The sequence below is a fragment of the Colias philodice genome, chromosome 22 (genome assembly GCF_061535455.1).
Source record: "Colias philodice isolate Cphi_HAF_F1 chromosome 22, ilColPhil1 Martin Lab GWU primary, whole genome shotgun sequence".
In the NCBI taxonomy this organism is placed as follows: domain Eukaryota; kingdom Metazoa; phylum Arthropoda; class Insecta; order Lepidoptera; family Pieridae; genus Colias; species Colias philodice.
In genome coordinates, this window is record NC_143107.1 from 5,575,900 (window position 1) to 5,720,078 (window position 144,179).

Sequence of the window (144,179 nt, forward strand, 5' to 3'; positions counted from 1 at the left end):
ACGACGGTCTGCATCAGCATCTAATTCTTCAATTATTAATTCATAATATTTGTCTGTAGTTATTGGCCATAAAAAGACTTCAAACTAGAGTAAATGAGGTAATAATTTCTCAATTTTCTTGTAGAGGAGGCCATTCAGCAGGAATAGCTGCGAGGCATATTCCCAATGTCGGTAATCAAGTCACAGGATCTACGAATATGAACCTTATCCATACTACAAATAATAAGCTTGATGTCAACGCTTTCACTACACAAACTATACCGAAATCGCATCCGAATTTCGCAACTCATGGGGGTGGTGTGGATTATACTTTTAAGTAAGTCTTTATATTTAACTATATATTTAAGAAATATTACATGGAAGTAGGTGATAAAAGGGCATTATTAGGTGCTTTTAAAACAAAATTTTAATTCTAGTTTTTCGCTTGAAAATAAGTTTTTTCCCATAGAAATGTGTTTTAAATGATAATGATTGTTCTAATCGTAATATTATGTGGTAATAGAACACTCAAGTTCAGTGAAAACTCAAAACATTACGTTCACGTTTATATTTAAATTTTGATTTAATTAATTTATATTCATATGTTTCTCAGGGAGACAATAGGTGCATCAGCGTCCATTGCACATACACCTATGTTCAACAAAACAGACTATAATGTTGGTGGCTTTGTTAATCTTCATAAAACCCCAACTTCTTCTTTCGACTTAAATTTGGGCGCTTCTAAAAGTACGTCACCATTTTCTCATGGACAGTGGCAGCCCGGTGGTGCCTTCATATTTAATAAGAAGTTTTAATTTGCATAAACTTTTATATAGCAATCAAAATCATTATTTACTTTTAGAATGCATGCAAATTAATACGCCTGTGGTAATTGTATAGGCAAAGCTTGTTTCCGTAGTGATTTTGTAACCATTATTTTGTGTAATTAAATACATATTTTCTTATGACATTTTTAAAAGCGTTTCCTTTTAAAAACCATTTCATTAACTGTAAAATAAACGTTGAGGCAACCAAAAAATCTTCGTAGAATATTTTTAAAGATTGCGAACTGATTCAATGTCTGAAAAATTAAATTTGATGGCACATTGTCTGTTGTATGACGTAAAATTCGAAAGGAAATGCTTGAAAAGTAAACACAAAGTATGCCCTCAGAAAAACAAGGTTGTATTATACAGAACATCGGAATTTAGCATAGTATCCGAAGCATTCATATTTTTTCCTGACCATTCGACAAACGAGGGACGGGCCTTTTGTTGTGCGAACAATGGCATATTTCATCTCTTCAAAGAATTCTTAACTTTTATGGAAAAATAAAGCTTGTAAATAGATTATGTTTAAAATTTTCTTTAATCCCTCTGCGGTTTATGGGCATTGTTCTTGGGTTTTCCTTTTTCACAGACAACACTAATTATTTTTAATTGTATCTAATTTTTTAATAACATCATTAATGTTTGATCTTTTTCATTCTTTCATTCTTCTATTGATATACGATGACAATATTAGAAATAAATAACAAAAAATAAACTGCTTGTGTACTTTATTGATGTTTCTTTTTAAGGCTGAATGCACGCGTGAAGCTTACATAGTCGCTAAAAGCCTTCCTGTTTTTTCTCTGCAAAAACGTGTTCTTACTTCTTGTTTAAAATATTTTTACCAGAGTCTAACACAATTTTAATGCTCTAAGAACACAATATTGTGCAGATAATGCCTAAATATCAGATTCCCTATCGAAATGCCTAGGTCAAGAATATCGGATACAAGATAAAAAGTAAAGGAAAGATCGATATTGGAATAAAAGTTCACATCTCCGTTTCGGTATCGAATGTTCTCGGATGTAGGAATTTTACTTTTTATTGCAGATATCGCGCCAAAAATGCTTTGCTGGCACTGTGTGAACCAAACTTTAAAAATGTCTATGGTTATGATCTATGTCTATGGAAATCATGGGAAAAAAATGGGTTGCTTGAATTTTTTCATTTATATAAATATTTTAAGGTAAGTAAGCTATTACCACTTATTGAACACTATTTTTCTGAACGGAATAAATATACCTAATTTAGTTATTAGATTTTAGTATATAATTTAAAAAAAAATGTAGGTACGTACATCTTAAGTACATATTGCCACAGAATTAGTAGCTAATGCTATTTCCTAAAATAACAGTGATAAGGGTTCCAAATACTTAAATATTCTTCAATAAAAGTATGGACACAAAATCTAGCACCTAGGAAATACTTTCAAAGGAATACATGAAAGTTTATTACGTAGAAATGTTGGATAAAAAGAATTCAAAGTAATGAACGTGGACGTTATGCAACTTGTTTTAAACCTGGAATTAACACGTTATTTTTCAACGTTGTGAGAGAATTTAATAGTGGGTCAGTAAAATCTATTGCTGGTGTATTTATAAACCTCGACAAGAAATGAATGTAACTATGTATACCTATTTAATTGTATATGACCTATGAAGAACTACTTACCAACACAGAATTGTCTGAGGACCAAAGCAATGATACGATTTACGAACATTTGAATGCGCTGATCTCAGAAACTGTGCGTCCAATTTAAAAAACATTTCAGAGTCAGACAGTCCATTTATCGAGGAAGGCTGTTGGCTATATTTCATCACGCTATGACCATTAGAAGCGGAGCAAGGCGGGTAAAACCGCGGGGTAAAACAGCTAGTCGTAAAATATTCGGTTTTAGCATTAGCTAAGAATTCAAAATGTAGGACAGAATTTATAGTTTAAGAAATGTTTTATGTTGTCCTTCAACTAGTTAACAGCTAGTCTTTTGGAACTTTCCTTTCAGATATAATTTGAAACGTAATTTTATTGAATTTCTAACGAGACAATTAATTAATATTATTTCTAAAGCCTTTACAGAATTTAAATTGGGATTATAGTTAAAATCTTTGGTATAAAATATACAAATTAATCTCTCGCGTTTTGCGATATTCGTTAGTATTGAAACTCTGTTTGAAAATTCGCTATTATTAATAAACTGTTTGAAAATTCGCTATCTATTATTATTAAGTCTATTCGTTTTACAATTCATAATTATTAAATTGTATCTTTAATTCCAATACAGATTTTAAAAATAAAATTAATCTTGTCTACTTCATCATCATCATATTTATTTATTTTATTTAACCATTTATTGTACCACACCAATTTACATTACAATGTACAGTGTATACTAATAGTTTTATAGATGCGAGGTAAATTATTATTATTTTATGTGATTCCACTGTAAGAAACTAAGAAGTAAGAACACCGGCTTTTTTAGCTATAGGAATACTATTAAATAATGTATCTACTATTATACTGGCCAATTGCTACGTCATTATTTTGTTAAATAACGCCTAAAGTAGTTACAATAAATACATTCTAATGTAATGAATAATTTGATAATTAATAATTTCAATTGAAAAATTACGATTGTAATGAATAGTCGATTTATCGAAGAATGCTCTACGACACATTTAACGCTTTTTAGCCCAAATTAATGCGGGTAAAACCGCGGGACACAGTTATTCTAGATACGCATGTATTTTAAGACGTATCTCTTAATATTATCATGTTGCAAATCCAAGAATCCCAATTATCTAAATTCGCCTCAATAACTTTGATTGAAAACCGTCTGCCATAGCTAACTTCGGTCTCCTAGGGAATATGATGTTTGGAACAAGTCGTCAATGAATTTGGTAAATGAAATGGAGCGGATTCTATTGAAATAGGGCCCCAAATGGTTGATATTATTGTTTAAAATTCCGTGAATTTTTGTTTTTTGATAATTTAACATTTTAATGTAATTAATTATGTTTGATAAGTATGCGATTTGTTTTTAATTTTTTCATAAAACGTGTAACCTACGAGTTTGTGATGTGTGGTTTTCTGTGGTACAATAATGCGAGATATAACGTTACAAAAATAGTTACAGTAATTTGGTAGTCTACGCGATTAATATAATTAATAAAAAAGAAGTTATATTCAGGTAAATACAGAAGTAAGCTATACTTTAATGTAGATACATATTAATATCTAACGTTTTTATACACATTCGACGTGTAATAGAAATGTTTTTACACAGTAGGACATTATCCATAGTAATAATAATCGTTATCCACATAATATACGTATCAGGAAAAATATGACGTGTCTGAGCTAAATGCTTCATAAAGGCGGTATTAAGTTCATATGACGTGGGTGAGTACTATACCGGGATACTGTCTAGTTGAAGAGTTAGCGACTAATTTAATTAGAGTTTTACCAATCCATATAAGAACTATTTAGAAGTACAGTATAGTATAGTTTCAAGTGAGAGTAGGTAATCAAAGAGAAACACAACGCTCGCTCTGAAGTTTTGAAAACGTACGTCGAAACTAATATTTAACAATTTTGGCCCAATAACGTGAGTTTAAAGCGAATGGTTAAGTTTTCGCTTATCAGTAACATTCCTTTTAAGTTTAAAAGCTTTTATTGTTTCTGTAAAATGGTTCCAAAACATACAAAAATGTTTTCACTGAAACATAACATGTACTTGAATATTATTCATGACAAACTTCCAAATATAATGAACAGCGAACAAAAAATTCTCAATCTCTCGGTCAACAAGATTCGCAGTAATCCAATTTGAGTCACACTCGTCAGTCGTCACTTTCATTGCAGGATGAAATCTCGTTTCCTGTAGTACAGAGATTTAGATGTATGAAAGGGTGGATTAAATAGATAGTTAACATTGTAAATAACAACAATAATGGTATTCCTTATTTGTGTTATAATAGCAAGTAAGAAATGGGGTTGAGACCACCCATTGAAAACTTGAAGTAGGCATAGCATACTTTATGTAGATAATAAAGAAAATAAATAAATAATTCTTGAATATTTTCTTAGCTTAAATAAAATTTAAGACTGAATTATGTACACGACAATAATAGGTTAACAAATTAATTAATATTTATATATTAATTATTCTTATAATATATCATGTGGCAGATACAATATGCATGATAAGAACGTGCAGCATTTACTCGATAAGAAAAATAATTAACCGTAGGTATATTCAACCTCAGAGGAAATTTGCAAGATAAGAAAACCTTTGCGGGGTACCTGTTCACATAATATCTTTTAATCCATATTATTATCTTTTAATCTTGGGCTATTTTTACTACAGATACGGAATATGAGATAGTAAATTTATGTTAAGTAACTAAATTTAGAATGCTAGTAAATTACCACAGTAGGTACTGATATTATTCTATGTAAAAAAAGCTAATCTGATTCGGCTCACAGACGACGACAGATCAGAAATAACATTATCATAATTTTTGTTTAATGTGTATCGAACCCACTATGTGGAGGACACAGTGATTCGTCTTAATGTCACAACTGTATAAATAACCCTAAACACTATAACTTTAAAGCCACCGTGACTTCATCACCACCATATAAATAGTCCCTAAACACTATAATTTCAAAGCCGCAAACATACCTACTTCGCCTACAAATCACATGAAAGTAATGGAGTCGAAATTCCCTTAACGAAGCAGTTACCTTCATAACCGGTTAACTGTGGGCTGTGGGATTTCGTTCATTAGCTATCTTAATCACTTACACGACGTTACGTTCCGCCATAAACCTTGTGCCAGGGACGGACTTGGGTTATTGGGGCCCTATTACAAAAACATAAATCAGAGCTGATAGTTTGTAACTTATTATATATCTACTAGCTATTCGCCCGCGGCTTCACTCGCTAAAAATCATATAGTAAAACCTTCCTCTTGAATCACTCTTTCTATTAAAAAACCGCATCAAAATCGGTTGCGTGATTTTAATTATCTATATAATGGACAGAGAAAGCGACTTTGTTTTATACTATGTACCTAGTGATGGTGTTATTATTTTAAGTGTGAATGGGACTACATCATCGTTTTTGCAGATAGTACCTACACAGTACAGGATAACATAATAAAGTAATTTTTCAATCTGGTAATTAGGTTCCAAAAACGATGAGTCACCAATTTTACGAATAATTAATTATATTTTTAAAAAGGTGTCAATGTTTATAATTTTCATTTAATTTGTTAAAACATTTACATTTTAAAACGAAAACAAAGCGCGAAAGCGATATTCGTTCGATACATTAATGAAGGTAGCTGAAAAAAAAAAATTTTTATTCTACCTTCTTGTTTTCAGCTTGTTTGTGGTGGCTTCCGCGCGTGCCTCTTAAGTTTAGATTTGATAGTTGTTAAATAGTTGTTATGAATTAGTGTGTTTAATGTACTTTCCTTAAATTACAGTAGTCTCTGCTGTTTGTGGCTGTTAAGTAACCAAGGTTCGGCAGGTAAAATTCAACATAAAATAAGGTAAGTAAGTGGTTTTACTTTTACTCAACTATCGATTTATATTGCACACATATGCATTAAACATAATGACACTCTGAAATACTATAAATATGTATTTCATTAACTAATCCATACTAATATTATAAATGCGAAAGTAACTCTGTCTGTCTGTCTGTTACTCAATCACGCCTAAACTACTGAACCAATTTACATGAAATTTGGTATGGAGATATTTTGATACCCGAGAAAGGACATAGGATAGGTTTTATCCCGGAAATCCTACGGGAACGGGTTTTTATTTGAAAACGCAGGCGAAGCCGCGGGCGGAAAGCTAGTTCACGATAAAAGGATAAGCTTCATTATTATCTACTTAACAAGAATTGTAATAATTGTAATTATTTATTTGTAAATGTAGATATAAGTAATTTTATAACGTATCATTTTTAACATTACCTACTTATTCTTACATTCTAAGAAGTTGCCGTAACATCTGGGGGCACGGTAGTGCCCCCGCCAAGACGAGCCAAGCGAGGCGCACGGGCACTACCTACCTTTTCTCGAAGCGCTTCGACGTTTTTTTGAACCCTCATAACTTGGGTTTGGATTATGCTAGATCAACAAAATTTTCGGGATATATTGTCAATAGCGGACTTATTGAACGTATTAAGTTTTAATTACATTAGCTTTTATACTTCAGATTTTATTTATATCTAAAAAACGCTAATTTCGTCACTGACTCACTGATGATCATCAAAATTCTTAAGGTATTTCCTAATGTCCTAGAAAGCTGAAATTTTGTATGTAAGCTAGTATTAGCACACAAACAACAAAAAAAATTATAAAACTTGTAACTTTCATCCCCCAACCCCTTAAACTAGGGGATGGGAGTTTGTATGAGACCTGTAATTTTAAATTAAATTTTGATGACGCTAGAGGTCTAATCTAATAATCTAAAACTTGGTTCCCCTAGATATATATATGTATAGGTACTCCTTGTTAAAAAAAATTGTTACAAACAACCTACAAAAAGAAATGAAATCCCACCAAAAACATTTTCATGTAAAATGTTGCCAAGACGAGCCCATATTACTCGCACTGTCAAAAAGTTATCAGATCTCATGTAGAGCCAAGCTTCTAACATTACAAGCCCTAAAACTCTACAAGGCCAAACTTCACAAACTCTACACCTTAGTCAAAATATGTGGCTTGGCCGTTCGTTACTACAAGAACTATTGTATAACACAAAAGTAATGAACAGTGAATTAATTTTTCACCTTACGCCGATGTGAATGTAGCGAAATGGCCAAGCCACATATTTTGACTAAGGTGTAGAGTTTGTGAAGTTAGGCCTTGTAGAGTTAGGGCGTGTAATGTTAGAAGCTTGGCTCTACATGAGATCTGATAACTTTTTGACAGTGCGAGTAATATGGGCTCGTCTTGGCAACATTTTACATGAAAATGTTTTTGGTGGGATTACTTTTACGAGTTTAATTGGATGAGACATGAAAATTGTTTTCGTCACTGGACGGGAAAATTATGTCTTTATTTTAACAATTGTTGTTTCTTTCTTGTGTATGTCATATTTTAATTTCAACATTACCTATCAAAATCAGTGATTGGTAAAATTACATACTCCGGAGACACTCTAGGCGTCGCTGCGGAATGGCGGAAGACGTAGGTTTGAATCCCGCCTCGTGATGGGATTTTTTCTATTCTTTAAAAATTTATTATAATGCTTTTGAATGCACGCCATAAAACGATGTAATTTTTTATTAGTATTTATATAAATGTAGGACCTCGGAAATACGCGGGCAGACTGAAAATCAGCGCTGTTCAGGTGTTAGCCCACAGCATGGCTGAGTCTGTTCCGATTGTCTAATATGTGTTTACTTTTTAAGTTAAGATAGTCTTAGTTTTTGTTGGCAATAAAGCTTTTTTTCTTTCTTTCTTTCTTCTTTCAAAACACGAAATATCAAATTCAATTTTTACACATTATAAAATAAAATTGCAAGACCGTACACATACCTAAGGAGATAACCAACTATTAACATCAGATATTACTTCTTGTAGGGTGTCTAATGGTTATTCGATGCTCCTATGAACTTTATATTTAAGCGTGTAAGCTTTCTTGTTGAACGTTATAATATAGATTTTACTACGTTATGTTCATATTACTATTCCGCTTTATAAACTACTTGCGGTCCGCCCCGGCTTCGCCCGTGGTACATGTTTACGTTTTCTCTACATAAGAACCATCCTCGTACTTCAAGGAATATAATAAAAAAAGAATTATCGAAATCGGTTCAGCCGTTCTCGAGTTATGCTCTTACTAACACATTTTGCGATTTATTTTTATATATAAGAGGAGATATATATAATAGACTAGTTTATTTTATACTTAACTAAATTATGTAATTTTCTCATTACCTTGGAACTGTATTACTTTGGAACGATCCTCAAATTTCTATTCCACCGTTATATTGAATACTAGCTGCTCCGCGCGGTTTCACCCCCGTGGCTTCACTCCTGTGGGTCGTAGCGTGATGATATATAGCCTATAACCTTCCTCGATAAATGGGCTAGCTAACACCGAAAGAATTTTTCAAATCGGACCAGTAGTTCCCGAGATTAGCGCGTTCAAACAAACAAACAAACTCTTCAGCTTTATAATATTAGTATAGATTGTTTTAAAATAAACATTATAAATGTTATAATAATAACAAAATAGTTTGGAAAATCCAAAAGTGCACGCCTCATAATTTTTTTTTAATAATTATTTATTAATTATTATTTTTGTTTATTTAATAACAATTAAACCACATCGAATCAGACCCTGAAAAATGAAAGGGTTCTATTCCTGAGCATACTCAAGCGTAAGAGAACAAAATAACCATGAAAATGACACCCATGACGAAAATATGTAAAATTTTCGTCGGCGCCATCTTGGATTTTAGTTTTGACCTCATATTGGTTAATAGCTACCCCAATAACCATGAAAATGACACCCATGACGAAAATGTGTAAAATTTTCGTCGGCGCCATCTTGAATTTTAATTTTGACCTCATATTGTTTAATAGCTACCCCAAAAACCATGAAAATGACACCCATGACGAAAAGATGTAAATTTTTTGTCGGCGCCATCTTGGATTTTAGTTTTGACCTCATATTCGTTAATAGCTACCCCAAAAACCATGAAAATGACACCCATCACGAAAAAAAGTCAAATTTTCATCAGCGCCATCTTGGATTATAGTTTTGACCTCATATTCGTTAATAGCTACCCCAAAAACCATGAAAATGACACCCATGACGAAAAGATTTCAAATTTTCGTCGGCGCCATCTTGGATTTTAGTTTTGACCTCATATTGGTTAATAGCTACCCCAAAAACCACCCACATTTGCAAATGTGTTTGCTACTTAGGAAAAGTTCAGATTTAAAGATATAAGTAGGTAATGTGACGAATTTAATTTATTTCATTCCGACTGTTTCTCGGAATAACATACATTTACTAAGAATTGCATACAATGCCGGTTTTAATATATTGCCGGTAACATAATATTATGTATGATAATAATTCTTAAAAAAGTATTTTATACATTTCTTAAAAAGCTTCGATATTGTATACAATAATACAATTCATATTCAAATTGTTGTAAAATAGTCACACTTTTTTAAGTTGGTTGAATACACTAAAACACTTATAAGGATCGTACCTACTAATAAAAGTAACAAAATGAATTTTTAAAGTTCCCAGTAATCTTCTGGAATCAATTTCAATAAAAATATAAAAATTCACTTCAAAAAAAAAAAAAAAAAAAACATCCGAGTTTTTTTTTGTTTATTTAATAACAATTAAACCACATCGAATCAGACCCTGAAAAATGAAAGGGTTCTATTCCTGAGCATACTCAAGCGTAAGAGAAAAAAAAAGACTCGATTAGTAAAGTATTTCGGTCGCTATCGTGTTAACAAGAAAAAGGATCCGCACATACAGACACACGGACGTCCAAGACAGAACTTTTTTAAACTGTTTTTTAACTAGTTTAAATAACAAAAATGACATCAAAAATATCATGAACGTTAAAAATAGTGTTTTTTCTTAATATGTGTGTGTATGTATTATCTTACAAGTGCAATGTATGATACATAAAGACATTTTAAGTTTGAAAAATCAGATGTTTTGCGCGAAGCGACAGTAGTACCCACCTCAACGCTTCGCTTATGAGGCGTGCAATAGTACACTATAAACAAGAATAAGCATGCTATAACAATAGAAGCACCGATAAAATATGTAACATACGTTGGCTCAATACGCTTTGCAAGATATTGAGAGCATTTTAAATCTTCCCGTGTTGTAGATACAATAGAATTAAAGTAAGACAACTAGATACCGCATTTTACAAATTAATAGAAAATACGCTATTGTAATATCGAATATTTAAGTCTACGGTCTCTTGAAGCTGTGAAAAAATCAAACTAATAGCCAACGCTGATTTCGTGCGTTTGCTGAAAATTTTCGACAATCGCATGGGTCGAAAGGAATCAAAACCTACACTCCCCGTGAACACAGAATTTTGAAATTTTGTACGACGTAACATCTTATAGCACAGATAAAGGAAAAATTGCGAAATGCATAAATTTAAAGTTACAACATAATTATAAACAAGATGTTTTTATACGGAACCCTGGGTGCGCGAGTTCGACTCGTTTTAAATTTTTTAAATATCATTTCTGTTTCATTATGCGGTATCTTGTCCAATATAAATCTGTGGTTGTTACAGCAACTTTCGACAGGACATTGAGAAAACTCCCAATAAGGGGGTTGAATTTAATAAAGTAGCGTTTGTACAGTCGTTCCGTTGGGCTATTGAATGCGCGATTTTATATATTTTTATATGTTTGTATAAATATGCTGATAATGTAAACCTTTGTATTTAATACTTGGTTATTTGTTTGTTTGCTTGAATTCGATAATCTTGAAAAACCGCTAATATGTTGTACGAAACATTATTTTTGTGTTAGATATAATATCTCATCATATCAAATCTCAATATTATCATGTATCGAGGTATAGTGTTGCGCTGCATACTTTAAAGTTATGTCAGTAAGACTGCTCAATTATTAATTATTAAGTTTTATTTTTGAATATAACGTTGATTCAATTTTAATATTTGCAGGCTTGCAATAATTGTGTGTCAAGTCATAGCAGATACCAGTAATTGTGTAAATTTATAATATTAAGTTTCATTTTCAAGTACAATTGTACAAATTACAATTAATCTATAGTTACCTTCATTATTTTTTTATTTATCGCTTATCCCTCCCAATTTTCGAGGTAGGTACTAGGTTGACCGCCTCCTCGGTACAGTGGTTGACGCGTGAGCGTAACACCGAGGGGTTCTGGGTTCGATTCTCGGTGGAGACGAAGAAAAACAATCTACTTGTCCCTAAAGAAAATCGATAAGTGAAACAGATGTATAATGCATCTGCCCCTTACCCCACTAGGGGACATGGGACTTCACCTGCCAATTTCATAGCCGCACTTCGTTTCAAATTAAACGTATCGTTAAAATTGGTCTGTTTACATGCGATATCGTCGCGCAATCGTACCGTCGGGAGATGTAAACATTCCGATCAATACACGGGTAATATAAAATTTCAATAGCTTTTACGCTGTTGTAATAATAAAGTATCTTTTATGTGATCGTTATGAATGTTTATTGAAAGATTTTGAACGTTACTCAAGATGTATTCTGTTGTTTAGGGCATTTTAATGAAAGTCATCGAAGTTTAAACAAATTAGTATAACAAATAACAACATTAAATAATTATTATTTACAACACCTAAGCCTATGTTTTGATATTCTTATATCTCTTACATCACTTTACATAACTTACATTAATAATCTAATTGCAGTGTAATTTGGGGCTATTATTTTCACATGCAGCATAAGCTTCACCTGTGGGTACGTCTGGATATACCCGACTCCTCTAGGCTATAATTTGACCTACAACAATATTTTTCAATTATATACATTTATCAAACGTCGGTGACAATACGATAATTTAAAAAGCTTGTCTTGAAGCGTATTTTAACATTTGTTTCGACTTATATACAGAATAAGCTACATTAATCCTTACACTAAAATACGGCATAGCGACCAAGCCAATTAATTACATTGGGACTAAAGAATAAAACTCAACTGTAGGTACATTTACAATGATACTATTTCTTTTGCGTTTTTTCTAGAAGAATTCGAAATTCCTTTGTGTGCTATTCGTTTTATAATTGAATTCTTTTCACTGAGACCGGGCTAACCATGACCTAAAAATTTGGTTTACATTTCAGTTGAAAAGTCTTTTTTGGTATGAAATATGAATGTTTTGAATCGTGTGTATTCATGACAAGTTAATAGGCGGTGTATACAGAGCGAGCAGCTTCACGAAGCAGCTCGGTCAGTGTGGGTGTGGACGTGGTTCGGTCGAGGAAAATGCCGTGTGTTTTCAATTGTCATTGTCTCGGACATGTACATATTATTTACATGCTTCGAGAGGCTGCTCGCTGTGTGGAGTCCCGCCTAATATTGTTATAGTAAAACAAGCTTCCCGCCCGCGGCTTCGCCCGTGTTTTCAAAGAAAATCTCGCATAGTTCCCGTTCCCGTGGGATTTCCGGGATAAAACCTATCCTATGTGTTAATCCAAGTTACCCTCTATATGTGTGCTAAATTTCATTGTAATCGTAGTTTTTTCGTAAAAGAGTAACAAACATACACACACACACATAAAGAGTAACAAACATACACACACACATCCATCGTCACAAACTTTCGCATTTATAATATTAGTAGGATAGGAATTAGGATAGGATGATTTAAGTACTTATATTTGCGTGCATAATATAAATGCGAAAGTGTGCTTATTATTTTCTTTGTCTTTCCTTTACGTTGCAACGAGTCGATTTTATGATTTTCATGTCTAGTTTAGATAGTTAGGAGGGCAGAGAATAATACTTAGGTAACCGTTTAGCGCAGTAAATCATCTCATTCCCATGGATAGATGCGTATTGCAATTATTCCAAATTTCTATAGATGACGCTAGTTAGATTACATTTGGGTCGATTACACCTAACCTAACGAGTACAGTGGCGAGTCAGTGTCAGCCGCATTAGCCGCGAGTAACAATTTGTTGTAATATGAAAGTTTTCTTCAGTTTGTTGCGAATAATAGCGTTGTTTAATAATGTACACAATTATTCATATTGCATATTTATTTCATTTCTATTATATAATGTTATACTTAGGGCCGATTTTTCAATGCTTGGATAAAACCATGATAAAACTTATCTGTCCAATAAAGTAATGCACGATAATATTAAAATGTCACGTAAACTGTCAAATACGGGCAATTAGAATACGTTTTTAAAATGGTAGTTTTATACATTATTCGACGAATAAGTTTTATCCAAGCATTGAAAAATCGGCCCTTTTTCGATATTATTACGTATTCGATAATGTTTGTAATCATTATGACATATTGCTATTTCAATTTCTTGCTGACTAACGATGACAATCTAATCGGTCAATGTCAAGTAGGCAGTTCTGTAGCAATCACTTGTTCTTACTTAAATATTTGTTTGTTTGTTTTTTAGGGTTCCGTAGCCAAAATGGCAAAAACGGAACCCTTATAGTTTCGTCATGTCCGTCTGTCCGTCTGTCCGTCTGTCCGTCTGTCACAGCCGATTTACTCGGAAACTATAAGTACTACAGTGATGAAATTTGATGGGAATATGTGTTGTATGAACCGCTACAAAAATATGACACTAAATAGTAAAAAAAAGAATTGGGGGTGGGGCCCCCCATACATGTAACTGAGGGATGAAATTTTTTTTTTCGATGTACATACCCGTGTGGGGTATCAATGGAAAGGTCTTTTAAAATGATATAAAGTTTTCTAAAAAACATTTTTCTTAAAGTGAACGGTTTTTGAGATATCAGCTCTCAAAGTCGTAAAAAGTATGTCCCCCCCCCTCTATTTTTATAACTACGGGGTATAAAATTCTAAAAAAAATAGAGGTGATGCATGCTAATTAACTCTTTCAACGATTTTTGGTTTGATCAAAGTATCTCTTATAGTTTTTGAGATAGGTTGATTTAACTGTAATTTATTATATTTGCTGCTACGGAACCCTTTGTGCGCGAGCCCGACTCGCACTTGGCCGGTTTTTTAAATAATGAAGCGATTTTTAAGTTATTGAAGTGAAACTTCTTTATCGGGGTTGGGAAAAAATTTAGTGTAACATTTTTTCGTTACGCGTGACATTTTTCCGTTACACGCCATCTCTTTCTTATCCCTACCACGCGTGATTCGACGTATTTCTGTAAAGTTGCATATAGTAAATTACTTTTTGAAAAATAAGGTCATAAAGAAGTTTCACTTCTTACGTAATTATACAAGTACACGCACACATTTTTTTAATGTATGTTCTGCATTGAGATAATATGTACTTCTCAATGATGTTCTGAGTGTTTATAATGCAGAATGACTCGGTAATTTTATTAGGGGTTTCCTGGTATTTATAATTATTATGCATCTGTAGCCTGTAGGTTCATTGTAGGTAATTTATAATTATTAAATTATAAATCATGTCATACTGTAGAATATGGTGTCGAAAATGAAGATGTGTGTGAAATTTATAGAACTAGCTTTTCGCCCGTGGCTTTGCCCACTGTGTCTAAAACTTAATAAATTATACATATAAACCTTCCTCTTTAATCATTCTATCTATTAAAGAAAACCGCATCAAAATCCGTTGCGTAGTTTTAAAGATTTAAGCATACATAGGATCATATAGATATAGGGACAGAGAAACCGACTTTGTTTTATACTATGTAGTAATAGTGATGATGCACATGTAAAGAGCAATGACATGCGTTTTTACTAAGATCCTACATTATCTCACATAAAGATAAAGCTAAGGAGATAATATGTACAGACAACAATTAGACTGCGTGATAGTCAAGTGACGACACGTGATTCTGACGTCATAACTGCAGATAAAATAATACGAGTCACTTATAATTAATTGCAATATAATAGACCGGGAGATACTGACACAAAATTTCGAGTCATTTGTAACAGGATGGCGGTTCTACAGGGTTCTTAGTACGCAATGACAAAAAGAAAAATGATGGTGTGAACGCTGGTACCGGCGGCTTAGTCGCGTGGGCGTTAGTCGAACTCGTCGGAAAATAGCGAAAGTCAAACGATTTGTAACAGTATGGCACTTATTTTTCCTGGAAGTTTGAGGATCAAAGAATATAAATACAAAATTTCAAAGATCTAGGTGTTGGAAATCTTCACTTATATAAATTCATACTAAATTAATTTTTCAAGTATGACAGCACTTTTTCCCCCAACTAGAAGTATGGCAAATATAATAATGGTCACATTTTATCAAATACTCTCCAAAAATCCAAATGCAATACTGGTACAAAAAGTTTGGCGAAATAAATTTTTTTTGCAGATTTTCGGCGGTATGGCGACCATTTGGAATCGTCCGAAAAGTATGGCATGGCGATTTTCGTAAATGGCTGCACGACGATGGTTACCTGTGCAAAAGTTAGCCTGGTACAAATGGTTGAATAATTGTTTTATTTAAATCAACATATTCGCGTCGGTATGGCGGGCTGTAAGTCACACCGGAAAAGTATGGCATGACACTACCGCCTACTTCTTTTTTATGGGCTATCGGTAAATACTAAAATTTTTGTGTTACAAGTCGTTTGACTTTCGCTATTTTTCCGACGAGTTCGGCTAACGCCCACGCGACTAAACCACCGATAACAGCGATCACACCATCATTTTTCTTTTTATCATTGCGTACTAAGACCCCTGTAGAACCGCCATCCTGTTACAAATGACTCGAAATTTTGTGTCAGTATCTCCCGGTCTATAACTATTAAGTGGAAAAAATTAAAACAAAATAATTTTAGTGTCATCCTGATTGTCATAAATACGAAAGGGTGTTTGCCTTTCTTTTACTCGAAAGCTGCGCGCGATTTCCAATGCGTTTGATAAGATTATAATTCTTACTCCTAAAGCCAGTGCTTTTCCACCAAATGCATTTTATGTTATGATGCTGTGGATGCATTTGATATCCACCGATCAAATTCATTGATGCATATAGTGACCCTGCCTTCCAAGCCAAGGGTCGTTCGTGGGTTCGATTCCCACCCGCGGCAAATATTTGTGTGATGAACATAGATGTTTGCTCTGTGTCTGGGTGTTGATTATTATCTATAAGTATCTATTCAAAATTAAAATATAATATGTATGTTTATCAGCCATCTAACACAAGCGAAAGTTTAGTATGGGATCAGATCGTGCCGTGTGTGAAAATTGTCCTGAAATATTTATTTATTTATCTCATATAAGGATCAAAGTAGGCATAATTCATGATCCTCACAGTAAACTTATATAATATCGTGCAAACAACGTGTGTCGAGCAAACAATTTTATTATTGTAACAAAAATCGTATCAATTTGTATCGGAACTCATATTGTAGACGATTTTAAATAATTTTCACATGAACGGACAAATCAACATATTATTATTAATAATATGTAGGTACATCATATGGAATCTTATCGGACCTAGATAAAACTATTAAACATTCGTCAAATAGATACACTACGCTTGCTATCTCAAATTTGTAAATATTATCTTGAAAGATAAGAAAACCGGTTCTAAAATTGGATGACTTGCATAATTTTAAAGAAATCTAATTTATCAAATGTAGAACAGTAAACATCTTCCAGCTGTAAATTGGAAAAGAAAGAAAAATTATTTTTGTTCGACATGCTTGCATTTCTTACCGATTTCGACTATTTTAGCATTATCCAGAAAAAGTATGTACCTTACCTCATCCTTACCTACATAATTAAGAACTATATGGTATCGCTACCACATTTTTAACAATAATTCAAAACCTATAGGTACCCAAAGCACGAATCACGATTACGCAAACTGAACAAACAGTGTTTTTCCAGTTGAAATTAATTATGGTATTCCACCTTAGAATATGTTTTATGCTAATACATACCTACTCTAAGTATCCCACTAGTAAAAACGTATTTAATTATAGTAGGTATGTAGTTATTCATATTTTCGGCGCATGTCCACAGATCAACAATTTGACGTTTTTCTTGGCACAGATTATAGGAAAGAATAACAATAAAAAAAATACTGGGCGCCACATATTTGCTAAAAATACAAAAATACTTACCTACATATAACATATTGTATTATCTTCATACGCAGAGGGAACGTCTATAAATACTTGTTACTTATATGTTAATATAATATAGGTATGTCTTCGTCATTTGGTTGAATCTGCTATTTGATTGAATGACTAGGCCAATTAATAAGCGTCACTCAACGTTCAACTACTTAGCGGATTGTTACATATCCCTTCGAAAAGAGTGGATACAACGCTCGGTATGTTATTGTTTCAGTCAAGACATTGAACGTTACATTAAACAACTTGACGAGTCGTTTACTCATTCAATAAATGTACTCATTTAATAAACGCGCTAGTCGTTGAAACAATTAGCAGATTCAACCAGATGACTGCGACATGTATAAATATTATCTCGCTTCAATGAATGACCCACTGCTCATATACCGTGATTCTATTTTAATACCAAGGTCATACGGCAGCATCAAACGGTACGAGATTTGATGCCAGTTTTTATGCATACAAATTAGTTTAGTACCATAATATTATTCTCAAGCAATACATAGTACCTACCTATTTGTTTCTGTCCATTGTATTAGCAGCTTCTTTATTTAGGACTAGCGGTCCGCCCCGGCTTCGCTTGTGGTACATATTTCGCAATAAAAGGTAGCCTATGTTCTTTCTCAGGGTCTAAAGATTATCTGTGCCAAATTTCATCAAAATCGGTCCAGTAGTTTATGCGTGAAAACCATACATACATACATACAAACCTTTCCTCTTTATAATATTATTAGTATAGATTACAATACGAAGATTAAAATTTTGAAAAACTTATAAAAAATCTATTCGGACGGAGCCGGGTTGAGCAAGTATACCTATTATGTAGATCTGAAAATTTTCCGGCTTGTTTCGAACCAAGATACAAATATACAAAACGATTCTTAAAATATTAAACATAGGTAATACTTATTATTATTTATTTTGTGATAACTACCAACCAGATACCAGTGTAAAATAAGAAAAAAAGTGTGGCACTCGGGGACTGTCGCGGTAAAGCTATTGCATGCTATGCCTTCAAGCCACACCTCCGTGCCCGTCGGAGTGGGGAGCGTGAGGTTTTTTCGTTACGGAATTTCTGGATTCGGTCACCGCGCTCAAGGCCCGCGATAGAAGCTATGCAATAGCTTAATATTCCGTCATATTTTCAAAAATTGCGAAAACAGAAACTTAAAATCGTATAAACGTTTTAATGTAGGAGGAAAATGATAAACAAATGATATAGAATTGAGAGTGTCTGATAACTCAAAATATGTGTATCTAACCTAATAATAGCACTTAATAGTCTCAAATAATCTGTACGCCTCGACGATCGATGGAAGAACGGGGATGGCGGAACGAGATCGTGCAGTTCCGCAGCGCACTCTCCAAAGTGTATCCGATAGAAGACCGATAAGCTAGCCACTTTGCGGCGGTGACCGAGGCTCTGGAGTTTTTTGCACAACACAACAAAGTAGCACAACATCAGCGACACAGTCAGCACAAGCATCGGGATATTCATCTGCAAAGCAGACCTGTCTCCATGGGTAGGAGGAAAAGAACGTGCGCATCCCATCCCAGTCCGCCGACCCATAGTGCCAGACACGTCGGGTAGTAGCTGGGCGAGACCGAGATTGATATGTGAGGGGCACTGTACTCTGTATAAGACAATGATCGGAGGATCCAAGAGGGGCTGCGACGCTCACTTTGTAATTGTCTGGAGAGGAAGTTAGAAATAGATCTAGCAGAGATGGAGTGTGGTCCTTGACATCAGGTATCCTTGTAGGCGAGGGGACCAGTTGTGTTAGATCGTAGGCCAAGGCGAAGTCACGAAAAGAACGTCCTGCATGGTCAGTATTGCGTGAGCACAGCCATTCAACGTGATGAGCGTTAAAGTCACCCAAAACCACTATCTCGATCGTTGGAATCTTTTGGAGCAGAATATCGATCGAAGTCTGAATTTTCTCGATGAGTCTGTCAGTTTCGGTGTTTCCGCTGTGTGACCTATGTATACAGGCACGCATAGACGCGGGGTTGGTTATCGCAGTCTACACGTAGCCACAATAACGATAGGTCAATGCCTTCCAGGTCACCCAAGCGACGACAGCAAATATCTTCTCTAGCGTATACACAAACTCCAGCGCGCGGAACAAACGTATGTTCCAGAACATAGCCCGGATAATTCAAATAAGATGTGTCAGCCGGAGAAGATATTTGAGTCTCCGTTAAAAATAGGAGGGCCGGCTTGGCTGTCTCGAGATGGTGGTGTACAGCCTCGAGGTTTGAATTTAATCCCCTGATATTACAAAAGTCCACTGATAGTAGTGTGGAACAGTTGGCCGAAAGATGTTTAGTTTTTTTACCCCTAGTGGAATAGAAGCGCGGAAACTTGCCCCCCCCAGAATACGTGGGGCAGCCTGAGCGGGAGAGCTCAGGGAGGGATTCTCTAGGATCGCAGATACTAGTACCCTCCTGGGGTAATCTTCTATTGAGTACCGCTGCCATGTTTGTTGAAGGGCGATGGGGTTGGGCATCCGGCAATCTCACTAACGCATGCGAAACGCAAGAAGATGCTTAACGCCGGTATTACGTGAGACAGTGGTACTTCCCCGGACAAGCTACAGCCCAGTCGTGCTACACACAAAATAAATTGTATGTAGCTGTAGCTCTACCACTGTAAAATGTAAACGCCAGAGCCTCGTCTGTTGTTCGGCAGGGTGCACCACGGGCAGGTGAGGTTGGCTTTGGCTGAGAGATGGTAGACAGCCATTACACCCCAAAGGTATTTTTATAATAAATAATGTTAATGTAAACAATGGTGTCTCATTTTATTAATACCTCAAATTAAAAATAAATGTAAACAATACATCTCAGAAGCAAGGAATCAATATTCAATAAACAATAATATGATTTGACCTTGAACGCGCAATGTAAACACAGTCAAGTGTAGGTCAATATTATCGCAAAATATATAATTGGTAATCAACTAGGCACAAGCCAAACATACGTAGAAAAAATATATTTAGAAATAGATATAAGCTTACCCAGCAAACGATATTTCGGCTATTATTAACACTTAAGGGTTAAACAACATTAAATAGTTTGCGATCTTTAGTCAGACTTACAAAGTTTACATAGAAAATTATTATAATCTGACTAGCAGCACGGTAAGAGTTTGGTAATTAGAATTAACTACCAGAGATATATATGAAATCATTAATTATGTACACAATAAATGAATGGAATATCTAAGTTTAATGGACAATGGTGTCGTACATCAAATTTACCAGAGAGACCATGCGGTAGTCCCATTATATTGAGGGATGATGTTGCCGCAACAAAATCGTGCAGAACGGAGCGTTGCGACTGCGTCATCGCGTCGTCACGTCGCGGCGCCGTGCGATTGGCCGCGGATTGACCCCACTGTCCTCTACTACTTCGACTCGCCACGCAACCGCTGAGCAGGACACTCCCTCACTAAAATTAATTAATTCTACCAAACGCACTTTGTAATTTTAAATATTAAACTATATACGCACAAGTTTATTGTCTTCTTCTTTCGTCGTCAACATTTTCTGGACCTTCGACACCGGATCACATCCTGGATTTTGGAGACGCAATCGGCGAAGAAGTCGCAAAATTACAGTGCAGTTTGGTAAGACGGCCAGCTAATTTATCCAACCCTGTAAAGCTTCATCTGAGTGATACTGTGCTTTGTATATTCCAGAGCTTTTGGTGTTGCTTGCCTCCTCACGTGCTTTTACGCAGCCGAAGAATCTGCTTCACGTGGCACGTAAGTACTTGTAGCTTTTTACTTCAGTCATTATGTCTCTTTCTGAGCAAAAGGAGCTTAAGGATTTGAGGAAAAAAAGGGGGTTAATCAAATGTAGGCTAACGAATTTTAAGAAATATGTTTCGTCTTTTGAAAACGTGGATCTTGATACACATCAAAGGGCAGAACTAAAATTACGTATACCAGGTGCACAAAGTTTAATGAACGATTTCAACCAAGTACAAAGTAAAATCGAAGATCTTGTCCCGGAGTCAGAAACGGATAAACTCATAGAATCACGCGTAGAGTTTGAGAGGGAATATTATGTTGTCCTGGCGATGCTGGACTGCATGGTAAACCCAGATAATTCCGAGGATAGATCTAATAAATCCATTGACTGTTCCTTAGCGCACGACCATACGACCTGTAACAATTTTAATAACGATTCAGTAAAATTACCGACTATTTCTGTACCTAGCTTTGACGGTTCACATGAACACTGGGTAGAATTTCGCGACACGTTTTCATCCTTAATTCACAATTCGAAAACAATACCACCGGTTCAAAAATTTCATTATTTAAAGGCGAGTTTAAAAGGCGATGCCAAAATCGTTATAGAAAACGTAGAATTTTCATCCGAAAATTATATGGTTGCATGGGAGCTTTTATTACACCGTTTTAATAACACGCGTTTGATAGTGCAAAGTCACATTAAGGCAATATTTTCACTTCAAAACGTCTCAAGAGAATCGGCTATTCAATTACACAATTTAATTGATACAGTTTTAAAAAATTTACGTATTCTTAAAATCTTAGGAGAACCCACGGAATACTGGGACACTTTGATTATTTATATCGTAGTTTCAAAGTTAGATCCTACCACTGAACGCGAGTGGGAACAATTTAAAAATACCTTTTACAAAATAAACAAGGACAAAATTATTAAACTAAACGATTTATTAGAATTCATTAAAGAAAAGGCCGATTTATTAACTACACTATCCGTAAATCACAATAAACCTAGTATTTCAAATAACTCAAATAAATTTTCTACTTACCAAAATAAAAATTCATCATCCAAAATTCATTGCAACATAGTTTCGGATAACAAACAATCTAAATCGCAATCCAATAAGTCGCGCAGCCATTACAAGTCATGTTTGCTATGTAACGAAAGGCATCAGCTGTATTCATGCCAGAAGTTTCTCGACTTATCTCCGCAACATAGGGTTAATTTCATAAATGATAAAAACTTATGCATAAATTGTATGCGCCCAGGTCATTTAGTTGGTACTTGTCTTTTTGGTCCGTGTAGAAAGTGTGAACAAAAGCACAATAGTTTACTTTGTGATGCAATTAAATTATCACCAATTAAACAAAATACAGTGACGTTAACTACGTACGAGCACCCCTCGCTTACTAATACGCATCCCGTTTCAGTGGTTTCAGTAGATAACGCACACATGCAACTTCAATGTATTAATCACGCACAAACCGTTATGCATACAAAGGATGACAATTCTTCGCAACAGATTGTCATATTGTCTACGGCGATAGTTGAAGTATATAATGAATCGGGTGAGTATTATTGCGCACGCGCAGTTCTAGATAGCGGAAGCGAGCGATCCTTTATAACGCAATCGTTTGCAAATAAATTAAATATACGAATATTACAGTCCACTCAACATATTCACGGTGTAGGTAATTCTATTACGCAATGTTCGCAATCTTGTAACATTGAAATTAAATCGCGCGACGGGAGCTTCACTGCCCGTTTTCAATGTTTGATTTTGCCTCAAATTACATCAAAATTGCCTACAACTACATTTAATTTCAATCAGTTTAATATTCCTCACAATTTATTGTTAGCTGATCCCAATTTTTACGAAAGTCAACCTATTGATTTACTGATCGGTGCTGATTTATTTTGGGAATTAATAACTGAAGGAAAAATGCGCCTGAAAAGTGGTCCTTTCCTTCAAAACACCAAATTAGGTTGGATAGTGTCAGGTGCAATTAAATCTTTTCCGTATACTAGTAATAAAAAATTATCACATATTAATTGTAATTATTCGACGTTATCCACGGAAGATGATTCACTCGATAAGTTAGTTAGGAATTTCTGGGAATTAGAAGAATTATCCGCGCCTAGCAATAAATTACAGCAATTATCGAGCGAAGATAATATTGCTTGTGAGGAACATTTTATTCGCACAACACGTCGACTTTCCGATGGTCGTTTCTGTGTTTCAATTCCGTTGAAACAATCACCTGAGTTATTAGGTAATACACGCGCACAAGCTGAACGTCGTTTTTACGCGTTAGAGAAACGTCTTCAGCAAAATACTAATTATAAAAAGATGTATTCTGATTTTATACAGGAGTATATTAATTTAGGTCATATGAGTCTCGTCAATACGTATGGGAATCCGCACTATTTCCTACCGCATCATGGTGTGTTTAGGGAGCACGCCACCACAACTAAATTACGCGTAGTTTTTGATGCGAGTATGAAGTCTAGTTCCGGCGTATCATTAAACGACATACAAATGATTGGACCTGCTATTCAAGGTGACTTGATTTCTATTTTATTACGTTTTCGCGAGAATAGGTATGTTGCATGCGCTGACATTGAAAAATTTTACAGGCAATTGAATATTGCTGAAGATCAGCGTGACCTGCAGCTGATCTTGTGGCGGGATGATCCCTCAGAGCCGCTGAGGGTGTACCGACTCAACACCGTGACGTACGGAACGGCATCCGCACCTTATCTAAGTTGTAGGTGTTTAAAGGAATTAGCCAAACACTCGAATATTCCGTATGTAGCCGATACTATTAATAATTGTTTTTACGTTGACGATCTCATAGTTTCATCGAATTCTATATCCGAATTAGAAAATATTTGTAAAGAAACTAGTAGTCTTTTAGATTCAGCATGTATTAAATTACGAAAGTGGATTTTTAGTCATAATTTAAATTTAATTACGCCTAGCGTTAATGAATCGCAAACACACGATCTATGTTTACTGAATAAAACTCGTAACAATAAAACTTTAGGTATCGGATGGAATAGTCTCGATGATTATATTTATTATTTCACACAAATTATACAAAAGAGTGAAGTAGTGACAAAACGTATTATTTTATCGTGCGCTTCACAAATATACGATCCGCTAGGATTATTAAGTCCGTTTATTACTATCGCAAAGCATTTATTACAAAGATGTTGGTTGTTAAAATTGACGTGGGATGAATCGGTTCCTAACGAAATTTCGCAAATATGGGATAAGTTTATAAATGGATTATCTTTTCTTAGTAGTTTACGAATACCGCGTCACGTTATGTGCATTGATCCAGTGCGAACCGAACTACATATATTTACCGATGCTTCACAGGTCGCGTACGGAGCTTGCGCATACGCTCGTACGATCAATGCAACAGCTGATGTCACAGTGCGCTTGATATGTTCGAAGGGTAAGATCGCGCCGACTAAACCTACAACTATACCTAGATTAGAGTTGTGTGGTGCGTTGTTAGGTGCACGATTATATTATAAGCTTATTGGATCACTGCGTTCAAATTTTGATAAAATTGTATTTTGGACAGATTCAACTATCGTTTTAGGTTGGTTAGGTATGCCTATTAATTTATTAAAACCTTATGTTCAAAATAGGACGGCAGAGATTCACGAGCTGGCCAAGGAACATCCATGGCGTCACGTCGCAGGCAAGGATAATCCAGCCGATTTAGTCTCACGCGGGCAAAGTCTAGAAGCGCTTAGCTCCTATCTTTATGGTGGGAGGGTCCGTTATTTTTACATAATGTACATTTTGAATTGCCCGACTTAAAACATTCCAAATTAATTAATTCAGATTTGCCGGAAATTAAATCTACGAATATTTGTTGTCACATAAGTAATAATTTAAACGATAATTTAATTATTTTTTCTCGATTTTCACAATATAATAGACTTAAACGCGCAGCTGCTTATGTATTACGTTTTATTAATAACGCGCGAAATAAAACTAATAAGTGGACAGGTTTATTATCAGTCGAGGAATTAAATCGTGCTGAATTAACGTTAGTAAAGTTGAGTCAACAGGAATCGTTTCCCGATATTTACTATGCGCTTAAAAATAATAAAAAGATAACGAATATATCAGGCTACAATCAAATTTCTAAATTAAATGTATTCTTTGACGCAAATAATAATTTAATTCGTGTAGGTGGGCGTATTCAAAATTCGCCAAATTTTAGTTTTAATAAAAAATTTCCTATTTTAATCGCAGCTAATCATCATTTTTCACTTTTGCTTTTTCGGTTCGAGCATGAACGTTTACTCCACGCCGGGCCACAGCTTCTACTGTTTACGATCAGAGAGATGTGGTGGCCGGTCGGCGGCAGAAATCTCGCTAGGAAGGTGGTACATTCGTGCATGCGCTGCGCACGACTACAACCGACTACGGTCGCGCCTATTATGGGGAATCTACCGCAGGAGCGTCTGGACCCAGGTTATCCGTTTATACGTTGTGGTGTCGACTACGCTGGCCCAGTGTTCACGTTGAATCGTAAAGGCAGAGGTGCTAAATTACAAAAATCGTACATATGCTTATTTATATGTTTTGTTACACGCGCGGTTCACTTGGAACTTGTTAGCGATCTATCGTCGGAATCATATCTATTAGCTTTGAAACGTTTTATATCGCGGCGAGGTAAACCCGTGACTATCTTTTCTGACAATGGGAAGAATTTTGTCGGTCTCATGAATGAGTTCAAAAATTTTTTAGCTACCTGTTCTGATGAAATTAAAGCATCCCATCAAAAACATCCTGTAAAAAACCCAAGTCTCGCAGCTCAGTCTTTCTACCGTCAAAAGTTGTGAGATCCATGTAATACCAAGTCGGTTAATCTATTTAGTGTCTACTTGAAGGACCTTCTGTCTTAAGTTATTACATAAGTTATTATCATGCCAATATTAAAAATATTTAACGTTTTAAACAAATAGATCGACTTGGACATCGCATGAAAACAAAATGAATATTACAATATTATATTAGATTCTTTAGTCTCTCGCGCCTCACGCGATTGAAACTCTCGTTCCTGTTGGTCGCTGGCCCGTCGCGTCGTGCTGTGTAGTGTGATACATACTAATTATCAAATCAAGCGATGTCCAAGTCGATCTATTTGTTTAAAACGTTAAATATTTTTAATATTGGCATGATAATAACTTATGTAATAACTTAAGACAGAAGGTCCTTCAAGTAGACACTAAATAGATTAACCGACTTGGTATTACATGGATCTCACAACTTTTGACGGTAGAAAGACTGAGCTGCGAGACTTGGGTTTTTTACAGGATGTTTTTGATGGGATCTCACTTCTTTTTGTAGAGCCGTGTAGGTGTGGGCATGGATGGTCATTCACATACAGTATTTCCGAATCCATTGCGACTACTAGTACTGGTAGATATGCAAGATGTAAGAATACAATTAATACTTAAACGTAACTTTGGTCTCGTTATTTCGACCGACACTATTAAGTAATTATATTTGAAGACTAAGGTATTTATGTAAGTTCCTTAAAATTAACCAAACAACATCCCAATCGTAAGCAAATAATATCAGTAAACTAATGAGCAAGCCTTTTAGTCGTAAATGTAATTTATCAATCGAAATTATAAATGAAAATCGCAAACTTATAGGTTAGGTTTCGAGGCACATCCGAACAGCATGAGGGCGCTCGCACGTATGCGTGCGGCTGCCGCTCGCTCGAAGGCATTCACATTTCATTGTTCTGTCATTTTGGCGTATATTTTGCTTGTCAGTCATAGAGTAAAATAGAGGCCAGTCTGTCTGTAAGGAGGCTAGTCGCGCCAACAATTTATATATAACAGATTTAAATTATAATATATTGTTTTATTAGATTTTCGTACTTCAAGACATGTCCAATCATGTGTTTTTCATTACGTCGACCATTTTACAAGTAATAATGTTGTTCAGTTTCATGGGCTAAACACACCCTTACCCACCCTATACCCCCTCCCTTGTCTCATATGGTAGGTACCTATCTACACCTATTAAATTTATAATAATAATAATAATATAATAATAAACACATTTATTGTCAGAATCACATCATGATTACAAATTGATTTACAAAGGAAAAACAAATAAAAGAAAAATAATAAGAATAAGAAGAAGCTTATTCCTAAGAAACAGTAGGTAATGTGGCAGTGAGTGACCTGACAAATGGAGCCAACTCAGTTTATGATGGCAAGGTGATTAATACCTTACCACCACTGATTTTCAGTGACCCCAAGTGACTATTGGAGTTTCAGTCTAGAATTACATGTAATGAAAATTTAACATGAGTATATTATGTGAAGGATATATTTCTATTAATATGATAGATATAATATATATATATAATATCAGTATGTAATTATGTATATAATGTAAATAAATAAAATGAAATTATGTATACAATGTTAATAATAATTATAACGATAGATAGGCAGAGAATAAATGCGTATATAATATTATGTTATAAAATAGATATTTAATGTGTAATTCGATACAAATGCACTAAGTGTTAGAACAGGATTTTAAAATATGTTTCCGGTATTGAAAACGAAAATTATTAATATTTGTCAAACTGGTTAATGGTGGTGGGATGTTGTTCCAACACTTAGTGGCATTGTATCGAAAGCTACCCTTGAATGCAGCTGAGTGGTGCTTGGGTATGGATAGTTTACAGTTTGCAGACCTAGTTAGGTAGTTTAAGGCACTTCGTTCACCTACCCATGCGAGTATTTATAACCACCACCAACCACCAACTGCATAAATAACTTTGTAATCCCATATATTTATATGGGATTACAAAGTTATTGATGCAGTTGGTGTATTTGGAAAACTGGACCGAAATTACAAAATATTTAAGTTTTCCCATGATTAAGACACTAAACTCTATATGTATTCCAAATATGAAGCTTCTAAGTCTGCTAGAAGTGCCTTGGACTTTTGATGATCGGTGAGTCAGTGAGTGACAAAATTTAGAAACTTTAACAAGTTGTCATTCTTAAACTACTGGTTCAAATTGACTGAAATTTTAAATATTCCGTGTTTATACAATGCCGGATTAGTTACTGAAGATTCAGGTTTCTTGCTTTATCCACAACCGAATTATAGGGGGTCGAAAAAGGCCCGAATTGCTTCGAGAAAAGGATGGTACGGCCGTGCCGCTTTTTTTTTGCTCGACTTGGCGGGGGCACTGCCGTGCCCCCAGATATGCAACTTCGCAAAATATTAATTTTAAAATGATACCTTTTTACGCTAGTCATTTCGGGGGATTGTGGGAAGCTGGAGTAAAAAGCTGCAAGCACCATCTCAAACGTGTAGTAGGTAACGCACATCTAACGTTCGAGGAGTTTAGCACAGTATTGACCCAGGTTGAAGCTGTCTTGAACTCCCGTCCTTTGACCCATCTTTCCACAGATCCCAATGATTTCCTTCCACTTAGCCCTGCACATTTCCTGGTTGGTCGTCCGCTGACTGCACCTGTAACGGCTGAGCTGCTATACGACGTGCCTGAGCTTCGTCTCCCGAGGTTCCAGAGGGTGGAACAAATACGCCAGCACTTTTGGAATCGTTGGTCCAAAGAATATGTCTCCGAGATGCAAACGCGAACCAGATGGCACCAGCACAAGGGGGAGCTCAAGGAGAACACGCTCGTTCTCATTAAGGACGACCGATTGCCGCCATTGAAGTGGAGCTTGGGGCGCATCCACGCGACATATCCGGGGAAGGATGGAGTAGCACGAGTGGCCGACATTCGTACTGCAGACGGCATCGTGCGTCGGGCGTTCACTAAAATTTGTCCGCTTCCTTCACCAGATAGCTGATTCTTCGCTTCGTGGTCGACAGTTCGTTGGAACCAGCACGTTCCAAGGCCGGGAGCATGTTGCCGCAACAAAATCGTGCAGAACGGAGCGTTGCGACTGCGTCATCGCGTCGTCACGTCGCGGCGCCGTGCGATTGGCCGCGGATTGACCCCACTGTCCTCTACTACTTCGACTCGCCACGCAACCGCTGAGCAGGACACTCCCTCACTAAAATTAATTAATTCTACCAAACGCACTTTGTAATTTTAAATATTAAACTATATACGCACAAGTTTATTGTCTTCTTCTTTCGTCGTCAACAGATGATTATTGCAAGAAATTACCATAGTCCGAGATACAAAAGATAAGAAAATTTTAGAAACTTTCGCGTTTGTAATAAATAAGATTGTAGTATTGCAATCGCATCGAGTGACTACAAAAAAATACTGGTCCGTTGTTTATCATTAAGGGCTGGAATTCCTAAAATCTACATTAATAATAAATAATAAATAAATAACTTTATTGACATTAGAAAATAGGTACAGCTTATATATAAATCCATAGGCTCCTGAATTAGTTAAATACTGTGTCTCTGTTACATACCTAGATAGACTAAATTGTGATGATTCAAAAAGATGATCTTGAACAGTCGTTGTATAATATTGGATATTATTATTCTATTCAAAATAATCAAAAGCAACATTTACTGAACTTTTATTGATATTGAGAAGGACATTTATTAATTTCCCAGGATCTATAATGTGCATTTGAACAAATTCAAACTACCCCACGAGTAAAACGTTGTTATAGCAAAGTTAAATAAAATTTATATAATTCACAAGTCGCTTCCTGCATTTAAACGGATCAAACTTCGTTAGTAAACAACAACAAAAGATGATATTATAATATAATATTATTAGTAACATTAGTAAATAAATTATTTCTTTCTATTTTATGCTAACACTTCTATTGTTTAATTTATATGAAACTAGCTTTCCACCCGCGGCTTCGACCGCTTTGACGAAAACCTAATAAATCATAATATACATACTAAAACCTTCCTCTTGAATCACTTTATCTATAAAAAAAACTGCATCAAAATGCGGTGCGTAGTTTTAAAGATCTAAGAATACATAGGGACAGAGAAAGCGACATTGTTTTATACTATGTAGTGAAGCTAGTAAATCGATCCCGCATAAATAACAAGTTGATGAAAGATAGATGTAATTAAATTAAATTAAACGTATTTTTATCTATTCCTAAAGGCTTATTTTGTCAACAAGTCTAACCTGTTTATGCATTGTTAGAATTTGAAAAAGTTAGAAGGATCGATAATTATCGCTGTTATAAGGAAAGATTTTAACATGACTGATTTCGATGATTTCCCTTTACAACAATTAAATTAAACATGAGCTGCGCAATAGATTGAAATAATATGTTGTAAAGAAGTCACTTCAGCGAACATATCATTAAGGGCCAATTACAATTGCCTATAATGTATGTCACGATGAGTAGTTGTATTTTGGGTTCCGTACCTCAAAAGGAAAACACGGAACCCTTTAAGATCACTTTGTTGTCCTTCTGTCTGTCTGTTTGTCTGTCTGTCAGTCAGGACTCTTTTTCTTATGAATGTGTTATCAAGCAGAAATTCATATCAAATTCGCTAATAGGGAGTTGACTCAGAATCTTACAATTTCCAAAGCACTTGTACGAAGCGACGTCATATAGGTACCCCAGATAAAGAAAAAATTGAGAAAGTCATAAATTTAAAGTAAATACATCATTTATTTATACCTGGTTTTAAAGGAAAGCTCGGTGTTGGAGTCCGACCCGCACTTGGCCAGTTTTTTTCTTAAGTATGGAGACACTTAATTGACCAATTACGTCTTGTCACCAACACTATCGGAACTGAATACTTAATTGTTTTTATTCGACGTAAAAGCCATAATATATAATGTTATAGATTCGAAAATACCAAAATCGTTAAAGCTAAAATATTGATCCAAAAACCGATAGATTATTATATCTTTTTTTGTATAGATATATAGATTGAAAAGTTGATAATATTGCATAACGTTGGTGTTTCCAAAAACAACCTTTTGATGCACACAACAGTAGAGTTCTTTGCAGTCTTATTAATATTGTAAAGAATGAGATATTCTATTTAACACGAATATAATTAGATTAATATTTTTAATTGATTATAATTTCAAAAATCAGTATACTCATCATACAAAGATACATATGTAAACATGTGTGCGTATCCTCAAAAGATAGAACTGTATCTTAATGTTGATATTCAGATAAAAACACAGCAAAGGTTATAATAAGGTGAAAAAATGCGCTGATTTACGTTTCCTATATAAACTGCGTGTAGATCATTGCCAAGTCATTACCGTTTCATCATCTAAAATGTCGAGATCATATGTTATAGTTTTTGCTCTAGTTTTAATTTTTACTGAACATGACGCGGCGAGAATTTTGGCATTATTCCCAACTCCGTCGATAAGCCATCAAGTTGTATTCAGACCTCTGACACAGGAGCTAGCTCGACGTGGCCATGAAGTTACTGTACTCACAACTGATCCAGTGTTTACGAAAGAAAATTCTCCTGCAAACTTTACTGAAATAGACCTTCACGATATCTCTTATAAAGTCTGGAGGGAGAAAATAATGAAACATGGATCAGTTTTTGGTGAAAAGAATGGTTTATACAAACAGATAAAGGTTCTAGGAAGCTTAATTGGAAATGTTGCAGAAATACAATTGAAAACTCATGAAGTCCAGCAGATTCTTAAGAAGGAAAAAAATGCATATGACTTGTTAATAATTGAAGAATGTGCGGAACCATTTTTAGTGTTTTCTCATTTATTCAAAGTGCCAGTGATTTCTATTAGTTCTTTCGGTATGATGTTAAATGCTGATGAAATTTTTGGAGCACCAGCACACGTTTTCTTATACCCATCAATGTTACATCAAAGAGTATACAATTTAACGTTCTGGGAAAAACTCGAAGAATTGTATAAAAATTATAAATTGACGAACGATTGGAATGCCCTACAATTGGAGGCATTTAACAAAATTAAAAATGTTCTGGGATACAACGTGCCTCCTTATAGTGAATTGTATAAAAATGTAGATATGTTGTTTGTGAATATACATCCGCTGTGGACTAATAATCGACCGTTGCCTCCCAATGTCATATCTATTTGGGGTATTCATAAGAAACCAGAAAAGGCACTTCCACAGGTAAGCATTTGCTTTATTGCCAGTTATGAAATCGATAATTGTACATTACCTGAATTTGTTGCACATGATTATTGTTTTTAGGATCTGCAATCATATTTAGATTCATCAAAGAATGGAGTAATATATTTAAGTTTCGGAAGTAATGTTCCCTCCTCGTTGTTACCAGCAGAAACAATTCAACTATTTATAAAGGTGTTCTCCAAATTACCTTACGATGTGTTGTGGAAATGGGAAAAAGATGAATTACCTGGGAAATCGGACAACATTCGAATATCTAAATGGTTGCCGCAGTCAGATTTATTAAGTGAGTTATTATCGATGCTATTCCTGTACGTTTTAAGGGAAAAAATTGCGTTTGCTTTAAGTGCCGTCCTTGACTTATATTTTTCCCTGCAAAGCGAGCAACTCTGAAACAATAATAATAACACTATCTTTATTCAGATAGTGTCGAGTACGAAATGTAATTATCATATTTTTTCAAGTTAATTCATTAATGCTATGAGTTATTTATAGCGCCGCGCAGTAATCGTGAACTTGCCATGAATACATTACACGTTGAAAAAAAAATATTGTCAAGTTTTTTTAGCTCGTTATTTATTATTGTATAATATGTGTTTAGTTATTGTGATTAGATTTTATCACTTACGTTCAAATTTATGTTCAAGGACATCCCAAGATAAAATTATTTATAACACAAGGAGGTCTACAATCTACCGATGAAGCTATAAACGCGGGAGTACCTCTCGTTGGTATACCAATGCTTGGGGACCAATGGTACAATGTAGATTATTACATGTACCATAGGATTGGCGTTAGACTAGATTTCGATGCATTATCTGAAGACGCGCTTGATAAAGCAATCAAAACTGTCATTAATGATAAAAGGTGAGATATAATAATTAAGTATACTTTAACAATATTATACTTTAACAATTACTGGTTTGTGCAAAAACTTACTGGCGAAATGTTTAACGAAGCATTTAAAGCAATTATGTCGAGATCATCCTGTAACCTGTAAGACCATGTTAACAGAATAGCGTTCCTTACCTTCATTTAAACATGTGTGTTTATTCTTAAGGGCGCGTATAAAGTCAAATCACCAATCAACTTTTAGTTGATACGTGTAATATTCAAGACCAAATATAAAAAATAAAATATATGTAAAACTTGATGATATTTTCGATTATATTGTCAGATCAAAAACATAAAATATTGAAATTGACTCGATAGAAAAAATTCACGAAGTTACCTCTAAATTTCACACTTTTACGTTTTTTACTGGACATGGTAATACTTATTATGATTTTTTTTTTCATAAACAATTATATTAAAACATTTGCAAGATATTTGTCAGAGCATTTTGTGTAATTACTTTTAGTTTTGGTTTAATCACGATAAAACACTTTTGGCGCTTACTATATTTTTAATTACGCAAGAAATCATCTTCCATCGCACGTTCCGGGAGCTAAAAACATAATTCTATTTCATACATCAGACGCTATCGCTCCGTTGAGACGAGTAGACCACGCTAAAATTGCTGCGCCGTGTTTTATAATTACGCCGAATATTGATTTGTTGAAAATGGTAAACAACAAAATGAAAAGACTTAAGAAACAAGAACTAAAGAAGATTCAAATTGAAAAGATAACTAAATGTCGAAGGTAATAATGTATACAGGGTTACAGGTTAAGTCGACCTATTCCTGTTAAGAGCGTGTAGTAGGGGTCAAAACAAACTGATTTGATCTTATAATACCATATCCAAAAGTTAACCGTTGAAGAGTTATTGCAATTTTAATTTTTTTCATGAAAAAGCCACTTTATCTTCGCATTTAGCGTTTAATTTTTTATTTTACTTATTTGGTCTGGGTTTTTTTGAGTTTTTATGTAAAGGTTGAGTTAAACAATAATTTTCAGCAATAAAAATCCATATCGCTGCAAACAATTCAAAGAAATGGCTTTTAAACTAAAAATAATAACATGAAAGTAATTAAGTTAACTCGTTTTAAACAAAGATATTGAAAAAAATCTCTATGAAAATGTGTCTGCAGATGTTTTTAAAAACATGTGCATGTTCAGAAAAATGTCTTATACTTTTTGACTATACTTATGAAAATTTTATTAAATTTTTTGAAATATTTTACTATTAATTATTGTATAAATAAATGTATTTTCTTTTCTTTCTGTAAAAATTTTTAAATCCGTACAACTATTTAACTACCTATGAAAACAATAATAATTTTTCACATTTACAATATTACTATTTCATCAACTAAAATCATATCACAGTATCAAGAAGTCAACATGTTATTCAAGATGCAATAAAGCCCTCGCTCCCGCGGGTCGTGACTCGCCCGTGACAGCGCCTGTCCGCAGCTCGTCGAACAGCCGATGGATTTATGAGCCGAATGAGCATCAATCTGAACACTCCCTCCTCCTCTCGCCTCCCTCAGCTCTCATCGTACCGGAATGCTTATATGGCTGCGATTTACATTCACAACCATGTAGAAAACTTCTCAAGAAAATCTCGATCATTTTTAAACGCTTATATCAGCTCCATCTCTGTTTGTAACAGATTCCTTTGGACTCGATTCTGAGTCTTTAAACAGACAGATTTAATTCAAACTTTGTACTTTTATCAAAGTTCGGTGACAATACAATACCTTAAGAGCGTGTTTATTAAGTTTGGTCAATAATAATTCTTATATACATATAATAAAATTCTAGAAAAGTGGTGTCTGTACAATGAAAATATGTAAAAAATAATTAGCAGGGGTTATTACTAAATCGATCCCAAACCCAAAACTGTCGTTAAAATTTTTTTTGTCTGTTTGTCTGTTTGTCTGTATGTTTGAACACGCTAATCTCAGAAACGGCTTATCCGATTTAAATGCGATTTTCACTAATATATTTTGGTAATCTTCATTTAACATTTAGTGTTTATTTCATGTCAATCGGTTTATAAATAAAAAAGTTATGACCATTTAACTAAGTATTCACGGCAAACATTTGCTACTATTATACAGTGTACGATAAAACGTAAGTTATCTGTTATACGCTACAGTTATTTCTATAAAATGTCCAGGTGATCATATCGAAAGTCCCAAAGAAAATGATTAAAGTGAACGACCTATCAGTAACAATAAGCCAAATTTAAAAAAATCGGTTCTTCCATTTATTTGATATACGGTAAAAAAGTTGTAGGTAATAAAAAAATGAATTTTGACCCAAGTGACATATGAAATGAAAGGGCATGACGTGTAAAGTATAATTGGACATATTTAATCAAAATCGGTTCATCCATTTATTAGATTACAGCACAGATTACAGCGGTAAAAGTGGGAATGAACAATAATCGAATGTGGTCAAATAATATCTCAAGCGGCATATCAAAATATGAAAGAGCAACGTGTGAATTACAATTAGCAATGTTTTATCGAAATCGGTTCATCCGTTTATTACACTTTAGGGGTGACAGTGGTTAGATAAATAAACCAAATGGAGCATCAAACGACAGGATAATATTATGTCGTGTACATAATATAGGTACAATTAGATAATATGGTTTACATCAAAATCGGTTCTGCCATTTACTAGGGATGGAAAGGTTGAAAGTCTGTGAAAGAAGAGGGGGATATGGGAGCGAGAGGATAGCCACACCCTGGAAATTTTGAATTCTACTCAAAGCCACATAGGTCTGGTGCGGCGCTTGGCAATTTTTTTCTTAAATATACCACTTTATTTTGCCACTGTGGTCCATTACAATTTGTGCACGGTTACGGCCCAACTTAAAAGATGTCAAGGAGCAACAAACTTATAGATATCAATATGATGTAGGAATGTATTAAGGAGGTAAAGGCAGGTCGCGCTTTTGACGTTTGTCTCGGCACTCATTTGCTGCACAATATATTGTCAAAAACATCCATACAAGGAAGGAAGGAAAATAAATTTGCTCCTTTCCCTCCTGGTAACTAAAAAATAATATGACATAATTTAAAATAAATTTTACGTAGAAAATTAATTAGGAATTTATTTTTTTAGATCAGTTTAATAATAAATGTTACTAAAAGTTTTTTTAATTATTTATGGTAGTAAGTGTTTATTCAATAAAAGTTAAGTAGTAACTACTATGCAGTCACTATTCCACGCGGACGAAGTCGCGGGCACAGCTAGTGTATAATATAATAGTATTGTTATAATATTAATAAATAATAATTATAATATAAAAAGATAAGTCTTGATTTACCTATTTGAGAAAGTTTAGTTTCTGTAAAATAATTTCCGCGGGCTGAGTATTGACGCGATAGCAGCAGCAACTATAGATAGGTAAATAAAATTCATAGTGGTACATGAGTGGTACCTAATTCTTACAGTCGCGGTGCAATCAATCAAGTCAAGAAAGATTTATATTATTATTATTACTATAGGCAGATCCTATGTTCGCTCCAGTAAATAATAATATAAATAATATGTAAACCGGTTGTGAATAGTACATATATATTATATTTACAATCTGTATTAGATAATCATACATAACATCTATACATAGGTATAACAAATTCGTACGAAAGTCAAAACTGTACTTACATTGAATAGGTATTTTTTTATAATATACATATGTATATGTATATATATAATATATTCATAATCTGTATTACATAGTAATATGTAGTACATATCTATACATAAATATAGTTTTTAGAATTTTTGTATGTCTGTCTGTATGTATGTCTGGGCTCTAATTTTGGTGCAGATATAGCTTGAGACCTGAGAAAGGTCATAGGATGAGTTTTATCCCGTAAATAAAAAAAACTGTCTGTGTTTGTCTGTTTGTTTGTACACGCTAATCTCCGGAACTACTGGACGGATTTGAATGAAAGTTATTTTGTTGTGTAGGTACTATTATATTATCCGGGAAATATAAAATAATAATTTATTTTGAAAACTGAAACACCTGATGCAGAACCGCAACAGACCACCTAAACTATAGATTCATTTGAGAAAGTTTATCCAGGCGAGTTTGGATATTATTATTTGTGTAAATTCTGTAAATTCGTTTCCGCGAGTTGAGTATTCATGCGACGATATTTATAGATACCTACATTCATAGTGGGTAGGTACCTACAATTTACAAAGACACTTTTTATACTTAGTTATGTAGGTACCTAATTCCTACGGTCGCCTTGCAAATGCAATCAATCAAATTGACCCTGTTTGAAAGTAATTTACTAATTTCACAGAACAATTTTAAATTTGGAAAATGTGGACCCTCACTCTCAACCTGTGTCTACTGACTATTGCCACGCAGAAAAAAATACTCCAGAAAGGTACCTGCTAAAGTTACCAGCTCTCGATAAAATAATACGTAAATTTCGAAGAACTTTGTAATATTTTATAAAGGATAATTTTTATTTTTATTTTTAGAATAATTGCTGAGTCGAAAAATGTCGTACAATCTAATAGTCCATTGAATAAAAAGTTCTAGAGTGCGTGAGTTAGTAACGTAAGATGTTTCTTCGGAAACATGTCAAGAGTCCCTAGGTAATAAACATACTAAAACCCCGGGCCACTAGGAGGAGCCCCGGAGTGGGGGGAGGGGGAAAATGGGTCCATTTTTTCATTTTTCGCTTAAATCTCAAAAACGGTACATGTTAGAGAAAAACTTTCAAGGAAAAGTTGAAAGGCCATAAAATTATCTACAAGTTGTACCTGAATCATTTTTTCCTATATCCTACCGTTTCTGAGTTATACGCAGTAAAACATGATTTTGGCTCAAACAATTTCCACATCAATCGATCAAAAAATATTTCTTTCTTCCAAAAAACTCAAAAGTGCAACTTGTGACCGGTACTGATAGATTGCTCTTAATTAGGTCTATAATTGGTAAAATAAACACATTCCTCCATGGAAGCCTTTAGGAGGAATCGATTGTCAAAATATTATATTATGGTAGTTTGAGTTACTGAACTTGATCTTTTTATTTTTTTCTTCCAAAAAACTCATAAGTGCAACTTGTGACCGGTACAGATAGATTGCTCATAATTGGGTCTATCATTGATAAAAATACCAGATTCCACCATGGAGGCCTTTAGGAGGTATTGAATTTTATTAGGGTAGTTACGATACATGAACTTTTTAACTAACTACCCTAATAAAATTCAATTCCCCGTAAACGCCTCCATGGTGGAATCTGGTATTTTTATCAATGATAGACCTAATTATGAGCAATCTATCTGTACCGGTCACAAGTTGCACTTTTGAGCTTTTTGGAAGAAAAAAAATAAAAAGTTCATGTATCGTAACTACCCTGATAAAATTCAATTCCCCGTAAACGCCTCCGTGGTGGAATCTGGTATTTTTAGCAATGATAGACCTAATTATGAGCAATCTATCTGTACCGGTCACAAGTTGCACTTTTGAGTTTTTTGGAAGAAAAAAATAAAAAGATCAAGTTCAGTAACTCAAACTGCCCTAATATAATATTTTGACAATCGATTCCTCCTAAAGGCTTCCATGGAGGAATGTGTTTATTTTACCAATTATAGACCTAATTAAGAGCAATCTATCAGTACTGGTCACAAGTTGCATATTTGAGTTTTTTGGAAGAAAGAAATATTTTTTGATCGATTGATTTTGAAATTGTTTGAGCCAAAATCATGTTTTACTGCGTATAACTCAGAAACGGTAGGATATAGGAAAAAATGATTCAGGTACAACTTGTAGATAATTTTATGGCCTTTCAATTTTTCCTTGAAAGTTTTTCTCTAACATGTACCGTTTTTGAGATTTAAGCGAAAAATGAAAAAATGGACCCATTTCCCCCCTCCCCCCACTCCGGGGCTCCTCCTAGTGGCCCGGGGTTTTAGTATGTTTATTTTATTACCTAGGGACTCTTGACATGTTTCCGAAGAAACATCTTACGTTACTAACTCACGCACTCTAGACCCCCCTTGGAGGGACTCATTCAATGGACTATAACCAAATTAATCAAAATAAAGTTCTGGAGGAATGTGTGTCGTCGACTGCGTATGTTTATTTAAAAATAGTATCTATACTCGCTATTTCGACAGACTTTTTTTACGGATTCGTGCTCTATACTGTTTCCCTAATATTGTTTTTTTTTATATATTACATACAGACAGTTTTTTTATTGTTTTATAATATGTATAGATTATCATTAATAATTATAAACAAATAATAATAAAAAGACATATTACATAATTTGTGATGATTTCAACTTCACTGTTTTATACAATTATTTTAGACAACATACCTACTAACTACCGAAAATACGCGTTGAACGAGCGAAGAATATTGTGTATAATTTAGCGTGCGATGAACTTTACGTACGTTGGATGAGCCGGGTGTATGAGGGTATTGTGAGGGCGCGCGGCATGGCGCGTAATGGGCGGGGCTTAATCGTAGAATTATCTGGCTTTATACGCCCTCTTAATATCTGCGTTTCTAATACGAACGTTATTTCAGCTATCGTGAAAACATAATACGACTGCGTTCGATCATGAAAGACCAGCCCGAGAGCGCCCTGGAGCGCGCCGTGTGGTGGACCGAGTACGTGCTGCGGCATGGAGGGGCGAAGCACCTGCGGGCCGCAGGCGCTAATAAAACCTGGGCCGAATACTATGACATCGATTTCATATCAAAATTAGCCTTACTTGTTATATCTATAGTAGCTGTATCTGTTTATATTTTGTATTTCTTGTCAAGTCTATTACCAAAGTCTAAGTCTAAGATCTTATGATAAATCTGATTGTTAATATTTGTTACGTTTTTAGAGCCATTTTTTAATAAGGACAGTATTTCAGGAACTGCAACAAAATATTGTTCTGTATTGAAGTGCACTTCTGTGTATGTTTTTAAAATAAATTATATTAATATACACGTGCGTCTTATTTTCATGTTACACAAAATCCAAATTGAAATAAAGATCAATCTGCTTCAATATACAATTAAATGATTTGACCTTGAACGCGTACTGTGTCTGTCTGTTTACATTACATAAAAAAGTTTAGTAATGAAACCTGTTAGTAAAAAATAGAAATCCGTATCCTTTTCCTCTGCCTTAGTGAGTGTATTCATCGTATTGAATTCCCCCGTTCTTATCGTTCTTATCCCCTATACTTTTAAAAGCGGGCAAAGTATTTGTACTTCTGCAAATGTTGATGGGTTCAGTCTCATAATAATTAACGATAGTGACCTAGATACATAGGAGAATTATAGGTACCTCGTTAACGGAAGAAATTTTTTTTTGAAATATTTCTAGATCTACGTATAATCTACCAAGTTAAATGACCAAGAAGCGATATTATCAAATGTACGTTTATTGGCTGCAACTACAACCATGTTTCTTGAATTATTAGTTAATGATGAAAAGGTAAATAAATAAAATACACACACACACTCACACACACACACACACACACATGTATTTATGAACGTACGCGCATACATAAGTAACTATCGTTCTTCTTAATGTCTTCTATAAACAGAATTTGACCGTTTAGTTTTATTATATACACACCGGCACAATTAGCGGAACAGAAAAAAAAGTGAGACTATGAGATAATAACGCATATTTTTGACGAAAATGTAATTAGACACAAACTAACAAATTGATTAACATCTTTTAACAACGACTTTGAAAAGTCTTCGTTATTTTTTATTGAAAAAATAAAGAAATTTGAAATATTTGAAATTTTTGGATAATTATGAACCATCACAAAAAATAAAAAAAGTATGCATGAAATGATTTAACAATAAAATTAAAGCAAAATTAATATCGAGTGTTTCCCCCTCTTGCTCTGATTACGGTTTTCATTCGTCTGGGCATGCTACAGATTATGTTATCGATGATTTCTTGAGGCAACCGCTCCCACTTCTCAAGTAATGCGTTTTCAAGTTCATTCAGATTGTTGGGGGGTGGCATTCTGGATTTAACCCTTCTTTTTAGCAAGTCCCAGACATGCTCTATTGGATTCATATTGGGGGAATTTGCTGGTCACTGCATCACCGGTATACCTACGTGGCTTAGATATGTCTGTACCGATTGTGCTCTATAAGTACGAGCATTATCTTGCATTTTCTAATGCAAGATAATGCTCGTACGACGACTTTATTCTTAAAGTCGTCACCAATAAATGGGGCAAATGGTACAACATGTTCTTCTAAAATGTCTCTGATGTATCGATCTGCTGTCATGATCCCTCCTGTGATTATCACTACCTCCGTGCGAGCTCCCAAACATATCCCTCCCCAAACCATAATCGAGCCGCCACCATAAGCCACTGTGTGTTCAAAATTAGACTGTATGTGGCGTTCTCCTTTGCGTCTCCATATTCGCTGTCTCCCATCGATCTGTTTTAAAAGAACTCTGCACTCATAAGTAAAGAGAACCTGCTGCCATTCGTTCAAATCCCAGACGATGTTCTCGCACATCGGTTTGTGTTCCGCTAATTGTGCCGGTGTGTGTAGTACCTCTATAGATATCTATCTACCTAGATAAGATTATATAATATCTTTATAAGTGATTAGTCATCCTCAGAGGCGGCTCGCCCTAAAGAGCGCTGGTGCAGTGAACTCCCATAAATAATTATAATAAAATCATACTCCTTAATTTAATTATTAACATTAATTATTACTATTTAAAATCAATCGTAATCTTTAAAACTACTGTTAATACCAATGAATATATCCATCATTCCATCATCCCATACACCTGTATAATACCTACTGTATTATGTAACGCGCGAAGCGGTGCGCTCACGATTGCGCTCCAATGAAAAAAGATTTAGTACATTTCCTAATACGAAATCCAATAGGAGTGAAAGAGAGGGTTTTGCCAGAGCCCTGCGCGTGAAACAAAAGATTTTCTATGGAAAAGTAGCAAAATTCGGTGCGCCGCACCCGCAAACGTTGCCGGTTCGTTTTTACCGCCCGGCAGGACAGCGATTGCGACGTTGCCAGTTGCTACGTCTATAATATAAACAAACACTCGTAGACAGAGAATCCAATAGACACCGGCAATGCGTGTCGCAGAAAGAGATAAAAAATAATACGTCACAATATTTAGGGTTACCGTGTGAGGGAAAATTTACCCCGCAATTTGTAAGATACAAATCTCTCAATATCATTATTCACATAACATAAGTGGATAATAATGAGATATCCACATTACATACTTACATGTTTATACTAATACATATTATAAAGAGGAAATGTTTGTTATTATGTATGTATGTATGTATGGTTCACGCATAAACTACTGGACCGATTTCAAAAATTCTTTCACCATTAGAAAGCTGCATCTTCACTGAGCAACATAGGCTATATTGAATTTTCAATAAAATTAGACATCCTTACCAAAAATGCAATAATGTATCCTTAATAAAAATTCTTTCATCGCGTGCGCTGCGGAATCTATTGAAAATAGAACAAATAAATGTTCTACGGTATTATATAATGGACCAATATCTACAAGAAAGTCCGCGATATTCCATTCAAAAGATATAACGAATTTTTAAAAGTGTCAATTTACAGAAAATAGTAGGTATACTGTTTAATACAATGAGGAGGCGTAGTGCGGGACGGGGTGAAGGTGAGGAGGGAAGGGATATTCGCAGGAACTACTTTGATTCCAATTTGAAAAATTATTTCAGTGTTAGATAGCCCATTGATCGAGGAAGGCTATAGTAGGCTATATTGTACCATAACACTTAGACCAACAGGAGTGGAGCCACGCGGAGCGCAGCTAGTATATAATAAACATATTACTTTTAGATGGGTAATACATATTATGTATATACACATACCTATATATTATATAATATGAATATATATCATTATCATAATCCCATATGAAAATGTGTAGGTATGTAATGATAATGTAGATGAAAACTCGATTGTTTATTATTTTTTATAAAAAAAAAATAAAAGAATGTTTATTTTCGTAAGTATTAACAGATACACACGTTAATTATATTGACCGACCCGCGAAGGCGCAAAAAAAAACGAAATTTACTTAATAATAATTTATTGTAATAAAAAAATTACATTTAAATTATCTCTAACTTAATTAACTACGTCCCTCAGGTTCAATGTTGGAACCAAGAGTGTCCATTGTCTTCGGCGGGGCAGCGTCGCGGTGGTGGTGTTTGCCGTAATACTTTCTAACCTTCGGTTTTGGTTTCCAATCTGTTCATCCTGTAGCTACAATCCAAATTTGTCGTAAATTATCCGGTTCAGGAAAACTGGAACAAGCCATTGAATATTTCAGATATTTAATTAAATACACACTGCAGAATATATATTATTATTTCCCATAATAGTGGGTAACAATTTGTAGAAAAGTTGGCAACACAAAATTTTTTAGGTTAAAATTTATAATTGTTATTTTTGTGGTTTTTAAACAATGTATTCAAGTCAACAGTACGTGATACACATTATATTAACACGCTGAAATATCATGAAGGCCTATAAACTGATAAAGAGTTGTATACTTACGAGTGAAAAGACAATCCAGGCATTTTCGTTCTACTATCACTTTTACACCCTTTAACGCTACACCGCACCATGGTATTATTTTATAAGGTATTAACAGTAAGTCTAAAACATTCAAAACCAAACATACCATGAATTACGTAACTTAGAACATGTAAAAACTATATTTTTATGGAAGACGATAGCTAGCTGTCAAACTTTGTTTATCAAAGTAGGTTGCTATTCTTGAAAAAAGTGGCACGCTGCGTGAAACAAAAAATTTTATCGTTCTCTCTCATTTCTTTACACAACACCGGCATAAGTTGCTCTTTTTCTTGTGTGAATGCGACATAAGATATCAATTTGTCTATTGGTTTCTCTGTCTACGCAAACACTCGACTCTCGAGTCAACTTCAATGCACGCGCGCGATTCATGCAATTTTCTAATTAAAATTATAAAATACGTGTTGAAATAGCCTGTACTTATCAGTATTACTTGTGAGTGTTAAAATGAACAATAATTATAATGTGGCGTTCATTAAAAAGTGTGATAAAACGTTACAAATTCGGCTTGAATGTAAAGCTAAGGGACCGCCACGGCCTGAACTTGATCTTACGCAAAAATGTACGACAAAAACGAAAACATATACGCGTGTGTTTAAATCTGAACAATATGTAAAAAAAACCGTGGTTGTGTGGTTGTGATGAAAGCAACAACAGATATTTACGAATGTCTTGTCGCTTTAAGTTATAGATATTTTTGCACACCAAAAAGAAAGACGTATGTAGGTATTTCCTTTATAAGTAATTTTTTTGATAAATGTACTGCTTTACACCATGTATTTTCAGTGTTTTATTTCAAGTGAACACCCATAAAATTTTGTCACGAGCCGCCTCTGGTCATCCTTAGTTTAAAAAAAATATTTGCTTCAGTCTTGAACTTTAAACTGCTATATACCAAGAAATATATTTTGTCTTAGCTTTTAGGTTAGGTTAGGTCTCTGGAAACAGCCTCCGGCATGTAACTAGAAGGAGCCATTAGATGCACCCTATTATTTTACATCCTTCTAAACATAGATGGTTATAATAAATTATAGCAATAACCATATAATAATGACGAACAATTAAATTGACTGCCTTTAGTTCCACGACGTCACTCAACAAGTTACAGTCACATTCAGTTTGCACAGCGATCCGAGCAATCATGTTTTTTGGAAATGCAACCAAGAAAGTAAAATTTAAAGAGATTAATAAAATTAAAAACAAGCGTCATATTTTTGTTGTATCAAAAGTACGTATGCTCAATAAGTAGCAAAGAAAATTTTATCTATTTATGACATGATAAAAAACATATCAAGGGCTATAATTAGCTTAAAAGAAATGCGTTGATTTGGTTTACCTATATAAACAACATGTATATTACTGCCGAGTCATTACCGTAACATTATTCAAAATGCCACGATCATATTATTATGTGTTCGTTTTGGTATTATTTTTTACAAAAAATGACGCGGCGAGAATTTTGGCAATATTCCCAACTCCATCGATCAGCCATCAAGTTGTATTCAGACCTCTGACACAGGAGCTAGCTCGACGTGGCCATGAAGTTACTGTACTCACAACTGATCCAGTGTTCACGAAACAAAATTCTCCCGCAAACTTTACTGAAATTGACGTTCACGATATCTCCTATAAAGCCTGGATGGAAAAACTAAATTCGCAAGGAATAAGTTTCGGTGATAAGAATGGTTTTTTTAAACAGATGAATATCATAGGAACCTTAATGGGCGACGTTGCGGAGATACAATTGAAAACTGATGAAGTACAGAAGATACTGAAGAAGGAGAAAGACGCATATGATTTGTTATTAATAGAAGACTGTGCGGAACCTTACTATTTGTTGTCTCATTTATTCAAAGCACCACTGATTGTTATAAGCTCTATGGGTCTGTCGTTTAGTTCCAACCAACTAGTTGGTTCGCCAGGAAATATTTTCGTATACCCAACAATGTTAAATCAAAGAGTGTATAATTTAACGTTTTGGGAAAAAGTAGAAGAGTTGTATAAATATTATAAAGTAACGAACGCTTGGCGTTCAATACAAGATGAGCAATTAAAGAGAATGAAACATGTCCTCGAACATGACGTGCCTATTTATAGTGAATTGAATAAAAATGTTGATATGGTTTTTATGAACATGCATCCGCTTTGGACCAATAATGCACCGTTACCACCCAATATTATTAATATTTGGGGAATTCACAAGAAACCAGAAAAGGCGCTTCCACAGGTAAGCATTCTTTTTTAGTAATAGAATTGTTCATTGTGTTTATTTCTTGAATTTGCTTAATGCTATTGTTTTTAGGATCTTCAATCGTATTTAGATTCATCAAAGAATGGAGTTATTTATTTAAGTTTCGGAAGTAATGTTCCCTTCTCGTTGCTACCACCACAAACAATTCAACTATTTATTAACGTGTTTTCAAAATTACCTTACGATGTGTTGTGGAAATGGGAAAAAGATGAATTACCTGGAAAATCGGAAAATATTCGTATATCTAAATGGTTGCCACAATCAGATTTATTGAGTGAGTTATTTTCGTCTACAAATATTTAAAAAAATGGCGTCTGTGTTAAGAAGCTCACAAAAAATTTAACTGATTTGAAAATTATTTTTTTTTACAGCATAAAACTTCGTAATTCTGAGTTATCAAAAGTTGTTGTATAGAAAAATTTAATTTAATTTAAATTATGTTTTAGGACATCCCAAGATAAAATTATTCATAACACAAGGAGGTCTGCAATCTACGGATGAAGCTATAACCGCGGGAGTACCTCTCGTTGGTATACCAATGCTTGGGGACCAATGGTACAATGTAGATTATTATAGGTACCATAGAATTGGAGTTGTTCTAGAATTCGAAACACTATCTGTGGACGCACTTGATAAAGCCATAAACACTGTTGTTAATGATAAAAGGTAAGAGATAATTAACGACAAGTATCGTATCGGATTTTCTATGGAAAATTTCCACTTTCCCTCCCCCACAATTTCAAGCTCATCAAAAATATGTTTTCGGGACTGTAGATGATCATTACCTTCATGTATACAAATGTGTTCATTATACGTAATTTTAATAAAAATGTGTTTACAGCTACCGTGAAAACATTTTGCGGCTACGTTCGATCATGAAAGACCAGCCTCAAAGCGCCCTGGATCGCGCGGTGTGGTGGACGGAGTACGTGCTGCGGCACGGAGGGGCAAAGCACCTGCGGGCCGCAGGCGCTTATAAGAACTGGGCTGAATACTATGACATCGATTTCATATCAAAATTTGTCGCACTTATTATCTTTACTATAGCCGTAATTGTATATATTTTATATTTCCTATTTAGTTTAGCACCAAAAACAAAGAGTAAGATCTCATGAATTAAGTATGTTTTCTAAACCATTGCATATAATTATTGACTACTAGATTTCCGCTCGCGGCTTCGCCCGCGTTTTCAAAGGAAAACCCGCATAGTTCCCGTTCCCGTGGGATTTCCGGGATAAAACCTATCCTATGTGTTAATCCAAGTTACCCTCTATATGTGTGCTAAATTTCATTGTAATCGGTTCAGTAGTTTTTACGTGAAAGAGTAACAAACATCCATACATCCATACAAACTTTCGCCTTTATAATACATAGTATTAAGATTAAGTTACTTCAACAGAATGTGTTCAATGCTGCATTGCATTTAAGATAATATTATTTAATTAATTGTATTGCTATACATAATAATAAATGAAATATGAATGTGTTTTATTTTATTTAAAGCATACAAACAAAGAATCACAAATTCAGTTGTACAAATGTAAGAAAAGCTTTGGATATGGTTGATTATAAATTGCGACCAGTTGCAGTAGTTCCTGAGATTAGCGCGTTAAAACAAACAATCAAACAAACTCTTCACCTTTATAATATCAGTATAGATTTATACGTTGTAAATTGTGCACTCCAATTAGTTTCGAAATAATTTAATGTCACAAAAAATTGTTTTATGTAGGTAACGTTTAGCCAAAGGAACCCTTCTAATCGTTTGAAAAAAAAAATGCTATTCAGAAATATATTTAAAGAATATTAAAACCAAGAAAGTTTCGATTTGAGGACAAGTATTTGTAAGCTGTAGAAAATAATATTATTATCATCACAGAATATTATAACAAATAAAAGATGATTATTTAACATTTCTCAATAATGATCACCTTTTATTTAATAATGCCGTCATTATTAATTAAAACAAATTGCATAATAAAATAAAATTGCAATATAAAAAGATGACAATTGATTCTGATGGAACAGAATAAAATAATTTGGAAAATCCAAAAGTGCACGCCTCATAATTTTTTTTAATAAATATTTATTAATTATTATTTTTGTTTATTTAATAACAATTAAACCACATCGAATCAGACCCTGAAAAATGAAAGGGTTCTATTCCTGAGCATACTCAAGCGTAAGAGAAAAAAAAAAGACTCGATTAGTAAAGTATTTCGGTCGCTATCGTGTTAACAAGAAAAAGGATCCGCACATACAGACACACGGACGTCCAAGACAGAACTTTTTTAAACTGTTTTTTAACTAGTTTAAATAACAAAAATGACATCAAAAATATCATGAACGTTAAAAATAGTGTTTTTTCTTAATATGTGTGTGTATGTATTATCTTACAAGTGCAATGTATGATACATAAAGACATTTTAAGTTTGAAAAATCAGATGTTTTGCGCGAAGTGACAGTAGTACCCACCTCAACGCTTCGCTTATGAGGCGTGCAATATTTTTGCAGTTTAGTTTTTTTTTTATTAATTTAGTTACACTTCAAATTAATCATTTGCGATTATAGTGTAACACCAATTAAATCTCGGAATGTTGACGTTCGTAATAAATAATAAGCAATAGTTATAGTTACAAAAACCAATAAAAACATTATGAAAGTAAACAAATGTGACAATATGCCCCAATTTGTCTAGCATTGACCCACATGTTGAATAAAATGCCCAGTGACCTTTTGTATGCAGATATAAATAATTTGGAAAATCCAAAAGTGCACGCCTCATAATTTTTTTTAATAAATATTTATTAATTATTATTTTTGTTTATTTAATAACAATTAAACCACATCGAATCAGACCCTGAAAAATGAAAGGGTTCTATTCCTGAGCATACTCAAGCGTAAGAGAAAAAAAAAGACTCGATTAGTAAAGTATTTCGGTCGCTATCGTGTTAACAAGAAAAAGGATCCGCACATACAGACACACGGACGTCCAAGACAGAACTTTTTTAAACTGTTTTTTAACTAGTTTAAATAACAAAAATGACATCAAAAATATCATGAATGTTAAAAATAGTGTTTTTTCTTAATATGTGTGTGTATGTATTATCTTACAAGTGCAATGTATGATACATAAAGACATTTTAAGTTTGAAAAATCAGATGTTTTGCGCGAAGTGACAGTAGTACCCACCTCAACGCTTCGCTTATGAGGCGTGCAATTATACAGGGTGTAATCGTTAAGTGTGCACAGGCAATTATACCCTAACTATTACAGATATCAAAAAACTGAATATCGAAAAGTTCTATGCCTAATGAGTAAAATAACAATAACCCATTGAGCCCCGAACGGCCCGATCGGCATTTAATATTAAAGGTTTTGCTTTTTTATTTGATTTTGTGCTTTAATTAATTCACAAATTTTAATGAAAGTTAATTTAGTTTATTTTTATGTAAATAGAGCTCGACGTGGAATACAATAGTATTCCCAAACGAGGATGTCATTTCGAACATTTGCTTTGAATACAAAATGTATGGGAAATACAAGGTATGGGAGCGTTTCATGTAACATTTTTGGATATTTCTCGTTTTATTTAAAAAAAAAATATTATTGTCATTTTACTCATTAGGTATAGCACTTTCAATATCAGTTTAAAAGTTTTTTGATATCTGTTATAGTTACGGAATAATCGCCTGTGCACACTTAACGATTACACCATGTATTATAATATAAATCGAATTCTGATTTTTATATGGGAACAAGCGTTGATATAGTGTTAATTTAATAACATAGGTACAAGTATCTGATCATGTTAACAAAATAAAATAACGCACATAGGTATCTGTCTGTACTGTTCTTGTCTATACTACCTATCTATACTTAATATTATAAAGAGGAAAGGTTTGTATGTATGTATGTATGGTTTTCACGCATAAACTACAGAACCGATTTTGATGAAATTTGGCACAGATAATCTTTAGACCCTGAGAAAGAACATAGGCTACCTTTTATTGCGAAATATGTAGGTACCACGGTCAAAGCCAGGCCGGACCGCTAGTTATGGATATAACAAGAATTTATATTTATTTATTGCACGCCTCATAAGCGAAGCGTTGAGGTGGGTACTACTGTCACTTCGCGCAAAACATCTGATTTTTCAAACTTAAAATGTCTTTATGTATCATACCTACATTGCACTTGTAAGATAATACATACACACACATATTAAGAAAAAACACTATTTTTAACGTTCATGATATTTTTGATGTCATTTTTGTTATTTAAACTAGTTAAAAAACAGTTTAAAAAAGTTCTGTCTTGGACGTCCGTGTGTCTGTATGTGCGGATCCTTTTTCTTGTTAACACGATAGCGACCGAAATACTTTACTAATCGAGTCTTTTTTTTTTCTCTTACGCTTGAGTATGCTCAGGAATAGAACCCTTTAATTTTTCAGGGTCTGATTCGATGTGGTTTAATTGTTATTAAATAAACAAAAATAATAATTAATAAATATTTATTTAAAAAAAATTGTGAGGCGTGCACTTTTGGATTTTCCAAATTATTTTCGTCTTGCTGTCAGTCCTATGTCCAACTCGCACTTGACCGATTTTATTCATTCATAGTGGAAACATATTTTTGGCAATATTAACATTAAAGTATAACTTTATAACGATAATGTGCAAAACAGAAACACGATCGTTAGGTTATAGTTTTTGTGTCAGTTATTATGAATGGTTGATGTTATTATTTTATAATCATGGTGCTTCCGAGAACAACTGGTTAGACCTTTAAACTCAGAAGAGGTATGTTATTAGTATTGTAATGTCTTAGGAATTAATAAACTTAAATACGATCGTACTATTTTTAATAGTTTAGATGTTCATATACTCATATACTAATATTAATATGTACAGTAAATATCCTTATAAGATACTTTTATCTAAATGTTTATAATAAGATAAAAAACACATCCTACATAATAATTAGTTAAAAATGCGCTGATTTACGTTTCCTATATAAACTGCGTGTACAATGATGCATAGTCATTACCGTTATATCATCTGAAATGTCAAGATCACTTGTAATATCGTTTGTTCTATTTTTAATTTTTACTGAACATGACGCAGCGAGAATTTTGGCATTATTCCCGACTCCGTCGATCAGCCATCAAGTTGTATTCAGACCTCTGACACAGGAGCTAGTTCGACGCGGCCATGAAGTTACTGTACTCACAACGGACCCAGTGTTTAAGAAAGAAAATTCCCCAGCAAACCTAACTGAAATAGACGTTCACGATGTTTCATATAAAGTCTGGAGGGAAAAATTAATGGGACATGGAACAGGTTTCGGTGAAAAAAATGGTCTATACAAACAGGTAAAGGTTATTGGAAGCTTAATGGGTGATGTTGCAGAAATTCAATGGAAAACTCCTGAAGTTCAGAAGATACTTAAGAAAAAGAAAGACGCTTACGATTTGTTAATAATAGAAGAATGTGTGGAACCTTATTTAGTGTTTACTCAATTATTTGAAGCACCAGTGATTTCTATTAGTTCTATGGGTATGATGATAAATGCTGATCAAATTTTCGGAACGCCTGGACACCTTTTCTTGTATCCAACAATGTTACATCAAAGAGTATATAATTTAACGTTCTGGGAAAAACTCGACGAATTGTACAAAAATTATAAGTTAACGAAGGATTGGAAAGCTATACAAGAAGAGCAAAAAAAAAGTTTCAAACAAATTCTAGGATATGACGTGCACCCTTACAGTGAATTGTATAAAAATATTGATATGTTGTTTGTGAATATACATCCGCTATGGACTAATAATCCACCGTTACCTCCCAATATTATTTCTATTTGGGGTATTCACAAGAAACCAGAAAAGGCACTTCCACAGGTAAGCTATTCTTTTTTAGATATAATATTCTTCAATGAAATAATTCCTTGAATTTAAGTTGTTGTTATTGTATAAATTTATAAATATAATTGTTGTTATTGTTTTAAGGATCTTCAAGCATATTTAGATTCATCGAAGAATGGAGTAATATATTTAAGTTTCGGAAGTAATGTTCCCTCCTCGTTGTTACCAGCAGAAACAATTCAACTATTTATTAACGTATTTTCAAAATTACCTTACGATGTGTTGTGGAAATGGGAAAAAGATGAATTACCTGGGAAATCGGACAACATTCGAATATCGAAATGGTTGCCACAGTCAGATTTACTGAGTGAGTATTAATATTTCCTAAGAATAAAAAAGTGCTTAAGATAAGAAGTTACTTAACTACTTAACTGATATTAATAAATTGATAAATATTTCATATTACAAAGCCACTTAATTCCTGAGTAACTATTAATATTTTAGTTTTGTTTGTATCCCGTTTGTTTGTGACTTCGCACTATTTTGCTTATCATTTTTGTATTTTATGAATATCACTATTATGAATTACATTTATATAATTTAGTACAATGTTAATATTTAAAATTGTGTTTAAGGACATCCCAAGATAAAATTATTCATAACACAAGGAGGTCTGCAATCTACGGATGAAGCTATAACCGCGGGAGTACCTCTCGTTGGTATACCAATGCTTGGGGACCAATGGTACAATGTAGATTACTACATGTACCATAGAATTGGAGTCAGACTAGATTTCCACGAAATATCTGAGGATGCTTTTGATAAAGCAATCAAAACTGTCATTAATGATAAAAGGTAACATAATTAAGAACACGTATGTAGCAGTTGTAATCATATGAATTGTATGAACTAAATATTTTGACTAACCGGTTGGCTCAAATGGTTGTGAACCTGCCTTTCAAGGCACAGGTCGTGGGTTTGTTTCCCAACCGGGGCAAATATTTGTGTGATGAACACAGATGTTTGTTCTGCCTGGGTATTAATTATTCTTCATTATAATCTATATAAATATTTATTTAAAATTATATATGTATATTTATCAACCATCTGGTTTCCATAAGCGAAAGCTTAGTATGGGATCAGATCGTGCCGTGTGTGAAAATTGTGCTGAATATTTATTTATTTGTAAATTTTGTACTCTAAATAACTCTAAGAAGATTTATTGGATATTATTTAATGTCTCTCTAATACGAACGTAATTTCAGTTACCGTGAAAACATTTTGCGGCTGCGTTCGATCATGAAAGACCAGCCGGAGAGCGCGCTTCAGCGCGCCGTGTGGTGGACGGAGTACGTGCTGCGGCACGGAGGGGCGAAGCACCTGCGGGCCGCAGGCGCTAACAAAACCTGGGCCGAATACTATGACATCGAATTTATATCAAAATTAACCTTACTTGTTATATCTATTGTAGCCGTATCTGTTTATGTTTTATATTTCTTTCTAAGTCTACTACCCAAAACCAAGAGTAAGATCTCATGATGAATAAATTTATTTATGTTTTCATAGCCATTGCCTATAAATACAGTATTACAGTACTACACAGCATATTGTTCACAACTGAATTACGCTTCATATACTTTTAAAATAAATTAAATTAATGTATTCTAATGTATTTCATTGTAATTGTAGCCAAAATAAATAAATCAACATACATGATAGAAAGAATCAGGAACTCACACAATGTAGAACGACAATTAATTGACCTTGAACGTGTAGTGTAGACTCAGTGTAGACCAATCTTATCACGAAAAATTTTGGGCACAAGGCCAACAAATGTTTTAAAAAGCGTTCATAAAGATTAAAAACATATTATACAAAATAAATGTGCTGGTGATAATTTAGAAGACCTTAATATCATGTTAGATGATAATTATTATGTAAGTTATATTAGACATGAAAGTTTAAAGGATCTTACGTCACTTTTAAAAGTTTTTAGGATACAGAGAGGAATGTAAATTATCACATGAACTCAAAACGCCTGGGTGACACCAATCATATGCCCTAAGCATATGCCTATATCGTAGGTAATATTAGCAATTCATTTAATATCTACCTAATATTTATAACAGCTAGGAGACAGGCGGAAATGTTAATTATATCATTTGAACCTTAAACCACTTAAAACGCCTGAGACCTTTGATAAGAAATTTGGCATATAGAATTAATCCTAATTAACATACTTATAATATCACCAGATCAGACACCAATCTTGTGCCTGGGTCATTATAATATGTATTTAACAAATAATTGTGTTAAATAAACGATTTATTTATTTATTATTTATTATATTATTGTAATGTTAGCCTTTCGTTTAATACAAGTATTAAACGAAAGGCAATACAAGTATTAAATGTAAGTTTACATTTATAAATGCTATACATTTTGAAGATTTTAATGATGATTTGATGAACCGTAAAAATACTATATCAACAATCATATGGAATAAAAATGATGCAGGTTTAATAAAATTCGCCGGGCGATGGAGCGGGGATCTCCATTGTCCGGTGTGATGAGGCGGCGTGAGACGTGTTCCGCTCACGCCACCCCATGAGCGTAGAGCTGGCAGGCTCTTCACAGGCAGCAGGCCGTACACGGACCGCTTCAAGCAGTTGAGACCGACGGCTTGAAGCCGCGACCGCGCGCTGAACTATGGACATTCATTCACTACCGTACACGGACTGCTCGAGCTGTCGCGACCGCTTCAAGCCGTCAATTGCGCGGTTTGTAGTGACAGCTCGAGCAGTCAACGACCGACCGCTCGAGCAGTCCGTGTACGTCGCTCAGCCGTTAACTACTCGAGCCGCCCGTGTTTAGTTTTTTGGCCTAGTGACGGGAAGTAGCTGATGGGGTCACGGACGACTACCATACCCGTGGCCCCGTCCTTGATGCGGCTTGACGGAACACGTGACGAAACACGGGGCTTTGGTCAATAGGAATTCGACATGACTCCTGGTAAGTATCTATGCAAGATTTGCCCACTTAAAATAAAAAAGGTTTAATAAAATTGTATGTACAAAGCAATACTACAAATCTGACGTTGTTATGTCAGTTGGTATCAGGAACTACTGACTCGAATAAAAAATTTATCGAGGAATATGTAGGTTATCATTACCATCCGGCCGAGGCCGTGGCCGAGGAGGGCAGGTCTAATGGAAAATTTTGTTTTAGAGCAGATAAAGTTCCGTGATTCAGATAGTAACTAAGTATTAGGTATTTTTGGCACCATTTACCTGGACACTAACAAATCAAATCTTACTGAGCAATAAGATATCTAATATAATTCTAAGTGGTGAAAGAATTTAAGTGTTCTGTCAGTTATTATCGATTATCTCACACAAACAAACCTGTCGAGGGGTTCCAGGTTCGACTCTTATCAGAAGTTACGAAGGCGTGGTTTATCGCAGAGCACGTACAGCTGTGAGAAAAATGAACTTAAAGTACACAAAGGTTCAGTTGTTTCGTCACGCTACACGTCTTAAACATAAAAAAATTAACTGCTGATTTGGGTTCTGTATATATTATATTTTATTTTGATAGACCTCCAAGTTTTTCTTTACCAATTTACTGAATCAATGAAATGCTCAATTTTAATCTTCTTATCTAAAATATAAAAATGAATCGCAAAATTTGTTGGTAAGCGCATAACTCGAGAACGGGTGGACCGATTTCGATAATTCTTTTTTTATTATATTCCTTGAAGTACCAGGATGGTTCTTATGTAGAGAAAACATAAATATGTACCACGGGCGAAGCCGGGGCGGACCGCTAGTCTTTATATATAAAAATGAATCGCAAAATGTGTTGGTAAGCGCATAACTCGAGAACGGCTGAACCGATTTCGATAATTCTTTTTTTATAATATTCCTTGAAGTACGAGGATGGTTCTTATGTAGAGAAAACGTAAACATGTACCACGGGCGAAGCCGGGGCGGACCGCTAGTAATTGTAATAAAGATATAGCTAAAGATCGATAAGATGTTAATGACCTACATTTTATTAAAAATATCCTGTTACGTTAAGTCATACTATTTGATAAAATATTCAAATCACCACTAATTGTCGGGTTGCTTTGTTGTGTTAATTTTATTATACAAAGATTTTTTTTTTAACTTTTGTATATATAACTTATTTAAAGATAAAAAGTTATAGAAGCAAAGTTGTGGACAATTAAATTCGCCACGAATTATGTCTTCAACTTTTCTGTGGAATTTCTGCAGATGATACAGCATGAAACCCTTCCCAACCATTGCAGAGTATAACCTGGGTCCGCTCTTTTAGTGTAATAAAAAGTAGGTAACAGCTTCTTGAACTCATTAACAAATATAATTCAGCATTTTATTTATGTGGTGTATAACTTAAAAATATACTCACCTGAACCTTCCTCTTGAACCACTTCATCGTTTAAAAAAACGCTTCAAAATCCATAATCCGAACAGACAGCGGCAGCAGCTTTGTTTTATGCTATACTGCCTTCCGCCCGCAGCTTCGCCTGTTTTATCCTAAAACCTAATAAATTATATACTAAAATCTTCCTCTTGCATCACTATATCTATTAAAAAAAGCTGCATCAAAATCTGTTGCGTAGTTTAAAAAATTTAAGCATACATAAGGACATAGGGACAGAGAAAGCGACTTTGTTTTGATTATATATAAATGATTATATAAATGATTATTTTTGGTTTCATAATATACATAATTCAAATTTACCTCGCTTTCAGTTAACACATCCACACAAAATCTTAATAATTAAGCAATTCAGTCAATAAAGTATAGTATTTCGTAATGAACACATCAACGATATCGACATATTTATATATTGCATAGAAGAGGAATAAATACATGACACTCATCTAACACATGATATACTGATAAAAGTACAGTTTTTAGAGTAATAAAAAAATATCTATAATCATTATAATTAATAACGATATCACTGTGACGGCCTAGTCAATAGTATATTTTTTGCTATCTGTAGTTTGATACTTCGTTAATAAAACAATATTAGACGGTTGACGATAAACTGGTATTCATTTAACGAAATACAGTCGCGATGGTCAGATTACCAATAATCATTTTGCTCACATCTCTATGTGTTGGAGTATACACAGCACGAATATTGGCGATTTTACCGACGCCATCTGTGAGTCACCAGGTGTTTTTCCATCCTCTATTAATTGAGCTGGTTCGTCGTGGACACCAAGTCACAGCTTTAACAACGGACCCTGCATTTACAGACGAATCTCGTCCAGAAAACCTAACAGAAATCAACGCCCACGATATATCATACAAAATATGGAGGGAGGGCTTTGTAAACACTTTCAAATTCGGAAGAGTCCAAGGCCTATACAATTTGGTTTCAACAATGGTAAATCTGATGGCGGATATTACTGTGGAACATTTGAAAATGCCAGAGGTTCAGCGCTTGATAGCTAATCCTAATGAATTTGACTTATTGTTCCTTGAAGCTTGGGTCCAACACCCGTTGATATTCTCACATATTTTCAAAGTGCCTGTGATCCAAATCAGTTCGTTTGGATTTGCGCTTGGTAACAAAGAGACCATGGGAGTACCTAACCATCCATTCATGTATCCATATCTTTTCACTCAGCAAAAAATCAACAATAGCACCTTTTGGGAGAAGGTAGATGAATTAATAAAATACTGGAAAATGAACAAATTTTGGAATTCAATAGAAGATGATGAAATTCGAAGGTTCCGTGAGATTTTGGGGCCAAGCTTACCTGATTATAGTGTTTTGAGGAACAATGTTGATATGTTTTTTTTGAATCATCATGAAATGTGGATGGACAATGTGCCTTTACCTCCGAATTGTATATCCATTTGGGGTGCCTATAAGAAACCCGTGAAACCTCTACCTCAAGTAAGTTTGAATAGTTTTATTTTATCTATTATTATTAAATATAAGCTGATTATCCCGGTCTCGCTTGGAGCAATAGATATAATATTATAATGTAAAAATAAAAATACTTCTATTTATTTGAAATAAATTTATTTCACAGATGCGTTATATTAGTGATTTAACATTTCTTACCAAAAATTTATTGGCAAAACATAAAGTTACCTAAATTAATTTTCATATTGGTAGTAATAATTTCATTCTTCGTTAAAATTAAACAAGTCAATAACTGCGTTAAAAACAACCGACTTCAAACTTGCACTTGCAACATTTACAAATACAGACAAAAATGCTCATAAAATAAAAACTACTGGGCCTATCCGAATAAAATTTTTATGGGACCAATTCGACACCATCCCGCATCGAACAAAAAAAGAATCACGTAAATCGGTTCAGATTAAGCCACGGAGTAATCGGTGTACATACATAAAAAAAAAAGCATACCGGCCGAATTGATAACCTCCTCCTTTTTTGAAGTCGGTTAATTATCCTGCAATTCATGGTGTATTCTATAAATCTATGTTTGAGTACTAATTGTATAATTTGTCTATATTTAACCCTCTACTACCTGACCCTAATTTCTTATACGTAACTACCTACTTGGAGTCTCTCAGACTCCCATACTTTGAACTCTTAATAAACAAAAACTATTATAAATGAAAATAAATTAAAAGAAACATGTTATAGCTTGAACACTTCTTTATTTCTTAAAAGTAAAAAAAATACATATAACCTTATGGCTTATACTTAAAAACTACACTTTTTTTTAAAGTAAGCAAAATTTTTTCAAAAGTTTTACACTTTTATTAAATGAGATCTTTAAAAGAACTAACAAAAATTAGGAATTCTCTTCATAAATTGTTTAAAGTTTAGTAACTAATCAACATAATGTGACACAAATTTTTGGCAAAAAAGATTTTTTTTTATAAAATTGCAAGGCTCAAACTTTACAATTTTTCCCGGCATATTGAGCACGCCGTGTAGGAGCACTGCAGGCATGTAGGCTTCTTATATATGAAACACAAGTACTGCGACTTAAGTTTTTTTTTTCGGGTCACATGTGAAGCAGTACTAGCGTATTGCCAACTTTTCAGGTGCTTCATAACTACATCCTGCATCTGCATCTCTGTATCCGATGCAGAATCACAGGGAAGAACACAATTTTCTTCAATATCTTCCTCGTGTTCACTGCACAGTTTATCAAAACATTCTTCTTCGTTCGAGGAAAGGTCCTCCTCCAACCAACGATCAATTTTTTTATCATTCGAGGTCATTTTGAACTAAAACAGAAAAAAAAAGTTTCATGAAAAAGTCACGTAACTACCTACCTGGAGTCTCTCAGACTCCACGACATAGTTTTTTACTCACCAAAACACAGCGCGCGCGCGTATGACCTCGACGAGTTCAGGCGCGGTACTGCAGGCAGAGGGGCGAAGGTACACGGATGCACACCGTTCAAATACATTTGCTTATAAAGATATAGACAAAAATAAGACTGCTGGAGTCTGAGAGACTCCGGTCAGGTAGTTGAGGGTTAAAACTAAGATTTAAAATTTATAAAAGTTTTCAAATTCGAAATAGATTGCTAGACTATGAAGGAAGAATTTTAAGGAAATTGGGATTTATTTCAGGAATTAAAAAGCTATTTGGATTCTGCAACGAATGGTGTTATTTATTTGAGTTTTGGTACAAATGCTCAATCATCTAATTTACCACCAGAATTTATACAGAGGATGATTAAAGTTTTTTCAAAACTGCCTTACAATGTTCTTTGGAAATGGGAAAAGGACGAATTACCGGGAAAATCAGAAAATATACGAATTTCTAAATGGTTCCCACAATCAGACTTATTAAGTAAGTATTAGATATTCTCACATGTAAAAATAAAATCAATAAATAAAATAAAAATCGTTTAGAAATAGTAATAAAACGATTTCTATTTTTATTCCTATTAGCATACGTAATACAACAATAGATTAAAGTTTTAATGCAAAAATTTTAAACACTTGTAAGATGGTGACTTTGTAGAGGTATTTAAAGTGAAGTCCCGTGTCCCCAAGTGGGGTAAGGGACAGATGCATTATTCATGCATCTGTTTCACTGATCGATTTTCTTTAGGGACAAGTAGGTGATCAGCCTTCTGTGTCCTACCAGACCGAGACATTTTTTTTTTCTTCGTCTCCACCGGGAATCGAACCCAGGACCCCTCGGTGCTACGCTCACGCGTCAACCACTGTACCAAGGAGGCGGTCAACTTATACTTATATAGATTATTTTTCGTAGGACATCCAAACATAAAACTCTTCATAACACAAGGAGGGCTACAATCAACGGAAGAAGCCATCAATGCTGGAGTACCTTTTATTGGTATACCGATGCTTGGAGACCAATGGTACAATGTAGGGAAATATGTGCATCACCAAATTGGTATTAAACTTGATATGGAAACGCTCACAGAAGAACAATTTAAATCAGCCATTGAAACAGTTATAAATAATGACAGGTATGGTATTTATAAGATACTAGCTGTGCTCCGCGGTTTTACCCGCTGCACTGTGCTCTGCTTGTGTTCTTTCTTATAATTATTTCAATTTTAAATCTATACTAATATTATAAAGTTGAAGAGTTTGTTTGTTTGAACGCGCTAATCTCAGAAACTACTGGTCCAATTTGAAAAATTCTTTCGGTGTTAGATAGCCCATTTATCGAAGAAGGCTATAGGCTATATATCATCACGCTAAGACTAACAGGAGTGGAGCTAGTCAAGTATAATTGTATAAAGTAACTATAGATAACATGTACAGTGGTATCTTAGAGCGTTCACTTTTTTTTCAGTTATCGACGAAATGTACTAAAACTACGAGAACTTATGAGTGATAAACCCCAACCTGCCCTGGATCGCGCCGTGTGGTGGACGGAGTACGTGCTGCGGCACGGAGGGGCGAAGCACCTGCGGGCCACCGCCGCCAACATGCCCTTGACTCAGTACTACGAGATTGAATTTATAATCACATTGAGTTCATTAATACTTCTTTTAGCATCTGTGTTAATAGCTGTGTCTTACATACTTTTGAAAAAATTTATGCCCAGTGTTAAAGTTAAAAAATGTTAGTTTAAAGAAATTTAATATTAATTAAAGTAAAATAAAGAATACTTATTGTGTATAATAAGTCTTATTTTAAGTATGTATAATATAATTAGAAATATAATAATAAATAAAATACAAACTCTAAGATTTTTATTATTACTTTCGTATCATCACATACGCACAACTTATCACTTATAATAATTATTATTATTAAATGCCAAATTTATAAATAATTGTTAAACGTAATTAACTTAATAAGAAGTAAAGGTTTTCCTTATATTGGAATATTAACAAATTTAAAAAGCAATGAGAATAAAGCATTTTCTTAAATGGACTATTGCAATTTTTTAAGATGATATAAAAAATGAATGTGAATAAAATAACAAACAATAAACATATACGAGTCACCATATACAATGTCTTCTAATAGAACCTCATATTGTTACAATAAAAATTAACTGAAAACTTATAATAAAGATTTGATTATTAATATTGCTCTCATTGCAAACCTCAGCATTTATAGAGACATTACAGCTTGGCTGTTTCTCAAGAGTATAACAAAAATTGGTTCTTTCGCCTTCAAAATTACTTTTACTCAAGTGTTATAAATTAATAATTATAATAATATTGAAATATTCCTTAAAAAACTGCATTTTGAAACCATATGAAACTACAAAGTAAAATATCTGCATATATCAGCATGATATTGCAACAATACTATCAGTTTATTTTAGAATTATCATTCCTTTGAAAATACTTCCATAAAAAGACGAAAATAAAAGAAAACAATTAGTATAATATAAAATTGTATAGTGACAATGTGCCGGTTAGTTAAAATTCTACTCATAATAACGTTAGTTAGTAAAATAGATGCTGCAAGAATTTTAGCTATATTTCCAACTCCGTCGATAAGCCATCAAGTTGTATTCAGACCTTTGACCCAAGAGTTGGCAAGACGAGGCCATGAAGTTACTGTCATTACAGCAGACCCGGCGTTTACAAAAGAAAATGCACCAGCAAACTTGACAGAAATAGATTTTCATGATATTTCCTATAAAACATGGAAACAAAGCTTCATGAATAGTAAAGTACAACTTGGTAAACGAAGCAGTATGGTGGAACAAATAAAAGTATTGAGAAACATAGTGGCTAAGTATACAGAAGAACAAATGAGGTCTAAAGAAATACAAGAGTTGGTGAAAGATGGGAAGAATAAATTTGATTTATTACTGCTAGAAGCATGTGTAAGGCCATATACAATATTTTCCCATATATTCAAAGTACCAGTTATTGAAATGAATTCCTTAGGTATGTTTATTGATAGTGAAAACATCGTCGGTGCACCATCTCATCCCTTCTTATACCCAACAGCGATGAATCAAAATAAATTGTTTAACTTAACATTCTGGGAAAAGATTTACGAATTATACAATCATGTTATGATAAATATTTCATGGTCTGCTGATATAGATGAGGAGCTGTCAATGTTTCGTAGTCTTTTTGGTAATGATATATCTAGTTATGAGGAATTGAACAAAAATACTGATATGCTGTTTTTGAACATACATCCAGTATGGAGTCACAACCAACCTTTACCACCAAATGTCATTTCTATTTGGGGACTTCATAAAACACCAGAAACGCCCCTTCCTAAGGTTTGTTGTTTTATATTCCAATTCAGAGATCTCATGAGCATGTAGTTTTTTTAAAATAAGAGCAAGATGTTTTCTAAGTAAGTAGGTAAAATTTTATTAAGTTAATCGATGCCATACGAATTAATATTTAAATAATATAAACAAGGATATAAATGAACACATACGTGGAAAATCAAAAAAGATGCAATTTTAAATTAATTAATTGGTTTTAGGACTTAGAAGGTTATTTGAATTCATCCAGAAATGGCGTAATATACGTAAGTTTCGGTACTAACGTTCCTTCTTCTGTGCTTCCACCAGCAAAGGTTGAAGCTTTAATGGGAGTATTTTCTAAATTACCTTACGATGTGCTTTTGAAGTGGGATCACACAAATGTTCCAGGATTGAGTAGTAATGTTAAAGTATCTACATGGTATCCTCAATCAGATCTTTTAAGTAAGATATTTATTATATTTTATTGTCAATTTATTGTTCATTTATCAATAACTAGCAGTCCGCCTTGGCTTCGCCCGTGGTACATAATTCGCAATAAAAGGTAGCCTATGTTCTTTCTCAGGGTCTAAAGACTGTCTGTGCCAAATTTCATCAAAATCGGTTAAGAGGTTTATGCATGAAAACAATACATAATTACGTAATTACAAACTTTTCCTCTTTATAATATTGGTATAGATAAACTGTAGCAATCGTATTCACTCATTATGTATTAAAAGTGATAGTAAATTGAATTCATACTTATTTAAGAATTTGAGCTAGATCTCTCCAAAAATAGATTCGATCAGAAACATTAATTTTATTACAAATTATTTCTAGAACATTCGAAGATAAAGCTATTCATCACACAAGGCGGTCTACAGTCCACAGAAGAAGCTATTAATGCTGGAGTTCCTCTTATTGGTATTCCGATGCTTGGAGATCAATGGTATAATGTAGAACTATACGAATACCATAAAATAGGAGTAAGACTTGATATAGACAATTTAACTGAAGATAATCTGATGAATGCAATCAAAACTGTTATCGATGATAAAAGGTATATTAGTTTGATATTTAATAATTATTTTGTTTGAATTATAGCATGAAATAAAACAGTTTACGCATTGAATAATGTTTGAAACGCGAAAGTTATTTCGGGACTACTTTATCTTTTTGAATTGCCACATTGCATTTATTTCTTGCATGAATCATTTTGAATAAACTGACAAGATCCTTTTTGGTTATTGTTTTAGCTACAGGGATAATATAATAAGACTTCGTACCATAATGAGCGACCAGCCCGAGAGCGCCCTGGATCGCGCCGTGTGGTGGACGGAGTACGTGCTGCGGCACGGAGGGGCGAAGCACCTGCGGGCTGCAGGCGCTAATATGCCCTGGACTGAGTATTATGAGATTGAATTTTTACTTACATTGGGTTCAATAGTACTCCTTTTTGCAGCTGTGGTTATAGCTATTTTATACTTACTATTGCAAAAATGTTTATCTAAAACAAAAGTTAAAATTTCTTAGTAACATTAAATGCGATTGAAAATAACTAAGAGTTTTTTGTTTGTTCCATAGTTTCCTAAGTTCCTGGATATATTTCTACCATTTTTTCACTCTTATAAAATAAATTGACAATTATTATATGAGGCTTTAATTAATTGCCAAAGATTTTGACATGTCTAACTTATTTGATAATATTAGGTAGTACGTAACTGTATAATATAAAATGAATCTCATTTATTTTCTTTTTAAGTACTGGATTACCTCTGAAAAGTAGCCTATATCTTATTTTATATTATCAAATTTCATTGTAATCGGTTCAGTAGTATTTGCGTAAAAAAGAAACAAACATCTATCCTCACATACTTTCCCATTTATAATATAAGTAGGATTATATCGATTTTTAATCAAATGTTTATAGAGATTATTAATAAACAGAATGATGTGTTGAGCGATGATGTTTTAATAAAGATAAATTTTTGAAAAAAGTCAGCATGATGATGCAATAACACTATCAGTTTTATTAATTATCATATCTCTTCAATCTCTCTCTTCTATCAATACTTGCTTATAAAGACGAAAACAGAACCGAAAGTAATCAGTATTTAAAATATAAAAGTGACAATGTGTAGACTAGTCATATTTTCTCTTATAGTATTGTTTGTTGCTAAAATAGATGCAGCAAAAATTTTAGCTGTATTTCCAACACCGTCGATAAGCCATCAAGTTGTATTCAGACCATTGACTCAAGAGTTGGCAAGACGAGGCCATGAAGTTACTGTCATTACAGCAGACCCGGCGTTCACAAAAGAAAATGCACCAGCAAACTTGACAGAAATAGATTTTCATGATATTTCCTATAAAGCATGGAAACAAACCTTCATGAATAGTAAACTACAACTTGGTAAACGAAGCAGTATGGTGGCACTAACAAAAACATTAATTGAAATGATGCTTAAAATGTCAGAGGAGCAAATTAAATCTAAAGAAATGCAAGAGTTTATCAACGATGGAAATAAGAAATTTGATTTAATAATCCTAGAATCATGTGCAAGGCCATATAATATATTTTCACATATATTCAAAGCACCAGTTATTGAAATAAGTTCGTTTGGAATGGCTTTTGGCAGTGAAAAAATCGTCGGTGCCCCGTCTCATCCCTTCTTATACCCGACGGAGTCTAACCAGAAACTGTTTAACTTAACGTTTTGGGAAAAAGTCTATGAATTGTATACACATGTTAGGATAAATAGTTTATGGTCTGCTGCTTTAGATGAAGAAATGTCATTAATTCGTAAACTGTTGGGTAATGATATACCTAGTCATGAGGAATTGAACAAAAATACTGAATTTATGTTTTTGAATATACATCCTGTTTGGAGTCATAACCAACCTTTACCACCAAATGTTATTTCTATATGGGGAATTCATAGGACACCAGGAAAGCCGCTTCCTAAGGTCAGTATTGTTTATCATTAAATATAATAATGTTTTCGTTTAGAAAATAAAATTAAAAGGGGAGATTTACTCCAAGAAATTTATTAAAAAGGGCTAAAAAAATAACAAAAAAGCCAGACTTGATATTTATGATAACGAATATCTTTAAAATTAAATAATGAACTTACTATTTGAATTAAGATTCTATCTTCTTATATATAAAAATGAATCGCAAAATGTGTTGGTAAGCGCATAACTCGAGAACGGCTGAACCGATTTCGATAATTCTTTTTTTATTATATTTTTGAAGTACGAGGATGGTTCTTATGTAGAGAAAACGTAAACATGTACCACGGGCGAAGCCGGGGCGGACCGCTAGTCTTATATATAAAAATGGATCGCAAAATGTGTTGGTAAGCGCATAACTCGAGAACGGCTGAACCGATTTCGATAATTCTTTTTTTATTATATTCCTTGAAGTACGAGGATGGTTATTATGTAGAGAAAACGTAAATATTATGTACCACGGGCGAAGCCGGGGCGGACCGCTAGTATTAAATAAACACAAGTAAATAAATGGACACGTAAATTGAACGGTGATAGACTGATAGTATAAGCCGTTATATAATTAATGTTTATTTTGTTTTCAGGACTTAGAAAATTATTTGAATTCATCAAAAAATGGCGTGGTATACGTAAGTTTTGGGTCTAACGTTCGATCATCTCTGCTTCCACCAAGAACAGTTGAAACATTAATGGGAGTGTTTTCTAAATTACCTTATGATGTGCTTTTGAAATGGGATCACATAAATGTTCCAGGCTTGAGTAGTAATGTTAAAGTATCTACATGGTTACCACAATCAGATCTCTTAAGTAAGACATTTATGCTATTTTAATTTGCAACTTTATTAACAAACCAAAAAGACAATGAGGGCTAATTAATTTCATTTTTAGAAACGTGGACAAAACAGAATATTGTTGAACTAATTTATAAATATCTTGTATATATCTTTGCTCTTCTGGCTCATCATGGCATAATGCATGAAATAGAATATTCAGAATCAAATCTTAGTATAATACGTAAATTACTATTATAAGCTACGCGTCCCACGTTAATGTCGATCTTAACCTGTCTGCTATTTCTAGAACATTCTAAGATAAAACTATTTATCACACAAGGAGGTCTACAGTCAACAGATGAAGCTATAAATGCTGGAGTACCTCTAGTTGGTATTCCGATGTTCGGAGATCAATGGTACAATGTACAACTATACGAATATCATAAAATAGGACTAAAAATTGATATGGAAAACTTAACTGAAGATAACCTACTTAAAGCAATCAAAACTGTTATTAATGATAAAAGGTAAGTTAGAAAGGTTTCGTATCATTTTATGTGTAAAAGATACATCTTTTTATTACTACAGTAATATTTGAAAAATTGTCGTTGTTTTAGCTATAGGAAGAATATAATAAGACTTCGTAACATAATGAGCGACCAGCCGGAGAGCGCGCTGGACCGCGCCGTGTGGTGGACGGAGTACGTGCTGCGGCACGGAGGGGCGAAGCACCTGCGGGCCGCCGCCGCCAACATGCCTTGGACTCAGTACTATGAGATTAAATTTATACTCACATTGGGATCCATAATGCTGATATTTGTAGCCACGTTCCTAGTTATTTCCTATTTTCTTTTGCGAAAATTCATACCGAATAATAAAGTTAAGGTTTCTTAGATGAAATGAATTTAACATATTGTACATATTTTCGAGATTATTATAATAACATAGGGAAACATTTGTAAATAAATAGTAAGTACTAAATAATGTTTTATTAATTATATAATTTTTTTACAAATTAATAATTGCATGCCCCTTCAAAGTATTTTCACATATACTTAACTAGCTTACCGCCCGCGGCTTCGCTTGCTTTGTCGAAAACCTAATAAATTATATACTAAAACCTTCCTCTTGAATCATTCTATCTATTAAACAAAAATGCATCAAAATCCGTTGCGTAGTTTTAAAGATTTAAGTATACAAAGGGACAGGGACAGAGAAACCGACTTTGCTTTATACTATGTACCTAGTGAACCACCAATTATTGATATAAGTTCGTTTGGTATGTTCATTGATAGAGAAACTCGTCGCTACCTAAGATTGGTATAAATTATTGAAATCTTGTTATCTTGATGTATTACAACCTTACTATGATGAGATACTAGATGTAAAGGAGAGGATTGACGGCGGAATAAACTGTACAGACTGAACTAGTAGGCATATCTATATCACTACATATGTAGTACATATAAAACAAAGTCGCTTTTTCTGTCCCTATGTCCCTTTGTATGATTAAATCTTTAAAACTACGCAACGGATTTTGATTTGGCTTTTATTAATAGATAGAGTGATTCAAGAGGAAGGTTTTAGTTGTAGTTTTAGTATGTAATTATTTTATATTAGGTTTTAGACAAAGCGGGCGAAGCCGCGGGCGGTAAGCTAGTATTATATAAAACTCAAAGGTGACTGATATAGTGATCTATCAACGCAAAGCCCAAACCACTGGACTGAAGTTTGGCATGCAGGTAGATGTTAGGACGTAGGCATCCGCTAAGAAAGGATTTCCCGAAATTCTTGCGGGAACGGGGAAAACGGGGATGCACGTACAAAGTCGTGGGCGGAAGCTAGTAAAAAGATATGGACCTCCGGCCCACCCATGTGGATACATTATATCAGCTGGAACATTAAAATATTTTTATAATTCACCGAAACGTGATATCAGACATTAGAAACAAAAACAAAATTATATCTGTGAGATAAAATTGTTAGTAAAATATAAATTTTCTGTTATCATTTGAATTTAATAAATTAGATAAACACAATGTCATAAATGAACACGATTTTAACTGGTGATTGGACATGGATTTTAATATTATAAAATATAAAGCTGAAGAGTTTGTTTGTTTGAACGCGCTAATCTCGGAAACTACTGCTCCGATTTGAAAAATTTAGATAGATAGCCCATTTATCGAGGAAGGCAACTATATATTATCATCTCGCGAATACGAACAGGAGCGGAGCACTGCGGGTAAAACCGCGGAGCACACATAGTCAGTAATAATGTCAGCAATAATGTCATTAACTCATTAGCCAGTCAGTTCAATTCACGGCGTAATCTGCCTGGAAATAAGAGGTCATACTACGGCCCCTGGACTCACTACATATGAGATTGAATTTCTATTAACATTCGTTTCTATAATCATTACGATTCCATTAAGTATGGTCTTTAGCTTATACCTTGTATATAATATGCACTTGTTCCGAAAGATAAACCCTCCAATTAAAAAGAACATGTCGTTCTTATGTCGTTATTCTTAATGTATGTAGAAAAATTAATAAAAATGGTTGAATTACAATAAGTGTTTGGTTTTCAATCCTTTCTTTCTTCTCATTTATTACTCATGCAACAATCTTATTGTGTATATTTACATATATCTTTTTTTATACCATATTTTTAGTTTGTTTATTATACTTATTAGTTATTAGTATGCGAACTAATTATACCAAAACACGAGAGATAATTGTGTTTGTTTATAGTAAACAAAATTAAAAAACGTAACCAATCTGGGTCATTTATTTATCTATTTTAATAGGTTGTTTGCAAAATTAGTTAATTATTTATGCATGTATATGAGTCGGTAAAATGGATCTCTAGATAAATGACAGAAACACTACTTTAACTGACCTGTAATTGGCTTGGTTGGTAGAGGCCCTGCCTTCCAAGCCAGAGGTCGTGGGTTCGACTCCCACCCAGGTCAAATATTTGTGTGATATCTATGTTTTATCTATGTTGTTAATTATCTATACCGGTAATTTATTTAAAAATTATATTGTATGTATCTTCAATTTGATTTCCAACACAAGCGAAAGCTTAGCTGGACTTACTCCTGGACGACTGACGACTTACGTGCTGGCCACGGACAATTCGCTATAGCGAAAATTCGCGCGGCGCGACTGGCGGCGCGTCTTGCGAATGAATCAAATGTATGGAAATGTACTGGGCATGCCACGCGCAGCGGCGACCAGCGAGACGACCGGCGAATTTCCCCGAGCGAATCGCGCGGCACGACTAGCGATCGAAACAAATGTATGAGTTATTACGGCGCAGGCCACGGAGTCGAGCGGCAGACGCGGCGACTACTCCCGGAGCGAACTTAATTTAAAATAGTTTGTTTTTTTTTTCGCGAAAATGGAGACGGAAGCTTTTATTGCAGAAATTCTAGCTAGACCAGCTATTTGGAAGTCTAGCCACCCGCAACATAATTTTTCATCATGCCTATATTTTTCATATTTTTGGTGGAATTCTCCGTCTGTAACACGATTTCTATTTAATTCGTGTACTCCACTATATCTTCCAAACATTAAATCTTGAGCAAAAAAGCTGCTACTCTCCAAACAACGTCGAGCTAACTTTGATAAAGCTATCTCGTCTCCTCGTCTACACTGGTCGCGGTGGCGAACGCAACTGCCCGTGGCGTGCTTACCGCGCCGCGCGACTTGCCGCGCCGCCGGTCGCGCCGTCGGTCGCGCCGCCGGTGTCCGTGGCCAAGGTGTAAGTGCGCAAGCCCTATTTAAACTTTAGTAAGTCACAGTCGCCGGCGACTGAGTCGCCAGCGACTGGTCGACAGTGCGTAATAGCTCTTAGTAAGGAATGATCGTGCCGTGTGTGAACAAAAATGTCATTCATCCAGTCGAAATTGTCAAAAGAGAGTGAATATCCTAATATTTAGGTTTTCTTTCTTTCAGAGCAAATATCTTAAATTTTCTTCTCTATCTGTCTACTCCATTTCGCACAACGAGACACGAAGTATTTTTATTATGGAAAAAGATTCACTATTATAAGATATTAATGTCAATTCATGTTCAAGGCCGTAGCTATTAACACTCATTTAACATTCATTGAAGCTTTATTTCATGAATTTTTTTAAGGAAATCCTACTTTTATAGTATTTTCTATTTTTTTATTTTCTACGTCATTTCATGCAACAGCAGAACGTTGGAAAGTATATCTGTTTTACTGAATCTTTAAATTTTTTAAACTACTGACAAGATCTAAGAAAATTATTTAAAAAAAAATTATAGTTTAAATCATTGATTATTAAATTATTGTTTGTGGTTCAATTTTGTTCAATTTATTTTTTACTTAAAATATTTATTGGCAAAAATACTCAACTCAACTTACTCTTATGTCATTATAAGGATGTTTGTTAATCTATCATGCTAAAACTACTGAACCTATTTTGATGTTGGTCATTTGGCAGTGTTGTTGCTTATGTATCAAAATAAGGGAATAGGAATGTATTTATTATGCTTGTGATTTCTTCCGCAGATGCAACAGCGGGGACTGCTAGGAGCTAAATAATCGCTTATTGCACGCCTCATAAGCGAAGCGTTGAGGTGGGTACTACTGTCACTTCGCGCAAAACATCTGATTTTTTTATAATATTGACTATATATGAGAAAAATATAATTATATTTAAAAATAGGACATATCCAGTCACAGTATATGATGATAATAACATAATTATTATACTGTGTATTTGTATCGTATATACATGCAATTAACTTATAAAAACTAGTACTTAAATAAAAACAAAAAAAGAAGTATGTATTACAATTTTCATATAAATTTTGTAAATTGGTTATAGAAAAAACAGACAACCATTCCTTCTGTATCATTACAGTAATAAGATAAATTACTGCCATAGAAAATTGGTTTCGATTATAAAAAGAATAATAACTCCCCGGTATAGATCATTTAAGCATAATTACCTTGGAGTACTATATAATCATATGTATACAGATAAAGTAAAAACATCATCATGACATTCGTTGTATTTGATTATATAATAATGCCCTAGCAAACATAGAAAATTTATATAAACTATACACACACATGCATCTAGTTCATTTGAGCAAATAGCATCATGATGTATAGACTAGTACTAGTCTTATTAAGTGCATCTATTATACCGGAAATATATACGGCACGAATATTGGCAATCTTCCCTACACCTTCTATCAGTCATCAAGTTGTGTTTAGGCCGCTAACGCAAGAGTTAGTTAAACGCGGTCACCATGTCACCATCCTTACTACAGATCCCGTATTCACAAACAAGAATAGACCAAAAAACCTAACAGAAATAGACGTCCATGATTTATCATACGCAATGTGGAGAGAGAAGTTTACATTCAAGCAAGAATTTGGGAAAAAGGAAACTGTGTACAGTCAGATCAAAACGATTCTGGATTTGATAGTTCCGCTTACAGAAGTGCAGTACAAATCGAAGGAGGTGCAAGAACTAATTAATGATAAGAGCGTGAAATTTGATTTGCTGTTAATAGAAGCTTGGACACGACAGACGTTAATATACTCACATATTTATAAGGCACCTGTAATACAAGTGAGCTCTTTTGGTGCTATCTTCGATCATGATGAAACAGTGGGCTCGCCTGTACACCCGTTCCTATACCCAATATTGTGCCAACAGAAGATCTATAACCTAACTTTTTGGGAGAAAGTTGAAGAACTTTACAAATACTGGTGGTTCAAAAGTTTGTGGTTTTCAAGGGAAGATGAGGAGATTAAAATATTACGTAAATTTGTTGGAAATGATCTACCGAATTACAGAGAGCTGAGAAATAATATTGATATGGTGTTTTTGAATACTCATCCTATGTTGTTGGATAATCAACCACTGCCACCTAATGTTATATCGATATGGGGTATTCATAAGAAGCCAGAAAAGGCATTGCCACAAGTATGTAAATTTTTTTTATTAATTTATTAGGTGTGCTGTGTTCTCGGTGGACGAAATCTGTAACTTACTTATGTGTTATCTTATCTGGTACATAAACTGCCGCACTGTGAAATATCATGGAAATTCGTAGATAGAGTAACAAATTTCTGTCCTATCCTGATCAATTCACGTTCATAATAATATTAACGTTATTAATAAGTAAAACATAAACCTAATGCTTCCCAAATCATTACAAGTAATAACGATTGAAATCTTTTTTTTTAGTAACTTTCAATGACTTTGTTTAATTATTATCATCCCAATTTAGTTTGTCTTAGTTTGTCTTTATTTTCCCGACGTTTCGAACACTTTACAGCGAGCGTAGTCATGGGGAGATAGTCTCCCGAAAATAATATAATGAATAAATCGCGTTTAAAATCCGTTAAAAAGTCTTTAGTTTGTCTTGTTTATTCCATTCCAATTAATATTTCCAAGAAATATCGCTTACAAGTAATTAATCATTATTTTGTTTTTTAGGAACTCAAATCGTATTTAGACTCATCAAAAAACGGTGTTATTTATATAAGTTTCGGTACAAATGCCCCTTCATCGACTTTACCATCCGAATTTATTCAATTGTTGATACGAGTATTTTCAAAGCTTCCCTACGATGTATTGTGGAAATGGGAAAAGGATGAATTGCCTGGGAAATCGGAGAATATACGGATATCCAAATGGTTACCACAATCAGATTTATTGAGTAAGTATTGCAAGGGGTATATATATTATATTATGTATATTATATATGTATATTACATTGGGGCCTTCAAGAAAAGAGCTTATTTGTCCATAAAAGGCCGGCAAAACACCTGTAACACTTCTAGTGTTACAAGTGTTTATGGGCGGTGGTGACCACTTAACATCAGGTGACCCACCTGCCCCTTTGCTTGCTCTGTCATAAAAAAAAGGAAAATATCAAAATAGATAAATAGTACCGTTTTGTGCTAATCTGTGTGTGAGAAAGTATATGTAACTATAATGGGACGGAAATTTTCAACAAAAACTATTTATTTCTAAATTAACAAACTATTTATTTCTAAATTAACGTTTAAATATAATATGTATATCTGTCTACTTAACAATATTAGTTTGGATACATAATATTCAAAAAAGTGATGAGAATTTTCCAAAAGCATCAGAATATTATTTTAGTGGCAATATTATCAAATGATACTTATCTTTGCTTTTGCATTAGCTTTAATTAAATGATATCTCTATTAAAGGGAATGTTAAAGATAAATTATTTTTTGCAGAACATCCAAAAATCAAACTCTTCATAACACAAGGAGGACTACAATCTACAGACGAAGCTATAACTGCTGGAGTACCCGTTATTGGTATACCGATGCTTGGAGACCAATGGTATAACGTAGAGAAATATGTGTATCATAAAATTGGACAGAGATTGGACATGGAATCCATAAATGAACAGAATTTGAAGGCGGCTATTGATACTGTTATAGGCGATAAAAGGTAATATTTTGTGCTGTATCATTTTAAATTCTATTATCGTTGTTTAAAAAAAATGTTTTTTCGTGAAACTGTTTCAAGGGTTGGAAGCATATTATGATATGAAGAATTTGAACACTACCAAATATAAAACAATGTTTCTTTCCGGTCACTATGTATCCATATATATCATTAACGAAATTTTATGCAATTATCTGATAACTAATCTTTGAAATAATATCGATTAAATACATAGTAGGTACTGCTGATAACATAATTTATTAAAATAATGCCTGATACTTTTGGCTGTAGTACAACTATGTGATAAACACGTGCAATCAGTGTGACGTCATTTTTGTCGTCAGTAACTTCTGTATGCAATTCTCAAACTGTTATATATTTATCTTATCTTTACTACTGTTTGCGTCTTTATCAATTAATTCATTTTAATTAATTGCTTTATTGGCAATTCAATATGCTATTATAGTGACGTCTGTCTTTCTTAATTATCTGTAGTGTATACTAGCGGTCCGCCCCGGCTTCGCCCGTGGTACATGTTTACGTTTTCTCTACATAAGAACCATCCTCGTACTTCAAGGAATATAATAAAAAAAGAATTATCGAAATCGGTTCAGCCGTTCTCGAGTTATGCGCTTACCAACACATTTTGCGATTCATTTTTATATATAAGATATTATGGATTACGAATGTTTCTGTTTAGTTAGCAACCAGAGTTCGGTTGTCACGGTGCATTTATATCAAACGAGCAAATGCTCATTCTAACCACACTATGACAAATTCTTTTAGTTTAAACAGGCGTAGAGCATTCTTTCGTTGTTCTTAGTACGTTCGAAAAGATTCTATGCAATGTTCTAATACTGAACAACACTGAATACGAGTATATACCACTATATACAGTGCTCTTGCTCTAGCTCTATGTTCGTTTGTAATTGCACCGTAAAGCGCGTCACACACGGTGAAGATGCTATAATATTTTATCGATACTGTAATATTTTATATTACAGTATCTTAAGGTATCCGGTATCAGCGTTCTGACCATCATTTTTCTTTTTGTCATTGCGTACTAAGACCCCTGTAGAACCGCCATCCTGTTACAAATGACCCACAAAATTTCGGGTAATATAAAATATTACAGTATCTTAAGATAAAATATAATAGTATCTTCACCGTGTGTGACGCGCTTAATACAATAAATAGGGATAATATAAAATAATTTTTGGTCGGTAACCAAGATATTTTAACATTAGCAATTTTATATTATCATGAAACTCAGATAATTATTATTTAACTACTTGATCTATCATTTTTTTATAAGACGTGTCAAAGATAGTCGTCTACATAGTACTCATTTTCTGATAACAATTAAGGCATAAATTTCACGTCTGTTGTTATTTTATATTATAAATAGGTTATGAAAATAGTTGATAAAATAATTATGAAACATCGAACATGTGTCGAATAAAATTATTACGGTTTCCTGCAGATAACAAATTCATAAGAGATTATATTCGATTGTCCATTATAAAATTACAGAAACCTTTTTCTTCACTTATCGTATCATGAGCCTAAATAAAGGACAAATTATTGATATAACAGAAGAGTATTATTATACAGAAACAATACTTCATTTGCTACAGATAACATTAAATATAATATATAACTTGGCGGCATTTTATTGTTCTTTATAGTGTTATATCCAGTTTCATTATTTATTGTCTCTATTAAGACAATAAGAATAGGTATCTTTCCTGACATGTGATACATTTTCAATTGCCTCGAACATCGCAATTGAAGCAATTATAAACTTGTAAGCATAAATCAAAATGCATAATAATATAACAAATGTAGCTACCTACAATTCTCCAACCTCTTCCCAAAAGTGGAAGTGTATTTACTCTATTTTAAACAGCGGCTTATAAGTCGTTAAAAATTCTTATGAGAGTATCTATTACGTCGCAGCGTAGGACGGCCTTCAACGAGGTGAATTACTGACGATTCGATCAAAGTGTCGGGGAGCCGTTGGAGTCAGGCCGCTGGTAATCGGTCGTTATGGAAATCTTTGGGGGAGTCAATCAGTGGACGTCCTGAAAGGCTGGAATGATGATGATGATCTATTACATTACCAAATATAAAATTAAAAAGAGTTATTTAATTAATTTTCGAATCTTTAGAAAAGTAGGTACTCTAGGTACGGTTATAAACAACTGTGATCGTCAATAATTGTTTATTTTTTCAGTTATCGAGAGAACATGATCAAACTGCGTACACTATTGAAAGACCAGCCAGATAGCGCCCTAGAGCGCGCCGTGTGGTGGACGGAGTACGTGCTGCGGCACGGAGGGGCGAAGCACCTGCGGGCCGCCGCCGCCAACATGCCTTGGACTCAGTATTATGAGATTGAATTTGTATTAAAACTACTATCGCTATTAGCTGCCATTGTAGTTCCAGTTATAGCAGTGATATATTTTATAATAATGAATTTTATGTCTAAATCTAAGTTAAAAGTATCATAGTTTATATTTGAGTTAGCTATTGTGTAGATAATTTAAGAATGTAATAAATTGTTGTTATACAAACGAAGTGTTTTATTTCGTAAGTGAAAATTTACCTACATAATATTACATGAATGCTACTTCATCCATAGAATTCAAAGAATATAATATTAATTAGATAAATAACAATTGGAGAAATACAATAATTATTATTGTGGACATAACGATAACTAAACTGTAATAGGTATGATAAAGTAGTTAAAAATGTAAGCAAAAATTGGTTGTCTGTAAAGTCGGTTTACTGACGACAGTTGAACGTGACAACGTCCGATTGTGCTTCTTTGTCGCTCGTTCCGCGCTCTCGCTTGCACTCAAGCCTTACATGGAACGCCTCAGAGCGAGGTAACGCCGCATGAGTAATGTTTTTTCGTGCGTGCAGCCGGCGCTATCGAATTATAAGACGTTGTCACATCAAATAATGTGTACGTGTACTAGTGTACACATGTATGAAGTGAAATTTCTTTATGACCTTATTTTTCAAAAAAATAATTTCCTATACGTTTCCTATAACTTTACAGAAATACGTCGAATCAGGCGTGGTAGGGATAAGAAAAAGATGGCGCGTAACGGAAAAATGTCACGCGTAACGAAAAAATGTTACACTAAATTTTTTTCCAACACCGATAAAGAAGTTTCACTTCAAAAAAATACAATTAAAACATTGTTGCTTACATTTATCAAAATTTTCGTTTACAGTATTTTATTTACATCTCAATAATTGTCCTACTCCTATAAATTTGTATGCAGCAAATGTATGAATAGACGTGTATTAAACAATAAACCATATTTAAAGAACTAATTTTGGATAATTATATGCGAGTTAATTAAGGGCCGATTTTTCAATGCTTGGATAAAACTTATTCGTCGAATAATGTATAAAACTACCATTTTAAAGACGTATTCTAATTGCCCGTATTTGACAGTTTATGTGACATTTTAATATTATCGTGTAATACTTTATTGGACGGATAAGTTTTATCCAAGCATTGAAAAATCGGCCCTAAAATGGATAATATTGTATTACCGTTTAATTATATGCAAACCATGAGTCTCAGATTACAAACTATTATAATATAATATTATACCCTTATTTATCTATTTTTTTTAATAATAAACAAACTAAACATGACATATAATATTATCATCATCCATACTAATATTATAAATGCGAATGTAACTTTGTCTGTCTGTCTGTTACTCAATCACGCCTTAACTACTGAACCAATTTGCATGAAATTTGGTATAGAGATATGTTGATACCCGAGAAAGGACATAGGATAGGTTTTATCCCGGAAATCCTACGGGAACGGGTTATTCTTTGAAAACGCGGGCGAAGCCGAGGGTGGAAAGCTAGTTGAAGGCTAGTTGTATGTATAGACATGTTTAAATATATTTATTTTAAAGTTAGCGGACCAATTAAAAACAAGTCAAATATTATCGACTAGCTTTTCGCCCGCGGCTTCGCCCGCGTTTTCAAAGAAAAACCCACATAGTTCCCGTGGGATTTCCGGGATAAAACCTATCCTATGTGTTAATCCAAGTTACCCTCTATATGTGTGCTAAATTTCACAGTACCTAATCGGTTTAGTAGTATTTACGTGAAAGAGCAACAAACATACACAAACACATTCATCCTCACAAACTTTCGCATTTATAATATTAGTAAGATAGAAAGTTAATCATTTATATTAATACCTATTGCGTTATTATAAGCTGATAGTCAAGTAATCGTTCTATAAGGACTTTTCGTATTTACTTTCCTTACCCTTCATCGAGTAAATTAATCCTTGCAAAGTTATCATACAAGGATAGTTTTTTTTTATAATAAAAAAAAAACTTAGTAAATAATATCGCTAAAATTGTTTTTCTTTTTTTTAGCAGGTGATTAATGACATTTTTAAAAATGCGTCAATCGAAATGTAATTTACTTTCGTATGAACAAAATTCTCGTGCACACGCGTGTTTTTCACCACACCTCCGGAACGGCTTGATCAATTTTTATTATTATATTTTGCGTATATGTCCGATAGGTAAGCGTGAGTCACAGAAATTTTATAACTCATAAATAAGAATGTCCTAGCAATAAATAACAACTGGGTAAGCTAATTTGCACTTGAAATTACCATCAAAATAAATATTGACAGCAGAAAGAAAAATAATTAATTATTCACAACAGTTTACAGATAGACGTTAAACAATACTACTTAGTATTATCTATAACTAGGTTTCCGCCCGCGGCTTCGCCCGCATTTTCAAAGAAAAACCCGCATAGTTCCCGTTCCCGTGGAATTTCCGGGATATAACCTATCCTATGTGTTAATCCAAGTTACCCTCTATATGTGTGCTAAATTTCATTGTAATCGGTTCAGTAGTTTTTACGTGAAAGAGTAACAAACATCCATACATCCTTACAAACTTTCGCCTTTATAATATATATTAGATATTAGATTAAGATAGAGTGTATAATATATAATAGAGTGCCTATACATAATAAAATTTCCTATTATACATATAGATAACGTAATGGAAAATAGATATCATACTATGTAACCTTACAAATGAGAACACAAGTGTTTGTAGTACTCGAGTGAACATGAACTTGTCTATAACTTTGACTATTTTGTGTGTTTTAATATTGAGAATTAAGTGTGCAAGAATATTAGCTGTGTTTCCAATACCATCCATAAGCCATCAAGTAGTATTTCGGCCCTTGACGCAAGAACTAGCGAAGCGTGGTCACGAAGTCGTCGTCATAACAACTGATCCTATATTTCCAAAAGGTCAATCTCCAGAAAACTTTACAGAAATAGATATCCACGACGCATCATACGAACTCTGGAGGAACAGCTTCGTCCACACAATCGAATTTGGTAAAGAAGAAAACTTGTACATTGAACTGGAAATCGTGTTGGAAACATTTCCAAAACTCATAGAAATGCAGGCTAGAATGAAGGAGGTTCAAGATGTAATACACGGAAAGTTTGATCTGCTATTACTGGAAGCATGTTCACGACAAGCCCTTATTTACTCCCACGTTGTAAAAGCCCCTGTAGTTCAAATTAGCTCATTTGGAATGATGATTGGAAGTGATTATATCCTAGGAACACCATCGCATCCTATGTTATACCCATCTGGGTTACACCAACGTTTATATAACTTAACATTTTGGGAGAAGTTACATGAATTTTATAAGCATTGGAGGATTGAGAGATCTTACAGTGAGTATGAAGATGTAGATAATGAAATGTTCAAAAGGGTTTTTGGCAATGATGCGCCCACTTTGGATGAATTGAGGAACAATGTTGATTTGATGTTACTCAATACACATCCGGTATGGACGAATAATCAACCTTGGCCTCCTAACGCTGTTTCTATTTGGGGAATTTATAGAAAGCCTAGTCAGGAACTACCAAAGGTAATTTTTTCTAATACTTTTACGATAATTTTTATGCCTTCCAAATTACTTTTCTTTATTTACCAAAATGAATATATCTATTTCGCATTTCTTATAACGTTTTTCTGGCGGATTTAAATTGATAATATAGAATATAGATAGTATTCACTATATAAAACGTTTGTTTACTTTAATTTTAAGATAGTTTATCGAACGTGATTTAATCAGACACGATTGCTACAGTTTTTTAAAAGCCTGATTACTCATCTCTACTTATTCGTTATTATCATTTGGCCATTTAATTGGGTTATACCATCAATCATTATCTTCCCAAAATAACCTTCCAACTTTGTTGTTCATCTAATGAACATACATATTTAAAAGAATAATAGCATCAGGCAAGATTTAGTTTACATCTTATATATAAAAATGAATCGCAAAATGTGTTGGTAAGCGCATAACTCGAGAACGACTGAACCGATTTCGATAATTCTTTTTTTATTATATTCCTTGAAGTACGAGGATGGTTTTTATGTAGAGAAAAAGTAAACATGTACCACGGGCGAAGCCGGGGCGGACCGCTAGTATACATATAAATGTCTTTGGATGTATGAAGAATAATTCAGCTTATTCTTATTTCAGGATATCAAATCGTATTTAGATTCTTCGAAAAACGGTGTTATTTACTTCAGTTTGGGAACCAATGTCTTCTCTTCTTTATTAAGGCCAGAAACCATACAAATGTTCATTAATACGTTTTCCAAATTAAAATATGATGTTTTATGGAAATGGGAGAAAGACAAAATGCGAGGAAAATCGGAGAATATAAAAATATTTAAATGGCTGCCACAATCCGAAGTCCTAAGTAATTTTATTTATTAGTTCATATTTAATGAGTGTCAATAAATTCTTCATTTACAGGAATGCGATCAATACCTTTAAAAGTATTTATTATAACATATTTTCATTAATTGATACATGTGGAACGAATTTAATTATTGTATGTTTTGTTATTTTTTTTCAAAAGACAACTTTGTAAGTATGCAAATAAAGGTTCCACTAAACATACACTATTGAAAATCAATAATACGAACACTTGTAACAATAAACAAATAAAAATCATAGCTGTCATTTATTCAAGTGTCTTTTATTATTTGAACAACATCAATACTTTATGTATTGGTATAAACAAAAACATATTTTTATTGTCTGCCTGGTTTTCTGCTATTTGCTTCTATTTCTCATAATTTCTTCACAACTAAAACGGCATTGCAACTTAAATAAAATCGAAGTTTGTAGAGCATCAAAGATAGCATTTTATTTCATTGTTGTTCATCATAAAGTTCCAAAATTTTGCATACGATAAATGTCGAGTTAGGATGCTAACATTATTAAAAGAAGTGAGAATAGTATAAGTATTTTACCATCGTAATATTTCAGAACATCCAAAAATAAAACTCTTCATAACACAAGGAGGGCTACAATCTACAGATGAAGCTATAACTGCTGGAGTACCTCTTATTGGTATACCGATGCTTGGAGACCAATGGTACAACGTAGAGAAATACGTGTATCATGGAATTGGGTTAAGACTCGATTTGCCGACTTTGAATGAAGAAAAATTGAGATCAGCTATTGAAAAAGTGATACTTGACCCAAGGTGAGAATTAGCATACGTTAAATAGGTCAATTTTATAATGGAAAATTGAAACTTATTTAGCATACGATTTCTAGGTCTTGTTGAGGTTTTATATGGGCTTTTCATTAAATTTTATGTGCTGTGACACAAATAACATGCTCTCAAAAGCTAAATGGATAGTGTTTTAATTATAGGTATATGATTATGTTATAATCAAATTGAATTGAATATTGTGTACAGTTTGAAAGGGATTGTTAATATTAATAGAAACAAATCTAAATGTGATGAGGCTTGGAACAATGGTTTTTTAATAATTATCTATTAACAACTTCAATATACATATATAATATGAAGTACATATATATATATAATAGCGGTCCGCCCCGGCTTCGCCCGTGGTACCTACATGTTTAAACTATCCTATCTCTCAAGTTGGATCGAACTGCACATGGTGTGCGAATTTTATTATAATCGGTTAAGTGGTTTAGGAGTCCATTGAGGACAAACATTGTGACACGAGATTTATATATATTAAGATGTTAATTACTTACTGAAAAGTATCTCGTTTGTGATTCTCTTAATTTTTAAATGTTTCGTATTTCCAGCTTCAAGCAGAATATAGAAAAGTTAAGAAGTATTATGGATGACAATTCAAAAAGTGGTCTGGATCGTGCCGTGTGGTGGACGGAGTACGTGCTGCGACACGGAGGGGCGAAGCACCTGCGGGCCGCCGCCGCCAACATGCCCTGGACTCAGTACTATGAGATTGAATTTGTATTGAAGCTAGTTTCTTTAAGTTTAAGTGTGTGTATTGTAAGCGTTGGATTGTTGTTTTATATGTGGTTTGATTGGGTAGAGGTAGATAGGGTTCGAGTAGGTCGATTGGTAAAGAAGGATAAAAGTACCTAATTTAAAATCTTAATAGGGCTGCTTTACCTGTATATGGATATAATTATCTGGTTAGTCTGTAGTATGTATCTTATATGCTAATCTAACTATAATCTAATATGTAGAAAATTTCATAGAGAGTCGATTAAAAGTGTTCGCGTGATAAAGTAGGTCTATCTATCTATATTCAATATAAGTAAGATTGATCATATAATATTTTGTGTCATAATTAATGTAAGTATACTTTTAAGTACTCACTACTCATAGAGTATTCCTGGTTATCCCACATTGACTCTAAACATTCTGTGTCTCATGTAGAAAAAACCGGCCAAGTGCGAGTCGGGCTCGCGCACAAAGGGTTCCGTAGCAGCAAATATAATAAATTACAGTTAAATCAACCTATCTCAAAAACTATAAGAGATACTTTGATCAAACCAAAAATCGTTGAAAGAGTTAATTAGCATGCATCACCTCTATTTTTTTTAGAATTTTATACCCCGTAGTTATAAAAATAGAGGGGGGGGGACATACTTTTTACGACTTTGAGAGCTGATATCTCAAAAACCGTTCACTTTAAGAAAAATGTTTTTTAGAAAACTTTATATCATTTTAAAAGACCTTTCCATTGATACCCCACACGGGTATGTACATCGAAAAAAAAAATTTCATCCCTCAGTTACATGTATGGGGGGCCCCACCCCCAATTCTTTTTTTTACTATTTAGTGTCATATTTTTGTAGCGGTTCATACAACACATATTCCCATCAAATTTCATCACTGTAGTACTTATAGTTTCCGAGTAAATCGGCTGTGACAGACGGACAGACGGACAGACGGACAGACGGACATGACGAAACTATAAGGGTTCCGTTTTTGCCATTTTGGCTACGGAACCCTAAAAAGGACATTATTTTTGGTATTTAATGATTTTATTGGGAGGTTTTCGACCGCTAAATATGTAATATGTAATCTCAAAAAGTCAGTAAAACTAGAATTAATATTATGTGTATGAATAAAATTATAGTCTGGTAGTATAATAAATTAGCTGTAGCGATATAGTTTTGCACTTAAAGATAATAATATGTAATTAATTAATGTTTGAATTAAGTTTTTTAATAATATACGTAGGTATAGAGAGATAATGTATAGAGAGATAATTATTATTATCTCGTTATTAATTCTGACGTCAAGAAAATGAACATAAAATACAAATAAATGAGTGTCGTACTGCATTTAAAGTACAATTACCTAAAAAGTCAATTGAATAATTCTTTCAAGCAATATTGCTTAATACTATCGTAAAATAAATAAAAGGTAATAGAATCTAGAAATAGGTATATTTGCATGTTTGTAACCGACTCGATTTTGACTTTAAACGAAAATATTTAATTCAATTCTTAAACACTTATCAAGGATCGGTGACAAAACAATAATTTCATAAGTTAGAGAATGTAATATAAACTTCGAATAAAGCAAATGATAAACTTCGAATATTTCTATGTCACGAATGGAAACTTAAATTAAGAAAGTCTTATATTAATTAATTATTATTAACATTATAATATTATACAGATACTAGAGATAGCTGGAGATAAACATCAGGTATAAAAACCCCGCTAAGATAAATCTTTCCCGTTATCAAGCAAAACATTTTCCGCATCTGTTTTATAAATCCAAATATATGAACATCCATAACAGTGATTTATTATTTTCACTGCATATAATACACTAGCTGTGCCCCGCGGTTTTACCCGCATTTCTCTGCTCCTATTGGTCTTAGCGTGATGGTACACATAGCCTATTATAATCCTCGATAAATGGACTATCTAACAGTTAAATATTTTTTCACATCAGACCCGTAGTTCCTGAGATTAGCGCGTTCAAGCAAACAAACTCTTCAACTTTATAATATTAGTATACTAGCTTTCCGCGTGCAGCTTCGACCGCTTTGTTTTAAACCCAATAAGTTATATACTAAAACCTTCCTCTTGAATCACTCTCTCAATTTATAAAAAAACCGCATCAAAATCCATTGCGTAGTTATAAAAATTTAAGCATACATAGGGACATAGGGACTAGTGGAAAGTGACTTTGTTTATACTATGTAGTGATATAGCAGTTTAATATAACACAATAAACAACATAATTAAATCGTTTGAAGAAAGTGTTTTATTATACAGGGAATAAATAAATGTGCTTCTGAATCAAGGATATGTTAATTTCGGTCGTTTAGTTAAGTTTTATTTTAAGCCAGTCGTGGTGGCAATGAGCGAGCGTTAGGGTTGCCAACTATACTGTTTTAAACAGTATTCTACTGTTTTTCACTAAATTATACTTTTTACTGTTTAACAAAAAAAAAAAGTATACAAAATACTGTTTTCAGCATCAAAGTGCAGACACATTATTATGTGTTATATTTAAACGCTCACAATTTTTTTTTATTTAGTCAGAGGGCGCACACTACAATAAATACTGTTTGTTTTGCTAAAATACTGTTTAATAATCTTCAAAGATTCTTTTAAAAAAAGTTGGCAACCCTAGCGAGCGTACTAGTGTTTTTATTAAATTAATGTAATGAATGAAAATGATTAATTGTAATTTGTATTGTAAACATAACATTAAGAAGTATACACACTGATTAAATACCATGAGCGTATGTGCCGAGAGTGTTTCACTTCTGACTCGTATAGTCAGAAGTGAAACTTCTTTGTTAAGATTCAGAGATAGCTAAATCGTCGTCTTGCTCCATGACGTGACGATATTGCTTCGAAATTTCACTCTCAACGCGCTTAAATAAGTTTCAGTTCACAAATATAGCAAAGGGCGGTCGTATCGCTTGGTAGCGATCTCTACCAGGCAACCCTTACAAAAAAAGCAAACGCATTCTTACTGTTTTTAAGTAATAATTTGCTTGTGTTTTGTTGTTTGACAAAAAATAGGTTATTCTTTGTAACGGAAAATAATAGAAACAATATGAAAGATTATTAATCATGATGTGCATTATGTTTTTAAAATGTTTTTTCTTAATATTATGTTGTTTTATAATTAGCTGAAGCATGTGATTAAATGAAGTTATATTGCACGCCTCATAAGCGAAGCGTTGAGGTGGGTACTACTGTCACTTCGCGCAAAACATCTGATTTTTCAAACTTAAAATGTCTTTATGTATCATACATTGCACTTGTAAGATAATACATACACACACATATTAAGAAAAAACACTATTTTTAACGTTCATGATATTTTTGATGTCATTTTTGTTATTTAAACTAGTTAAAAAACAGTTTAAAAAAGTTCTGTCTTGGACGTCCGTGTGTCTGTATGTGCGGATCCTTTTTCTTGTTAACACGATAGCGACCGAAATACTTTACTAATCGAGTCTTTTTTTTTCTCTTACGCTTGAGTATGCTCAGGAATAGAACCCTTTCATTTTTCAGGGTCTGATTCGATGTGGTTTAATTGTTATTAAATAAACAAAAATAATAATTAATAAATATTTATTAAAAAAAAATTATGAGGCGTGCACTTTTGGATTTTCCAAATTATTTGTTACTATCATAATAAAAAATATGCAAAATATTGTATTCGTTTTTATATACTTTGGTTTCTTTCCTATTTCATTCTATTGTAATTTATTTTCATAGAATCGAAAACTTTCTTAGATTTATCATAAACATATCTAAATGTTCTCACATTTGTATTCTCATACACGAGTAAATCCTTCGTGGAAAGAGGAAACTTATTACCTACAGGAACTTGGATTTCACGTGTAAAATGTAATAGATATAGGGCGTAGTAACCACAATATTATTAAGCAGAATAAATAAAAGTTTTACGAGTACTGTATATAATATGAATTGTTTTATTTTCTTATAGTTCGATAAAGCGAAATGTTCAACACGAAGCGGAATTATAATCCTACTAATATTATAAATGCGAATGTTTGTGAGGATGGATAGATGTTTGTTACTCTTTCACGCAAATACTACTGAACCGATTATAATGAAATTTTGTATGTAGTTAGCTGAGGACCTAGAATAAACCATAGGCTTTTATCCCGGAAATCCCACTGGAACGGGAACTATGCAAGTTTTACTGTTGAAACGCGGGCGAAGCCGCGGGCGGAAATCTAGTGACCTATACTATAGACTATAGTAATGTTTATTATGGATTCATGAAACAATTTTTCAACAATTTTGACATTCTTATAATCTGCTAAAAACATTGCCTTTCACTTCGTACACAATTAAAATTTAAACCCTCAAAACAACTCCAACAAGAACCTTTCACTCAAACTTCTCATGCCTTAATGCTCATTTTTATTTCGCTCCGCGTATCTCAAGCCCCAGATATCGTTAAGGATTCTGTAAATCGTCGCGAGTCTCCGAGCAAAATAATCGTATTTTCGCTTCATTTGCTCGCCGTCGTCGTAATTTGCTATCTACGTAATCATGGATAGGTCTGACACGGTGTTTTGAACCCGCTTTTCCGAGTGAATAAGTTGACACCTATTAGGAGAATTATATTGTATTAAATCTGTGCAGGTGATCAATATTCGGAGGCTCTTTCATCCTATACAGTACACAGTACATTCCTTTAATCCTGTCGTCAATTATTTCCTTATCCTTTATCCTTTAAGCGAGCAACGTATTAGAAGCCTCTGCTCTGTTCATGGTATTCCATACCATCAGGAGAACTACCATCTCGGTTGCCCGCTCTAATACAAAAAATTCTTATAAAATTAATCAAAATTTGAAGACGTCAATCCTTACCTCTCAACTCAACTCTTTTGCAAAGGCATTTACTCTGCAAATGTCTACAATTTATATGATCGGTAATCCCTTACCATCAGACAAACCACCTACATAGTTACGAACTCAAATATTATAGAAACGGCGAATTGTTGACAAATGACAACTGATTGTAAGTGACACTAGAATTTTCTATACATGCATATCATATGCCCTTCATATGCCTTCATTAGAAGGCAAACCAGAACATATCACCTGTATACTCACTCTTACAGATTTCCTTTCGCAGTAATCATTTCGTAACAACACTTCAGTAGTTCTTATACTATAAGTTAAGAAGATTAGGTATACTGGGTATTGTGTACGGTGGTCTAAATTCTTATTCTAAGGAGACTCAGCTGCATTTTATTGCACGTATCGCGGTAAAACATATTATATTCGACAGATATGCTTTGTAAAATGAAAACAATAAATGATATATTATTATTTCATGGATATACGTGAAGCACATTCTAAAATAGAGAATAGAAATGAGAATACAATGCGTTTATAGATAAAGAATCAGACATGCAAAATTTTACAGGTGTTGTAGTGATGTTGAACTATATTTTTTATCTGCGATTGCAACATACATAATATAATATCAAAAAGATAGTTATAATGATAATATATAATATTTTTTATTATAAACCTCATATCAATGATAATAAGGATAGTAATTATAAAAAAGCAAATATTTTAACGTAATAGCACAGACTAATAATAATATACTACGTATACAAGTAATAGTTTTGTAAGGAAAATGAATGGTAGACATCATTTGGCGCTAAAAACACCCTACTCATATTATTATTTTTTAAATAATGCACCTGCCATCATCTTAACCAACCCAAATCTAATGATTCTACAAACTAAAATCGATCCAACCGTTACACTATAAAAGTTCAGATAGGTACCATTAAAAACATAACCCTCCTCACGGAAAAAGATCCTTGAAATACCTTACGGCTATCCTGTAAAAATATTTACGCAATATACTGAAACTAAATACAATTTCGGATAAACCCCAAACAAAATTAAGTTCCACATCAGTGGTTCTGAAAGCGTTTTCATTCACAATGCTTTGAGCAGGATAAGTATGTATGAAGGATGACTCTTTTGGTATGATAAAAGAATATGTAGGTATGTTTAATAATCTTATACGTGAATTGCTTTAAATTAATGACAAAGAAGATTTAACAAGGTTCTTATATCAGTGGTAATTGGTAAAACTATGTGCTAACGTTCCAAAAGTGCTTCTAGAAGAAGTCTAATTGAATAAATATATGTTTGAGTTTAAGTTTTGAGTTATGTAGTATGTGAAATTCACTTAGTTACTATACTTATTTAAATACGAAATTATAATGGTTTTATCAAAATAACATGTAAACAATAAAACAATCTACTAGTCTAGGAACGAACCAGATAAAAACTCGTTAATACTATACTTTATTTGATTTGTCATTTAAGAATAATAATATCATTATTTTATCGGATTGCTTTAATAGGATCAAACTCAGTTCATACTACACCACTTTATCAAATAAAAAAAATAACTAGAGAAAAACTAATAACGCTAATGTTCAAAATTCTCAGAAACTTGTAATGATTTGAATGGAAATCCACTGCGATAATCTCATGAGGCAAAGATTGCAAATACATACGCAGTATGTTTCAACCTCATCTAATAATTTATATCAGCAAGAATATTTCTATAGGTATAATATAATGAACTAACTATCACCTAAATATTAGGTGATAGTTTATTTATTTATACTTAATTTTATTGCTAGTTCTGTTTAATGCGCGAAATGGAGCTTCTATTTTATGGTACATTTTCTGCTTTTAGTAATATTTTTATCAGTTTATATCCAAATCCAGTCATAGAAAATTCGAACCAATTTAAAACCATTACAGCCCGTTTAGCCGTTCATAAGTTATAAGTGGTGTAATTAACACGATCTAATTAATATATTTTGAAGATACAGGTGAAAGAAAAGTAGTAAAACATTATTATTACTAGTATTACAATCTAAACTTCTCCTATACAATATCCTGAGGGAATAAAACTAAATCTCGATACAGACAACCAACTACCTACTTATTCCTGAAGATAAAAACATGAAATTGATTTTGAAAATTAATCCGTATGTTACAAGGGAATAAGGAACATTATAATTTGAATAGATAGTTGAATGCTAACGATTGTAGGTAATATTTTAAAAACGTTTTTTTAACTCTCTTAAAAGCAGTATCTTTCTTGCAGTGTTTACTGTTTTGTTATTGTGGTGAAGATTTATGGCACATTTCTTTCTATCTAAAGTGATGGCATGGTTGAATGATAATGTTCTGAGTCTTAACCTAGATAAAACAAAGTTTCTTACGTTTTCCTTATACAAATCTTCGCAGCCAAAGGACCTGACCATAACAGCGCATACGTGCATCACCCGAGATAATGGAACTTGTAACTGCAAACAAATAATAAGCGCTGCCACCGTTAAGTATCTAGGTGTTCACCTAGACAATCAGCTTAACTGGAAGCATCATATTAAATTATTGTCCTCTCGTACACGCAAACTTATGGCTATATTCAAAAAGCTTCGCTCAATAGCTGACGAAGATGTCGTTAAAAAAGTTTATTATGCAATATGCCAATCTATATTATGTTATTGCATTCAATCGTGGGGTGGAGCTGCCAAAACTCAAATGCTGAAAGTAGAAAGAGCTCAAAGAGCGGTATTAAAAGTAATGATGGCTAAGCCCATATATTATCCCACTACTGCTCTTTACACAGAATGCAAAATACTATCAATTAGAAAGCTCTTCATACTACACTGTGTTCTTGCTTAACACAAGCAGACGAACTGGCATGAAATAAAATTTGAAAAAAGGCGCAGGGATAAAATTTTTAATTTACCGTTTGTCCGCACTGCAGCTGCAAAACGATTCTGTGTTTTTTTGAGCCCACTCCTGTATAATAAAATTAATAAAATATTAAACGTTCGTACTTTGACCTTATCCGATTTGAAAATTATCGTACAGCGAGACCGAAGACTTCATGAAAGTTTAATACGCATAAATACTTATAAAGAACCGCATATTGATATTGAAATATTTTACACACTCGTCCACTCAATCTCTCAAATAGGGTGTAGGAGGTTAGGGTATAAAATAATACTACACTTCACTTTATCACCTTTTATTTTACTGTATTATACTTGTGTACTGTTCACAAATTAAAACAGGACTGAACAAATATTAACGGGTGGCGGTTATTTTATACTTACAAAAAAGATCAAATGAGTTACTATACTCATAATAATTTATTAATTTTTGCATATAATTCCAACAATAATAATTTATTAATTTTTGCATATAATTCCAACACGCCCCCTCAAAAATTAATCATTAATTCAATCTTTACAAAATCAAACTCAAACATTTATTTGTTCAATAAAACTTCTTTTAGAAGCACTTTCGAATCGTCATTACATATTTCTAACATTTACCACAGTACAGTACAGTTTACAAGTATACACTGGGAATACATAATAATAGTCCAACATTTGTTGCAAGGATTAGGAAAAACCCAGAAAAACCTAATCAGACTATATAATATATAATATTCATAAATGTATCAATCAAACATAATTCATAATTTTCACAATAAATTAATTGAATCATTTAAAATGAACCATATTCATTTTAATCCTAATTTGGACTTCATTGCTTGAAAGGCCACGACAGGTAATGGCTTTGTGAGTCCATCTGCTAGCTGCAAACCTGTGGGAATGTAATTTAATTTTATTACATTTTGTTCAACCTTTTCTCTTGAAAAATGATATTTTATGTCTATATGTTTTGACCTCTTATGACTGGTGGGGTTATTTGCAATACTTATGCAACCATTATTATCTTCATATATAACAATGGGTTTATCTATATTTAAATGAACACTAGCCGCTAATGATTTTAACCATAATGCTTCCCTTACAGCTTCATACAGTGCCATATACTCAGCCTCAGTCGAAGAGGCTGCCACCGACATTTGTTTCTTGGTACACCAAGTTATAGTACAATTATCAAACAATTTAAATATATAGCCAGTTGTACTTTTTCTGTCCTTTGTATCACTTCCACCCCAGTCAGAGTCAACATATCCACATAAAATATTTTCATAATCAGACCGTTTATAACATAATTTTAAATTAATAGTACCCTTAAGATATCTGAGAACTCTCTTTAAACACAGCCATAACTCTTTATTATTTTTATTAGAATATCTGCTAAGTATATTAACACACAAGCTTAAATCTGGCCGAGTACATAACATTACGTACATTAAGCAGCCTAAAACATTACGACAAGGTGCATTATACTTTTCTTCTGAGTTTAAGGCATCATAATTAAGTTTTACTTCCATAGGAGTATTTATGGGATTGCATTCGTGCATTTGAAACTTATGTAAAATTGTTTTAATATATGCACTTTGATCTAATAATATTTCATCGTTAGATCTTGCAATCTTAATGCCCAGAAATAATTTAATTTCTTTTAAATCGGTCATTTTAAATTTGCTCATTAGGTACATTTTAAAACTATTCATAACACTAATATCAGCGCATACAATTACTAAATCATCAACATACAATAGCACATAAATACTTTTATACACACTGCCCTTGTCTAACATGTAAATACACCTATCTACAGAAGAGTTTTGGAAACCTTTTTCCACAAGGCATTGTTCGAATTTTTCGAACCAACACCTAGCGGCCTGTTTTAACCCGTACAATGATTTATTTAATTTGCATACATAATTATCTTTGTATTGTACTCCTTCAGGTATTTTCATATATATCTCTTCTTTTAAGTCACCGTTAAGAAAAGCTGTTTTAACGTCCATATGGTGAATGAGCAAATTAAACTGATTAGCAAAACTAACAATAAATCGGAAGCTAGCTATTCTTGCAACGGGGGCAAATGTCTCGTTATAATCAGTTAAATATTCCTGACTAAAACCTCTTGCAACAAGGCGAGCTTTGTATCTTAAAGGCTTTCCAAACTCATCAGTCTTCAGAGTGAAAACCCACTTGCAATCAACTATATTTCTATTTTCAGGTTTAGGAACTAAAACCCATGTATTATTAATATCTAATGAATTCAATTCATCTTTTATTGCTTGTTCCCAATAAACTTTATCATCCCGAAATTTAATTTCATTAAAAGAGGCGGGTATATTATACAAAACGGAATGAGCACACATTAAGTAATCATTATTACATTCATCAATTTCTTTATATGACACAGGCGGACGCCCTTTAAGCCTAGCACTCCTCCTTAATTCATTATTACTTGAACTCGGACTAACAGACTGTAGATCAACATGTGTTTGTTCACAATCATTTACATCTTGGTTCTTACTCTTTTTACTAGGGCACTCATTATCATCAGATTTATTACTTGCAGAGACTCTAGGCTTTGACACTGATTTCGACATAAAGTCACTATCAGTTTGGTCATGAGAATTTCGAACATTCTCTTCAAAATTATCTATAGGCCTAGTTTTAATAAAGTTGACCTCGTCAACTATAACGTCTCTAACAACACAAAACCTTTTAATTTCAGGATTCCAAACTTTATATCCGTTTGGTTCATAACCCACGAGAATACCCTTCCAAGATTTGTCGTCAAACTTTGACTTCATAACTTTATTGTGAACATACACAGTCGATCCAAACACCTTTAAATATTTAATTCGGGGCTTTTTATCATGCCACATCTCAAACGGTGTCTTATGACATTGCACCGCTTTAGTCGGAGTCAAGTTAATCAAAAACACAGCAGTTAATACCGCTTCACCCCAAAATACTTTATTTAATTTAGCGCCGTTAATCATAGCGCGGGCTTTTTCAGTAACAGTCCTAACCATTCTTTCTGAGACGCCGTTTAACTGTGGGGTCCTAGGTACAGTTAAATGGTAAGTAATACCCTTCTCAACACAGTAATTTTTCATATCCGTGGATAAGTATTCACGGCCATTATCACAATATAAATTTACTAATTTTGTATTGAATTTACTTTCACTTTTAGCTACAAAGTCCCTAAATACTGAAAATACGTCCGATTTATACGTTATCAAGTAAACCACGGCGTAATGCGTGAACTGATCAACAAAAAGCACAAAATAATTTTTATTATCTACGGTCGGAGGAGTGATAGGTCCACAGACGTCCGAATGAACAATAAATAAAGGTCTCTTCACGTAACTTTTATCCTTGACGTCGTTAAACGGTAGTCTACTCTGTTTACCTTTTATACAGGCTTCGCAAAATTCATTAATTGGCAACAATGTTTCAATTTCATTAAAATCATCTGTCATTTTATTATTTTTCAGTTCTAAAAATTTATTTTTACTAATATGGCCCAAACGTTCGTGCCATAATTTGTACTTGGTAATATTATTATTGCAAATATTAGAAACAGAGTGACTCTCGTGTAACGAAGTCATAAAATCAACAGTTATTAAATTATTATTCAACATACCTCGCATGATGACATTACCACTCTTATCTAGTACACGAGCACCGCACTGGTTGAAAATGATGGTGTAACCAGCTTGTTGCATTTTCGACACGGACAAGAGATTATACGGCACATCAGGACAGTAAAGCACGTTCTCCAAGATTCCCTGTATGCCTGTATCACTGGTTACCTGCAAAGCTCCTTTTTTATTTGCACAGATGAATTGACCGGTTTTAGCAATCGAAATTTTGACAGGTGAATTTAAAAGAGTACAATTGATAAACAAATCTTCCCTGTTTGTTATATGGTCCGATGCTCCGGAGTCCAAGATAAATGTTAATTTGTTACCTCTAGGATCATTTCGATAATTTCCCATCATTAAAACAAACCCAGAAACATAATTTGAAGTTGACGGTTGATTTGTGTCCACTACTTGTAGCGTTTTTTGTCTGTCGGTATAATCTTTATGCTGATTAAATGCCTGATTATTCCTTTTGTAATAGTAGCAGTCATTTTTAACGTGTCCTTTACGCCCACAATGATGACACTTTATGAAATGTGATGTCTTCTTTCTTTTATGACTATCGTAGTTAATTTTATGACGATTGAACTTCCTTTTCTTCGGAATCTCAACTTTAGCCTGTAAGACTTTCATACTAGTGTCACCAGATTCATTCTTCAGCTTCACCTCGTGGTCTAAAAGTCTCGTTTTTACAAAAGCTAACGTTAGATTGTCTTCCGTCAACGTCTCAATTGCAGTGACGATTCCATCATAAGATGAGGGTAGTGTCAAAAATAAATGGGCTATTTTATCGGTCTCTTCCAATTTAGCGCCTGCAGCTAAGAGCTCCGTTATCAAATCATCAAACGTAGTAAAATGCTTGATAAGAGGTACATCGCCTTGTAGTTTTAACGCCAATAACTTCTTTCGTATAGCCAATTGTGTAGCCATACTTTTTCTCTCGTATAGGTTGTCTAATTTTTTGAAAATTTGCCTCGCTGAAGAATCTTCTTTAGCGAAACCGAGAAAAGAATCCGCCAAATATTCCACTATAATACCTTTTGCAATCCTATTGTTTTTCTCCCACTCATTTGTCGGAATGATGGGATCCTCGTCGACCACCTTAAGAACGTCCATTTCGGCCAATAAAGCACGAATACGAAATTTCCACGTACTATATTTTTCGCCATCGAACGGCTTAATGTTTCGCTTCATTTTTTGGTTCTCCATTTTAAATATTAACGTATACGCACTTAACTTAAACAACACTTAACAATTCACCGCACAAACACTGCACTATTATTTTCACTCGCGTAATCTGGGCCCATAACCTGTAGGAGGTTAGGGTATAAAATAATACTACACTTCACTTTATCACCTTTTATTTTACTGTATTATACTTGTGTACTGTTCACAAATTAAAACAGGACTGAACAAATATTAACGGGTGGCGGTTATTTTATACTTACAAAAAAGATCAAATGAGTTACTATACTCATAATAATTTATTAATTTTTGCATATAATTCCAACAATAATAATTTATTAATTTTTGCATATAATTCCAACATAGGGGAACATCACACACACACACACACACATACACACACACACACACACACACACACACACACACACACGCGAACACACACACAAACTGCATGCCCGAAATGTTATTTTTAACCTCAATTAGTTCTTAATGATTCTCTATTTTATAAATTTATGTAATAGTATATAAGTTAAATTAACAATACTGGCTAAGTCTGGAGAGGAAGGCGTCGATCGTCTCTAGCACAGGTATATTCCTAGTTGAGGCGATCGTCGTGTCTAAATTGTTTTTGTTTGTATGTATTGTTTCTAAATAAACGATTTTTATTTATTATTTATTTATTTATTTCGTAAAACGTATTTATTACATATCGATTTCCTTAAATGTTTTAGGAATAAAATTTATGCCTTTAGCCTCGAAATGCATCAGCTATCTACATTGAATCACGGATCCTTAAGAAAAAGTCTAACTTATTAAAACATTCTTAATTATTATGCCTTTCAGAGTTTAAATTTTAATACTTAATCTTTTCTGTAAACCTGCTTAATTCCTTCCAGAACTCAAACTGTCGAAATTATATTTCATTCAAAATAGTGTCCAACTTCTGCATAAATTTAAAAAATAACTCAAACGCGAAAGTTGAAAGAGAATTCAGCGAGTGTTATCTCGGTAATGCCCAATAAAAAGTATTTTACGAAGTCGACTTCAGGGGAGATAAGGTAACGAGACACTTGTGACGTCACCCGAAAGTTTCCTCAGAACCTAGCATTATACATATTTCATTTTCAAACCTTACAGACGAATCATCATTAAACTACAGCCTCAAATAATATATGTAATAAGTAAAATGGTATCACACCAAAAACATTTTCATGTAAAATGTTGCCAAGACGAGCCCATATGACTCGCACTGTCAAAAAGTTATCAGATCTCATGTAGAGCCAAGCTTCTAAAACTACACGCCCTAACTCTACAAGGCCTAACTTCACAAACTCTACACCTTGGTCAAAATATGTGGCTTGGCCATTTCGCTACATTCACATCGGCGTAAGGTGAAAAATTAATTCACTGTTCATTACTTTTGTGTTATACCTACAATAGTTCTTGTAGTAACGAACGGCCAAGCCACATATTAATAAGTCGAAATTAAATGCAATATTTGCTTCTTATTTAAGAAAAATTATTTATATAATATTTTTTGAATGCAAATCAAAAGTTTTTTTTAAACTATAATCCTAATAAGTTCAATTTAATATTTCTTGATATCATTCATTATATTATAATCCGATTAATAATATAATAATAAAAAATAATGATGAATAAAATCAAGAAATTATATTAGTTATTATAAAAGTTGGGATAATAGGGAAAATTAATGCAATTTCTACATCAAAAATTAAAAAAATAATTGTAATTAGAAAAAAATGTAAAGAAAAAGGAATTCGAGGTAATGATTTACATTCACATTCACATTCACATTCACCGTTGTTCGCTGTTCGCTGTTCGCTGTTCGCTGTTCGCTGTTCGCTGTCGCTATCGCTGTTCGCTGTTCGCTGTTCGCTGTTCGCTGTTCGCTGTTCGCTGTTCGCTGTTCGCTGTTCGCTGTTCGCTGTTCGCTGTTCGCTGTTCGCTGTTCGCTGTTCGCTGTTCGCTGTTCGCTGTTCGCTGTTCGCTGTTCGCTGTTCGCTGTTCGCTGTTCGCTGTTCGCTGTTCGCTGTTCGCTGTTCGCTGTTCGCTGTTCGCTGTTCGCTGTTCGCTGTTCGCTGTTCGCTGTTCGCTGTTCGCTGTTCGCTGTTCGCTGTTCGCTGTTCGCTGTTCGCTGTTCGCTGTTCGCTGTTCGCTGTTCGCTGTTCGCTGTTCGCTGTTCGCTGTTCGCTGTTCGCTGTTCGCTGTTCGCTGTTCGCTGTTCGCTGTTCGCTGTTCGCTGTTCGCTGTTCGCTGTTCGCTGTTCGCTGTTCGCTGTTCGCTGTTCGCTGTTCGCTGTTCGCTGTTCGCTGTCCGCTGTCCGCTGTCGCTGTTCGCTGTTCGCTGTTCGCTGTTCGCTGTTCGCTGTTCGCTGTTCGCTGTTCGCTGTTCGCTGTTCGCTGTTCGCTGTTCGCTGTTCGCTGTTCGCTGTTCGCTGTTCGCTGTTCGCTGTTCGCTGTTCGCTGTTCGCTGTTCGCTGTTCGCTGTTCGCTGTCGCTATCGCTGTTCGCTGTTCGCTGTTCGCTGTTCGCTGTTCGCTGTTCGCTGTTCGCTGTTCGCTGTTCGCTGTTCGCTGTTCGCTGTTCGCTGTCGCTATCGCTGTTCGCTGTTCGCTGTTCGCTGTTCGCTGTTCGCTGTTCGCTGTTCGCTGTTCGCTGTTCGCTGTTCGCTGTTCGCTGTTCGCTGTTCGCTGTTCGCTGTCGCTATCGCTGTTCGCTGTTCGCTGTTCGCTGTTCGCTGTTCGCTGTTCGCTGTTCGCAGTTCGCTGTTCGCTGTTCACTGCTCGCTGTTCGCTGTTCGCTGTTCGCTGTTCGCTGTTCGCTGTTCGCTGTTCGCTGTTCGCTGTTCGCACTCATATTCACATTCACATTCACATTCACATTCACATTCACATTCACATTCCAACACAAACAGCCATCCACACGTTTGGTTCGTGTTCGTGTTCGAATTCGAGTTATGTTTGTGTTCGTGTTTGTGTTTGTGTTTGTGTTTGTGTTAGTGTTAGTGTTTGTGTTTGTGTTTGTGTTTGTGTTTGTTTTGTGTTTGAATTTGAATTTGAATTTGAGAGATTGTGTTTGTGTTTGTGATCGTGTTTGTGTTTGTCCAGATCCAGATCCAGATCCAGAGCCAGATCCAGATCCAGATCCAGATCCAGATCCAGATCCAGATCCAGATCCACATCCACATCTACATCCACATCCACATCCACATCCACATCCACATCCACATCCACATCCACATTCACATTCACATTCACATTCACATTCACATTCACATTCACATTCACATTCACATTCACCGTTGTTCGTTGTCCGTTGTTCGCCGTTCGCCGTTCGCCGTTCGCCGTTCGCCGTTCGCCGTTCGCCGTTCGCCGTTCGCCGTTCGCCGTACGCCGTACGCCGTTCGCCGTTCGCCGTTTGCCGTTTGCCGTTCGCCGTTCGCCGTTCGCCGTTCGCCGTTCGCCGTTCGCCGTTCGCCGTTCGCCGTTCGCCGTTCGCCGTTCGCCGTTCGCCGTTCGCCGTTCGCCGTTCGCCGTTCGCCGTTCGCCGTTCGCCGTTCGCCGTTCGCCGTCGCTGTCGCTATCGCTGTTCGCTGTTCGCTGTTCGCTGTTCGCTGTTCGCTGTTCGCTGTTCGCTGTTCGCTGTTCGCTGTTCGCTGTTCGCTGTTCGCTGTTCGCTGTTCGCTGTTCGCTGTTCGCTGTTCGCTGTTCGCTGTCCGCTGTCCGCTGTTCGCTGTTCGCTGTTCGCTGTTCGCTGTTCGCTGTTCGCTGTTCGCTGTTCGCTGTTCGCTGTTCGCTGTTCGCTGTTCGCTGTTCGCTGTTCGCTGTTCGCTGTTCGCTGTCCGCTGTCCGCTGTCCGCTGTCGCTGTTCGCTGTTCGCTGTTCGCTGTTCGCTGTTCGCTGTTCGCTGTTCGCTGTTCGCTGTTCGCTGTTCGCTGTTCGCTGTTCGCTGTTCGCTGTTCGCTGTTCGCTGTTCGCTGTTCGCTGTTCGCTGTTCGCTGTTCGCTGTTCGCTGTTCGCTGTTCGCTGTTCGCTGTCCGCTGTCCGCTGTCGCTGTTCGCTGTTCGCTGTTCGCTGTTCGCTGTTCGCTGTTCGCTGTTCGCTGTTCGCTGTTCGCTGTTCGCTGTTCGCTGTTCGCTGTTCGCTGTTCGCTGTTCGCTGTTCGCTGTTCGCTGTTCGCTGTCGCTATCGCTGTTCGCTGTTCGCTGTTCGCTGTTCGCTGTTCGCTGTTCGCTGTTCGCTGTTCGCTGTTCGCTGTTCGCTGTTCGCTGTTCGCTGTTCGCTGTTCGCTGTTCGCTGTTCGCTGTCGCTATCGCTGTTCGCTGTTCGCTGTTCGCTGTTCGCTGTTCGCTGTTCGCAGTTCGCTGTTCGCTGTTCACTGCTCGCTGTTCGCTGTTCGCTGTTCGCTGTTCGCTGTTCGCTGTTCGCTGTTCGCTGTTCGCTGTTCGCTGTTCGCACTCATATTCACATTCACATTCACATTCACATTCACATTGCCACCAAGCCTCTTATTATTAGATATTACTTGGAACCCCTACCCTTAACGAGAAAGCTCTGCCAAATGACTTCTCATTTCTTTGCTTTGAGGGGGGGGGGGGGGGGCAATAAATGAAATGCAGTACAGACTATACGGCTTTTAAAATATAAGTCTGGTAAGCGAACTAAACTTTGCTGGTTTAGTTCTTGCTATATCGCTATCCGTGCCTGCTTCTTGTGTTTACGGGTGAATTAAGTTTATCAATAGTCATAAATGCAATGCTATACAGAGGATATACTGCATTTAAAACATGACAAAGTCTGGTAAGCGAACTAAACTTTGCTAGTTTAGTTCTTGCTATATCGCTGTCCGTGGCTGCCTCGCGTGTTTACGGATGAATAAAGTAATGTCCTGTCTTCGCATCCACAGCTAACTGTCCTATACTGTCATAATCTTAACACAGATTCATTTGACATAGCTCCCCACGAGCTCAGTTCTTCATTTTTGCACTCGCACAACTGTGGACAACACAAGACCAATACCTCCATTGGTAGCAGTTACAATCAAGGGCTAGCAAGGTAGGCTAGCCATATTACGGATGTTGGAACAACCGACTATATTTAGGGCAATTTTCTTTGTCCAGTGTAATGTTTATACTGTCGAAGCATTCCTACGGAACAAAGATGGGATCAGATCTGCATCCTTAATGAAGTTAATCGAAAGGAGATACTTTCAGACGACGATAGTATTCAAAATCCACCATATTCCTGAACATAATAATGCATAGTTAAGCTTATAATCTCTCTTGCCATTATCAGAATTCCTTGGCGATAATTTGTTCTCGTTAGAACGAGCGAGGGTTGTTACGATAATATGAGAAATCCTGTCAGTTAGAGACCTGAACGACGCGATAGAGTACCGCTATTTCAGTTAGTAGCACCTAGAAGGGTGAAGGTATTCTGGAAAGCGGAACTGAAGGCCCGGTCAGCAGCACCAGTCACCTAATAGACAGTGTTCAGTGCTACACCACTATAATCTGCAAAATGACTCTGACGGTATGAAAATGGGAGTACATTTTCAAAATATCAAATGATATAGTTGGAATAAAAATCCTATTTGCCTCCGTCTACCCAAAAGTCATACGGAGTAGCTAGTAGTAGTTGGTTGAATTAGAATAAGTACCTATAGTTAAAATTCTTTGTTACTAACTGGATAAATTTGGGATCCTTCAACCTTCCGCAACAGATTTTGATGTTTTTTAATAGATAGAGTGATTCAAGAGGAAGCTTTTAGTATATAATTTGTTAAGTTATAGACCAAGCAAAGCCGCGGGTGAAAAGCTAGTAAGTTCAATTTAATATTTCTTGATATCATTCATTATATTATAATCCGATTAATAATATAATAATAAAAAACAGATGTTTTGCGCGAAGTGACAGTAGTACCCACCTCAACGCTTCGCTTATGAGGCGTGCAATAATGATGAATAAAATCAAGAAATTATATTAGTTATTATAAAAGTTGGGATAATAGGGAAAATTAATGCAATTTCTACATCAAAAATTAAAAAAATAATTGTAATTAGAAAAAAATGTAAAGAAAAAGGAATTCGAGGTAATGATTTACATTCACATTCACATTCACATTCACCGTTGTTCGCTGTTCGCTGTTCGCTGTTCGCTGTTCGCTGTCGCTATCGCTGTTCGCTGTTCGCTGTTCGCTGTTCGCTGTTCGCTGTTCGCTGTTCGCTGTTCGCTGTTCGCTGTTCGCTGTTCGCTGTTCGCTGTTCGCTGTTCGCTGTTCGCTGTTCGCTGTTCGCTGTTCGCTGTTCGCTGTTCGCTGTTCGCTGTTCGCTGTTCGCTGTTCGCTGTTCGCTGTTCGCTGTTCGCTGTTCGCTGTTCGCTGTTCGCTGTTCGCTGTTCGCTGTTCGCTGTTCGCTGTTCGCTGTTCGCTGTTCGCTGTTCGCTGTTCGCTGTTCGCTGTTCGCTGTTCGCTGTTCGCTGTTCGCTGTTCGCTGTTCGCTGTTCGCTGTTCGCTGTTCGCTGTCGCTATCGCTGTTCGCTGTTCGCTGTTCGCTGTTCGCTGTTCGCTGTTCGCTGTTCGCTGTTCGCTGTCGCTATCGCTGTTCGCTGTTCGCTGTTCGCTGTTCGCTGTTCGCTGTTCGCTGTTCGCTGTTCGCTGTTCGCTGTTCGCTGTTCGCTGTTCGCTGTTCGCTGTTCGCTGTTCGCTGTTCGCTGTTCGCTGTTCGCTGTTCGCTGTTCGCTGTTCGCTGTCGCTATCGCTGTTCGCTGTTCGCTGTTCGCTGTTCGCTGTTCGCTGTTCGCTGTTCGCTGTTCGCTGTTCGCTGTTCGCTGTTCGCTGTCGCTATCGCTGTTCGCTGTTCGCTGTTCGCTGTTCGCTGTTCGCTGTTCGCTGTTCGCTGTTCGCTGTTCGCTGTCGCTATCGCTGTTCGCTGTTCGCTGTTCGCTGTTCGCTGTTCGCTGTTCGCTGTTCGCTGTTCGCTGTTCGCTGTTCGCTGTTCGCTGTTCGCTGTTCGCTGTTCGCTGTTCGCTGTTCGCTGTTCGCTGTTCGCTGTTCGCTGTTCGCTGTTCGCTGTCGCTATCGCTGTTCGCTGTTCGCTGTTCGCTGTTCGCTGTTCGCTGTTCGCTGTTCGCTGTTCGCTGTTCGCTGTTCGCTGTTCGCTGTCGCTATCGCTGTTCGCTGTTCGCTGTTCGCTGTTCGCTGTTCGCTGTTCGCTGTTCGCTGTTCGCTGTTCGCTGTCGCTATCGCTGTTCGCTGTTCGCTGTTCGCTGTTCGCTGTTCGCTGTTCGCTGTTCGCTGTTCGCTGTTCGCTGTTCGCTGTTCGCTGTTCGCTGTTCGCTGTTCGCTGTTCGCTGTTCGCTGTCGCTATCGCTGTTCGCTGTTCGCTGTTCGCTGTTCGCTGTTCGCTGTTCGCAGTTCGCTGTTCGCTGTTCACTGCTCGCTGTTCGCTGTTCGCTGTTCGCTGTTCGCTGTTCGCTGTTCGCTGTTCGCTGTTCGCTGTTCGCTGTTCGCACTCATATTCACATTCACATTCACATTCACATTCCAACACAAACAGCCATCCACACGTTTGGTTCGTGTTCGTGTTCGAATTCGAGTTATGTTTGTGTTCGTGTTTGTGTTTGTGTTTGTGTTTGTGTTAGTGTTAGTGTTTGAGTTTTTGTTTTTGTGTTTGTGTTTGTTTTGTGTTTGAATTTGAATTTGAATTTGAGAGATTGTGTTTGTGTTTGTGATCGTGTTTGTGTTTGTCCAGATCCAGATCCAGATCCAGAGCCAGATCCAGATCCAGATCCAGATCCAGATCCAGATCCAGATCCAGATCCACATCCACATCTACATCCACATCCACATCCACATCCACATCCACATCCACATTCACATTCACATTCACATTCACATTCACATTCACATTCACATTCACATTCACCGTTGTTCGCCGTTCGCCGTTCGCCGTTCGCCGTTCGCCGTTCGCCGTTCGCCGTTCGCCGTTCGCCGTTCGCCTTTCGCCGTTCGCCGTTCGCCGTTCGCCGTTCGCCGTACGCCGTTCGCCGTTCGCCGTTCGCCGTTCGCCGTTCGCCGTTCGCCGTTCGCCGTTCGCCGTTCGCCGTTCGCCGTTCGCCGTTCGCCGTTCGCCGTTCGCCGTTCGCCGTTCGCCGTTCGCCGTTCGCCGTTCGCCGTTCGCCGTTCGCCGTTCGCCGTTCGCCGTTCGCCGTTCGCCGTTCGCCGTTCGCCGTTCGCCGTTCGCCGTTCGCCGTTCGCCGTTCGCTGTTCGCTGTCGCTGTCGCTTTTCGCTGTTCGCTGTTCGCTGTTCGCTGTTCGCTGTTCGCTGTTCGCTGTTCGCTGTTCGCTGTTCGCTGTTCGCTGTTCGCTGGTCGCTCTCCGCTGTTCGCTGTTCACTGTTCGCTGTTCGCTGTTCGCTGTTCGCTGTCGCTATCGCTGTTCGCTGTTCGCTGTTCGCTGTTCGCTGTTCGCTGTTCGCTGTTCGCTGTTCGCTGTTCGCTGTTCGCTGTTCGCTGACACATGATGATGGCAAGGTCCAAGATTTACTTCAAGTGAAACTATTTCACAATCCATGTTCACTTTTAAATCAGTAGCAAGACAATCGACAATCGACGCGCTCGCTTTCAAGGACAATTTTTTTTTTATTTTTAGCTACTGAGTGGACGTCAGAGGCAGGAGACGTTCGCAACACTTCTATTCATTCATATTTATATGATCTGATCTGAAGTATATGTCTCAATATATTATTAAACACTTGACCGTAATTTGAAGCTTACTTATTGAGAAGGCTCCTAGCTTTTTCCGCCTATTTTTCCCTCTCTTTCCGTTGTATGTATGCTATCTCTCTCGCACACCTACCCACCAGGTGGCGGGGCGCACGATAATGTGCGGGCGCTGGATGTTTTTCATTGGCGTCTAGCACCTTGACAAAAAGTAAAAAATTGCGGGTGAGTGGAGATTATTTTGTGCAATTAAATATAACGTCCTACGACGGTAGGTATGGTTGCGTTCGTAAGGAATGTTAACGGATATAAAGCAACTAAATGTTACATCGATTGCATGAACAAAAATAAATATGAATCGAAGTTCATTTTAAAATTTAGTGAATTGATTTGAATTATGAATTTATTAAATAGTTAGTCCTTTTTTATATAAACATAATAATTAATTACCATTGTCAAATCAATTCTTATTTCATCCTGGACAGTTGTCGCTAACATTGGAAAATAAGTTAAAGGACCTTGTTAATTGCTATATTATTTAAATGATTATTTACTGCTAATTTTATATTAGCACTAAGGTGTATTCTTGCTCGAAGCAGAATACATAAATGTGGCCACTACTCCTCGCAGGGGTTAGCCAGGTCAAATCCACCCTCGCAGGGTGTCTCTTAAGCATTTTTTGGCAGGCCCTACTTATTTCTAGTTACAAACATCCCTCGCGCAGCTGTCGCTCGCAGGGAAATGGTGCAAATATATATCGGCCCTCGCGGGGCTTTGATTACAACCGTCCCTCACGGAAAAGATGGTGCAAAATATATATCAGCCCTCGCGGGGCTTTGATTACAACCGTCCCTCACGGAGAAATGGTGCAAATATATATCAGCCCTCGCGGGGCTTTGATTACAACAGTACCTCACGGAGACATGGTGCAAATATATATCAGCCCTCGCGGGGCTTTGATAGCAACCGTCCCCACGGGGAAATGGTGCAAATATATATCAGCCCTCGCGGGGCTTTGATGGCGATTGGTGCAAATATACAAAGGATTGATCATTAAAATGATCATAGATATTTGTTTTCGTCAACGAGGACCCACGAAAGAAGTTTTGGATATGACCGTATCGGATCTTCACTCTTCTAAGGTAGGTAGAAAAAGGTTTTGAAATCTACTTCACAGTGGGTAGTATAGTAATATGACCTAATAAATACAATAAAGGTTAAAGACGTTAAATAATGGGCGCATGAAATTGATACTTCGTATCCTAAAAGTTTACGCTTCAGGAATCAGGAAACCACCATTGGTTTACCAATTATGGAAATTGGAATTGAACAAATCGTATTTGAGTTTGAGTTTGAAAGCCTATTCACAACAAAGAAAGGCGAGTCGGATCAAATATCATCTCGCAGATGATTTGTGGCGGTGGTTTCGAGGATTGTCACCAAGCCTTGTGTCAACGGTATGTTTGGTATCGTAATTCAATGGCACTAGCCGACCAATTTTCATATAAAAACATCGGAAGAGATTTTTTAATCGCAAAGCGATTGAATGTAACAAATGACGATTGATTACGTATAGTTGACCTCTCATAGGCCTATTTTAGTTGCCCGGTCTTGTAGGCAATTTATTTGACTCGTTTTTTCAACCCATTTGACCTCATTATTGCACCCATGAGATTTTTCTTCAGGGCTCAAACAATAAATCGCTGAGGGATTAGGATAATCGTTTGTTAGACAAGTTTCTTGTCATCCCACCAGGATTATTATATTGTATAATAAAGTTATATACAACTATTAACGTAAAACGTTTAAGTACTCAACGAATGTTGAGAATACTGACTGTTGAGTTACATAGGATAGAGGATAAATAACGGAAAGTCAATCTTTCCAAACAAAAGCCTCTTATTATTAGATATTACTTGGAACCCCTACCCTTAACGAGAAAGCTCTGCCAAATGACTTCTCATTTCTTTGCTTTGAGGGGGGGGGGGGGGCAATAAATGAAATGCAGTACAGACTATACGGCTTTTAAAATATAAGTCTGGTAAGCGAACTAAACTTTGCTGGTTTAGTTCTTGCTATATCGCTATCCGTGCCTGCTTCTTGTGTTTACGGGTGAATTAAGTTTATCAATAGTCATAAATGCAATGCTATACAGAGGATATACTGCATTTAAAACATGACAAAGTCTGGTAAGCGAACTAAACTTTGCTAGTTTAGTTCTTGCTATATCGCTGTCCGTGGCTGCCTCGCGTGTTTACGGATGAATAAAGTAATGTCCTGTCTTCGCATCCACAGCTAACTGTCCTATACTGTCATAATCTTAACACAGATTCATTTGACATAGCTCCCCACGAGCTCAGTTCTTCATTTTTGCACTCGCACAACTGTGGACAACACAAGACCAATACCTCCATTGGTAGCAGTTACAATCAAGGGCTAGCAAGGTAGGCTAGCCATATTACGGATGTTGGAACAACCGACTATATTTAGGGCAATTTTCTTTGTCCAGTGTAATGTTTATACTGTCGAAGCATTCCTACGGAACAAAGATGGGATCAGATCTGCATCCTTAATGAAGTTAATCGAAAGGAGATACTTTCAGACGACGATAGTATTCAAAATCCACCATATTCCTGAACATAATAATGCATAGTTAAGCTTATAATCTCTCTTGCCATTATCCTGCAGCAGAATTCCTTGGCGATAATTTGTTCTCGTTAGAACGAGCGAGGGTTGTTACGATAATATGAGAAATCCTGTCAGTTAGAGACCTGAACGACGCGATAGAGTACCGCTATTTCAGTTAGTAGCACCTAGAAGGGTGAAGGTATTCTGGAAAGCGGAACTGAAGGCCCGGTCAGCAGCACCAGTCACCTAATAGACAGTGTTCAGTGCTACACCACTATAATCTGCAAAATGACTCTGACGGTATGAAAATGGGAGTACATTTTCAAAATATCAAATGATATAGTTGGAATAAAAATCCTATTTGCCTCCGTCTACCCAAAAGTCATACGGAGTAGCTAGTAGTAGTTGGTTGAATTAGAATAAGTACCTATAGTTAAAATTCTTTGTTACTAACTGGATAAATTTGGCTCTTTTCCTATCTGACGTTCATATAGCTGTTGACTGCCTAGTGTTATGCACAAACACTATTATTATAAATTAGCGGTCCGCCCCGGCTTCGCCCGTGGTACATGTTTACGTTTTCTCTACATAAGAACCATCCTCGTACTTCAAGGAATATAATAAAAAAAAAAAAGAATTATCGAAATCGGTTCAGCCGTTCTCGAGTTATGCGCTTACCAACACATTTTGCGATTCATTTTTATATATAAGATAAGTCACGTTATGTAGTCCCGAGGCTTTCGGTATATAAGTTCTGATGTAAATCATAATTATATCTTAAAACCGAATTGATTAGAAGTAACGTATTTGGCTGTAGTAATTGCAGTTTTGGGACACAGATAAGCTCCTTATCATTTTAATCTCTTGAGTTCAGTATATTTGTTTCCAGTACAGAGTTTATGACCTATCAGTTTTAAATAAATAATTCATGCATTGTACTGAAAGTACTAGCCATGTTTAGATTATGATTGGTGGCGTTGGCTCTAAACATTAATAGATATCGCACGGTTTGGTAGGATGTTAAAAATCTGTATTATAATTAAAACCGTTTACCTGTTTTGATATTTTATTGCCTTATTCAAGGGGTGACCTTTTAAATTTATTTCTGACCCCAAAAGTAAGGACCAAGGTCTCTTCTTGTCTGCTTGTAGCAGGTTGGGTTAAAACTGTGTGAGTTGAGACAGGTGGTAATTCTATGTTAAGATGATTCAATTGTGCTTCTGCAGAGTTCTAATTGAATAAATAAAGGTTTGAGTTTGAGGTATTTTTGCCTCGTCGGGATCAGCTGTTGCTTCATTTTGTAAGTAACATCTAAATGCTTAATTGAAAGTCGTTACTGGCGCTTTCGCAGATTTACGCTAAAGATAGTGGAAATTGTAGTAACTTTAACTTTTCAAGCCCAAAAGGTTAACTAAGGTACACTTGAACCAATCTCATAAGTTCTAATACTTTTAATCATTATGATTAACTTTTTGGTTCTTATTTGATTAACTTTTCATCTGGGATTGTTAATATATTATATAATATAAAAATTTGTGTGATTTATTGATAGGTATACTATCTGCACACCTTACTCTTTCAAATAAAGAAATAAGTAATTACTTATGTATTCAAATTCACATTGGCGTCCATATATTGTACACCAGGTGGGTAACAAACAGGTCTCAATAAGTAAGCTTCAAATTACGGTCAAGTGTTTAATAGCTGTGTTTTACCTGAAAATAAAACACATATTAAATACTTACCTATATTTGAAGCTTACACTTAACGTCCACCTGTTGTGGATTTCGACTCAATGAAAAACATCCAGCGCCCGCACATTATCGTGCGCCCCGCCACCTGGTGGGTAGGTGTGCGAGAGAGATAGCATACATACAACGGAAAGAGAGGGAAAAATAGGCGGAAAAAGCTAGGAGCCTTCTCAATAAGTAAGCTTCAAATATAGGTAAGTATTTAATATGTGTTTTATTTTCAGGTAAAACACAGCTATTATGTCGATTAAATTTTAATTTTTTTTTTTTTTTTTAACAAGGAGTACCTATACATATATATTCAAAAAAAAAAATAAATATATATATATAGGGGAACCAAGTTTTAGATTATTAGATTAGACCTCTAGCGTAATCAAAATTTAATTTAAAATTACAGGTCTCATACAAACTCCCATCCCCTAGTTTAAGGGGTTGGGGGATGAAAGTTACAGGTTTTATCATTTTTTTGTTGTTTGTGTGCTAATACTAGCTTACATACAAAATTTCAGCTTTCTAGGACATTAGGAAATACCTTAAGAATTTTGATAATCATCAGTGAGTCAGTGACGAAATTAGCGTTTTTTAGATATAAATAAAATCTGAAGTATAAAAGCTAATGTAATTAAAACTTAATATGTTCAATAAGTCCGCTATTGACAATATATCCCGAAAATTTTGTTGATCTAGCATAATCCAAACCCAAGTTATGAGGGTTCAAAAAAACGTCGAAGCGCTTCGAGAAAAGGTAGGTAGTGCCCGTGCGCTTCGCTTTCGCTTGGCTCGTCTTGGCGGGGGCACTACCGTGCCTCCAGATAGAAAGGTTACCGACACTATATTCGATCATCAAAAACGGCACAATAACGCACACGATTTACAGGTCAAAGTGAAAACTCCAAAATAGCAATTAAAGCATTAAGATTGGGACTAAACATTTTTACTAAATTGAAAGAAATAAGTTGACCTGAGATTTTAGTTCGAGAGATTAATCCCTGTTTATATGCTTTATTTCCGAATAAATACCACATAAATACACAATCAGGTCTGCAATCTGAATTAAATCTGAAAGTTTACCTTTGCTATAGTGAAGTTTCTTAGAATATCTATGAAAGGACGGATAAAGTCAGCTCACGGACCGAAAAGTTTGTCAATACATATTAATTGTTTTGGGTTTAAAGCGTGTGGTCGTGATATTAAAATAAAAATTCGTGTTTCATGTGAATTTTTGTATAAATTCTAATGAAAAGAAGCTGATTTTAACATTTTTAATAACTATTTTCGTAATAATGTAGAAAACGTAGGTCAGAAAACCCTAAATAAGTAAAATTATAAAATGAGAAAATATGTTTGTTTGTTTTTCTTTCTGTCACAACCACAGATGTCACAACAGAACGCTTTTATGGCATAATTTTTATTTCTGGAGATAGTTAGGAGGCTAGGCAATGCTATAGGAACACTTTTAACCGCGGTGATTATCTTCTGACTACGCGGACGAAGCTACACGGCCAGTAAGCTAGTCCTACTAATATTATAAATGCGAAAGTTTGTGAGGATGGTTGGTTAGGTACTCTTTCACGCAAATACTACTGAACCAATTACAATGAAATTTAGCACACATATAGAGGGTAACTTGAGCTAAAGCTAGTATTTTATAAAATAATGAATAAATAATAATATGCTATAAGAGTTCTCTCATATAAGCCTCGCTATCTTACTCGCTATGAATTTCCTTTTGTAGATGAAGTAACAGTTAGTTCATGCTAAAATTATGCTATATACATATATTTTCATTGGTATTCTATAAATTCTAGATAGATTTGCGCATTGCGTATCAAAGGATTGATTACTACCACGAATGCTTCTTTGTTCAGGGATGTATCCCATCTGTTTAAATGATCGATTTTAGTTACGGGCTAGTGACCATTCTTCTATGGACACTTTACGAAGTTTCCATAAGCTAATTTAATACATCTGAATTTCATTTATTTATGTTTTAACTAGCTTTTCACCCGCGGCTTTGCTTGGTCTATAACTTAACAAATTATATACTAAAAGCTTCCTCTTGAATCACTCTATTAAAAAACATCAAAATCTGTTGCGGAAGGTTGAAGGGGATGAAGGGGATGAAGAGGTTGAAGAAGATGAAGAGGTTGAAGGGGTTGAAGGGGATGAAGAGGTTGAAGGGGATGAAGAGGTTGAAGGGGATGAAGAGGTTGAAGGGGATGAAGAGGTTGAAGGGGATGAAGAGGTTGAAGGGGATGAAGGGGATGAAGAGAATGAAGGGGATGAAGGGGTTGAAGGGGATGAAGAGGTTGACGGGGATGAAGGGGATGAAGAGGTTGAAGGGGTTGAAGGGGATGAAGAGGTTGACGGGGATGAAGGGGTTGAAGGGGATGAAGAGGTTGAAGGGGATGAAGGGGATGAAGAGGTTGAAGGGGTTGAAGGGGATGAAGAGGTTGACGGGGATGAAGGGGTTGAAGGGGATGAAGAGGTTGACGGGGATGAAGAGGATGAAGAGGTTGAAGGGGATGAAGGGGATGAAGGGGTTGAAGGGGTTGACGGGGATGAAGAGGATGAAGAGGTTGAAGGGGATGAAGAGGTTGAAGGGGTTGAAGGGGATGAAGAGGTTGAAGGGGATGAAGAGGTTGAAGGGGATGAAGGGGATGAAGGGGTTGAAGGGGATGAAGAGGTTGAAGGGGTTGAAGGGGATGAAGAGGTTGAAGGGGATGAAGGGGATGAAGGGGTTGAAGGGGATGAAGTGGATGAAGAGGTTGAAGGGGATGAAGAGGTTGAAGGGGTTGAAGGGGATGAAGAGGTTGAAGGGGATGAAGGGGTTGAAGGGGATGAAGAGGTTGACGGGGATGAAGAGGATGAAGTGGTTGAAGGGGATGAAGGGGATGAAGAGATTGAAGGGGATGAAGTCAATGGTGATGATGGTCTCATATATATCACTAGATTATTACTAGATTTCCGCCCGCGGCTTCGCCCGCGTTTGCAAAGGAAAACCCGCATAGTTCCCGTTCCCGTGGGATTTCCGGGATAAAAACTATCCTATGTGTTAATCCAAGTTACCCTCTATATGTGTGCTAAATTTCATTGTAATCGGTTCAGTAGTTTTTACGTGAAAGAGTAACAAACATCCATACATCCATACATCCATACATCCATACATCCATACATCCTTACAAACTTTCGCCTTTATAATATGTATTAGATTAGATTAGATTAGATTAGATTAGATAGATTATGCTATGGTGATCTAATTTTTATGGCATGCTTTAGCTATTTACAGGCTTTTTCGTTTGTATCAAAAATGTTATTATAAAATTCGTGTATGCTAATAAATACTAGGTATGTATATGAAGCCATTATGTATTTGTAATTTTAAAAGAATAATTATCTGTGTTTTCTTCCGAACTTGTTCAAAACAATTTCCATCTGCTTTCTCGATCCGGATGTACAATAATTTGGCAATAATAATGAATTCTCGAATGAGAAATTATTCATTAAATATTATTTATAACTGAAAAATTAATAACAATAAAAACTATCACTCGCAAATAAAAAAAAAAAGACGGGTTGCACTCCGGGAGTGCCGGCAGAAGTGAAAACTTGATTATTAACGTTCAGCATCAGCAGCGTCTTACGCATGGAATATAAGGGCTAAAAAAAAAAAAACCCGTCTTACGCTTTTTCGATCAGGCCACGTGTCCTGACGCGAGTTTAAGATTTTATACCCAACTCCGCTAAAGAAGTTTTCACTTCAAAAACAACAAAAACGCTTTCCAACTGAAAAAATAAAAACAAAATTCGATGGCTTAAAATTAAAAGCTTGAATCATAACTGTAATACCTCGTTTATTGTTATGGTAATCTTGCTGCTCTTATTTTTGCCAATTACCTATTTATACGTAAATCCATTTTTCGCTGCGCAAATTTCATCGTTAAACGTAATAATGATTTCATTATTTCCGAGTGTTTACAATTCTCAATTTAATTCTGCATTTTATACGATTGCATGTTTGTCAGAAAACATTTACCTACGTAAAGCTATCAAAATATTTTGTTTTTAAGCTATTGCATAGCTTCTATCGCGGGCCTTGAGCGCGGGGACCGAATCCAGAAATTGCGTAACGAAAAACCTCACGCTCCCCACTCCGACGGGCGCGGAGGTGTGGCTTGAAGGCATAGCATGCATTAGCTTTACCGCGGCAGTCCCCGAGTGCCACACATCTTTTTTAGGGTTCCGTAGCCAAAATGGCAAAAACGGAACCCTTATAGTTTCGTCATGTCCGTCTGTCCGTCTGTCCGTCTGTCCGTCTGTCACAGCCGATTTACTCGGAAACTATAAGTACTACAGTGATGAAATTTGATGGGAATATGTGTTGTATGAACCGCTACAAAAATATGACACTAAATAGTAAAAAAAAGAATTGGGGGTGGGGCCCCCCATACATGTAACTGAGGGATGAAATTTTTTTTTTCGATGTACATACCCGTGTGGGGTATCAATGGAAAGGTCTTTTAAAATGATATAAAGTTTTCTAAAAAACATTTTTCTTAAAGTGAACGGTTTTTGAGATATCAGCTCTCAAAGTCGTAAAAAGTATGTCCCCCCCCCTCTATTTTTATAACTACGGGGTATAAAATTCTAAAAAAAATAGAGGTGATGCATGCTAATTAACTCTTTCAACGATTTTTGGTTTGATCAAAGTATCTCTTATAGTTTTTGAGATAGGTTGATTTAACTGTAATTTATTATATTTGCTGCTACGGAACCCTTTGTGCGCGAGCCCGACTCGCACTTGGCCGGTTTTTTACTTTTTAATAATTAATTTAGGTAAATAAAAATTAAATACGTGTGGCACTCGAGGACTGCCGCGGGGAAGCTAATTGCATAGCATCGCATCTCTGTGCCGGTTGGAGTGGGGGGGTGTTAGGTGTTTTCGTTACGGAATTTTTACATTCGGTCGCCGCGCTCAAAGTCTGAGATAAAAGCTATGCAATAGCTTTAAACACACAAAAAGATCATAGAATTATTGTATTATCACCGTTCTTGATTAGTGTACAAGGTTTGAACTTTGAATATGTACGTTTAAAGTGGACCAATGTCGAGTCTGGAGTCGACTACATAGGCGAAGCTAATAAAAACTGCTGCGGGAAAAATGCCCTCTTGATCGCAGATGAAGTTACGTATGTCAACTAGGAGTTGCAGTATGCGTACATTTAACAAGCTAAACCATACTTCAAGGCAAGTTCATGGTTCGTTCAATAAATGACAGAAAAAATCAAGAAAAAATACTAAATTAAGGTTCAATTCGTGGATGTGCTTTTACTATTAGTGTTAACTTTTGTAACCCATAACGTCATTTTACATAGGTAATATTATTGCATGGTATACATGGTATACATTGCATGGTATAGAATTTTGAAAACTGTTAAATTTCCCGCATGCTTTCTTTGAAAAACAATTTCACCAGGAAAATGTTATCACCCTGACCGAAAAAAAAAACAAAAAATAATATTCATTTCGACTCGTGAAGGATTTGAACCTCCGCCCTCCGATGATCAAGAATTTCTATATCGGTGCTCTAACCTACTGAGCTAACGAGCCTTGAACGCGAGTTTCGAAATTATTGATCACTACCCAAGTATTGCAGCATTGAACAAAGAAAAATGTACTGTATTGTATGCACCCAGAAGTTATTTTTGCACTACATTGTCCTTGGTGACGTCACTGTGTATGATTCAAATATAGAAGTATCGACCTTGGGGTTAAGTTGTAATGAGTAATTGATGACGTCATTCTATTACCTATTTATTGATTTAATAGATTTTGGCTTGATATTAGCAGTAAGTACGTATATAGATAATATTCATATTATAATATCCATAATAATCGATTTTAATCCTCATTCTATTTACATTGGAAGCTATGTTCTATTAAATTGCACCAGTCTATTTTATCCGGGGTTAAACAAATATGATTTTTTTTTAATTAAGTAACATATTATAATCTAAGATTAAAATAATTACATTATTAATTATTATCTTCTTGCCATGAAAAAAGAAAAAAAAAATAACAACATTTCTCTTTTGCCCGCCCAAATGCTTTCAAAGGAGGTTGATTATCGATAACGCAATTTAAAAAATAATTAATCAATATAAATATAATATCTAATCAATTTCTTACGCATATAGAAAATCGATCAATGAATCGGACTATAAACACACTAAAAAACCATGTTAGTATCTAAGTTTTCATATTATTATTTTCAGAGATATTTAAAAATTTCAATAGAAAGCTTAAACCTTTCTTGTTAAGCAGAATGTCAAACTTCCTTAATTTATAAAAAATGTCAATCGATATCAAAATTTACTATCAATATGAATGTAAGATGAATTTATAATGAAAATACGTGAATATGCTCCACATATTGTTTTTATTGTTGATTATTTTTGATCTTTTTAATGTTTGTAAGTACTTATTATTGCATTTCTAATTATATTATAACAGATTTAATTCAAAATATGTACATTTATCAAGGATCGGTGACAATACAATAATTTCATGAGTTCAAGCCAAGAAGCTTATATCTTATACACGGTGTATTAGATATAAGCTTCTTGGTTCAAGCGTGCTTTTTTGTTTTTTATTGTGTTATTTATAATCTATTGCGTTTTTAAATAAAATTACAGATTTAGCGTTTTATGAAGATTTAAAAACAAAATATGCAAGCGAAGCGTTTGAACCAGTCACAACATCAATGAAAGATTCTGTATCGAAAAACATAAATTGCGACGAATTTTCCGATTATGCCCTCAATTGTACTGTGGAAGCAGCCATGATGTATAACTCTAGTAGAATGACACCTCCAGCACCAACTAAGATCGGTGATTGGTGTAGGTTTGTAAAAAATATAAAAAATATTTTAAATCTACATATTATGTACCTACCTAACATAATCTCATTGTGCTGCGCGGACATAACTGCGGGCAAAAATTTTCACGTTTCAACCCTTGTTTGATAATAAAAGTAGGCTATTTCTGGGTTACCCAGGCTCTCTAATTAAGTCAGTGCCATCTAGTTTAATCAATATAAAATATTACGCCTGCACATTTAAATTAGCAATAACGTAGAAATACACAACTGCTAAGTCGCAGCCTTTTAATTAAACAACACAACATTTATAATATTTACTACATGCAAGTTTAAGTACAATTTTTCAAAAACATAAATAATATCGATAGTTCATATTGTGTTATGTTGAAATATCTTACTCTGTTTTGAATAGGATTTAAGAACATACTGGACCAGACAGACCCATTTAACCATTCACCCTCACTCAAAATTACACCTTACTCCTTTCGTCTTAAAAACTAAATTACATTAACCGATACCAGTAGCACATGGCGCTAATATCTTCAACTAAGAAGACATAAATTTCGCACGAAAGAAAGCTAAGAGTGTTCTAACGTGGGACTTTTAGCGCGGACGAGTGCACTAAACAAACGGAACAGCTTGACTTTTATGTGGATTTACGTTCGAGACGCTTCTAGAAGTTTGCGATAATTGACGGACGGTTCTTCTAATTGATTTAAAAGTGGTTTTTGATGCGTAATGTGTTCTGTCGTGTTTTCTTCTAGGTAGACGTGCTCCTAAATAGCGGACCAACATCTGCCTATTTGATATATATAAAAAAACAGAATAACCTTTTGCCTAAAGTAGTAAATGGAACTAGTTTAATAATTCCGATAATGTTTTGTTACAAAATTTTCATTGTACCAAACCGAAATACAGATTGTCGCTTTCTAACGAATTTTGCTATATAGAATGAAATACAATATTATGATAGCAGTTTAAATTACTTAAAAACTAGCGATCTTCTGTATACCTATAATATCAATATCGAAGCGTAATGTTTCTATTAATTTATCCCAGAATTTGCCCGGAAGGATATTATAGAACCTACTTACCTAAAGAAAATTGAAATGAATATTATCAGAAGAGAAGCCAATTTCTTGGCAAAAACGATTGTACTAAGAATACATTAACTACCTATATCGTATTTTCTTTAGTTATATTGTACTTTAATAACATAATAAACGCGAAAGTGTGTGTTTTTGTTTTTTGTTAGTTAATCCTGCACGCAAAAACTGCTGAACCCATTTTCATGAAATTTGGCCACACATAGAGGGTAACTTGGATACGCATAGGATAGTTATTATCCCGAACATCCAGGATCCATTACAGGAATAGGAACTATGCTGGTTTTTCTTTGAAATTGCAGGCGGAAAGCTAAGGATAAATAAATGTTTTACTACAAAAATAACTAACACCGGTAGATGAAAGTTTACATTTGAGTTTTCAGTAATCATTCAAATTCAAACAAATTCTAATGCTTAAATATTTATTTATTCAACAAGACTTCTTGTAGAAGCTTTTTTAAATTAGGATGTAAAAGAGAAATCATTTACCATCATGAGTTCCTAAAGCAGTTTCTACACTGAAGAAACTGTGTAGTAATCTGCATTAATCGTATTTTTAACGTGATAACGTTTTTAAAATCGTTTTAGTCGGGTAACATGTTCAGAAACTTGTGTCACACCAAAACCTCACGAGCGCGATCGCAGGTATAACGAGAGAGAGACGGACCGATCTCCCGTCTCATCTCGAGCGCTGCCACCAATAAGACGCTATCACGTAAACATCTCGATCGTAAACCTACTTTACAAACAACCAATTTTTTTATCTGTATTTCAGAGCAATAAAACATCTGATAAGCTGTGCAATAGATTGGAACGTGGATTGCAAAGACGTCACCGAGAGCCACTTTAATGAAGACAGCATAAAGGGTCACATACACGTCGCCAATAATGTATGCGACGATGAGTGGTTGTTGTTACGTAAGTATGAAGATACTAGACGGGTACCCACCTACCACTATCATCGATAATCCTACTAGTTTATTATTATAAATGCGAAAGTTTATGAGGATCGATGTATGTGTATGTATGTTTGTTACTCGTTCACGCAAATACTACTGAACCGATTACAATTAAATTGAGCACACATATTTTGTAACTTGGATTAACACATTGGATAGGTTTTATCCCGGAAATCTCACGGGAACGAGAAATATGTGGGTTTTTCTTTGAAACCGCGTAAATCCAGCGCGAGATAATATGTACCTATGGCAAACGTGCCTCGGAATCATGTCTTATTAGGCTGTGTTGTCGTAAATAAATCATAGTGGAACAACAAAATGTGTTGTTGGAGGTTAGATAGTGATATAGGCTGATTTTGACTACACAATATATTGTGTAAAACATTTCATTCCCATAAGATCAATAATTGATGCGCATTTTGATCGCTCCGAAATTAATTAATACCGATATACCACAGGATATACTAAAAATGTGACAAGAATATTGTCAATTTTCTTTGACCATGCGAGCGAAGCCGCAGGAGGAAAGCTAGCAAAAACACAGAATAATATCTAGTACCTAGGCAAAACATCGTTGTAATTCAAAGAAATACGAGCAACCGTGAATCCAATATTCTATTTGTTGTAAATACAACACACTGTTTTTATTACTCAGAACACGAAGCATTCATTGAATTAATGCAAGTGAAATATTGCACAACTAATTCGTAGAAATACCAATATAAATATCTACCCTTTTCTTCTAACCTTTCAGATAATATTAACCGCGTTTAATAAATTTTATGCGAAATGCACGCGATATTATACCTTAGATATTGAAAGCTTTGTATTCTTCTTTGCTTAATATTATCCCATTAATATTATAAATGCGGAAGTTTGTGAGGATGGATGTTTGATAGGTACCTACTCTTTTAAATATTACTGAACCGATTACAATGAAATTTGGTATGTAGGTAGCTGAAGTTCCAGAATTAGACATAATCTAAAATCTTATATATAAAAATGAATCGCAAAATGTGTTGGTAAGCGCATAACTCGAGAACGGCTGAACCGATTTCGATAATTCTTTTTTTATTATATTCCTTGAAGTACGAGGATGGTTCTTATGTAGAGAAAACGTAAATATGTACCACGGGCGAAGCCGGGGCGGACCGCTAGTTTATTTATAATAATAATATTAGTAGACTGATAGTTCATTGATTTTGACTAGATATCTTCCCGCTTTCACCAGAAACTACAGCAATATAACGCAATATCATGGAGCTTTATAGTTTTATATGTCATCTATCATTTCCCAAGGCTACGAGGAACTATCGGAGTGTATTGATAGTACACAGGACCCGTGGGAGGCTTGCTACAAAGCGTTCAAGAAATCTGTGGAGGAACAAAAGAATACAACACACGAGTGGACGCATTATGATGTTCATTTTAATTTGTGTTGGTGAGTTCGTATAATATTTCTAGAATTTGTCGTTTCTATTGCGCACAATTTTTAAAATTTACACAGTTATCAATCCAAGCGGAAACAAATACAAAAAACTATACTTGACTGTTATAATAGTACGTGGTTCAACTAATTCGACTTGTACACGCATAGATTTTTTATGAAAGTGCCATCAAATAGAAGCGCAGAGCACTTTTATGAGCGAAATAATAGTAGAGTTGATGGTAGGTGCTCGTAATTACCACCTATAGACATTATTTTATGTGTCATAGCACGCAAATGCACAACATCAGTCACCAGCCCTCTGTACCATGATGTCTTAAAGCAGTATCATTTCCAGTGTGGAAAAAATGACAGAGTTATATTTATAATAATTTAAGTAGCACCCACTTTCCCTTTCTGGGAACAATACTCATAGAAGAAAGACATCATGGTAACCCCCTGATCTCAAATGTCACCACATCACTCAAGAACAGCTAAATGGCTTTTTAATGGTTTTTATTTAAAAACTTACTTAAAAACGTCTACGCAGTTGCAGACAGGGCGAGCAGCTAGTAGAATAGTCCATTTAATTAAAATTATACCTTGTGCAATAAGAAATAAGATTCCCCTTATAATATCTGTCTAATATTTAACACGTTAATAAATCTTCTCAGCTAATCTCGATGGAAGCAAGCCAACTGCAAGAGTTATTTATTATACATAGGTTCGAAAGCTTGATATGCAAATGAAATATTTTAATAATATAGTTTATTTATTATTTATTTTGCATGAAAACAATTTGAGATTACTTAATATAGCTAGATTTATTATTAGGTCGGTATATTTAGGCGGTAATAAATATCATCTCTCTTATACTATATATAATACTAGCGGTCCGCCCCGGCTTCGCCCGTGGTACATATTTACGTTTTCTCTACATAAGAACCATCCTCGTACTTCAAGGAATATAATAAAAAAAGAATTATCGAAATCGGTTCAGCCGTTCTCAAGTTATGCGCTTACCAACACATTTTGCGATTCATTTTTATATATAAGAAGACTAGCGGTCCGCCCCGGCTTCGCCCGTGGTACATAATATTTACGTTTTCTCTACATAAGAACCATCCTCGTACTTCAAGGAATATAATAAAAAAAGAATTATCGAAATCGGTTCAGCCGTTCTCGAGTTATGCGCTTACCAACACATTTTGCGATTCATTTTTATATATAAGAAAGAAGAAGAAGAAGATAAGAAGAAGATTATAAATGCGAAAGTTTGTGAGGATGTGTGTGTGTTTGTTACTCTTTTACGCAAATACTACTGAACCGATTGCAATGAAATTTAGCACACATATAGAGGATAACTTGGATCAACACATAGGATAGGTGTTATCCCGGAAATCCCACGGGAACGGGAACTATGCGGGTTTTGCTTTGAAAACAAGGGCGAAGCCGCGGGCGGAAAGCTAGTGATATGAAGGCAAAAGGCACGTGGATGTCTAGTTTTAGTATTACAAAAAGACGCCGTTGTCTATCTGTCCCTGTATACATATTATATGCTTAAATTTATAAAACTACGCAAGGGATTTGGATGATTAAGGGTGCACTCACACACATCAGTCACCGTCACGGCACGTCACCGGACAGGATTAAAAAAAAATATGTATCAATAGTTCTAGTATGACTCTGTTCCCACACGACAGTCGCCGGCACGAAATCTATCAGTGACGTCCCCGGTCAGGCACGTCAAATAATCTTTCCATACATGTATCATACTTTTATCCCCACTCACCCGGTGCCGTCACGTCTCAGTTCAGTCAGCGTCGTGCTACCGTCAATTGCTACATGTTCTCTAGCGTGACACACGTCTAATCACTCACTAACCTGATGTATGTGTTCAATGATTCAGTCAATCCGGCGACGTGACTGACGGACAACATGACGGTGACTGGTGTTTGTGGATACGTACACAAACCGTCACCGATCAGTCATCGGTGACTTGACGGTGACTGATGTGTGTGAGTGCACCCTAATAAATTTATATTTGATAAATAAATGATATAGATGAAATGATAATGAATTCGAGGCAGGTTTTAGTACATAATATAATAAGTTTAAGACAAAACGAGTAAAGCCGTGAGTGGAAAGCTAGTAGACTAATAGATTTTCTATGTTTATAATATTTAAAAATTAAAAAGGTTTGAAGCTCTGACCTTTGTAATGAAAAGTAACTTAACGAAGGTTGCCTTAATTTTTTTAATCTTAGATAATATATATAAAAATGAATCGCAAAATGTGTTGGTAAGCGCATAGGTAACTCGAGAACGTCTGAACCGATTTCGATAATTCTTTTTTTATTATATTCCTTGAAGTACGAGGATGGTTCTTATGTAGAGAAAACGTAAACATGTACCACGGGCGAAGCCGGGGCGGACCGCTAGTTGTTAATAAATTATTTAATTAAGACAAGAAGTCATTTCTGTGTAGTGTAATTCGTTGCTATATTAAGTAATTTCTATTTATAATGTTTCCTCAAAGAAAAATCCAGTCAATTATACAATTTTTTTTTTTTTTTTTTTTTTTTTTTTTTTTTATGTAGAGCAAGCAAAGGAGCAGATGGGCCACCTGATGTTAAGTGGTCACCACCGCCCATAAACACTTGTAACACTAGGAGTGTTACAGGTGCTTTGCCGGCCTTTCATGGACAAATAAGCTCTTTTCTTGAAGGCCCCAATGTCGTAGTTGTTCGGGAACACCGCAGGTGGCAAATCGTTCCACAGTTTCACCATACGCGGAAGGAAGCTGCGGGTGAAGCGGACAGTGGTGGAGCGCCAACCATCCAGATGGTGCGGATGGAACTGGTTTTTACGGCGTGTGGTCCGGTGGTGGATTATTTTATTTGTATTAAAGAACGCGACTGCAATTAAGTATTATCAACTAATTAAAATGTTAATAATTTATTTATCTGCATATATTGCACGCCTCATAAGCGAAGCGTTGAGGTGGGTACTACTGTCACTTCGCGCAAAACATCTGATTTTTCAAACTTAAAATGTCTTTATGTATCATACATTGCACTTGTAAGATAATACATACACACACATATGAAGAAAAAACACTATTTTTAACGTTCATGATATTTTTGATGTCATTTCTGTTATTTAAACTAGTTAAAAAACAGTTTAAAAAAGTTCTGTCTTGGACGTCCGTGTGTCTGTATGTGCGGATCCTTTTTCTTGTTAACACGATAGCGACCGAAATACTTTACTAATCGGGTCTTTTTTTTTCTCTTACGCTTGAGTATGCTCAGGAATAGAACCCTTTCATTTTTCAGGGTCTGATTCGATGTGGTTTAATTGTTATTAAATAAACAAAAATAATAATTAATAAATAATTATTAAAAAAAAATTATGAGGCGTGCACTTTTGGATTTTCCAAATTATTTTAATAATTGGGTCCAAATTGCGGATAACACACACTATTTTATATACATATTTTATAATCTGTAAATATTGTTTATTCATATATTATAATTCACTTCGAACCTGTTAAAACATCAAACATTCAAGCATTACAATAAAAGATACAAAATTCAAGCATTCATTACATTCATACAAAATAATTATAATATTTATTATTTCACAACAGAGTCGCGGTATACACATAGTATGCGTATCGCGACAAAATTATAAGAGTGAACGCGGGTATTCTAAAATCTTTTGTCGACTGTTACATCGAACTAGTTTCTATAATATTCTATTGAACATTGAATGCGCTTACGTGTGCCTCTCAACAGTGTTTAATTTTTAGTATCAAATATTAGTATTTAGAATGTTCTCAAATTTCTATTCTTCTTCTGTGTTGTGTCGTAATAAACTGTTTACAAGTGTATAAATACTTGTAATAAATAATATGGAAAAGGTATTGTACTCCAAATTATATTATCAATTGAATTTGATATTTTTGGTTTTATGGCATTCAAATGCTTGATATATTTATCAAGCATTTGAATGCCATAAAACTATAAATATAAATTTATAAAGAATAGGAATCTGCCCCGGAAAGGCGTGAAAGAATGCGGGTTGTCCCGCCTCGTGGTCGATTTTTTTTCTATTCTTTATAAATTATTATATTTAATTTGTTTTAATTATCAAATCTAAGCTAAATTGGTGACCACTCCGTACCTTAATTTGAAGAATTATTATTTTCTATAATCTAGGAAATCTGAGCAAAACTGTGCACGTGGAACCCCACCCAACAAACATTCGTGAATTTACAGATTTTTGGGTGGAAAGCCAGCAAAAGTCTTTGGTTTGCAAAAGCCAAAGGGAAATTCGCTTTGATGAATACTATTAATATTATAACAACATTTTATCATGTAAAACGGCTTCCATCTTTTTTTTCTTTCCACTTTATACTTACTACTTTTTATGTATTCGTCTTGATTACGTAGTTACTATATTTCAATAATATAATGTCATTAATATTATTTTCAGTACCAGGGCCAGATTCAGACGGTGTACACTTGAGGCGTTGTTTGACCTACCGACGAGTTGCACTCATAACCAGGCGGTGACGTTGCAGAAATTCTCCGTCATTGTCTCTGAAGGTGGAGTGTATCAGGTAAGTCGTGGTCTAAAGTTATAATATTATAAACTAGCTTACCGCCCGCGGCATCGCCCGCTTTCTATAAAACGATTTGAGATTTAAATTATCATATCTTTCAAGTTGGATCGAACTGCATATGGTGTGCAAATTTTATTATAATCGGTTAAGTGGTTTAGGAGTCCATTGAGGACAAACATTGTGACACGAGATTTATATATATTAAGATGTTAAAACTGTTATGACGATTCAAAAGTGCTTCTTTGAACTGATTTAAGATATTATATAAGAAGTGACTGATTGAATAAATGATTGAGTTTGAGTTTATATTTTATGAAGATTGCCTCGTTGTTTAACTAATTGTTCGTGTTCTTAATCAGTAACATTATGTCAAAAATTTCAATAATGATTATAATTATTAACATAGTTCATTTAAAATATATGAAATAATATAATTACAGTAGTGTAACTATACAAATAAAATAATGAGTGTGAATTCGAGTTTAATTTTACCAACAATAATAATTAAGGTTTGCAAATCTAAAATTATAATAATTATAAAATGATTATATATAATATATTACTTTTTAACACGTATTTTGTTCCATCTGTATGTTTGTATATCTACTTCTTTAAACTCGTCTTTCATCCACTTCATACGGACAGATTAAATTCAAACCTTGCACACTCTTCAAGGATCGGTTACAATACAATAATTTCATTAGTTTAAAGCGTGTATTTTACTTATAATGTTTATATAATAATATTTAATTAATCTGTAATGGTTTCCAGGATTGTGACCGCAACATGATGTACCCAAATTGTCCGGGGGGTGATCCACGACCCACGAGCAAGATGCTGCGTCGTTTAGTGAGCAGTGACGTCAGCAATTCGTCATGGGACAGGGCAATCAGTGTGACAACGATTTGTATACTTTTTATTATTGCTATTGTGAAATAAATCTGTTATGTTTGATGAATATGTTTGTTTGGATGTTTAAAATTTAGTTAAATGAGTAACGTATATAATATTATAGTAGTGAATGGAATGATAAATTGTGTAAAAAAATTACTACTATAAATTGCTCAACCGATTTTAATGTAACCTACACTGACTGATTCATGAGTTAAAATACTAGTACGTATTAAAAAAATGTGACACCACATAAATGTGAGGACTCTGTGAGGAAAAAGGTGAAGTCCCATGTTCCCTAGTGGGGTAAGGGGCAGATGCATTATACATCTGTTTCACTGATCGATTTTCTTTAGGACAAGTAGGTGAACAAGCCTTCCATGTCCTACAAGACCAAGACATTTTTTTTCTTCGTCTCCACCGGGAATCGAACCCAGCACCCCTCAGTCCTACGCTCACGCGTGAACCACCAAGGAGGCGCTCCAAGTATACTGTATCAAGGATAGAAATGACGATACTATCAACATTTTTGTAGTAAGTAATATCGTAATTTATGTCGCACAGTCAGTGCTTTCGTTGTTAATTATTTAAATGGTTTTATAAATTGACGATGGTGTAACCGCGTGTCTTTTTATAAAATTGCAACAAACTTTTTATAACCCATAATAGTTTCTATGGCTGACTTCAGATTATCTTCACTCATAGTTTCCATATCTAGTCTTTTTTTCAATTTTAAAGCCTAGTCCATATTTATCTGCATTGTACTATTGGTCTACAAACATCGGTATTCCAATAAATGGTAGTCCCGCTGAAATAGCTTCCTTCGTTGATTGAAGTCCTCTGTGTGTTTTGAATATTTTGAAGTTGGAATGTTCTGGAATTTCATTGTCTTGTTCAGTTTTATACGTGGTCTTTTGTATAGTTCAATATTCCTTAAAATGTTTTAACTATTGGGTTTTTGGTTAAAGAAGAGAAGTTAATTAAATGATGTCGTCGTCATATATTATTTTACTTTAAAGTGTTATTTGGGCACCGGTCAGCTACTGTTTATAAAATATATCTACTTAAAGATTTTACTTATTTCAAAAAATGAAATTCTCAATTCTTACTCGGAAGATCCTCTTGTGGTCGCCGTTTCGATATTCGTATATTTGCTGATTTCCCCAGCAGCTCATCCTTTTCCCATTTCCACAGAACATCGTAAGGCAGCTTGGAAAATATTCGAATCAACAGCTGAATAAATTCACTAGGTAAAGAAGAAGATGAAGCCGTGTTTTGAAGAATCTATCAACTTTTGATCCTAAAATGAATAGCATTAAAATTGTTGTTCACTATTGCTTGTCTTTGGGAATTTTTTATGTATTTGTTTTCTTTTTGTTAGGTCAAAAAAAACAAATGCATACAAACAGTGATTGGAATAAAAGAGATTTTTGGAACATATTCTTCTACATAAGTATCAGTAAAAAATAAAACGCAATTCAAAATTTGAACTAAAGAGCCGCAAGTTTGGTTCAACCATAAATTATTCACGCACAAAAATCAAAATCTTCAGTGAAGTTTATGGAAAAATATATAACAATTTTTACCTACCTTTGGTAACATCTTTCCTGTTGGTAATAAATACCCCATATTATAGAAATAATATTTGGAGTTACTGGTTGATTGTGAAGCCATAATATGGGCATATTCAAACATAGCATATTATCAACATTTTTCCTCAGTTCTTTGTAATGTGGTAAATCAGAACCCTTACATTTTGTTTTTATTTCTGTACTGCAATCTCTGTCAGGCAACCTGTTAGAAAAAAAAAGACATAAGTTTATAGAACCATTTACCATTAGAAAGATTATTCTAGTACTTTAGAAGTGATGGTATTATTCGCTGATTAGAAGATTAATTCCACGTATCTACAGTTCGTATTGTAAAGATAATTATTCACTATATTAATAATCATTTGATTTCGTAGAATCGAGATTTCTTCCCGCTTTGAGTCTAGTTTCATATGATTATATTCGTCTCAATCAGACTGCTTCCAAGAATAATTAATGGTCTCAGCTTCTCTAAGTTTACTTATTATGGAGAAATGTGGAGAAATGGGAAGCCCGTGTCCCTGCAGTGGGAACGTTCCCACACACGCGACACGGGCTTCCCATATACGCATATGGGCTAGTGATGATTGTTTTGTAAACTGGTGACAATTCGTATAAAAAAATTAAAAATTTTGATGAATAGTTTAAATGATTGTAATATTTTTTTTTGTTCGTCAATTACTAATTTGTGTTAATTTCTATCAGATCGTTAAATTAATACATTGCTTTATTAAATTGTCCAATTGTTTCAAAGCTTCTAAACGAAAACTTTTACATCGTGTATATTCGACTTGAAATTGTTTGAAACACGCTTAGTTTTTCAGGTAGTGTTTGTCTCTGTGGTGAAGTTATTTGGGGCTTAAACCCGGCTCTTCGAATATTTATCAAATGTGTAAAAGGCAAGGTTTAGAGAACGGCTTCTGGATCGTAATAAAATTGGTTACATAGGATAAACTGCTTATATAAAGAAAACAATTGGTGTTCTGACTTAATTGTTTACTAGAATAAAATTAAAGATACAGTTTTTAGGGTTCCGTAGCCAAAATGGCAAAAACGGAACCCTTATAGTTTCGTCATGTCCGTCTGTCCGTCTGTCCGTCTGTCCGTCTGTCACAGCCGATTTACTCGGAAACTATAAGTACTACAGTGATGAAATTTGATGGGAATATGTGTTGTATGAACCGCTACAAAAATATGACACTAAATAGTAAAAAAAAGAATTGGGGGTGGGGCCCCCCATACATGTAACTGAGGGATGAAATTTTTTTTTTCGATGTACATACCCGTGTGGGGTATCAATGGAAAGGTCTTTTAAAATGATATAAAGTTTTCTAAAAAACATTTTTCTTAAAGTGAACGGTTTTTGAGATATCAGCTCTCAAAGTCGTAAAAAGTATGTCCCCCCCCCTCTATTTTTATAACTACGGGGTATAAAATTCTAAAAAAAATAGAGGTGATGCATGCTAATTAACTCTTTCAACGATTTTTGGTTTGATCAAAGTATCTCTTATAGTTTTTGAGATAGGTTGATTTAACTGTAATTTATTATATTTGCTGCTACGGAACCCTTTGTGCGCGAGCCCGACTCGCACTTGGCCGGTTTTATTCTATTTATGAGTTAGCTTTGCCGAGTGGTTTCACCCGCGGAGAAACTGCGGGTAAAATCAAGTACATAATAATATATTTATAGTACTACTAGCAGTCCGCCCCGGCTTCGCCCGTGGTACATATTTACGTTTTCTCTACATAAAAACCATCCTCGTACTTCAAGGAATATAATAAAAAAAGAATTATCTAAATCGGTTCAGCCGTTCTCGAGTTATGCGCTTACCAACACATTTTGCGATTCATTTTTATATATAAGAAGATTATAGTATTATAATATCTGTGGTTCATGTCTTATTCTGATGTCTAACCTATAGTACTATAAAGTTTCATCCAAAGCATTAAATCTGGTAATTCCACCCCAATTTCAAGTTATCGACTATGATGTTTTCACAGAAGATTATAGAAGCAAATAGATTTTAATATCATCGAAGTAATACAATTGCTTATTGACGAAATAAAAAATATCTATATTTACTACCAATATCAAATCTATACTAATATTATAAAGCTGAAGAGTAATTTGTTTGTTCGCGCTAATATTAGGAATTACGGGTCCGATTTGAAAAATGAATAATACCCTGCATTGCTTTCATAGAATCGTCATTAGTAGGCCAACAGTGCATTAGGACTCGATTTCTATTATCCACGACTGAATAGATAGTTATCAGAAACCTATTGAGGCGGTGACTAGGCATTTTCAATGGCTTCAATAGTTAAGTTGCTTTTATGCTAATCTTTTGAGATTCAGCAGTTTGCGTTGTATGTTTGAAGTTTTATATAGGGTCAATCTTGCTTTGGACAATGGATAGTTTCTGGTTTGAAATCTGAGATTTTTATGAGGTTTGCTGTTTGTTTTATGTTTGGTTGGTATTTTTAGTTTGATTGTTGTTATTTTGATCTTGTTCTCTCTTCTGTTTAACTTGTAACAAGTCTTTTTGGAAATGTGTCGTTGGTTTGTTACCTAAATTCCTTTCGAAGATTTTTCAATGAAATTCAAGTTTATATTTTCTGAACTGTAATGTTTTTATCAATTGTAGTATAAGAGGTTTTTAAATTTAAACTTTAAATAAATTAAAGTTTGAAAATATGACTTATAAAAAAAGTCATAAATTGGTATTTGGAATTTGGTTTCATTCGATGAATATACAGATATGAAGTCTTTCCCTAAAAAGCTTGTTCATCCATTTTTCAGAATTATATCACTTTCCGCCTGCGGCTTCCTGCATTTTCAAAGAAAAAACCGCATAGTTCCTGCTTAGCTAAGCTTTGGAGAAAGGCTTCACGCCCTTCCTGAAAGCTTCAGTTTCAAATATAAAAAAAATATCGAATGAAATCAATAACAGCGCAAATACAGCACATTTCAGGCTTTAATTAATTATCAAAATCCTCTTACAATGGGAGCAATAAACTTGTATTAATTCGCACATTTGTCCTGCTTATTGCTTTAGCGAATCGTCGAATCCATAGGAATTCGGGAATTTGTGATAATTGAATATCTAATAAACATTTCAGAATTTTGTGATGTGTATTTACTGTTAATGATTATGTTGTAATATTAAATAGGTATTATAAATATTCCATATATTAGTGGAGAGTGGAGTAGACTTATCCGGATAGATATATGAATTTTTGTAAATATGAAAATCTGTCTGTCTTGCAGCTGTCATGACTAGGTACTAACCAATTTGGATTAAATCAGATATTTAACTAAGTAGTTTACGACTCAGAAGAGAAATCAACCCGTAAATGATACGATTGTTTGTAGTAACAAACATCTGACTATCATATGAAAAGGGCATAATATTAGCAAGAAGATGTCATTCATTTACCTCATATATTTTCAATGAATTCAAAATTGATGAACAAAGAATATCATGAACATAAAAGCACAGATTATTAAACAGTTACTAATAAAAGGAACAATTTTAGTAACTTGTTACCCAAATCGTCTTAATATTAAGTACTTAAGTCAATTAAAACAACCAATGAAAGGATGGAAGTTAACAATGAATTCACTAAATTTCCAATTAAATAATTAACACAATTGGTTCTTCAGTTTGTAACGAAAAATAACACTTTACATTATTAACATAGTCTGTTCTGACAAATTAATATTTGATACAGCCACTCAAACTTGTAATTGCGTGTTAGAGAATAAAGCTCACCATTCACTGTACGATTTTGGTGACTTTTTGGTTTTTTGGTGTTTTAGTATTGATTTATTTATTTTAAAAAGTATTTAAAACACATAACTTATTATGTAAATATAATTTATTATTATGATAAAATATCATAAATTGAGATACATTTATAGTGAATTAGGGATGTCTAGAGAATTTATGAATTAACAAAACAGGATTGAATTTATCATCAATATAATATATCAACAAAATGAAATTAATGTGAAAATAAAAATATACAGGATTTAGATTACTTTTAAAAATTTATAATAACTTTCACTAGGCTATATGTCTGTTGTTATTAGTAAATACGTCCAATAAAAATTAATTGATACAATAATAATATATTTATTTTGTTTTTTCTCATCACAAATGATTTAACACATAGGTACCATCCATGATATGTGCGTACTTCTTTAACTAAAAGCTTGTACGTCGATTTGCCCAGAGCTTTCTATCACATTGAGTGACCTTCTCTTATCCTCGATTTAATTCGTAAAAGATGCATCAAAACTTAGCCCATAGTTATACAGTTTATACGTATCTTGTCCTGTTAATCTTAAATACGAGTCTCATTTACATTCAGCCAGATTATACGAAGATTAGCGAAGATTGCCGAGGTATTACGATATAACACTTATGTAAATTGCATTAAGATCGTACTGCGTTGAACGAAATACAATGAAAGTTAACAATGAGAGGTTTTAAGAGATTTTAGAGGGATGAGATCAGTGGATTTGAATCTAGTATTCTAATTCGTTTTCTTAGTGAATAGCTTATTGTTTGTGAGTTTTCAAGTGATGTATTTTGGACATTGTAAAATGGTATAATGTAGAGAATGTTTTCAGTAATAAGGCTACTCTATGTGTGGGTATAATAGACAGTTTAGCCACTGAATAACTAAATAACGACGTCTTCTTCGTCTTCCTTTCACCCCGACTCCGATTGAGCTGGCATGAGTACCTACTAGACCCCTGAAATAATAGATTTTTTACATAATATATTTCTTAATATTATGTTACAAACAAGTGATAACTGCGTTAAAAACAACCGACTTCAAACTTGCACTTGCAACATTTACAAATACAGACAAAAATGCTCATAAAATAAAACTACTAGGCCTATCCTAATAAAATTTTTATGGGACCAATTCGACACCATCCCGCATCGAACAAAAAAAGAATCACGTAAAAACCTCGGAGTAATCGGTGTACATACATAACAAAAAAAAAAAAAAAAAAAAACATACCGGCCGAATTGATAACCTCCTCCTTTTTTTGAAGTCGGTTAATTATAACATAAAATAAAAACTTTCGTTCACATCAGGTGTTATTTTAGTCGCAAAATCTGGTCGCACGTTATAATACATCATAACTGTACATCAATCAAAGTCAGGGGATATTAATGATATACCCACTTTTGCTAATTCCCTAATACAACATAACAACGTAACTTGATTCGCTCATTAGTCACTATTAACTTTGTTTATGTTTAATCATAATTCTACTAACTTTGCCCCGTGGTTTTGCCCGCATTTATCTGATTCGATTGGTCTTAGCGTGATGATATAATATACCCTATAGCCTTCCTCGATATGTGGGCTATCTAACTATGAAATAATTTTTCAATTTGGAACCGTAGTTCCTGATAAACAAACATATAAATAAACAAACTCTTCAGCTTGACAATATTAGTATAGAAGCGTAGATATTTATTCATTTATTTATTTATCAATTTAAATACCACACCAAGTAATATTTACAATTATACAAAGGTACATAATATGGTAGGTACATAAGGCGGCCTTATCGCTTACTAGCGATCTCTTCCAGACTGCCCAAGGTAAGAGATAAAGAAGAAACGTACATGTTACGCGGGTGGCTGATATAAGATATTGTGTTAGCGTTCAACGAAATTTTTTAAATGAATAGGTTATTTTATGAACTTTGGTTCATACGCAAGTCTTCAAACTTTTGAAATTCCATTTTCCAAAGAAGTGAGTAAAATCCAGCGTCATATAAAATAATCATATTTCCATTTCATCGAAAAACGCTTATGATTTATAATCATGCAGTCTTCATGCATGTAAATTGCTAGTTTGTGCCATTAACAGCACATTCTGTGGCATATAAGGGCACTGTCATAATGTCGAGAGATAAAGTCTAAGTATGTTTAATAACTACTGCTTGTCTACTTTTTATCTCATCATCATTTTTATCAGCGTGAAAAATAAACATTTTCATGGAACAAACTTTCATCCCCTATTTTATCTCTTTGGGGGTAGAATTGATCAAAATCCTTTCTTAGCGCATGCCTACGTTCTAACATCTATGCCAAATTTAAGCCCAAACCGTTCAGTGGTTTGGGCTGTGCGATGATAGATCACTATTCAGTCAATCACTTTTGAGTTTTAAACAATATTTAGATGTGTGCAATAATTTCTTCAAAAAACCTAGAATATCAATTCACATTATTAAAGCATTGGTTCTAATTTGTGTTTTAATACTCGTAAAATATCTTGAAAATATTCAATTTCTCCCAACATTGTTCGGTCGATATAACCTCGCTCGAAGTTCGTGACTAAAATATTTCAGAGGGTTTCAATACTTATTACAAGGCTTGGACGTTATTAATACCATATTATTTTGTGATCTTCCAAATATTTGGAGTACATTTCCTTGATCGTAGTTCGTACGTTTATTATTTTAGTGGTAAATTGGCTGTCTTAGGGCTTGTTTGTTTTATGCTTTGAGTTGTATGGAATTGGTTTTTGATTAGGTAATAGTTGTTATAAATATAAATCAACCGTTTTTCTACCGCTTTCTTTACTATGAGCCAAAAAAAATAACTGTACCGTAAACCGATTTTGTTTGGTAAATTTTTATTTAAGTAAAATTAAACCGGTCAAGTGCAAGTCGGACTCGCGTAACGAGGGTTCATTCTTTCAAGGAAATATTTATTTAAAAATTTTGCCACGCCAATAGATAGAATATGATCTATCTTCTATTATATCTAATAACGTCACAAATTACTCATTCAATGTTCGATATTTTTATCTATTTTTATCTTCGATGGAAAATCAGGCATTATCTTTCCGAAAACAATACGCAAATGTAAGTTCTATGCAACTGCAATACAGTGCATTATCCCTTGTTTGATGCAGTTGTGCGTAGGTACTTATGTCAATTTTCAAAAATGGAATTCAAGACTCGTTAGCTCAGTGGGTTAGAGCATCGATATCACTTTCAGAACCATCGGAGGGCGGAGGTTCAAATCCTTCACGAGTCAAACCATTTTTAGTCTTTTTTAGGGTTCCGAAACTCAAAAGGAAAAAACGGAACCCTGATAAGGAGATCCTAGATCACTTCGTTGTCTGTCTATCTCTTTGTCTATACCTTTACCCTTTTTCTCAGGAACACGTGAAATCAAGCTGAAATTTTTATTAAATACTCGAGTCTTCGGTTCATTGAAACTGGAAAAATCAAACTTATAAGCGAAATAATCCAAAGATAGATGCCCTTCATGCTGTAAATTTTCTCAAATTTCGACGTTCGCAAGGGATTCAAAACATACAGGGTACTTTCCGTGAACACAGAACTTTGAATTTTAGTTCGTTACCCTAATAATAGCCAATATCTAGTAGGTAAGTACCTACTAGATATTAATAGAAAATTATAATAGTCAGTTGTAGCACAGATTGCGAAATAAGTACTACCTTCGCAATAATTTACTACGTAAGTAATAGTTTCAGAGCACAGCTGACACAAACAAACATACTATTAATATTAATACACATGAAGTTATAACTCGACGATATCCCCCAAGAGTATATGAACAAAAAATCACAATGTATTTCATAAACAATAACAAAGTTAATTCATTACACACGCGTCAGATGACACCTCTGGGATCAGATTTTATGTGCCAATGACCTGTTAACCCTTCTCTAATTAAAACCTATATATTATATTGTAGTATGTTACCGGCAATTTGTTTTATTCGGGTATTCTATGTAGAGTATGAAACTTTTTCGATATTATGTATGAAATATTATGATGTAGGTATTTTATCGTGATAAATTGAACATTTGTACACTTAGTTAGTACAAATTATTGCACTTATAAACTGTATATTGCTTTGAGAATTATCCAATCTATCCGCTTCGTCTTCCGATTTTTTAATGTTGTAATTAGTTTTGACTAAATAAAACTTGAAGAAGTTAAAAAAGTAACAGAGACTTCACTGATTGTTGTTGGTCATAATATAAAGACCAACATTTCCTCTATTCGTTCGTTGAGTGTCTACCTTGCTTTGAGTCATTTGTATATATTACTAGTGGTCCGCCCCGGCTTCGTCCGTGGTACATATTTCGCAATAAAAGGTAGCCTATGTCCTTTCTCGGGTATCAAAATATCTCCATACAAAATTTCATGCAAATTAGTTCAGTAGTTAAGCGTGATTGAGTAACAGACAGACAGACAGAGTTACTTTCGCATTTATAATATTAGTAAGGATTACCATCGCATATTCTTATCTGTTTCAATGATTAAGTCTAGAGTCTTCTGTACCTCATTTGACAAAGATAGTTTCTTTTGTCTTTCTCCACTGAAAATCGATTTCGCTTCTAAGTTCTTGCTGCACTAAAGTGGCGCTCTTGCAACATAATATGTTTATTAAACACCTTATAAATCCACACACTATTCATCCAAGAAGCAAAAGAAATAGCTACAGAACAGTTAATTCCACGCTCATATAAACTGGAATTAGTACATTCCCCAAGTGTACAGGATTTGTTTATTAGATTGTATGGAAAATTCTACAGCGCCTCCAGCGGCCTCTTCGAATACTTATTTCACAGTATGTCTTCAAGAAAAAAATTCGATCGAAATTTTACTGCTAAAGAGTCACGTCTTGTAGTGTTTTCTATTGATTATTGGTACCATGAGCCTTTGTCTTTGTCAGTCTTTGGCAGAAGCTCCCGAGAAATAGTTTTTCGATTCGATTGTAGTTGAGTCCATGTTTGACCGTGTTTGCCTCTGTGGTTAACGCGATACAGTGGTTAACACGTGACTGTAGAACCGAGGGGTTCGATTCCTGATGAAGACGAAAATAAATGTCTCGATCTGGCAGGAAAAAGGCTGATCACCTACTCCTAATGAAAATTCATCATTCATTCATAATGCATACTGCTGCATAGATACTGCTTTCCGAATCGGTGGTAATTGTTAAAAATATGTATTGACGATTCGAAAGTGCTTCTAAAAGTCTAATTGAATAAATAAATGTTTGAGTTTGAATTTGAGTTTGCACCTTCCCAATACCCTACTAGGGGACACGGGACTTCACTTAAGTCTACCTTTACTCGCTATCGAAATCACACAAGGTTCGATTACTCATGGTAAGGGTACTGAAGCGAATGGATCAGAATGAAATCTATACATAGTGTTCCCGGGATGAACAAATGTATTGTACCTTTTTAATAGAATACCAGTGAATGGATCGAATCGAAAAGTTTTGGTGCTTTGAAAGAAATGCAGTTCCGTTATTTTTTGGAGGTATTCAGTTTTATGAAGATTAAAAATACTTTGTTATGTTGAAATTTATAGTGGATTGTGACCTGATTTATCGACTATTGAAAAGGTTATATTACATTTAAATATACTGCAATCGCACAATATGAGTTTAATCTATATACTAATAATATATAGCTGAAGAGCTTGTTTGCTTGAATGCGCTAATCTAAACAAAATAATATTAAAGAAACATAATTATTTAAGCATTTATTCGTAAATTGCATAAATCAGAGCATGGATTTAAAAATGTTTTTCTGTTAACTACTGAATGAAAGTTTATTTGGTGATAATATTAAAACATACAATGAACCCTCTAAAGGAAAAAGTTACATATATTTTCGTATCATGGCCTCAGATAAATTATTATCAGCAGGTGTTAAAGCCTAGGTAATAAAAAAGTTACATCTCACATAACCAACGAAGTAAAATAATAAATTTCAATATTGCCTAATCGTATTTCACTTAGTGCTAACCCCGATTTGCTTGTGGTAAATAAAACACTGCGTATTTATTGTTTGAGGGTACTTTCATATAAATCATACTTTTTTATTTACTGTCTAAATTTTTGATGTGAAACTTCATCTTTCTTCTTTGTAAAATTTCAAGGTCGTGTTATGGAAATTCCGTCACGTCATGGAGTGAGGCGACGATTTTGGATCTTTGAATCTTGCCAAAGAAGTTTTGCTTCTGACACGTGTGCTCGGCACACAAGCTCTTTTTTTTAAAGAAACACACACGTTTCTAGTTTACAATTCAATAGCACATTATAATTTTAATGATAAGGAAACAGAAGCCTATTTCCCTCCTTCATATTATTATTTTCAGCATTATTTATTAAGGAGCGTGTATTACATGTCTAATGTTAAGCACATTAGACATGATATACACGCTCGAGACCTTTTTTATTTTAAAAACGATACAAATGTGTACATATATTGGTATTTTACATTGACATGTACTTAACTTGTATTAACATAATATAAGTTATAAGTTAAGATTATAGTAGTTTTCTGTGGTTGGTTATTCTGATAAAATTTCACTTCTTCTTTAAAGTACGATTAATGATTAAAAAAGCTCGGTCGTTTCTTTTCAGACTTAATTAGGCTGTACTTTCACATTTTGCCCAAATGGGAAATTTTGAGAGCAGAAAAAGCTTGGATAAGCTAGATAATGATAATATTAACTTTTCCTATGTTGTGCCATTTGAAGTAAGCTTTCGCTATAATAATAATAATATACAGGCATTTCTCCGCAACTCATTGTTATTATGCGTAGTTGCACTCTCCGCAAGTTGAGAATCCGACGTGCAAGTCTAGAGTCAATGTTCGGTAGGGCTTCTCTGGCTTGCTTGTAGTCAGATCTTTTTGACCATTCAGCTTTATGTGCAGTGCTAGTGAGCTGGGTAATCATCAGCCGTGTCCAGCTTGAAGGTAGCGGTATAATGGGAAACGGTCCCATGACCGGTGTTTCAGATGCCCTTCTGGCTAATATGTCAGCAGCATCGTTTTTTTTTATGTCAGAGCAAGCAAAGGGGCAGGTGGGCCAGCTGATGTTAAGTCGTCACCACCGCCCATAAACACTTGCAACACTAGAAGTGTTGTAGGTGCTTTGCCGGCCTTTTATGGACAAATAAGCTCTTTTCTTGAAGGCCCCAATGTCGTAGCTGTTCGGGAACACCGTAGGTGGCAAATCGTTCCATAGTTTCCACGTGAGTTACTGTGTCCTTTTATCCATTGTAATACTAGGGAATTTCCCAGGTCACATACTCTGGTTAGGGCTAGGTGACACTCTAGGGTTATTCCTGAAGTGAGTTCATGGCTTTTGATTGCCATGAGTGCTGCTTTGCTATCCAAAAGGATCCGAATTGAATAGTTTGTTATATTCCTTTTGATTATGGCTGAAGCTGCAAGTGGAAGTCTTAGGCATTCAGTCTGAAAGACTGTATTCTGGGGAAAAGCTTTCGCTAAATACCAAGTGATAATATCAATAGACCACTACATCCTTACTGCTTAGACAGTAAATCGTTTAGGGCCAATTTCACACCTTAGCAATTTTTTCTCCTAAGCTTATCTGTGAAAACAACTTGTGAAGAATGAGGTTAAATAGAGTCAAATCAGCTATCACTCAGATTATTAGCAAGCTGTTCAAGAGGGCCTATTACCTCCCGTTTCCTCATACTCAAGGAAAAAATTTAGTGTCAGTGGGAGTACGGGTTGGATCAACATCATAGCACAGTGGAACAACAGTGGTGCGTCACTCGAGATGCCAAGTGACGAACTATTCCGAAGCACGCTGCGTGCTGTTGGAGTTTGCAGTAGCTACAATTTTAATTTTACTTAATGTAAACTTAATAACATATAAACACCTTATTTATGGCTACTAAGCGATTGGTACCAGCAATCGAAACAACTTTTTTTAATTTATTTTCTATAATTTACTTTAACGAAAAATTAAATTCTGATATAGAATCTAATAGACCGTACAATTAAATCTAAAATAGGTACAAAAGTTCCAATACCTTTTTTTACTGAGTCTTAAAATTAAATTGCTTAAGTGACGTGAACACTAAATATTCTTAATGCTCAATTAAAGTCTAGAATCTGCCCATTCGTGACAATAAGTTAGAGGATAAAATTCAATGCAGGTACAGTTAAGATTACATTTTAATGAATTTTTAAGTACTTGCTATTTTGAAGCAGCTTTTTTCGTCACACAATCGTTTAATGTTTAAATCATACTATTTACTTCTTTCTTCTTTCTCAGCCCGGTTTAACCCAAAGTTGAGTGTAGGCCTCTTCATGGGCACGCCATTCTTTTCTGTTCTTCGCCACCCGCATCCATTTTCTTCCCAAAACCTTCACTATAATATCGTCAGCCCACCTAGCAGGCTGACGTCCAACATTTCTTCGCCCGGTCCAAGGACGCCATTCCAAGATTCTGTTGGTCCACCTATTTTCGCTTAATCTACAAACATGCTTACTTATATTGCTTCTATTTGGAATAATTCAATGAATCTAGTACTTACTGACAAGTTAGCAATTCAGATTGGTTCAAGTTGTCACATGGCTCATACTTGTTGCAGGGACAACATAAACGGACACCAGGGAGTTGCGACATTTCAACAGTACCTAGAGGAGTTATTAATAAGTGTATTCTATATTTTTTGTAGATGTGTAATTTATGTCTACATAAAAAAAACAAAGTTGCTGTCCTATTCTGTTGTATGTATATGGATAAAATACCTAGTTGTTGAGGAATTTGTTTTGTACATTAAAGAATAAAGTACTCAAATTTTGATTTTACTAGGTATGTGTGTGAATAAAATAATGTAATGTTTGTTTATATACCTGATAGTTCCATATCAGTAGATAGCACTGGCACTGGTGGATTCTCTGTTGGCTAAAAGTGAATAATTATTATAGTTTCAAAAATAAAAAACAAAAAAAAAAACTTAAACAATAAACTTAAACTCGTGCAATTATTGTATCTATTGTCACCAATCCTTTATCAATAAAATTGATTCAAAATTTACACATTTACATTTATTGGATGTGTGTGTAAATTTTGAATCAATTTTATTAATAAAGGATTGGATTCTATAAGAGTTGTGTACTAGATACAATCATGGCAGTTACATACAATCATAAGGGTGAATCTAATAAAAGCATGATTGTTAAAAATTGCTTTACAGCTGCCTTACAAATTATTAAATAATCTATACTAATATTATAAAGCTGAAGAGTTTGTTTGTTTGTTTGAACGCGCTAATGTAGGGAACTACTGGTCCTATTTGAAAAATTCTTTTGGTGTTAGATAGCCCATTTATCGAGGAAGGCTATAGGCTATATATCATCAGTCATCACGCTAAGACCCACAGGAGCAGAGCAATGCGAGTGAAACCGCGCGGAGCAGCTAGTACATAATAATTTGCAGAAAACATTCCCCTGTATGTGAAAGTACCGCTCATTCGACCGTACGAGAAAATAAATAAAATTACATCCTCGAGTTAGTAACTTATATAACAAACCTAAGCTTTTTATCTAATATAAAAGTACTTTTTGTATGAGTAAAATACTGTAAGAAAAGTGATAGTAATTTGTGTAGAGGTGCTTATTTCACCACACCACATATTAATGGGCCCTCTTCACAATGGGCAGCGTTGGCCCAACAAATGACCGTCGATGTTTGCCGCCATTACAGCAAATATGAATAAACACCTACAATGACGGCCGATTATAGACATTTAGGCCCTCTACACTATCATGATTGCCTCTACTCGCCCAGTGCGCCCAACGCTGCCCATTGTATCAATCGATGAACTTTCAATTTCGAATTGTTTGCGAGTCGGCCTTTACGTCGAGTTTTGCATGATGGACAAGTCCATGAGCGTTTTAACTCTCTTAGGATTTTATTATAATAAGATGCGGGCATATATTTTATAAACACGACTATATAATATAAATTTAGATGAACAAAACTAGACCAAAGCATGGTAATAAACCACGTGACAAGTCAATCTTGATACACGAATATCAAATGAACAGGCACACGGCCGCGGCGGTTCATGCAAGTGACTCAAACATTCAGCTTGTAATTCACACATTTATTGCTTAACAGTCATCAGTGGATGGGCTTATGCAATAGTCTAGGATGGGAGAGAGATATTTCTTCGTATATAACTTTTAATTCATTGAAATAATTGAATATTTTAAAATTTAATTATTTACTTAAGTATATTCTTTAAGTGTATGTATGCATCACGAGAAAAAAAAGATTATATATCGTCGTTTCAGATTTGTCAAATTTATCAATACAATATTGTATTACGCTCGTATACATAATACCAATTATAAGCAATATATTTCTTAAGTATTGCGCTATTTAACGCAATGCTACACATAATAGTCCCTATACAATAAAATTTTAATCAGATGAAATATAATGATTATTAAAATCGAATTAATTATTGAACTCAAACATTTATTTATTCAATTAGACTTCTTCTAGAAGAACTTTTGAATCGTCATTACATATTTTTATCATTTACTACAATTTAAAAACGATTGTCAAAGAAAAATCGCTGTATCACAAATTGTCACAATCGCAAATGAATTAAACTAGGTATATAATGATCATAAGGTCTTTTCTATACATATAATAAAATCGTAGGAAAGTCAAAACTGTACATTGAATATTTTTTTAAAAGAATACATAATCCATGATCTATAATCGATACAGAACCCGAAAACATAGTTTTTAGAATTTTTGTCTGTTTGTCTGTTTGTCTGTTTGTCTGTATGGTTGTCCGGGCTAATCTCGAAAAGTACTGCATAGATTGACTTCAAATTTTGCATGAATATTACTAACTGGTCGGGTCAGGCTATAGGCTACATATTATCAAGCTATCACCTACGGGGGAGGAGCTGTGAACCTTTATTTTTCTTACGTATTCTCTGTGTACTACGACAGCGTACAATCTAAAGACTCATGTTTAAATGTTGTTTTTGAGTAAGCCATGCTATTGTCTACCTTTACACTATAAAAACTACGTCATTTAAGCAATTTTAGCAGAGAAACAGTATAATGAATCTTAGTAGTATAAAGACAAATTTAAAACAGCGCCATCTATGAGATTTCATTAAAATCAAATCAATTTACATAATATTAACGCTTCTTGGAAATTTATAATTTAAATATTGTTATGATGTTGGTGAGGTTGTTTTTTTTAAAGTTAAATAAAATAATTCATATCTTCCCAGAGTCCATTTCAGGTGTGCTTATATTTCATGTGAATATGTATAATGAATCTTAGTAGTATAAAGACAAATTTAAAACAGCGCCATCTCTGAGATTTCATTAAAATCAAATCAATTTACATAATATTAACGCTTCTTGGAAATTCATAATTTAAATATTATTGTATACGTAGTATATTATTATTAGTCTGTGTTATTATGATGTTGGTGAGGTTGTTTTTTTTAAAGTTAGATAAATAATTCATATCTTCCCAGAGTAGCGAGTGCGCTTATATTTCATGTGAATATACTAAATTTTTATAAGTGAGGGTAGATGTTTATTATTTGATGTCAAACAAGACACCATTACAGTTAATATAGGTAATAGTAGATAACAGTGATCGTGTTAGACTCATGTTTTTAATTAGTTAAAGTTATGACAAAATAAGAAAATGATGAAATTTTATTTGTATGTATAATTTTTACAAGACTATAATAAACGCCCAAAGAAGGTCACTGTAGTTATTGATAAAACTTTATTAGCTTTTTGATAAAGTTAGGTACAGTCATCTTTTGATTTTTTTTATTTACAGATTAAATGTTCATAAAAATTGACGATTTGCCTGAGGATGTAGTGGAAATTAGTAACCTTGCGCGTGGTCAATCATCATCAATACATATAATAAAATTCTAGAAAAGTGATGTCTGTACAATGAAAATATGAAAAAAAAAAAATTAGCAGGGGTTTTTATTAAATCGATCCCAAACCCAAAACTGTAGTTAAATTTTTTTTTGTCTGTTTGTCTGTAGGTATTTTTGTGCATGCTAATCTCTTAAAATCAATTAGGATGGTGTTTTCACTAATATATTGAGGTAATCTTCATTTAACATTTAGTGTTTAAATCATGTTAATCGGTTCGTAAATAAAAAAGTTATGACCATTTAAGTATTCACGGCGAACATTTGCAAAGGCATTCTATTGTACACTATACAATGTACGATAAAACGTAAGTTATCTGTTATACGCTACAGTTATTCCTTATAAATGTCCAGGTGATCATATCGAAAGTCCCCAAGGGTGGGGGGGTACGCTGATGTAGTAGGGGGGAGGGGTCAAATTAGAATTATGCTTACTTCTAGGTAAATTTTATACATAAAATGTCCTTTAAATTATGTCGTATTATATTTTTAAACCCCGACGCAAAAAGATGGGTGATAAGTGTTTGACCGCTATGTGTGCCTGTGTGTGTGTGTGTGTGTGTCTGTTTGTACCACCGTAGCTTGCTAACAGGTAATCCGAATTAGATGCGGTTTTGTTGTTAGGCAGCATATTTTCCGACGCTGGTTCTTAGATAAAGTGTATCAAAATCGGTTCATCCATTTATCATACCTAGGTATATAGAGGTAAAAGTGGGAATGTGGAAATAAATATTAGTTATATTTTTATCCAATTCGGTTTATTCATTTATTAGATTACAGCGGTAAAAGTGGGAATGAACAATAATCGAATATGCTCAAATAACTCAAGCGGCATATCAAAATATGAAAGAGCAACGTGTGAATTACAATTAGTAATGTTTTATCGAAATCGGTTTATCCGTTTATTACATATAGGGCACTTTAGGAAATGGAGCATCAAACGACAGGATATGACGTGTAGGTAGGTAGGTACAATTAGATAATATGGATTACATCAAAATCGGTTCTGCCATTTACTAGGGGTGGAAAGGGAAGGGTTGAAAGTCTGTGAAAGAAGAGGGGGATATAGGAGCGAGAGGATAGCCACACCCTGGAAATTTTGAACTCTACTCAAAGCCACATAGGTTGGCCCTTGGCAATTTTTTTCCTAAAGATATCACTTCTTTTGCTACTGTGGTCCATTACTTACAATTTGTGCACGGTTAAGGCCCAACTTAAAAGATGTCAAGGAGCAACAAACTTACAGATATCAATAGGATGTAGGAATGTAATATGGAGGTAGAGGTAGATCTCGCTCACTTGAAAATATTACATGAAAATAAGAAACCGAAGTTAAAAATTTAAGAATAAAAAAAAACCCAACGCAACGAAGGAAAAGGAATAAATAATAATTTCACAAACTTCCCGACGATCTTTAAAATTAAGTATCTACCATTATAAAAAAAATATAATAAGTATATCATTTATGATAAGTATGATAATGATGGTATGGCAGCCCCGACGACTTTGTTTTTTTATTTTTATTAATATTTAAAATGGTATTTATTTTTTAAAGATCTTCGGGAAGTTTGTAAAATTATTTATTCCTTTTTCTATGCACTTTTCTTCGTTGCGCTGGGTTTTTTTTTTAATTTAATTTTTATTGCATGGTCTAAAGTCTAGAATAAACCGTTTAGACTCTAAACGGTTTATTTACTACAGGCGTGAGACAGGAAAGATCTGAGCGCTGAGGAATCTGAGCGCTACGAAAAATCTATTTTTTCATTCACTGATCTCAAAAAAAAAATTCCAAGGACCAGAACGACAGGAAATTTTAATATTTTATTCTAATTTTGTTTTGCACAATTTTGTTAAATTGCGACTGGATGAAAATTTTGTTCTTGGTCGTCGTCGTCGTTGGTAGGGTGAACAAATCCTTATAGACCGGGAGATACTGACACAAAATTTCGAGTCATTTGTAACAGGATGGCGGTTCTACAGGGTTCTTAGTACGCAATGACAAAAAGAAAAATGATGGTGTGAACGCTGGTACCGGCGGCTTAGTCGCGTGGGCGTTAGTCGAACTCATCGGAAAATAGCGAAAGTCAAACTATTTGTAACAGTATGGCACTTATTTTTCCTGTAAGTTTGAGGATCAACGAATATAAATACAAAATTTCAAAGATCTAGGTGTTGGAAATCTTCACTTATATAAATTAATAATAAATTTATTTTTCAAGTATGACAGCACTTTTTCCCCCTACTAGAAGTATGGCAAATATAATAATGGTCACATTTTATCAAATACTCTCCAAAAAGCCAAATGCAATACTGGTACAAAAAGATAGGCGAAATAAAAAAATTTTGCAGATTTTCGGCGGTATGGCGACCATTTGGAATCGTCCGAAAAGTATGGCATGGCGATTTTCGTAAACGGCTGCACGACGATGGTTACCTGTGCAAAAGTTAGCTTGGTACAAATGGTTGAATAATTGTTTTTTTTAAATCAACACATTCGCGTCGGTATGGCGGGCTGTAAGTCATACCGGAAAAGTATGGCATGCCACTACCACCTACTTCTTTTTTATGGGCTATCGGTAAATTCTAAAATTTTTGTGTTACAAATCGTTTGACTTTCGCTATTTTTCCGAC

At 34.6% G+C, this 144,179-nt stretch overlaps 10 protein-coding genes and 1 long non-coding RNA gene across 11 annotated transcripts in view; 10 read left to right on the plus strand and 1 right to left on the minus strand.

Annotated features, from left to right (window-relative positions):
- The window catches only part of LOC149478450 (defense protein 3-like), a 2,656-nt gene extending 1,722 nt beyond the window's left edge, over positions 1-934 (plus strand). The window contains exons 2-3 of the mRNA XM_089709239.1: positions 125-316; positions 593-934. Coding sequence (XP_089565365.1) covers positions 125-316; positions 593-794 — 394 coding nt within the window. The 3' untranslated portion in view covers positions 795-934. The remainder of the gene's footprint in view (positions 1-124; positions 317-592) is intronic.
- Positions 935-21,597: 20,663 nt separating this feature from the next.
- On the minus strand, positions 21,598-23,162 carry LOC149478451 (uncharacterized). Its single transcript, XR_016317456.1, has 2 exons — positions 22,453-23,162; positions 21,598-21,818 (listed from the first exon to the last, which is right to left on the minus strand). It is a non-coding gene; the product is annotated as an uncharacterized LOC149478451 (long non-coding RNA).
- An 8,451-nt stretch (positions 23,163-31,613) lies between these two features.
- On the plus strand, positions 31,614-40,403 carry LOC149478452 (UDP-glycosyltransferase UGT5-like). The gene is made up of 4 exons (XM_089709334.1): positions 31,614-32,522; positions 32,604-32,826; positions 33,188-33,407; positions 40,007-40,403. Exons 1-4 carry the CDS (start codon positions 31,686-31,688, stop codon positions 40,278-40,280), a joined length of 1,554 nt encoding a protein of 517 aa, XP_089565460.1. The 5' UTR covers positions 31,614-31,685; the 3' UTR covers positions 40,281-40,403.
- A 5,039-nt stretch (positions 40,404-45,442) lies between these two features.
- Positions 45,443-47,491, plus strand: LOC149478453 (UDP-glycosyltransferase UGT5-like). The gene is made up of 4 exons (XM_089709388.1): positions 45,443-46,304; positions 46,380-46,602; positions 46,775-46,994; positions 47,170-47,491. Exons 1-4 carry the CDS (start codon positions 45,468-45,470, stop codon positions 47,441-47,443), a joined length of 1,554 nt encoding a protein of 517 aa, XP_089565514.1. The 5' UTR covers positions 45,443-45,467; the 3' UTR covers positions 47,444-47,491.
- A 3,884-nt stretch (positions 47,492-51,375) lies between these two features.
- Positions 51,376-53,857, plus strand: LOC149478454 (UDP-glycosyltransferase UGT5-like). The gene is made up of 4 exons (XM_089709611.1): positions 51,376-52,231; positions 52,340-52,562; positions 52,831-53,050; positions 53,461-53,857. The coding sequence occupies exons 1-4, from the start codon at positions 51,395-51,397 to the stop codon at positions 53,732-53,734; spliced, it is 1,554 nt and encodes a 517-aa protein (XP_089565737.1). The 5' UTR covers positions 51,376-51,394; the 3' UTR covers positions 53,735-53,857.
- Positions 53,858-57,243: 3,386 nt separating this feature from the next.
- LOC149478455 (UDP-glycosyltransferase UGT5-like) lies at positions 57,244-61,379 on the plus strand. The gene is made up of 4 exons (XM_089709612.1): positions 57,244-58,136; positions 59,804-60,026; positions 60,456-60,675; positions 61,008-61,379. Exons 1-4 carry the CDS (start codon positions 57,306-57,308, stop codon positions 61,282-61,284), a joined length of 1,551 nt encoding a protein of 516 aa, XP_089565738.1. The 5' UTR covers positions 57,244-57,305; the 3' UTR covers positions 61,285-61,379.
- Positions 61,380-62,078: 699 nt separating this feature from the next.
- LOC149478456 (UDP-glucosyltransferase 2-like) lies at positions 62,079-64,418 on the plus strand. The gene is made up of 4 exons (XM_089709401.1): positions 62,079-62,915; positions 63,128-63,350; positions 63,726-63,945; positions 64,142-64,418. The coding sequence occupies exons 1-4, from the start codon at positions 62,079-62,081 to the stop codon at positions 64,416-64,418; spliced, it is 1,557 nt and encodes a 518-aa protein (XP_089565527.1).
- A 600-nt stretch (positions 64,419-65,018) lies between these two features.
- Positions 65,019-67,564, plus strand: LOC149478457 (UDP-glucosyltransferase 2-like). The gene is made up of 4 exons (XM_089709259.1): positions 65,019-65,852; positions 66,482-66,704; positions 66,978-67,197; positions 67,288-67,564. The coding sequence occupies exons 1-4, from the start codon at positions 65,019-65,021 to the stop codon at positions 67,562-67,564; spliced, it is 1,554 nt and encodes a 517-aa protein (XP_089565385.1).
- Positions 67,565-71,810: 4,246 nt separating this feature from the next.
- On the plus strand, positions 71,811-76,700 carry LOC149478458 (UDP-glycosyltransferase UGT5-like). Its single transcript, XM_089709597.1, has 4 exons — positions 71,811-72,648; positions 73,165-73,387; positions 73,941-74,160; positions 76,394-76,700. Exons 1-4 carry the CDS (start codon positions 71,815-71,817, stop codon positions 76,668-76,670), a joined length of 1,554 nt encoding a protein of 517 aa, XP_089565723.1. The 5' UTR covers positions 71,811-71,814; the 3' UTR covers positions 76,671-76,700.
- A 2,571-nt stretch (positions 76,701-79,271) lies between these two features.
- Positions 79,272-82,924, plus strand: LOC149478459 (UDP-glucosyltransferase 2-like). The gene is made up of 4 exons (XM_089709596.1): positions 79,272-80,124; positions 80,746-80,968; positions 81,544-81,763; positions 82,348-82,924. The coding sequence occupies exons 1-4, from the start codon at positions 79,303-79,305 to the stop codon at positions 82,649-82,651; spliced, it is 1,569 nt and encodes a 522-aa protein (XP_089565722.1). The 5' UTR covers positions 79,272-79,302; the 3' UTR covers positions 82,652-82,924.
- Positions 82,925-115,006: 32,082 nt separating this feature from the next.
- Positions 115,007-124,212, plus strand: LOC149478460 (uncharacterized). Its single transcript, XM_089709184.1, has 5 exons — positions 115,007-115,180; positions 117,038-117,180; positions 118,521-118,662; positions 123,144-123,270; positions 124,045-124,212. Exons 1-5 carry the CDS (start codon positions 115,041-115,043, stop codon positions 124,210-124,212), a joined length of 720 nt encoding a protein of 239 aa, XP_089565310.1. The 5' UTR covers positions 115,007-115,040.
- Positions 124,213-144,179: the final 19,967 nt, after the last annotated feature.

Coding starts and splice junctions, on each gene's coding strand:
- LOC149478458 (XM_089709597.1), top strand. CDS start 71,815: ATGATGTATAGACTAGTACTAGTCTTATTAAGTGCATCTATTATACCG. Junction 72,649..73,164: donor CAGAAAAGGCATTGCCACAA/GTATGTAAATTT, acceptor TTTGTTTTTTAG/GAACTCAAATCGTATTTAGA. Junction 73,388..73,940: donor ACCACAATCAGATTTATTGA/GTAAGTATTGCA, acceptor TATTTTTTGCAG/AACATCCAAAAATCAAACTC.
- LOC149478455 (XM_089709612.1), top strand. CDS start 57,306: ATGGTCAGATTACCAATAATCATTTTGCTCACATCTCTATGTGTTGGA. Junction 58,137..59,803: donor CCGTGAAACCTCTACCTCAA/GTAAGTTTGAAT, acceptor GATTTATTTCAG/GAATTAAAAAGCTATTTGGA. Junction 60,027..60,455: donor CCCACAATCAGACTTATTAA/GTAAGTATTAGA, acceptor TATTTTTCGTAG/GACATCCAAACATAAAACTC.
- LOC149478460 (XM_089709184.1), top strand. CDS start 115,041: ATGAAAGATTCTGTATCGAAAAACATAAATTGCGACGAATTTTCCGAT. Junction 115,181..117,037: donor AAGATCGGTGATTGGTGTAG/GTTTGTAAAAAA, acceptor TCTGTATTTCAG/AGCAATAAAACATCTGATAA. Junction 117,181..118,520: donor CGATGAGTGGTTGTTGTTAC/GTAAGTATGAAG, acceptor TCATTTCCCAAG/GCTACGAGGAACTATCGGAG.
- LOC149478452 (XM_089709334.1), top strand. CDS start 31,686: ATGTCGAGATCATATGTTATAGTTTTTGCTCTAGTTTTAATTTTTACT. Junction 32,827..33,187: donor GCCGCAGTCAGATTTATTAA/GTGAGTTATTAT, acceptor TTTATGTTCAAG/GACATCCCAAGATAAAATTA. Junction 33,408..40,006: donor ACTGTCATTAATGATAAAAG/GTGAGATATAAT, acceptor ACGTTATTTCAG/CTATCGTGAAAACATAATAC.
- LOC149478453 (XM_089709388.1), top strand. CDS start 45,468: ATGCCACGATCATATTATTATGTGTTCGTTTTGGTATTATTTTTTACA. Junction 46,305..46,379: donor CAGAAAAGGCGCTTCCACAG/GTAAGCATTCTT, acceptor TATTGTTTTTAG/GATCTTCAATCGTATTTAGA. Junction 46,603..46,774: donor GCCACAATCAGATTTATTGA/GTGAGTTATTTT, acceptor ATTATGTTTTAG/GACATCCCAAGATAAAATTA.
- LOC149478456 (XM_089709401.1), top strand. CDS start 62,079: ATGTGCCGGTTAGTTAAAATTCTACTCATAATAACGTTAGTTAGTAAA. Junction 62,916..63,127: donor CAGAAACGCCCCTTCCTAAG/GTTTGTTGTTTT, acceptor AATTGGTTTTAG/GACTTAGAAGGTTATTTGAA. Junction 63,351..63,725: donor TCCTCAATCAGATCTTTTAA/GTAAGATATTTA, acceptor AATTATTTCTAG/AACATTCGAAGATAAAGCTA.
- LOC149478457 (XM_089709259.1), top strand. CDS start 65,019: ATGTGTAGACTAGTCATATTTTCTCTTATAGTATTGTTTGTTGCTAAA. Junction 65,853..66,481: donor CAGGAAAGCCGCTTCCTAAG/GTCAGTATTGTT, acceptor TTTTGTTTTCAG/GACTTAGAAAATTATTTGAA. Junction 67,198..67,287: donor ACTGTTATTAATGATAAAAG/GTAAGTTAGAAA, acceptor TCGTTGTTTTAG/CTATAGGAAGAATATAATAA.
- LOC149478454 (XM_089709611.1), top strand. CDS start 51,395: ATGTCAAGATCACTTGTAATATCGTTTGTTCTATTTTTAATTTTTACT. Junction 52,232..52,339: donor CAGAAAAGGCACTTCCACAG/GTAAGCTATTCT, acceptor TATTGTTTTAAG/GATCTTCAAGCATATTTAGA. Junction 53,051..53,460: donor ACTGTCATTAATGATAAAAG/GTAACATAATTA, acceptor ACGTAATTTCAG/TTACCGTGAAAACATTTTGC.
- LOC149478459 (XM_089709596.1), top strand. CDS start 79,303: ATGAACTTGTCTATAACTTTGACTATTTTGTGTGTTTTAATATTGAGA. Junction 80,125..80,745: donor CTAGTCAGGAACTACCAAAG/GTAATTTTTTCT, acceptor TTCTTATTTCAG/GATATCAAATCGTATTTAGA. Junction 81,764..82,347: donor AAAGTGATACTTGACCCAAG/GTGAGAATTAGC, acceptor TCGTATTTCCAG/CTTCAAGCAGAATATAGAAA.